Below are 104,106 nucleotides of genomic sequence, written 5' to 3' on the forward strand. Positions count from 1 at the left end.
CTGGAGAAGGTTTTCATGGGTAATGATGCAGATGAACTGAACCAAATCACGGTGAACCTAGAAGATGTGGTAGGCCTGATTGACAAACTGAAGAGACGGCAGGGGGGGGGGGGATATATGATAGAGGTCTTTAAAATCATGAGAGGTCTTGAACGAGTAGATGTGAATCAGTTATTTACACTTTCGGATAATAGAAGGACTAGGGGGCACTCAATGAAGTTAGCAAGTAGCACATTTAAGACTAATCTGAGAAAATTATTTTTCACTCAATGCACAATTAAGCTCTGGAATTTGTTGCCAGAGGATGTGGTTAGTGCAGTTAGTATAGCTGGGTTTAAAAAAGGTTTGGATAATTTCTTGGAGGAGAAGTCCATTAGCTACTATTAATTAAGTTGACTTAGGGAATAGCCACTGCTATTAATTGCATCAGTAGCATGGGATCTTCTTAGTGTTTGGGTACTTGCCAGGTTCTTGTGGCTTGGTTTGGCCTCTGTTGGAAACAGGATGTTGGGCTTGATAGACCCTTGGTCTGACCCAGCATGGCAATTTCTTATGTATGTTTATGTTTACCTGGACCGGATGGTATGCACCCCAGGGTTCTGAAGGAACTCAAAAATGAAATTTCAGATCTATTAGTTACAATTTGTAACCTATCATTAAAATCATCCATTGTACCTGAAGACTGGAGGGTGGCTAATATAACCCCAATATTTAAAAAGGGCTTCAGGGATGATCCGGGAAACTACAGACCGGTTAGCCTGACTCCAGTGCCAGGAAAAATAGTGGAAAGTGTTCTAAAGATCAAAATCACAGAACATATAGAAAGACATGGTTTAATGGAACAAAGTCAGCATGGATTTACCCAAGGCAAGTCTTGCCTCACAAATCTGCTTCACTTTTTTGAAGGGGTTAATAAACATGTGGATAAAGGTGAAATGGTGGATGTAGTGTATTTGGATTTTCAGAAGGCGTTTGACAAAGTTCCTCATGAGAGGCTTCTAAGAAAAGTAAAAAGTCATGGGCTAGGTGGCGATGTCCTTTCGTGGATTACAAACTGGTTAAAAGACAGGAAACAGAGTAGGAATAAATGGTCAATTTTCTCAGTGGAAAAGGGTATACAGTGGAGTGCCTCAAGGATCTGTACTAGGACCCTTGCTTTTCAACATATTTATATTATGGTTATTGATGTTTGGGTGGATCCCTGGACACTGTGGCAGCTGACCACGCCCACGGGGGGCAGTCCCGTGAGGGACCACAGTGTCAGGCTAGACTCTGGACACACAAACACAGATTTGAATCTTTTATTAAACAGTTTTGGAAACTACCAGAGGTGGCAGTAGTGAGCAGTAGATGTTGAGCCCGGCTGGGCAGGTCTCCCACAGAACGCTGGAACAGCGAATCCTCTGCTAGGCTGAGCTGTAGTGGAAAGAGACTGAGAGTTATGAGTACACAATAAGAAGCATTCAGAGTCCCAGGTAGAATTAGGAGAAGCTCCGAGACAGAGAGAGCAGGCCCTCGAGGAGCAAGTACCTGATCCCTTAAAGCAGAGAGACTCAGTAGTATTGTACTCACGTAGCAGTACCAGAGATTTCACTAGACGAGAGGTCTGGCACCGGAACAGAGGGCAGTCCCTCAAGAAGCAGGTACCTGGTTCCAGTGAAGCAGTACTGTGGAAAGAGATGGTAACTGTACTCACAGATGGAAATGTTAATGAAGTCTTCCAAGTAGAAGAGTTCGAAGATGCAGGCAGCGACTCAGGGAACATGGGCCCTTGAGGAGCGAGTACCGGTTTCCTGATAGCACCTGAAAGAAGCAGAAGAGGCCCCCGAGGAGTGAGTACCCCGTTAGCAAACCCCGAAGGGTGTAAGAGTTCCAGATAACGCTGGAGTGGCAGAGCAGCTTCGGTACAGAGAGCGAATCCCATCCGTAGAGTTACCGTTGTTAACTTGATAAGCTAGCAAATACTGTAGGCTTAAATATCCAGGCAGCGTGACGTCATATCAGGGGGACGCTCCTGAGGTTCGCGCCAACATGGAAATAAAGATGAGGGCGGCGTGCGCGCGCTCCCTACGGTACCTTGGAGGAGCATGGCGGGAGGCAGCACCAAAGCTGGTCCGGAGTCGCTGGAGAGTATGGCAAACAGACGCTGCGGCAGCCAGTATTCCGAGGTGAGCGGGAGTAGCTGCAAGTAGTGAGAGGTTGGCAGGGCGAAGCCGTTGAAGATCGACGGTCGCAACAATTTATAAATGATCTGGAAAGGAATATGATGAGTGAGGTAATCAAATTTGCAGATGATATAAAATTATTCAGAGTGGTTAAATCACAAGTGGATTGTGCTAAATTGCAGGAGGACCTTGTGAGACTGGAAAATTGGGCATCCAAATGGCAGATGAAATTTAATGTGGATAAGTGCAAGGTGATGCATATAGGGAAAAATAACCCATGCTATAGTTACACGGTTAGGTTCCATATTAGGATCTACCGCCCAAGAAAGAGATCTAGGCATCATAGTGGATAATAATACTTTGAAATTGTTGGCTTAGTGTGCTGTGGCAGTCAAAAAAGCAAACAGAATGTAGGGAATTATTAAGAAGGGAATGGTTAACAAAACGGAAAATGTCATAATGCCACTGTATCGCTCCATGTAGATACTGTGTACAATTCTGGTCGCCGCATCTCAGAAAAGATATAGTTGTGATGGAGAAGGTACAGAGAAGAGCAACCAAAATGATAAAGAGGATGGAACAGCTCCCCTATGAGGAAAGGCTGAAGAGGTTAGGGCTGTTCAGCTTGGAGAAGAGATGGCTGAGGGGGATATGATAGAGATCTTTAAAATCATGAGAGGTCTAGAACGGGTAAATGTGAATCGGTTATTTAGATAATAGAAGGACTAGGGGGTACTCCATAAACTTATCATGTAGCACATTTAAAACTAATCAGAGAACATTCTTTTTCACTCAACGCACAATTAAACTCTGGAATTTGTTGCCAGGGGATATGGTTAGTGCAGTTAGTGTAGCTGGGTTTAAAAAAGGTTTGGATAAGTTCTTGGAGGAGAAGTCCATTACCTGCTATTAATCAAGCTGACTTAGAAAATAGCCACTCCTATTACTAGCTTCAGTAGCGTGGGATATACTTAGTTTTTGGGTATTTGCCAGGTACTTGTACCCTGGATTGGCCACTGTTGGAAACAGGATGCTGGGTTTGATGGTTCCTTGGTCTGACCCAGTATGACAATTTCTTATGTTCTCCACAGACAGCAGGATGAATTAGCCATGCTAAGTATCTGACCATCTCCTTGGAGAGTCGACTACTTACCTAGGCTTAGCTCTAATATCAACTAAGGACCCGCACTAGGCAAAGCCCACACAGAAATTCCCTCATATGCTCAGTAGAGCAAAAGCTCTGTGAGCTCAGAAGAGTCTGTTTGGGGTCACCAGATGATGTCACCCACATGTCATGGCTAATTTATCCTGTTTACAGTAAGCAAACATTGTTTATGGGTGTTGCGTTCGTGCCTGCTTTCACCCTCGCTCCACCCTCTCTACCTGTGTGGCGACTCCCTCCGTGCCTGATGGACGGCTTGATGCCGCAGCATCTCCATGCCGCTTCTCCCCGGCACCCCCAGGCCGGCTCGACGCTGCGGATCCGCCATGTTCCTGATGACATAGGGCGCGCGCTCCGAAGTATGTACCTAAGGGGCGTCCCCTTGTATTGACGTCATCTACTTCCAACATAAAAGGTCTTTACTTTTGCTAACAGATCGAGTTAGCAAGGACTCCGATTGGACTAGCTTTGGCTGTCCAAGACTACTTTGCACCCAAAGGATTGCTTGCAGGATTTCCATCGGACCCGCTTCACTCTTGCAACATTGCCTCTGCGGACCTACCAGAGGTACCCGCTCCTCGGGGTCCTCATTCTCTTTCTATATTTCAGATTACAGAAAGGAACCGGTACTCACTCCTCATGGGCCCATGTTCCTAATCTCCCTGAAGACTCGCCATTGCCTGGAAGCGATCGCAAGAGACGGACATTGTGAGTTCTTATTTCAGACTACAGACAGGAACCGGTCCTCGGTCCTCGAGGGCCTATGTTCCTGAACACTCTGAAGATTATTGACTAGAAGCTATTCCAGATACAGATTATTGTGAGTTACCACCGCTCTCTCAGAGCTTTCCCTGGAACCAGGTACTCACTCCTCGAGGGCCTAACCCTTTCCAGCTATTGAGCCATCTCAAGACCTTATGTGAGTTATCACCTAGTACTGGCTATGTATATCTGCATACCCTGTCTATTCATTATCTACAGTCTCTTTGCAGCTCAGCAACCTTGGAATCGCAGTTCCAGTATCTGAGGGACTTCAGCCCTGCCAGGAATACCAGCTCACTACTGCCACCTCTGGTGGTTCTACTAACCAGTCTAATAAAAGAACTATCTGTGTCTGTCTCCATACTCCAGCCTAGCCAGTGGTCCCTCTTGGGACTCCCTCCTGGGGGCACTGTCATCTGCCATCGGCCCAAGGATTCACCTATGTACTTTCTGTCCAGCTGAGCACCATCTCTAGTACTCTGCTGATACAGATTGCCCACTCTGCAGTCTACATCATAACATATTGCCATTCCTTAGCAGACCCATAGGAGGTAGTACACTTCAGATTGCTAACCTGTTAGCAGATCCCACAACAGATTGCTAACTCCTCCTTCTGCAGGAGCCACAGCACAACAGATTGCTAACTCCTCCTTTCCAAAGGAGCCGAAACAATCAGATTGCTAACTCGTATCTGATGTCTCCGCCCATCCGGCATCAGATTCACAACAATGGGTAATTACTGCCACTCCTTGCAAGTTACTCCAGTTATATTAGGTTACCCCTTTTCTTCATTTCCATCCTTTAGCCACTAGGGATCCTCTATGTTTATCCCATGCCCTATTGAATTCCATTACTCTTCTTGTCTTCATTTCCTCTTCCTGGAGGGCATTCCATGACCCACCACCTTTTCTGTGAAGAAATATTTCCTGTCATTGTTCCTGAGACTAGCCCCCCTCATATCATGATCCTTAGTTCTACAGCTTTCTTTCTATTGGAAAAGATTTGATTTCTTGTTGCAGATCTTAGTGTCATTCACAAAAAGGCACATTTTTCCTTCTAACCCTTCCGCGTTATCACTCACAAAGATATTGAACTGAACCATCCCCAAAACTGATCCTTGGGGCACTCTGCTTATAACGTTTCTCCTCAGAGTAGATTCCATTTGTCATCTGTCAACCAATTTTTAATCCATTCCACCACCTTGGGACCCACTCCCAGGCTTTTCATTTTGTTCATGAGCCTCCTATGTGGGAAAATATAAAAATCTCTGCTGAAATCCTAGTAAATCATGTCAAGTGCTCATCCTTGATCTAATTCTCTAGTCACCCAATCAAAAACATCAATCAGATTTGTTTGACATGACCTTCCTTTGGTAAAACCATGTTGCTTTGGATCCAGCAACCCACTGCATTGCAGACAGCGCACCATCTTTTTCTTCAGCACTAACGTAAGACTAACTGGCCTATAGTTTGCAGCTTCCTTTCTGCTACCATTTGTATGAAGAGGGATCACAAGCGCCCTTCTCCAATCTTGCGGCACCATTCCCCTCGTCAAGGATCTATTGAACATGTCCTTCAGCGAACTCGACAGAACATCTTTGAACTCCTTTAGTATCTTGGGATGCAACTCATCTGGCCCCATTGCCTTGTCCATTTTCAGTTTTGCTAGTTCCACCCAAACACTCTCCTCTGTAAATGGGGTGGGATCTACCCCACCCCCATTGGTACTCTTGCCAAACAGTAATGGTCTTTCTCCAATATCTTCTTTAATCAATACTGAACTAAAGTAATTATTTAATAGTTTTGCTATTTTTTCATCTTTCTCCACCCATTGCTCCATATCTCCTTTCAATCTTAAAATACCACCTCTGGCCTTTCCTTTTTCTCTGATATATCTGAAAAATGTTTGTCACCTCACTTTATCTCATTGGCAGTCCTCTCTTCCAAGTGAGATTTTGCTATCCTGATTTCTTTCTTCCATCTTTTTCAACTTCTCCAGATTGTCTTCCCCATGTTTCTCTTTTTGAGTTTCCTTGTACTTTTGAATGCTGATCTTTAAACCTTTATTTTTTCAGCCATCTCCTTAGAGAACCACATTAATTTCCTTTTCCTTGTATTTCCTTTTTTTTTATTATAGCTTCTTTTACTTTGGTGCACTGCTGTTGAACCATCTTCTCCCAGCCTTCTAGTTCCTTTTCAAGGTACATTCACATTTTACCAACGTGCATATTTTTGAAGTCCAAGACCTTGATCTTCATGTGACTCTGTCTTGGATGTTACATCAAATCGTACCATCTGAAGATCACCGGTGCTCAGGTGGGCACCTACCAGGACATTAGAGATACTATTTCCATTTGTGACTATCAGGTCCAGTATTGTTTCTCCCCTTGTGGATTCCATCACCTTTTGTCTAAGCAGAGCCCCTTGAAAGGCATCCACAATTTCTCTATTTCTTTCAGGTTATTTATTTTATTTAATTCAATTTAAAAATGATTTGTTGTTCTGATACATCCGTATAATTCATACAGGATTACAAATAACATACTAAATAAAAACATGTAAAGCCAAAACATCAATGATAGTAGAAACAATAGGAGAACAGGTTAGGATATATAACAAAAAATCTTATTGATATAGTAAGCTACTTTAAACCAGGTTCCTTCCTCCATGAGCTTATCATGTGCTGGAGCTTTCCAAGGTGGATAGAGCTGTGTTTTGGACCTGCCAAAAGGGGGTTTTCAACCCTGCAGAGACTGCAAGCTGCCACAGCCAAGGTGAAAGAATATAAACATATACCAAAACCCCTGTGTGCTCTTCTGTGAATGACAAATGTTCTGTAAGAACCAATATTCAGCATTCATAGTGTTAACAAGTTGGGAAAAGGGCTGTACTGTTTAACCTACCCAGAGAACAGCATTACAAAGCCAGAAGAGGAGGAAGCCAAAGGGATGCTGGGCAACCAGGTTTAAGGAAGAAAAGATGCAAACTGGCTGGCTCTCTGTGGGTATGAGGAGCGGAGTTGGCCAGGAGTTGGAGCCAGGAAGAGAGGAGTGTATCTGGCAGCCCTGCAATCATATCTTCTCCTGAAGAGTGAATTATCGAGAGAGAGAAAGAGAGAGAGACAGAGTCTGCACCCTGAGGAAATAGAGAGACAGACAGCTGTTCTTACTTTATAGCCAAGCTACATGTAAAATCCCAACAAGGGACAAAGAAGCCAAGAGCTGAGAGACTGTTTTTCCAGAGATATCCAGGCCCAGAAGCTCATGGATGCTTCACCCTCTTAAGAGACTGAGTTAAGTAATCTAACCTTTGCACAGAGAGTATTTTAGCAGAGGAGGGAAAGGGTTTATTTCCTTGCCTTTTGTCTCCAAATTCAGTATCTCATCATCATTGCTTCAGCTTTTGAGCCAAAGTCAAGCATAAACCCTTTTTGGGAAAGAAACTGGTGGACTGTGGTCTTTCTGGAGGAGAGTGAAACCAGGCCAGCTTTCTGTTTAGTACCAAGTAAACCATTTGGGGAAGCTCCCCAGGAGAGAGAGACATTTCACACACTGCAGTGCTCATCTATTTGGTTTGTCATCTAGCCAGCTCCACCATCAAGAGACTTCTGCATTTTCTTGATTGTTTTTTTCCACACAATTTAGGGTTTGGGATAGGGTGCACTCTTTACAAACTTGTGACATTGGAGTGGATCTGTTCCCTCTCCCCCTTTTGAGTACTCAAAGGTAAAGACAATTTTTGAAAGTTGTGTACTTCACTGCCTTCCCTCCCCCATCTTTCTCTATTAGTGTTCCCTATTTTTTTTACTATGCATTGAATATGTTGGCTGCCCTGTTTAACAGGCCATACCCAGTGTTATTTTTGCATTGCTTGATAAAAATAAGAAAACTGCAAGTTTATATTATACTTCAAAAAGAAAAGAGCAAAAATTGATTTCCACAGCTCTGAATATGAATGATGGGTTTAAATTAAGTTTGACCCTTCTTTCTTCTTTTTTGTGAAAAAAACATTATCACTGTGTTTTGAAAAAACTTTTCTTATGTTATCGACCGCAAATGATTAAAAGACCAGCCGGCCTCCGTTTGAAAACCAGGTAGGCACGTCATCAGGCTTGATGATGCGGCAATAAGAATAGACAACAGATATTCATAAAAATATTGTTTTTGGACGAGTTTTGGTGTGAGTGGCTTTTGAATGCTAAAGATTGTTGTTTTTGGTTTTCCTTATTGGAAGACGTTATATTATACGTCACCACTGTACTTTTTCCATTTAATGTTCTGGTTGGATTTACTGTCTACTTACCAAGAGAGTTGTGGATGGAGCTGAATTATTTGTCCTTTCGAAAGAAGGTAAAACAGTGGCTCTTCTCATAATAGAATAATCTGCAATGTGTTTTATTGATTTTCTTTTTATATTATTCTGTAATGTTTTTTATGATTTATATTTAAGGAATTGTTTTACTTTCTGATTTGTTGTTTGAATTATGGTCTGATGAATATGTTGTACACTGCACCGATCAGGGTTCACCTGCATGTGCGGTTAATAAGAATGAATAAATAAATATTTACACAATACTAGTAAAAGGGTTAATTACTGTTTTATTCTGGTGTGATGATTTTATCTAGTCTGTGGTGCCACAAGTGAGAGGCTGTTTGGGAAGGGCACATAATTGTGGTTATCATGGTGATCGGGACCCTGTCTCATCCCTCACTCAGGCTACGAATCTGAAGATAAATCATATTAGCAAATATAATTTCTCATTTGGTACTCCTCACTTCAAACACAGGGATAATTCATAGTCCAGACAAGGGGGGCCCATATTGATAAAAGTCCAGTCTTGTCAACTAAGGAATATTGGTCATTCTCAGAATTTTTGAGCAAGGTAAAAATTGGCTGGATATGTGGTTACGTTAGAATAAGACAAAAAAATCTAACTTAAGCAATGCAAACAGTAAAACACATTAGAGTAAATTACAACAAAGAAATTGAAATAATGGGAAGAAAGTTATGGAAAAGAATTGCAAAGTTTTGAAAATGCTTTTGTTTTTCTATTCCAATTATGTATATCTGATTTTGTCAGATTTATTTAGTAATCTTGTATTCTGCCTCACCATAGAACAGGTACAGCATAGGCAGCTGCAGTGCAAGCTTCACACACCCACAGTGCACCACCGCACAAGAGATACAGAATGGGGACACACACATACACACACTTATAGCTTGTGCGGCAGCAGTGCAGGCTTCTCCATCACGTCTTGCTGCTGGTATAATAAAGGGACTGCTGCTCTCTAGTGGCTATCTGGTTAAGAAATAAAGAGATGGATGGAGAGGAGAGGTGGAAGGAATATGTGCATGATGATGGGAGCATGCAGATGGGGAACCCAGGGCAACACAATGCTTTCATCTTCTTGTTCTTTCCTATCCCCTGTCTAAGAGCAGCAGCTGGGGCGGGGAGAAGGAAAAAGGTTTAAGATTTCAGCCCAAGAACTGAAGGCCTGATGTAATAAGACCTGAGTAAAAAATGTGTGCTTTACACATATGCTAAAAAAAAGATTTAATTCCCAGTGCAGTAAGCTAATGGTATGCTAATACATCAGGAGCTGGAAAAAAAAAAGCTCACTAACCAATTTCTGGTAACGGAAGCAGCCGGAACAGACGTGGGTAGCGTGAGCTCCTTGGGCACCTCTTGGATCAGTGCATTTAGCCATATATAATACCTCCTGCAAGTGCTGAATTTCTTGTCACTGACGGACTCTTTTATAATAAAAAAAACAGCGGATATGAGCATAAAACCTGCTTGAGTAACTCGTGAGATGGAACAACTGCTTGATTCCAAAATGGTGGCAGAATCCCTTAGAGCTGAAGCGGAGAAAGTCATGGCGATAGTCTCTGACAAAACGATTCACTCTATCTCTATGGGGTTATCGGCAGCACTGGAAGATTGACTATCAAAAATACAATTCACTATTGATGAAATAAAAGAAGGCTTTATTTATTTATACAAAATTAGAGTCTGCCGATTCACAAATCTCGCAGGTAATAAAGGTACATACAAAATGAAAACAGAGACCAAAACAGCACATATACATAATGCAAAATACAAAATCCAATAAAACAAACAGAAAAAAACTGCTAGCCACAACAGTCTGCTGAACTGCCATTAGTGGCATGAATCAGAGAAAACCATAAAAACAAATTAGTTTTAAGAAGCTTTCCAAATCAGAGCAGGTCATTTTTAGCCCTCAGCTCATCAGGCAATGAATTTCAGAAGGAAGGGCCTGCAATCCTAAACATTTGTTCTCTAGTAGAAGATAAACAGGCATTTTTTTTTTTACCGTCGGTACATCCAATAAATGTTGGGAAGAAGAACAGAGAGCATGGGAGGGAGACAAGAAGGAACCTGTTTCTGAAAGGCTTTAAAGACCATTGTGAGTACCTTAAATCTGATACTCCATTCTACTGGAAGCCAATGTAGAGACAGAAAGATGGGGGTGACATGTGCCTGTAAGGAGGAGCCCGAAATGAGCCTTGCTGCAGAATTCTGAATTAGTTGCAGGCTTTTAGGTGTGAGTGCGGGAGGCCAAGAACGAATTTCTATAATCCAAAGCAGAAAGAATAGAAGCTTGAAGGACTAACCGGAAATCTGAATTACTGAGAGACGGTTTGAGAGACCATAGTGTACACAACTTAAAATAGGAAGACTGTACTAACAAGTTGATCTGTGGACGCACAGACAAAGAAGAATTCAGCAGGATACCTAGATCTCGTGCTTTATCTTTAGTAGGGATTGAGACACAAGCATTGGTCTGACTAAAGTGGAGCAGAGAGTTTTCGTGGAAGAGGACCACGCGGTGAGAGTCGACATGCGGATTCTGGTCTTGCAAAACGAGAATGCGACCCTGATCTCCAAGATCAGGAGAATAGAAATCGTTGAAATAATCTAAGCATTATCAGAATCCCGAAGCTTTGAAACATAGGGAGCTTCCTTCCTTTTTTGAAAAATGGCTTCCAGAGGCAACTGGGCTGGTCACCACAGTCAGTCCTATAATCTGTGAGTAGGCTCATCATGTAGGGCTGCTCAAAGATAACAACCAGCGGCCGAGACCTGTTGTAGCCTGTATTTTAAACTAGGCTGACAAAACTAAGCTTCTGAATGCATATAGAGCCAAAGGAGTGGTGGAATCTGATGGTGCTCGAAAAATGCTTTTTATTGATTTCATGACGCGAGTGGCAGCCCAACAGAAATAATTTTCACCCACGTGTTTGAAGTTACACCGGAGAAGGATTGAGAGTCCAATACAGAGCCAAGACAGTTTTTACTTATTAAGGAGCAGATTCAAGAATTCATGCACCGTCTACAGTAAATACTGTAAGAATATGAGGTGGTATGAATAGCAAAATCTACTGTGATGGATAGTGGCCTAAGTCTGATTCTGGATCAACTTACCTTTAAGGTTGATTTTTGAACTTTAGAAGCACAAACATCAAGCATACAGGAGTTATAACCTGGGGAAGCTTAGTGACTGCATCAAAAGAATAATTTTAACACATTCCTTGGCAAACAGTGAAGATCCTGGTTAGGCCAGTATTGGCTTTTTGATAATACTACGTGGTAAACCTATGCAATATTTTACTTTGCCTTCTGTAATGAGTGTTTCAGCAGCTGCTGACAACTAGGTGGCATTTCCTATAATACAGTACTTATCTGACTATAAAAGATGCAGATAAATCTATGGACAAAGTTGCTAAAATCAGAGACAGTAATCATTCAAGGTTGAAATGCAAGGAAGCAGAATGTTCAGTGTTCTATTCACAGCAAAGAGGAAACATAATACATTTCTGACTGGGATCAACAGCTGTAGTGATGGAAAACTTTGAGACTGCAGACAACGGTGACTTCAAAAGGGCAGGTCGTTGGAAGTTTAACAGATGCATGATTTTTTTTTTTGCCTATATACTTACTGTATGTGTTTTTGATTACAGGTTATGATGCATGCCTACATAATTGCTATTATAGGCACATTTGAATTGCTGATTTATAGCTACCTTACTTAATCTAATGAGACACTTAATCTAATTTATAGCTACCTTACTTAATCTAATGAGACACTGGGAGTTATGTAGACTGGTGGGCTGATTTCAAGGGGGGCCCACGGTGGGCTCCTCTTTCAGATATAGAAGTAGTGTAGGGAATGAGTGTGGCTGGAGTGTAGAAGTCCGTTGGAGCAAGGCAAGCTGGGAGTAATATATTGTTGATAGGATAGGATGGTGTGTGTGTAGATGAAGGAGGGGTAGAGGGAGGAGGTATGGAAAGGGGGAGGGAAGGACCAGGTTTTTTTTAGTAACTGAGCATGGGTCAGAAAGGTGTGTTATGCCAAGCTGGAGAGGGAAAAGGAACTATTTCAAACAACTAGATTGGAATACGGAAGACATTGATGCTGTAGGTTCATGGCATCTAGGCTGTAGGGTGCAGAGCATCTCATATAAAGGACTATTATCAATCCCGAAGGAGGTTTGGTGATCAGACATCTTTGTATTCCCTAGATGGGGAAGAGAACAAAATTGCTTACAATGCTAAAGAAAGATAAAGTTCATATAGTCTGTCTACAAGAGACACATTTGTCTGATGAGGAACATTTGAAATTAAAGAAAGACTGGGTGGGTACCTGCAGTTTTATATCATATTCTCAAAAACAAAGGGAAGTGCTACTCTTATTCATAAGGATCTGCTGTTGTACTTATGGACCCTTGGACTGAGGTGGAGACTGTCAACCTGTGGGGAAGAACCCTGAAGGTTCTAAGGTTTGGCAGGTGGAGTCGGACGAGGCAGAGGTCCAACTGGAACTTCACCTTTGCCAGTCCACATTCCCTTCGGGTTGAGCCTTTGGGTGCTGGAGCCAGCAGGTCTTAGGTTGGGGCATTTACTGATGGTTGGAAGGTCCATTGAGGTCGCTAGGCCAGAGTAGAAGTAATACAGGCAAATCTGGAAGCAGACTGGGGTCAGTGGCAGGAATGTTCAGGAGGCAGGCAATGATCAGTACCAGCTATCCACCCGAAGGGAAAGGCTTGGCAGATAGGCACGGCAGGAAGGCAAGGAGCAGAACAGGCAGGCAGACTAGGAGACATAGAAAACTAAAGATTGCAGGACTGAAGAACTGAGCAAAGGAATTAGAGATGAAGACAAGGAACTAGAACTGAAAATGAAGATGAGGAACTGGAACTGCAAATGAAGAATGCAGAGCAACTCACACTACTAATCAGTATGGAACCTGTTGATGAGGCAAGGAGAAGATGCACCAGAGGGCCTTTTATAGGCCTAACATTATGAGGTCATCAAGGGGTCCCGGCAGCCTTTTCCTGCCACAGGTCCCTTAAAGAAGGAGAAGTTGGGTGCATGCACGCTTTAGAGGAGCCTGGTGTGAATGTTGGTGGCATTCCACCACAAAGATCATCAGTGATATCCTGCTGCACTGGAGGGTAGAGCAACTTGGCAATGATGGGGGAATGACATGTGCGGGCCAGCCCAAGGGGTAAGTATGCAGTTCATGGGGGAAGCCCACAGACTGCCAAATGTGACAGTACCCCTCCTCTTAAACCCCCTCTCTGAGGCTCAGGGTTTCCTGGGGAAACATTGATGGAACTCCTTCAAAAGATTACGGTCCAATATGTTGGAGACTGGCTCCCAGGAGTTCTCTTCTGGACCGTAATTCTTCCATGATTGAAGATATCAACCTTTTTACCCCTACGACATAAGTCCAAGACTTCCTCAACCTCATATTTTGCGTTTCCATTGGTAGTTACATCCAGCGGTTCAGATGGTGCCCTAGAGGGCCATGAGAGCACTAGTGGTTTGAGTAGTGATACGTGGAATGTGTTGGGTATTCTTAGTGTAGCTAGCAGCTTTAGATGAAGGTGAAGGGCCCTAGTTACCGAAGCACCGGAAACAGTCCAATGTAGCGCGGGTCCAGGTGCATGGAGGGAACCCGCAGGTGAAGATGCCATTTGCTCAGCCTCACTTTCTCCCCAACCTGAAATTGAGGGGCTGGTTTTCTCTGGGCATCCGCTGTTCTTTTTGCCCTGTCAGTAGCTTTCTGAACTAGATTGGTCTGAGCCCAAACTTCTTGTAATTCCTGGGCAGTCAGTTGGGCCGCTGATGAGGGCACTGTCATAGGTAGTGGTAGAGGAGGCAACGGTTTTTTCTCATAGACCAGTTGAAAGGGAGAGGAGCCTGTGGCTGCTTTAACATGGGTATTGTGAGCAAACTCTGTTCAGGGTAAAAGAGTGGCCCAATTGTCCTGTCACTGGTTGCCGTATGAATGGAGGAATCCGGTTGGTCTGCTTCTCTTGCCCATTCCCTTGGGGATGGCAGGTGATAATGAAATCCAGTGTAATGCCAAACTTCCTACAGAGGCAGCGCCAGTATTTGTGGTAAATTATACTCCTCGGCCCGATGTGCAGGGTTTTCAGGATTTCTTAGCTTACTTCCATTTATCTCCAAACTCTTGTTACCATTCCATCCCTGTTGTAATGTACCAAGGCAGGTATAGGGACCTTTGTGGTTTGAGGCACCCTCGGGGTCCTAGGTGGCCATCTTGTTTGATCCCATTGAAATCTTTCCAAGGTAATACTGCTTCTTTTGCTCCTGCACCTATTTTAAGTCTGCATTTGATTAATGCACAGGCAGTTAAAAAGAAGGTTCATATTATTTTCAATCTGATTCAGGAGAATCTGCCTGATTTCTTTTGCATTACAGAATCATGGATTCTTCCTTCAAATGCCATGATACTTAATCAAATCTCTCCACCTGGATATGTAGCAATCTCTCAACCCAGAAAACAAGGTTGGGGAGGGGGGTCTCCTAATCATCCATAAGGAGAAATACAGGATGGCCTCCGAGGACCTAGGCGGTGAATCCCCTTGTGAATCTCTGGTACTATTTTCTAATGTATTTAGTATATGTCTTGTGCTCTTCTGACCTCCCACTTTGTTAACACATAAACCTTTGCCATTTTTTGAACAGTTGGTTTCCTCTAAAGCTAATCTGAATAATATGATCATTCTGGGAGACTTTAATCTTCAGGTGTCTGGCAACCCTATTTTGCCTCAATGTTTCATACTCTTTGACAGTCTCTCCTCACTTGAATGGGAACAGCTGATTTCTTCTGCCACTCACAAACTTGGAAATACTTTAGATCTTGTCTTTGTTAATAAATCTTGAAAGACAATCGCTTGAGTTCTTTAGCTATTACTGCTGTTCCATGGTCTGATAATGCCTCAAAGTACCTGTTTCCTCTGCTTTAACCACTTCTGAGAGTAATCATGGTGAAATCATCTTCAATAAAGGGTATATTGATACTCAGAAACTTTCTGATTTAGTGAGTGCTAATCTCTGCTCATTTGCTCCCAACGATATTGAAGAGGGAGTCTCTGATTGGAATTCCACCATAATTAATTCTATTGACAGTGTTGCTCCATTGTTGCCTAAACATAGATCCACAACAAAACATTCCCCATGGTTGTCTCCTGCCATCAGATCCCATAAACATTAATTACGCCGTAGTGCGGAAACTCCGCACTAGTGATTCCTCTTCTCTCTATCGCTCTTTATTAAGCTCCTTTCATTCCCTGATTCATGAGGTGAAGCACTATTACTAGTCTATGCACATCCATCAAATTGGATACAATCTAAAGGAACTTTTTAAAATTGCGAAACATCTTACTAATACTCCCTCATACTCCTCCTCGGGCACTTCCCCCCAACTGTCTAGTGGTTTTCAATGCAATGACTTTTTGGCCTATTTTAAGGGCAAAGTTGCCAAACTCTGATTGTTCATCTATCATGCCGAATTGGCTCTCTCCTCTAGAAGAAGATGTAGACCATTCCTGGTGTGCATAGGAAGCCACCTCACTGGTAGAAATTAAACAGTTAATCTCTAAATTGAATCCCTCATGCTGCGCTCTAAGGGCCTTATTTTCCAATATCGCATTGGTATCGCATTAGGGGGCGTTACCAATGCAAATGAGGCTTCTTTCGTGCAGTGGGGAAACATCGCGTGCGGCGATGTTTTCGCCATTCGCGAAAACATTAGCGCCGCACGCGATGTTTTCCCACTGCACGATGATTCTTTCAGTCTTTTATCGCGGTGCATGATATTTGCCGGTTTCTTTTATTGCGGTGCACGATATTTGCCAGTTGCCACAATAGTCCCAGAGAGAGAGAGAGAGAGAGAGAGAGAGAGAGAGAGAGAGAGAGAGAGAGAGAGAGAGAGAGAGAGAGGAGAGAGAGGAGAGAGAGAGGAGAGAGAGACGAGAGAGAGAACTACTATAGTGCATATGCCTTACCATAGGTATTTCACTCCCCATGGGAGGGCTACCTACAACTCGGGGTGGGGATTAGGTATGAGCGTCGGGGGTTGGGGGCCACTTTTCGCATTCCACATGAGGACTTACGGGACAGAACAGTGGTCTCTAGTGCAGATTTGCTGGCCGTCGGAGTGAGGACGCTCACTCCAAGAAGTGGTTTGGGCAACGTTCTCTCTACCTAGCTTGATGGACACTCTACCTGGGCAACAACATGCTAGGTGGAGAGAATGTTGGCCAAATCTCCGCTGTCTGGAAGTATCGTGGATGGCAATACGCAGTCCATAACGCGAGGTTGGAGTTGTAGTTATTAGCCGCGATAGCAGCCGCACTAACACTGCGGCTGTTTCGCCGCACACGATACACAGGTTCCCGCTTTACATATACTCCGCCCCCTGAATACCAAATGACTAATTCGCGTTAACAGCTGTTAACGCGATTTGCGAATTTATCGCACGCGGTAAAGTGCTTGGGAATGAGGCCCTAAATCTCTGTAATATATCTATTTTGAAGGGAATCAAAGGCGCAGTAGTACCTTCTCTAAACATATTAGTCAACTTATCATTAACTGAAGGTATATTTCCCAAATCACTGAAAAAAGCTTCAGTGAAACCTCTCTTGAAAAAACCTAGCCTCTACCCGTCTGATCTTAACAACTACAGACCCATCTCTTCACTTTCTTTCTAGGCTAAATTGATAGAGAGCATTGTTCTTGTCAATTGACTGACTACATCGAGATGAAGCAAGCCCTGGATCCACATCAGTATAGATTCAGGAAATCTCTTAGTGCCAAACTATTAATATTGTCTTTTTTGGACACTCTTAGGAGGGGCTTGGATTCTGGCAATAGCTACATCCTAGTCTCCTTAGACATTATGGCCACTTTTGACACAGTAGAGTAGACCATTCTATTCTCTTATATAGATTGTGTGAATGCGGTATTTCTAGCCCAGTTTTGCATTGGTTCAGCTCCTTCCTTTCACAACAGTGCCAATATGTCGAGTACAAGAACAAATACTCACAATGGTCTCAAATTTTGACCAGCCTGCCACAGGGTTTCGCTCTGTCAGCCATGCTTTTTAATCTTTATTTGGCCCCTTTGTGTAAGGTTCTGTCTGACCTTTGTGATGGGAACAAACTTTATGCTGATGACGTCCATTTTTTTTTTATATGGGTTCGAACATCTTGGGCAGATACAGTGAAGCTTATTAATTTGTCTCTGTCCACTATTAGCAAGTGGCTATTTTTCAATAAATTATCATTGAATCTAACCAAAACTCAGTGAGTGTTGATTCAGTGTTCCTCTTCCAAGATCCTTCAAACAACAATTATACTTGAGAACACCACCTTTTCTCTTAACTGTTACACCATGGTGCAGTGCCTTATTGTACATGTACTGTCCTACACGCCAATTGCACTCCTCTCAAAGGGGCCTTTTGGCCATACTTTCGCTGCATCATGCAGGATTATGCAGTACCAGAGACTGTGCTTTTTCTATTGCGGCCCCAATCCTCTGGAATTCTTTTCCTGAGGCTCTATATCTGGCTGACGGACTGAAAATGTTCAAAACTTTGCAGAGGACACAGCTGTTTAAACAGGCATATTATTAGCCTATGGGACTTTGTCTTAAGCATTTCCTTTTTGTGATATTCTTGATGGCTATGGTTTTGTTTTATATGTTGTGTATGTGAAACTCATATTTTATGTTTGTTTTACTTGTACATCACCTAGTCTTTTTAGGCGATTTATAAATTTGAATAAAAATAAGGATAAAGACAATATGTGCTTTGGCAAGCCATGCAGACGAAAGACATGAAGAGTAAACAGGTGTGCCAATTCTGGTGCCGATGGAAGGCCTGGTAGTGGGATAAAAATGTGCCATCTTAGAGAAATGATCAGTGATCACCCAGATCACTGTGGTGCCATCTGAGAGGGGAAGGTCCACAATGAAATCTGTGGACAGGTGGGTCCAGGGTTCCCCGAGGGCTGGCAACTGCTGAAACATTCCCCAAGGTTGGCCATGCAGCATTTTTTGCTGTGCACAGGTCGGGCATAAATCAATGTAGGCTTTGACATATTGCTTCATTTGAGGCCACCAGTAGTATCGCTGAAGCATATAAGATCGGTCATAAAATCGACTTCTAAACGGCCTTGTCCAGCAGGTACAGGTAGCCATTCCACCATTAGTTGATTACTGCAATTCCATTTATATTGGTTTACCTGTTGTCCTTGTAAATTCACTTTAGTCATTGTTAAATTCTGCAGCTCGTCTTATCTCAGGTCTCAAACGCAGGGAACACTTTATACCAGTTTTAGTTGGACTTCACTGGTTACCAATCACCGAGTGTATTCAGTACAAAATGGCGACCATTGTTTTCAAACTTATTTTGTCCTTAATGACACCATGATGCAATGCTCTATTGCGTGTATACTGTCTGATGTGTCAGTTGAGATCATCCCAGAGAGGATTGCTGGATGTTCCTTCTCTGCAACAGGCCAGGCTTGGCAGTAATAGAGACATGCTTTCTCTGTTGCAATACCTATGTTTTGGAATTCCTTGCCAGAAGCTTTACATCTAGTTAATAGCAAGAAGGCCTTTAAGACACTATTGAAAACTTGGCTATTTAAATAGGCATACTATTATTCTCTTTGTGACATTGAGTATTTGCGTGTGCAAACAGCATAGATGAACTTTTTATTTTATTCAATGTTTTTATGTTTTGTGAATCATATGCTTTTATGAGTGTTTTACTTGTACATCACCTAGAATATTTGAATAGGCGATTTATAAATTTGTAATAATGATAAAGATAAAGGGTTCAAGTCCACTCCACCCAGGGTGACCTGCGACATAGGAGTCACTGGCCCATCTCAACAATTTTCCATGCAGTTGGGAAGGTACAACCATCTTCCCTGGAGGGACAGTCATGGAAGAAGCCAGAAGTATTTTGGCAGGGTCAATGATATGCCTGGGAGGTTTTGGGATGTCTTCAGTCTGGAAGGAGCACAAGAGGGTGCCTGCCCATTGGTTCCTGAACATGGGGTGGTACCGCAATTAGAAGTCGAAGTGGGCGAAGAAAAAGGACCAGTGAGCCTACCTTGCATTTATTTGCTGGGCTTGGTGAAAATATTAGCGGTTTTATGATCTGTATACTTTGTGATACGGTGTTGAGCTCCTTTGAGCAGATGGTGCCACACCTCAAGAGCCAATTTAATAGCCAAGAGCTCTCAATGCTGTAGTTGTGCCTCCTCAGGTGAGAACTTCTTTGAAAAGAAAGAGCAGTAATGAAATACTCCTTTGGGAGAATGTTGGCTTAAAACTGCTCCTATGCCTAGTGTTGAGGCATCAACTTCCAGGATGAAAGGCTGTGTGGGATCTGGGTGGCACAGACAGGGACCTTCTAAAAAGGCATTCTTCAGTTTTTGGACTGCCTCTGTGGCTTTGGTGGGGGGGGGGGGCAGTCTTTGGTATGGGCACCCCTACCAGTAAGAATAGTGAGACGGGCTGCCACAGAGCAATAGTTTGGGATAAACTGATGAAAATAGTGGGCAAATCCCAGGAATCTCTGCAGTGCTTGGAGGCCCATTTGGCGAGGCCAGTCCCTAATAGCCTTCACTTTGTTGGGGTCAATGTGGAAGCCATCATGTGAGACGATGTACTCCAGGAAGGGGAGTTCTTCACACTCAAAAAGGCATTTTTTTCCAGCTTAGAGAAAAAATAGTTCTCTCGCAGGTGTTGCAAGACTGTGCACATCTGGGCGGTGGGTGCTGAGGTCTTGAGAGAAAATCGGGCGGTGGGTGCTGAGGTCTTGAGAGAAGATCAATATGTCTTCTAGGTGCACAACCACACAAGTATAAAGTAAGTCGTGGAAAATTTCATTGACCATCTTTTGGAAGACTGCTAGTGCAGGTTGGGGAAGCTCGAGACGGAGGCGAAAGGGGCCATTGGAACCGGGGTGCCAAAGTAATGCTTCTATGTAGAAGGCAAAACTCCCATGCCCGCTGCTGGAGTTGGCAGTCAATTTTCCCAGTTAATTCAATGAGCCCTTCCAACGAGGATGGAAGGTCCCGAGCAGTGAGCTCATCCTTGATTTTGGAGAAAACACCCTCAAAGAATATAGTGATGAGACAGTCCTCACGCCAGTTGAGTTCTGTTGCCAAGGGTCTAAATTCAATGGCGCATTTGGCCAGGGTTCTTGAGCCTTGGCGGAGATGGAGTAGGTCTGAACACACTATGGCCATTTGGCCAGGTTCCTCAAAAGTAATTTCATGCATATTTCTACATGCACTGCCAAAAATAGTGTTCTGGGGGAGGGCAGAGTTGAGGCAGGTGCATGAGTGTTATGGTTTCGAGGTGTTTGAATGGATTCTTGGGTACTGTGGCAGATGACCACGCACACAGGGAGGAGCCCCGCGGGGAGCCACAGTACTGGGCCAGACTTATGTCGCACAAACACAGAGTTTTGTCTTTTATTATACAGCTGATGTATACCACCAGAGGTGGCAGTAGTGAGGTGATCCAGAGATAGCAGTCCAGGGACCCTCAGCAGAGGGGACCCGTCTCACCAAGATGGTATAGGGATATCCAGGTATAGGTTTCCCAGCACGGCAGAACTGTGGATGAGACAGACTGAGAAATTGATTACTCACTAGATGGTAGCTGTAAGGTTGATGGTAACAGGCACCGATGCAGGGAGAATAGGCCCTCGAGGAGCGATTACCTGATCCCAGTAGGCACCTGAAAGAAAGCAAAGGGCCCCCGAGGAGCGGGTACCCAGGTTAGAGAATACCCCAAAGGGCAGAGAGAGCTTCCAGCGGCAGCACGGAAGCGGAAGAGTAGCTTAGACTGGACGAGTCCAATCAATTCGATCTGTATCACGATCCTTGCTAACTCAACGAGCTAGCAAACAAGCGTAGGCTAAATACCCGGATGGCGTGACGCCACTCGAGGGGGACACCCCTGAGGTTCCCGCCATGATGTGGATAAAGACGTGAGTGGCGTGCGCACGCGCACCCTAGGAGGCCCTCAGGAGAAACATGGCTTGAGGCTTTGCCATAGTCGTTCCGGGGACGCCGGAGAATGCGGCTAGGAGATGCGGCGGTAGCCATCTTCCCAAGGCTAGCGGGGAGAGCAGAGAAAAAGGTGAGGTACAAGGGTCGAAGCCGTCTGAGACCGGATGCAACAATGAGTCATGTATATGCTTTCAATTTCCAAAAGTATGCACATACATATACATACACAAAGTCACAACTGTTCCGGAGCAGATGTGACAAAAAAGTGAATTTTAAAAGCCTGATGCACGCATTAATTAGGGGACGTGCAAATACTTCAGACTCATGTGTGCCAAGGAGCTTTTAAAAGCCTCCCGGATATGTGCATAAATGCCGCAGTGCGCACATCTCGGACGTTTTAAAAGGGGGCAGGACATGGGCGTGGTCCGGGCCGGGCATGGGTGTTTCATGGTGTGAAGCTGAGATGTGCGCAAAAAATACTTACGAGGCTCTGGCGCACACTGATGCCTTCTGCCACCTAACTTTAATTCTGCTATAGATGTGTAAGTTATAAAATAAAGATAAATAGGCAGATTGGCAGGGATTTTAGGGTTGGGGATGACTGGGGGAGTGAAGGCTATTAAACTAGGTGGGGATTTGAAAGACCCTTCTCTTAACTGGGTGAACTGGGGACTAACTGGTAAAACGAAATGGCGTCAGCGCGGTAGAAGCGGCATCTGCGCATGCTCGGGAGCAGCCACTTAAAATCTGGCCCACGTACGCGCGGCCAGGCTATTTTATATCGTGGGCGCATCTGCGCACGCGAGTTATAAAACAGCCGCGTCCCTAGGCGCGGACCAACGAATGTGTGCGAATTAGCGCCCGTATGCCGGTTTGACGGTTACCGTCTGTGTGTATAGGTTGACACTGGCTCTGCACGCACCGCCAAATTTTCAAAGCAGACTTAGGCTTTAAAAATGTGGGCTAAAGTCTATGGGTGAAAAGTACTCAGGCATTAGTTAGCCTGTGCAGGCTGTTTGACCATTTATGCTCCCCCAAGACTTAGAACAAGAAACACCCTGCCCCCACCTTCCCTAGCTAATGGCTGAGGGTAGCAGCCTCTGATTACAGATGATGGAGAGAGACTGGAGTCTGGGGGATGGAGGGGGTGGGGGATGTGTATACCCCAGCCCGGGTGAGGAGGGGTTGGGGAGAGTGCTCTGCTCCAGGATCCTGTAATACTGGTCAGGTTGAACCACCTGGGCTTGCAAAACCCCTTGTTTACTCTCTCCTCTTCTTCCCAGGAGACTGGTGGGGGCAGGGGGTGGGGGAGGGCCCTCCTGCCCCACTGAACAGAGCTGTAACCGGACAATCCCGGTGCAGTAACAGGCTCTCAGTGTGGCGGCTGATGTCACTAACGTCACAGGCTCCCTTCCCCAGCCCCCCTCACCCCACCAGGGTCACAAGGTTCTAAAGAGGACCATGCAGCTCTCCTTCCCCTTCCTCTGAGAATCCCCCAGTTCCTCCGTTGTGTATTCTTTGCCCCTCCCCCCCTCCCCCAACATCTTGATCTACATTAGAGATGGGACTATGGAAGAGGAAATCCTGCTCACAGCAAAGCTTCCCTAATTCCTTCCTGGATTAATCTGAAGGGGAATCCACATACAGGGTATGAACAGGTGCCCTCTGCCCTGCCCCTCCCCCCTTTGTGATTCGGTAGTTTTATAAATACAATAAAGAAATAAGAGACACCTGCAGATCTTCCGGAGCAAACGTTGGGGTCAGGACATGGGGCTCTGCAATTCAGAGTCATGAGGGGGGCGACTCCTGGAGATTCAGGAATTATAAGGTGAGCAGGAGGGTTAAGAGAGCCTTCTCGGGCAGAGTAAGGAATACTTTTTTTTTTTTTGGCTTCCTGGGGAATGCACTCTGGGAAGGGGGGAGTCATTTTTTTTTTTAATTTTCTGTATGGCAAATGAGGCTGACAGGATGCCGCTGTGGCAGGACCTGGCTTTAAAATACTTCCTTAGGTAAAAGACAGAAGAGAGAATCAGTGAGGCTCCAAATGAGAGAGGAAGACAAAGCCTTAATGAGAGGAAAACCCCCAGTAGGGAGGGCCAGGGTTTGGCATTAAGGTATCTCCTTGCAGTAAAATACCCTTTCTAAACTTTTCAACAATTATTTCACATTTTAACCCAGACTATGTTCCGCTCTCCCCCTTCATGGGACAGTTGATTTTCTTTTAGGTCAATGGAGATGCCAATCTTGACCTTCCCTCCCCCCCCGACACATCTTGTGGTCATGCTGAAAAGTCCATGCACTGGTATATAGAGACATAGGGACATAGCAGACTCATCCCTACTCCCATCTAGCAGTCCTTTTGTAGGAGCAAGGTCACACGGCAGGAGATCACCACCTTGATGTGGCAGGGAGAGATCCTGTAGCTAGGACCCGCCTGCCTGTTGATGTCTTATCCTCTTGCACTGCAGTTTTGTCTCCAGGGATGTTTGCCCGGGAAGGAAGGGTTAGGACTGCCACTATTAGCTGGTAATTCAATTATTAGGAATAGAATACCTAATAGCGCCCGCAACATGCATTTGCATGTTGCAGGCGCTATTAGGTTCGGGGGAGGGGAGGGGGTTGGACGTGCGTTTTCGACCCCTTACTGAATATGGGGTAATGCTGGCGCGTCGAAAACGCGCGTCCAATTGCGGGTTAACTGTGCGCTCCACCGGAGCGCACTGTGCTGTATCGGCCTGATAGATAGCTGGATGGGTGGCTGGCATAAGGATCACTTGGTAACTTGCCTTCCTGGTGCTAAGGGAGTGGAGCTCACAGGTCACCTAGACAGGATTTTACAGAGCCCTGAGGAAGAGCTAGCTGTCAGTACATGTGGGTATCAACAACACAGGAAGGTGTAGGAGGGAGATTTTGGAGTGTGGGTAGGAAACTGAAATCCAGAAATCTAGGGTTGCATTCTCAGAATTGTTCTCAGTTTCACATGCAGGATCCTAGAGATATAATGGTGCAGTGAAGAGGGCTTTAGATTTGTTAAGAACTGGGGAAGGGGGAGCCTACTCCGGCAGGATGGGCTCCACCTTAACCAGGGTGGAACCCAGCTGCTGATGTTAACACTTAAAAAGGAGATAGAGCAGTTTTTAAACCAGACCTTAGCAGAAAGCTGATAGGCACTCAGAAGCACATTTAAATAGAGACATCTTGGAATCTCATACCCAAGATAGCGCACTTGTATATAGAGATGGTTTATGCACAAATACCTGGCGATCTGATTATAACGATTATTATTGTATTTCTTGTTTGACCCGCTCTGATAGCTTGTCCTCCTTTTTTATTTCCTATATTTCCTTTATTTTAGTACATAGATTTAAATTGAGGTGAAATATTTCTTTATCTTATTATATTGCCTGTGATTGTACGGTATTACCTTAGCAAGATTGTATACTTGTTATAAACTCTGTTATAATTTTGAAAATAAAAAAAAAAGTAGAGACATCTTCTAAATATACTCGTATAGCAATCTACTATAAACCAAGTTCCTGCCCCCACTATCTCTCCATGTGTTGGAGCCTTAGAATGTGGACTGAGCTGCGTCTGGATCTGAGTGATGTGTTTTGGACCTGTTAAAGAAAAAAAAAAGGGGGTTTTAACCCTGCAGAGACTGCAAGCCACCGCAGCCAAGGTGAAGGAATATAAAAATACATTTTAAAAAACCCTGTGTGCTCTCCTGAGAATGTCAAATGTTCTGCAAGAACCAGCATCCAGCACTCACAGTGTTAACAAGTTGGGAAAAGGGCTGTACTGTTTAGCCTGCCCAGAGAACAGCACTACTTAGCCAGCAGAGGAGGAAGCCAAAGGAATGCTGGGAGACCAGTTATGGTAGAAAAGGCACAATCTGACTGTCTCTGTCTGTGTGTGCAGGGTGGGGACAGCCAGGAGTTAGAGCCAGGAGCCAGAAGAGATAAGTGCATCTGGCAGCCTTGCAATCAGTTCTCCCGAAAAGCCAATTATCGAGAGGGAGAGATGGAAGTCTGCACTCTGAGGAAATAGAGAGACAGACAGCTGTTCTTGCTTCATAGCCGAGCTATATATAAAATCCCAACATGGGACAGAGGAGAGACTGAAACACTTCCTTTCTAGAGATATCTAGGCCCAGGAGCACATGACTGGATCATTCTCCTAAGAGACTGAGTTAATTAATCTAAACTTTGCACAGAGTATCTTAGCAGAGGAGGGAAAAAGTTTGTCACAAATGTAGTATCTCATCTTAATTGCTTCACCCTTTCAGACGAGAGGAGGACCTCTGAAGTAACTTAAATTTAGTATTACCCACAGTTTCCCTCAGTCCTTCTCGATCTCACTCACTTTCACAGATCCCAATTGAGAAGGGATTGTAGATCACGCAACGTTCGATGTTCCATTACCAGAGTAGGAATAAGGGGAAGCCAAAATCTCCCTCCCAGATCTTCTAACAGAATGTCTTTTAGCCCGAAATTGATATTAACATTGGAGTTTTTCCTTATAGTAAGTGCTGCTGTGCACAAAATTGGAAACCGCAAAATGTGCAGGATTTATGGATGGGTTTTTGTGGGGGATGTATGTGGGGGCATAGGGCTGTATGTGTGGATGGCGATTTGTGGGGGGTGGTTGTGTGTGTGTGTGTGGTTGTTGCGGTAGTGTGGGTGAGTGTGGGTGGGGATGTGTGAGGGGGCAAGTTGCCGGAGTGAGGAAGTCGGTCTTGGGCAGGGTGCAAAGTGTGGCACAGGGTTTGCGGTGGTGTGAGTGGAGGTACTTGATTGTGTTGTGTGAGGGTGCATTTATTTCACACCCTCAACAGTTTGGGGTTATGTGTGGTGATGGTGTCCGTGGTGTGCAGCAGGGTGAGTATTGACAGTGGCTTTCCAGTGGTGTGAAGGGCCGTGGGGAGGTTGTGTGTAGGAAGGGGGTCTGGGGAGAGATGTCTTAGGATGTTCAAAGGGGTGAGGCTATAGGTGTGTTTGTCGGTTACATACATTGGGGTATGGGTGGAGGTGTATGGGATGTGTGTGTGTGTGTGTGTGTGTGTGGAATGTGGACACTTTTCTCCAGAGCCTTTCTTCCTCCCTCCTGCCACTCTCTCTGCATTTGTCTGCTGTCTGCCCTCCCCCCCTCCTCCCTTGACCACCTGAGCGGCTGCTTATGACTCAAATTTCCCCGGCTGTTTGCAGGCTCCTTGTCTGCCTGCCGCCTACCCCCTTCGTACTGTCACTGACTCACCCGTAGGTGTTTGAAACTTTTTGTTTGCCTGCTTCTCTCTGCCACTGGAGCCTGCTGTTTCTGCAACCCCTGGCTGACTCGATGGGTGTGTAAAACCGGCGCTGCACCATGCATCTCCCTCCCATCCAGCTGCCTCTGTGGTCCCTCCCGCTCGGTGTTTCTTTCTCCTGCTGGGGGTCTGCCGTCCCACACTGTTTGCTGGTCCGTGTGTGCATTGCAGTCACAGTGTGCACCTGCACTGCTGCACTGAAATGATTACCCAGAGCCCCTAATTCTTTATAGTATGGAGAGATAAGTAGAGTAACGGATGGCTGTAAGCGGCCCAAACACCTGCCCAGTCCTTTACTCAGCAGGATTTTATTAGCTGCAATCTGCTCAAAAGTCAGAACAAACTTTTAAATAACTGGCATCGTCTTAGGTTGGCAGGAAAGCACAGCAAGTGATCGTACAGTGGACGTCTTTTAACATGTAAAGGTCACAAAGGGAAACAAACTGTAATGCAGTACATTTCTCCTGCTAATCAAGCTACAGAAATGCAGCCTGCTAAAATACTGCGGCTTCCTGAGCTCTCAGAGCTACTTTCCCAGCTAGTCCCAAGTAACTACAAGCCAGACTTAGGCAGGCTGGAGAAAAACTCCATTTCTAGTGTTCTTTATGCTAAAAAAAAAAAACAACAAACCATAGAAAAGTTAAATCAGCACATCCTATCTGCGCAGAAATCAGAACAAACTTTATTAATGACCTTTGACATGGGCATTTTGAGGATGGGAGATAGAAAAAGAGGAGGGAAGAACAGGGGGAGAAACAACAAATTACTCAGACTCAAAATTAACTTAAAATATTGAAAGAACCAACATAGCTCATAAGTGTGCCCAGAGAAAAGGCACTTTAGTTAGAAATGAAAAACATTTCCAGCAGAACTTAGTCGGGAGGAGAACTATTGTTCATATTAGTTTTATTATGTCTGCTAATTGAATTTCCAGACGGGCAGAGGTACGCACATCACAAACTGGCACTGCACGTACACAGAGGGTGTTTCGGGTGTTCTGCGGCTGGGTTGGAAGGGTGCTCACATTTACGTGGTTTAGAAACAGCGCGCGCATTTACGTCACGAATCGCATGTGCGTGCTCTTACAGCTGTTAATCTAGTCTTGGAAGATAAATCTGACCTCTCTTTTGTCAGCGGTTTTTGGGCAGCGGGTTCTGGAGCAAGGGGTGGAAGGTTTGGGTCCAACTGGTGGAGGGCTCAGCGAACTGGTGCTGGGAAGCATGTGCACGAGTGTTTTTGTAAGCGAGAAACGTGCATGCATCAGCCAGTTTTATAAAACAGGTCTGTTACACCCGTGTTACAATTATTTAACGTGTAAAATATATACGTGTACTTTTATAAAATAGGTATTTAAACTAGTCAGAGTCCTGCATTATGAAAAATGTGTGCATACTGACATAAGCTTGCACTTTCAGGGTAGAGATACTTGATATTTTCTGAACTGCACCTTCAGCTGCACAATTTGTAAAATGCAGGCATAACTTTAGGCGCATCTGCTTATATGTGTGTGTGCTGAGGTATGCACTATAGTGAAAATTACCCTTCCTAAGTAAGAGCACTTTTAAAAAACAGTGATTTAAAAATAACATTTTTACAGTTGATGATGCTGTGGGCATATTATAATTCTGTCATAATACTGTGTGACAAAATATGCACATGACTTGCTTTTAACGATGGAATTTTAGACCTGGTTTTCACCCTCAGCCTTAATATCTCTGTCAAATCAGTGTCACAACTTTGCCTGGACTGGTTTTGGGGCGCGCTTGTGGAGGGCACAAAGAGAGAGCAGGCAGCCCGGAAGAAGTCAACCAAAATAGTACAGGGCTCCGCCTGTAAGCCCTATGAAATGAGATGTAAAGATGCACACACGTATACCCCAGAGCAGTGGAGTCAGTGCAGGCAGATATATCTCATGCGGATTCAGTGTAGAAAGCATGAACACCAGATTGGCCAGTGATCCTTCAAGACCAGTTTGATAACCATTGCCCTTGAGGAGATGAAATCCTGCCAGCCTACAGGGAGGTCAGGCAGGTGCTTGGATGCCCCTGTTGCATAAGGCCTCCAGCTGTTTAAATGCATTTTGACTAATTAAAAGTAGGCGATCATCCAATTAGCATCTAGGGGTTTTCAGCCCTGCTGATCACTCCCCAGGATGGAGGTCCCTCGTTAAAGGCCAGAGGTGAGGAGAGAGGTAATTACTCCACAGCTGGGGCCTGACTAGCAGCCTGGCCTCCTCCAGCTGGGGCTAGCAAGGCCAAATCCACAGATCACATGTCACTATGGGAGAGGAGGAAGAGGAGGATTATCTTCCTGAAGGCAATGACAAGGGATCCAGGACATCACGGTGATTTCACAGCTGTACCAAGCGACTATTCTGAGGCTCGTGGGGAGAGTGAGAAGGTCCTCAAAAGATGCAATCAGAAAATGTGACAGATGCATACAGAAATAGTTCCAATTGTATTGGGAGCCAGTGGCCTGATTAAAAAAAACTGAGATGTTGCCCGTGCAGATAACACCCTATGAACTCCAGAAGGAAGTTCTCTTTGGCACAATACAAGTATTAAGGACAATAGCAATGAATTGGAGAGATGGCGATCATTCTCAGCATTCCCTGGCTTAAGGACTTTCATTTGTCTCAAGGTATGCACAAAATCCCTGTGCAAGCCACGGCTATAGTCCACAAAAGCTTGCTTGGTGTATGGGCCATCAGTTAGCCTTGAACCTCTCCCCATGTCCTTGTCACAATCAGCAGAATTCCCAGATTTGTGGGAACCTGATGGGTGTCAATGTGGGCACTTTAGCTCTGGGCCCCAGCATTTACTGGGAGACAGGAGGATTCTCTGGATGCAAGCCTCGAGTCAGTCCGCAGCTGCCCTGTCTATTTAGTTTATTTACTTTGCTCTATTGCCTTTCACATACAAATCAAAGCAGTTTACAAATAAAAATTAATGTCTGGGATAGAGCCAGGGATTAAAACCGAGGCACAAAGAGATAAAGTGACTCCCAGCAAGGTCACACACAGAGAGACAGGAGCAGAGCTGGGGATTAGAACAGAGGCCCAGGGAGATAAAGTGACTCATCCCAAAATCACAGACAGAGCCCGGCCTTAGAAATGAGCCAGAGGGGAGATAAAGATGATTATACCTGGTATTACCCAAAAAAGCAAATTCCACTTTGCCTGGGAGGAGCCTGAGAGGAGAGGGCATTGCATACAATCTTTAACAGGGTCACTCAGGTAAGAACTGTGTAGTAGTGTATTTTATTTTTTAGTAAAGTTCACTTAGCTCTTCTGCATAGTCCCTGCTGTTTGCTGGCATGATGCGTTTGTTACAGGAGCACTGGGCCCTTCTGCACAGATCCTACTGTCCTGTGGCATTTTTAGGCTGTATTTTTATGATATATTATATACTGTAAGATGTATTTTTATTTTCATGATTTGTAAACTGATTTGGTTTGCACTGTTGTCCAAAGAAGGCAGTACAGAAATGTAATATACAAAACAATTTCCCCATGTATGTAGGACGGTATTCAAAAAGCAGCCTAATTATAATGAAATTGGACTGCATAAAGAAATTCAGTCCAAATTGCTATATTTTTAATATTTGTGTAATCTAATGCAATTAAAAATAAATGCGTAACGCAATCCAAACCAGACGTGGAACAACAAACATTCAAATTCCAACGGACCCAAAAGCTAGAAAACCATAGCTTCCTCCTGCAAAATATAACTCGGTCTCAAACTGAAGAAAAATACTTAGTTTAACTCTTTTGATAACATTTTCCTGGTATATTGTTTTATATTGTATTCATCATATGTTCCTAGTACATAGTAATATTTTGGGCTTTGTTAGTGATTCTTTAGAAATGTAACATGACATAACAGGCTATGTTACAGGTACACTCAGTCCAGTCTCACATGCAGGATGCATTACAGGAATAAGGCCTGCTCCATAGTGCATGCGGTTTCATTGCAAGATGTGTTACAGGAATACTCAGGTCAAACAACATTTCAGAAGAAATGGGATTGGTGTACTTGCATTTTGATGGGTTCTTTGTTCTGAAGCAAGATAGGAAGCTAAACTTCCTCTTTGAGCATCCATGAAGGAGCTTCTGGTTTCCCACTTTCTCCCTCCCCCTTCCTCCCAGTTTTGAGCTTTGCCCTTTCCGGGAGATACTGGGACTCTCTCAGCATACATGACATCTCCATCTCATTAGCTGGCTTGCCGACTCTTTAAATTGATTACTTAAATATGCTGTCAGCTTGATCCCACCCATTGTCTCCCAGCCCCAGTTGTTGATGTGACAGATTAGATTAGAAACAGACATTGCTATCCTGAGCCAGGACTGAGAATCAGGCCGATCCAACACAATTTGTGGATTAGGGCTGGCAGTGTTTTAGCCACAGCTCGAGACCCAAGTTCCAATCCCACCTCTATCACCAACTCTTATTGTGTGACTTTGTGCTGAGCACACAAAGCCATGACATCTGCAGCTCTGATTTCAGTCCCACTGTTAACTTCAACTCTATATGGGCTGCTCCCCCAAATCACCACTCTCACCTCTGTGGCCAGGTCGGCCGCTCTTCTTCCTGGCATGGCAGGCTGCTGCCGACTCTTCCCCTGGCAGGAGGCCACCGGGCTCCATGCGGCAGGATGCCGTCAGCTCCAGCTACCCATGCCTCCCCTTAGGCATGCACGCGCCCAACCTCAGTCCATTTAAAGGGATCAGTGCAGGAAACTCCCCATGGCCCCTACTGATGACAACACCAGCATTACCCTACATAAGGGCAGCTTCCCTGATGCACCCTGCCTCAGCAACAGGCCCAGCTAAGTTTGTAGTGTGTGTTGCTTCCCGCCTTTGTCTGCCCAGCCTGTTCCTGCCTTCATCTGCCTTGCCTGCTCCTGCTTTGCCTGCCCAGCCTGCCTCAGCCCTATCCATCCCCCCTTCTTCTCCCTCAGGTAGAAAGCTGATTTTGACCCTTGCCTGGACTCTCAAAACGCCTGACTGCCGCTTGTCTATGACCCTAGCATGGCCTTGGATCACATCCCTAGTCATCAACAGAGACCCTCACCTAAGTCCTGCCATCCCCGCCATTCAAAGCCTCAACCCGATGGGAGCATGGGCTGGTAAAGGTGAAGCTCCAGACCGATCTCTGCTTAATCTGGGTCCACCTGCTGGCAGTGTGTTGCGATCGTCGCTGCCCGACGTTGCCACTACGCCCACCTTACCTCTTTGGCGACTCCCTCTTTGCCTGTTGGAAGTTTGGCTGCCGCGGCGTCCTCTTGCCACTCCCCTCCGGCATCCCCGGACCGGCTAGACGCTGCACACCGCCATGTTTCCCAACAGCCTAAGGGCGCACGCGCGGCACGGCCCCGACTCAAGTACCAGCAATGGCGCGAACCTCAGGGGCATCCCCCTGAGGTGACGTCATCCGCACCGGATATTTAAGGTCTCTGAAATTGCTAACGTATCGAGTTAGCAAGGACAAGGTTTCTCTGCCTCCTCAGACTTACCGGAGGTACTCGCTCCTTGGGGGCCTCGCTTTCTCTTTTGCTTTTCAGATCGCAGTCTGGAACCGGTACTCGCTCCTCGAGGGCCCATGTTCCTGGACTTGCTACTGAATACCACTTCTGCCAGGAAGTCATCACTGTCTACAACACCAGTGAGTTACCATCTCTCTCTCAGAGCTTTCCCTGGAACCAGGTACTCGCTCCTCGAGGGCCTAATCCATTCCAGCTCCTGGGCTGCTTCTAAGAGTCTATTGTGTGAGTGTTACCATCAAGGTTCTGTTCCTGAACTCTGCATACCCTGCCTACTCACTATACTTAGTTTCTCTACAGCTCTACCATCCTGGGATCGCTGTTCCAGTATCTGAAGGACTACAGCCCAGCGGAGCTTCCAGCTCACTACTGCCACCTTTGGTGGTTCAATATACTGTTTAATAAAAGAACTAGTGTGTGTCTGTCTCCATACTCTGAGCCTGACCGGTGATCCCTCTCGGGATCTTCTCTCCGGGGGCATGGTCATCTGCCATCGGCCCAAGGATCCACCCACAACTACCTCAAACACTAACACAGTGAGAACCTGCAGGGCTCCTCCCTATGGATAGAGCCAATCTCACCTAGTTCAAGGAGTCACAGATACAACAGATGGCTGAGTCCATGGATTCAGTGGACTTGACTTTGCTCCAAGCCACTCCTTATAGAGCCCATAGGTTGCAAGACCAACAGGTTGACTTGGAGCTCCTTGCTGCAGCTATGGATTGCCTCACTACCCATCTGGATGCCCTCCATTTCTGCACCACTACCACTGCTTCTGGTACCGCCAGAACTACCAATTCCCAGTCAGCCTGTTCCTCAGCTGCCGGCACTGACCTGGTATGCGGGCGATCCCAAACAGTGTCAGGGGTTGCTCAACCAGTGCAGAATGCTCTTCTAGATGCAGGCTTCTGTGTTTCCCAACGACCAAGCCAAAACAATCTATATCTTCTCCCTACTAGATAGGGCAGCACTGGCCTTGGCTTCCCCCCTCTGGGTACATGGGGACTCTTTCTTACTCGACCTCCACTGGTTCTTGATGTGGTGTACCAGGGAAGATGCTTTACTCCTCGATCCGGGTGCCATCCCTTGAAATCCTATAAAATCGGAGGCATGTTTCTTCAAAAGAGATCAAAAAGACAGGATTATTGGGTTCTTATGAACATTGACAAATATATGTATAGTTCTCCCTCGGGCATGCCTGCAAAACCAGCAAAAAAAGATAAAGAAAAACCCAAAGCGAGTGAAGAGAAAATAGCGGCTGCAACAGAGAAAGCTGTTTGATGAAAGGTACGTTTGATGAAAATAAAGTGAATGTGATTACAGTGGCGGTGACAGCCATGATATTGAGTAAATTAGAAGTGATAGAGCAGATTGCTGACATTAAATCTTCATTAAAAGATCTGGAGCCGAGATTAGACATGCTGGAAGGCCGTGTATGGGGGGTAGAGGATGATGTGATAGCCTCAACAAGGATGCGCTCAATGTCATCTACTTGGACTTCAGCAAAGTTTTTGGCACGGTCCCGCACAGGAGACTGGTGAATAAAATGAGAAACTTAGGAGTGAGTGCCAAGGTGGTGGCCGGGATTACAAACTGGTTGACGGACAGAAGACAATGTGTAGTGGTGAATGGAACTTACTCTGAAGACAGAGCTGTGTTGAGCGGAGTGCCGCAGGGATCGGTATTGGGACCGGTCCTGTTCAATATCTTTGTGAGCGACATTGCGGATGGGATAGAAGGTAAGGCTTGTCTTTTGCGGATGACACTAAGATCTGCAACAGAGTGGACACGCCAGAAGGAGTGGAGAGAATGAGACGGGATCTAAGGAAATTGGAAGAGTGGTCGAAGATATGGCAGCTGAAATTCAACGCCAAGAAGTGCAGAGTCATGCATATGGGGTGTGGAAATCCGAAAGAACTGTATTCGATGGGGGGAGAAGGGCTGATGTGCACGGAACAGGAGAGAGACCTGGGGGTGATAGTGTCTAATGATCTGAAGTCGGCGAAACAATGTGACAAGGCGATAGCTAAAGCCAAAAGAATGCTGGGCTGCATAGAGAGAGGAATATCAAGTAAGAAAAGGCATGTGATTATCCCCTTGTACAGGTCCTTGGTGAGGCCTCACCTGGAGTACTGTGTTCAGTTCTGGAGACCGTATCTCCGAAGGGACAGAGACAGGATGGAGGCGGTCCAGAGAAGGGCGACCAAAAAGGTGGAGGGTCTTCATCAAATGACTTATGAGGGGAGATTGAAGAATCCAAATATGTACACCCTGGAGGAAAGGAGGAGCAGAGGTGATATGATACAGACTTTCAGATACTTGAAAGGTTTTAATGATCCAAAAACAACGACACACCTTTTCCGTTGCAAAAAAATCAGCAGAACCAGGGGTCACGATTTAAAACTCCAGGGAGGAAGTCTCAGAACCAATGTCAGGAAGTATTTCTTTACGGAGAGGGTGGTGGATGCCTGGAATGCCCTTCCGGAGGAAATGGTGAAGACCAAAACTGTGAAGGATTTCAAAGAGGCGTGGGATAAACACTGTGGATCCATAAAGTATAGAGGATGTGAATGAAGTGAAGAGGCATGGGGGTGGCTTCTGGGAATGACGGCTACTACCTGGAGATTAATATCCTAATTAAATAAACATGCGACTCCAACATTGCTCTATGCTTCAATGGCAAGAGGAAATGGAAAAAAAAAAGGATTTGCATCCACAAAAAAGCAGGGGAGTAGCTTGCTTGATACGGCAGTTACTACCCCAAACCAAATTAGCCTGATACTTCACTTTCAATGATATCCAGCATAGTTCTCTGCTTCAACGGCAGAGGGAATGATGAAAATATCTCTGCTTCAACGGCAGGGGGGAATGATGTAAAGATGATTTATATTCGGACAACAACCAACAAGGACTGAGTTGCACAGGCTGGATAAACATGCGTGGGAGTAGCTTGCTATGATGGTGGTTACTACCCCTAAACAATTAGCTAGATACTTCACTTAGATGCAGCTCCAGCACTGCTAACTACATCGATGGCGGGGGTGGAAGAGAAATAGATCGATGGCGGGGGTGGAAGGGATGGCGGGGTGGAAGGGTGGAAGGGAAACAGAACAAAAAGTCACTTACAAGGGACAAGAGAAACAGATAAGTATGGAAAAAAAAGTGAAAGCTTGCTGGGCAGACTGGATGGACCATTTGGTCTTTTTCTGCCGTTATTCTATGTTTCTATGAAGCTGCAGAAATTGAAGCAGATGGCAGTGACTCAAGAGGAAAAAATTGACAAACTCGAGAATAGATCGAGACGTAATAATTTATGCTTTGTTGACTTCACTGAAACTATCGAGGTGCATAACCAAGCTGCTGTGCTTACTGAATGGCTTCTGGAAAAATTAGAGGCCTTGACTCTTGAACGAGCACACAAGCTTGGGGCCAGGAAAGAGGGAGATAAAAGATCACGTATTGTGATCGCAAAGTTCCTCAATTTTGCACATAAATAAGCATATATGGCAAGCTTATCGTAAGGCATCGGTGGTAAAATATGATAATGCTCCAATTAAAATATTTCAGGATTATTCTGCTAAAGTAGCTACGAAAAGAAAGGAATTTGGGCCGTTATGTGCAAAACTTGTGTTGAAACAAATTCTTTTTGCAATTTTCAGCCAAGTTGTGGATATGGAGAAATGGGGCCATGCATGTGTTTGATAAGTTTTTGGAAGCAAAGCAGTTCGTTGGAGCGATGGATATGGAAAGGATGGACTAGACAGTTCCAGGAATATTTTCATAAAACGAGGGTCTGTTTCTGGTTAGTAGCTCTATCGTTACATGGAAGTTGCGAAAGAAAGTTTGGCTGGTCTGATGCACAGGAAAATCTGACATCCTGGAGGTAGTGGAGCAATTGCAGCAATTTTATTTTCTCAGTAAAACTGTCAGAATACACCACTGGCTGCTGTTGAGATGGAGGGGCTAATATTGTTGTCTGCTGCTGAACTTGGGCGTTAGCGCAATCTTAAGATGGAAGAAGAAGGAGGGTCCAGTCGTTGAGAGCGGAGGTGAGAGTGCCGAAGGAGAGATTCTCAGTTTTGGATCTTTTGAAAGAATATTATCCTGTGCAAGTCAAAGAGCTAAGGATTAAGTATTTGAAATGTGAGTGATAACGCTGAAGAGTTGCAGCAATGCTTGAGAAGTCCTGGAGTCGTTATAATGATTAACTGAAATACTGAGTCCTGATCAGTTGTTTTATTGTGATATATAAACTGTTGCTTACATTTTTACATATTGCTTCAAATGTTGTATATCTCTTCTCATTACTTTCTTTTTGTTGTCAGTAGAAGGGGGATGGCACCTCAACACTCATGACCTGACTGGCTCTCCGGGGAGAAAGCAGAGATTTAGGATGGTATAAGGGGGTGGTTAAGACAGAGGGAGTAGTGGGATGGGTGATGGAATTGAGAAGGAGAAGGAATATAGGTATGGAGGGAATGTTTTCAGCTAGCGAACTGTACAATTATATACCAGATGTATATATGCAGATTTTAGGCTAAAATCAATTGGAGTTAGGTGTAGAAATATACAAATTTGGAGACTTAGAGGTGATGAGGGACAAGGCTAAGTGTCTCACATTTTGTATATCTTTATTACTTTAGGATTTTTTTTTTTTAATTTTATTTTTATTCCACATTATATTATTTTCCAGAAGATAGACACAGATAAATACACAATTATCAAAACTAAAGAAAGAAAAATATACCAAAAGAAAAATAGTTTGTACTTGAAACTTATCTGTGAATCCTAAGACTAGTACAGAAAGAAATAACGGAACCTGTCTAAAAGAAAAACAAAGGAAAGCAGCACATTAGCAGAAATTAACAATTAAAAAAAACTGTGTTGGACTACTATATTACTACTTCTCTCCTTACTGCTAAGGTTTGATGGATTTAGGAATCAAGGTATGTTCGCAGCTGGTCCGGATAGTTAAATACATATCGCGTGTTTTGATAAGTCAAAACACATTTGCAAGGGAAACGTAGAACAAGGAAGTTCAAGTGAAGTTACAAATTTGTCTGAACTACTTTAGGATTTTTAAAGACAGAAATGGGTTGCAAAACCGAATGATAGAATAAAGCTTATTTCTTGGAATGTGAATGGCTTGGGGAATTCAATCAAGAGAAAAAAGTCTTACAAACCTTGAAAATGAATAAAGCCTCAGAAGTAATTTACAAGAAACTCATCCTTCAGAATCCAAAAGCCAAAAACTAAATAGGGAATGGATGAGTGTTTGTCATTTTTTCAGCTGCTATTAGGAAAATAAGCAAGAGTAGCTATTCTCATTAATTAAAATGTCAATTTACAAACCGTAAAAAGTTTACAAGTCAGACTTATAATCCTTGTTGGGAAACTCAATAGGAAAGAAATTGCAGTTTGCAATCTGTATGCACCGAATACATATAACCATGATTTTTTTTAAATTAAATGAGTGAATATCTTATTAGCTAATGTAAGAGGAACCTTGTTTATGGTGGGAGATTATAACTGTATGCAGGACCCAAGATTAGATAAGTCTCCCTATCATAAAAGTCTGAAGCCAGGGAAAAAGAAGGCAATTGAATATTTATGTCAAATGTTGCAAGTGTTGGACCTGTGGAGAGTTTTAAACCCTGAGGTGAAAGACTTTACGCATATTTAAAGAGCACTTACAGCTTTATCCAGAATAGATTACATTTTGGCCTCTCAAAGAGTATTCTGAAAAATTATCACTGCCTTATGTTTCAGACCATTCTCATTAATATGGATAGGTTTTAAGGTGTCTGATGAAGAGCAGGCAGAAAGAATCTGGAATTTCCCGAATCATCTGAGGGGAGATATTGACTTTCAGATATTCCTTCAAAATCTTTCCATTTCTTTTTAACTTAATAATGGTCAGCATGCAGAAACCCCCCCCCCCCCCCCCAGTTGTTTTGGGAAACCAGTAAGGCTGTATTAAGGGGGGAAATCAAATTATTTCTTATTTGACTGGAATAAATACTCGATTAAATAAGACTATTTTACAGGTGGAAGAGAAACTAAAAGTAGCAAAGAGAAAATTGGTGAACCATGTATCTAAGCAAAATAAATTGGAATATAGTACTTTATTGGGCAGTTTAAATACTGCAATTCACCAAAGGACGCAAAGAATGTTACAGCATTCAGAACACAATTTCTTTCGTTTTGGCAACAAGGCTGGGAAAGTTTTAGCCAATGCAGTGATAGTTTGGAGGGGAAGAACATTTATTGAGCAGCTGAAAAGTACTCAAGGGAAAATAGTAACTAAACGTGCGGAGATCTGTGAAGTCAGGAAAGATTTTTATGAAACATTTTACTCAGAGGATGGAACAGGAGGGAGGATGGAGGAAGATACATTTTTAAAGAATTAAAATTACCTCAAGTAGTGGCACAACAATAGGAATGCTTTTTGAAGATCCCCATGGTCCGATTTTGATTTAAACATTATTATATCTTGATTTTCCGATATTTTATAAGCAAGATTTATGACATATTTTTGGGATAACATAATTAAATGAATATTTCTTATATAAAATTTGTCTATGTGTATATTTTAATTTTTGTTTTGTATTTTAGTTTCCCCTGACGCAGCCTCTTTGCGTGAGGCAAAACTTGGGCCCTAGTCAGGACTTCACTCTTAAAGGAGAGATCTTGCTCTTTATGAAGACCTATGTCCAGGATGTAAATTTGAGAGTTATTCCTTATACAAAGTTTCACGGCCTGGACTAGAGATTTGATGTGTCCTTTTTAGAATGTATTAAGGAGTTGGATTGGAATTTGGCCATCTCCTGGAAAAAGGGTTCTGAAGAAAATTTAGTGATCAATATAGTATTGCTTAGCTTTTATTTTTGTATGGATGTGTATGCGTGATTGGTTATATGTGATATGGTAGCGTATTTTTTATGCCTTATTTTATATGTATATATTTGTATGGTGTGTCTTAATTTTTTCTATGAAAATATTGTATTTGTAAAAAACATTTATGTATCTATTGAATATTGTAATAAAACTATATTATAAATTGTTTAAAATTTTAAAAAGTCTTGTTGAATGTACGTATTAGGATCTGTTTGAAATTGACTATATACGTACCCTTTTGCATTAATTAAATATTTAAATAGACCAATTTAGGCCTATGAGATTCTTAAAGTAATTAAATTAAGTAAATCCTGAAAGGCCCCTGGTCCAGATGGGTTCTTGAACAACTATTACAAGATCTTAAGTCAGCAAATTGTAGGACCCATGAGTATATTTTTCTTGAAGGCTTTACAACAGGAGGCTTTTCCCCCAGACTTCAATACAGCATATATTATGGTATTGCTAAATCAGGGAAAGATTTGTTATTATTACCATCTTCATATAGACCTATTTCACTGCTAAATTGTGATTTAAAAATCTTTACTAAAGTTCCAACATGGCTTTATATGATGCAAATTCTCTAGAAATGGTTATAACAAAAAGATCTTAAGGAAACTGATAAAAAAATTAGATCCTTTTTAGGGAATGGAAAAAAGGCAAGAATTCAGCTGTCAATATTGATGAAATCCTTCGATCAAGGGGGTTTGAAATGTCCCTATTTACAATGGTATAATCTGACATGTATGTTATGCCATATTTCAGACCAGGTGTTTGAAACTGCACAATATTCTTCTCACACATTTTTGCAGAGTTGGTTAGGTCCAATATCTTTAAATTCTTTGATACAGATTAACAAACAAGATGTTCTAGGGGAACTTAAAACACATACAGGCCGATTCAGTAAAGTCCCCGGGAGATCGGACGAACGCCCGCTCTCCTGGCGTGTGCACCGGCCCCTCGCCAGTGCGCACGATTCAGTATTCAAATGAGGTGGTGCGGTAGAAACGGGGAAAAGGAGGCGCTAGGGACACTAGCGCATCCCTAGCGCCTCCTTTTTGACAGGAGCGGCGGCTGTCAGTGGGTTTGACAGCCGACGCTCAATTTTGCCGGCGTCGGTTCTCAAACCCGCTGACAACCACGGGCTCAGAAACCGGACACCGGCAAAATTGAGCGTCCGGTTTTTGGCCCGACAGTCGCGGACCGAATTAAAAATTTATTTATTTTTTTAAACTTTTTTTACTCTTCGGGACCTCCGACTTAATATCGCCATGATATTAAGTTGGAGGGTGCACAGAAAAGCAGTTTTTACTGCTTTTCGGTGCACTTTCCCAGTGCTGGAAGAAATTAGCGCCGACCTTTGGGTCGGCGCTAATTTCTGAAAGTAAAATGTGCGGCTTGGCTGCACATTTTACTTTCTGTATCCCGCACGCATACCTAATAGGGCCGTCAATATGCATTTGCATGTTGAGGGCGCTATTAGGTGCCGCGGGTTGGACGCGCGTTTTCCTCCCCTTACTGAATAAGGGGTAAGGGAAAACGCACGTCCAAGAGCAGGCTAACAGTGCGCTCCGTCGTTGTGGGAGGGCCTGGGCATTGTTGGGGAAACTTGCTAGAACACTGAGTAAAAAGTGTCATTTATTTCTATTCATGGGAATCCACAGTTTGTTCCAGGTTTAGAAAACATAATTTTTAAAGTCTGGAATACAAAAGGACTTAAACAATGTCAACAATTCTTTTCAGGAGACTCAAACGTCATACAGTTTTCAGGAGGTGCAAGATCTTTATTCATTTTCACATAAAGATTTCTATGCATATTTGCAAGTACAGCATTATATAAATGATCTCAAGTCTAATCCAGACATTGGGAAACCTGGGTTATTAGAGAAGATATTGATAGGTAATAAGAAAGAGAAGAATACTTACGCTAAATAAAACAGAGCTTTAACTAGCATAAAAATGTCAAATGTGTTGAGATCTTTAGTAGGTGGAGTAAATGATTGAATTTTAAGCTGACAATACAAGAATTTTAACAGTGTTTCAAAAATATCAGTGAAATTACAGAAAATGTTCTATTAAGGGAAATACAATACAAATTTCTCTATCAAGCATACTTATCGCAAGAAAGAGCATATCAAGCCAAAGTGTGTGTTTCAGCACTTTGTTTAAAGTGTAATAGTGGAATAGGGGGTTATGTCCATGGATTTTGGGGGTGTCCTATAATTCAAAAATTTTGGAGAGAATTACAGGTACATATAGAAAGTCTTTTAAACATTTCTATTCCATTGGACCTGAACATTTGACTCTTTGGGAAGTATGTGAAAATGCAACCGGAGGTAAGGTCAAACAAAAGACTATTTCTAGATAAAGTTAGTTTGGTTGCAAAAAAACAATATTAACTACTTGGATTGGGAAAGTCCAACATTTGCCCAATGAGAATTGAGAATGGTTAAATTTATATCGTCTGAATATTTATCAGCAAAACTCTGCTAAGTAAATGATTTGACATTATGTTGGAAATATGGAAAGAGTATTTATCTTCGTTCCCTTCATTAATGAGGAATGTAATATTTAATTTGTAAGGTTTATGGGGAGAATTTTAAGGAATGATATGTATGTTGAAGAAGGTAACTGGGAGGTACATAAATAGGTGTTGGAAACAGGATGCTGGGCTTGATGGACCCTTGGTCTGACCCAGTATGGCATTTTCTTATGTTCTTATTACACATGTTTAATGTATGATTTTACCACTGGTTTGATTTTATCATGATATGATGTTGCACTATGGAATGAAACGCATTGTTTCAAAAATCAATAAACATGGTTAAAAAAAAAACCTACATGGATTCCTGCCTATTTGTGTGCAGAACAAACCTGTTCATACCCAACACTGGGGGTTGTTACAGCTGTTGCCAGCCTCCAGGGAACCCAGGACCCACATTTCCACAGACTTCATTGTGGATTTCTCCCTCTTACACAGTTCCACTACAATATGGGTCATAGTGGACAGATTCTCTAAATAGCACATTTTGTACCTCTCGCGGGGCTACCTTCAGCTCCTGAACTGGCTCGTCTATTCATTCAGCATGTTTTCAGATTACACGGCCTACCCTCTTACATTCTGTCTGACAGAGGTGTCCAATTCACAGCCCACTACTGGAGGGCCTTCTGCCAAACTTTTGGTATCACCTTAGACTTCACCACAGCCTATCATCCTCAGGGTAAGGGCAGATCAAGAGGATTAACCAGGTTCTCAAAACTTTCTTTCAAATATACATTAAGCAAAAGGCAGAATGATTGGGCTCCTTTACTACCCTAGGTAGAGTTTTCACATAACAACCACAAGAGTAGTACCACCGGTTCCTTTCCATTCCATATCATCTATAGAAAACGCCCCTGGGTGCCACTGCCTCTGCCTCTCACTGTGGGCAACCCTGCTGCCTGCCTAACCACCGAGGAACTCCAGGATCTTTGGATACAGACAAATCAACTAATTTCTCATGCCGCTACCCAGGCCAAGAAATATGTGAACACCCGACGTCGACTAGCACCTCAGTTCAAAATGGCTGATCTTGTGTAGTTAAGCACCCAACATTTGCATTTTTGCATCCCTTCGCTACATCTGGCACCTTGCTTCATAGGTCCGTTTCCCATTCTTCGGCAGCTTGGACCGGTGACATATCAACTCAAACTGTCCACTATTCTGCGAAACCATAAAGTGTTACATGTATCTCTACTGAAGCCCTTAGTTCTTTCCTGGCCTTCTCGACGACCTCCCAAGCCTACAGAAATCTAGGCCGAAGAGGATACACAATACAAGGCAGAAGAAATTCTAGATTCATGCAGACAGCACAACAAATTGGAATATCTCATTGCCTGGCAGGTATAAGGATAATCTGCATGGAACGGCTGTTATTACCCTTAACAGAAGACATGGGGGGGGGGGGGGGGGAGAAGGGAGCCTGCATGGTGCAGCAGTTACTACCCTAAATAGAAGGTTTGGAGATAACCTGCATGGAGTGGCAATTACATCCATAAGCAATTGCTGAGCAGACTGGATCGCTTATTTGAACTTTATAAGCCGTCATTACTATGTTACAATTTATTGATCTAGCGTCTTAAGAATGGTACTGGTTCGTTCTTCTTTTGTTTTAGTATGTGTTAATATTTCCTTATTATTTTATTTGATTATGAATGTTTTTATCATGTATGCTGCTTAGGGTTGTGTATAAGTGGCATAAAAAATGTTTGATTAAATAAATAAATAGATAATTTTACATGTTTATGTGCTACTACTGTCTGGACAACATGTCTTGATGGGACAGTAACTTTGGACAAGAGTCCTGTGCAGCCTTTTCACCCAGTAGACTACTCTCCACTGGTGGGGTTTGTGTGGTTTGTGTCAGTAGTTGCTCTTCAATGCAACTTGGGACTTCTCACACATAACGGTTGATCCATGCCTGCTTGTCCATAGGGAACATAAGTTTGCTTACTTGTAAATGGCTCTCTGTAGACAGCAGGATTAATCAGCCATATTTAATAACCTCCCCCTCTCACACATACACACACAACCCCACCTCCCTTGAGAGTCAACTACTTCACTAAAGCTTAAGCTCAGGAAGAGACTAAGAGGCTCACAAGGCACTAGGCATATATGCATGAACTCCCACGTATGTTCAGTAAAACTTTTACTGAGCTCTGAGAGCTGGGTCCATGTCAGTGCAATTAGATGATGTCACCCAGGGGTCAACTGGCCTATTGGGGGATAGGGAATACCTCTGTAGGATGGTTGTTCCAATCACGTGTTTTTGTTTATCAGCTTCCTGGCCCGAAGAAAAGCTCAGTGGGGCCGCAGCCTAAAAAGAAACCTGCAGGGCTGCAGCCTGAAGAGAGGCCTACACAGTCGTGGTAGAGCCCATCCTGCCGCGGCTTGAAGAGAGGTCTGCACGGCCATGGCAGAGCCCATAGTGCTGCGGCCTGAAGAGAGGCCTGCATGTATGTATGAGAAAGCCATGAGGTAAACAAAAAAGGGGATAGATCTCGTCCTTTTGAAAATCTTTATTATTATAAAAGCAAGTCACTCAATAATAGCCCGACTCCGGCCGAGTTTCGCCATGTTATTTATTTATTTATTTAAAGTTTTTTTATACCGATTTTCCTGCATAAAATGCATATCAAACCGGTTTACAATGAAACAGAATGAGCAGGAAGTAAAATTCCTTAGTCTAATACATTTAAACGTCAATAATGAAATAATTTTAAACAAAGGAAAAAGCTAAATAACATTAATAAAAGTTAAATTATTAACATAAACATAAATATAATTATATTAGAAGGAGCACAAAGGTTAGCATGAAGGGGAGCACAAAGGGGAAAACCCCTTTGTCACGCCCGGCACGCGACACCTGGTGTAATCGCGACGTTAATCGGGTCGCCGCTGGCTGGTCGTCATGACGTCGGGGGGGGGGGGGGGCGAGTCTTCACATCGCTGATTTTCTCTTTTAACATCTCAGTTCATTTTTACTATTTTTTTGTGTCTTTTTCTCACAAGATGTAGTTTTCTTTAAGTGCCCGATGGTAGTGGGCTGCCCCTCTGTAACAGCGCCTGGTGGAATCGCGCCGTTAATCGGGTCGCCGCTGGCTGGTCGTCATGACGTTGGGGGGGGGCGGGTCTTCACATCGCTGATTTTCTCTTTTAACATCTCAGTTCATTTTTACTATTTTTTTGTGTCTTTTTCTCACAAGATGTAGTTTTCTTTAAGTGCCCGATGGTAGTGGGCTGCCCCTCTGTAACAGCGCCTGGTGGAATCGCGCCGTTAAATGTTAAATGGGAAGCTTCAGGGGCTACGAGATACAAACATATAATGAGTAAAGAATCACAATTATAAAACATATATATGTGAGATCCTACATAAAAAATATAAATGATAAGGCTTGGACTGACAATAAAAATATATAAAAACATTATTAAAACATAATTAAAAACACAAATAATAATTAAATATCTTAAGGACATAAAAAGACAATACCATGAAGAGGGGCATATACATGCAGCTAAAAAACTTATAAAGAAATATATGTACATTTACATAAGCAATGGCACTGTAGTGAATTCGTTGAGAGAAACTAATGTATAGACTAAATACCTGTATAAGTTCTATATCAGTCATACACTGACTTGCAGAACCCATTGATTGGCAACCATCTATTGGTATCCTTAATGTAATGAAAAATACATAAGTGTTTTTAGGCGTCTTAAATACCTTTATAAAATTATTTTTTGAAAAGTAAAAAAATTTTTCCCAGTCTAATCACATTGAGATCTTTACTGTGTGCGAGCTCCTGTCAATTATGTCATTCAAAGAATATCAGATAGTTTGGAAAGATGTATACCTTAGTTGATGTAGACCCTGAAAAAGTTAATGGAGTATCCTTAGTGTTAAAACCAACCAGAGACAGATGTCTAAAACCGGCAATGAAAATGTAATCATATGTGCAAACACCTATATAAATGCCAAACAACTCTATATTTTTAACAATTAAAACCATAGGGGCAGATTTTCAAAGGCTACGTGCGTAACCTGAGAAAATCTGCCCCTGCACGCGCCGAGCCTATTTTGCATAGGCTTGGCGGTGCGCGCAAGCCCCAGGACACGCGTAAGTCCCGGGGCTTGCAAAAGTGGGCAGTCCGGGGGCGTGACGGTGGTCCAGGGGCGGATCTGGGGAGTGTCCGGGTTCAGGGGCGGTCCAGGGGCGGGTCCGGGGGCATGACGGCGGTCCGGGGGCATGTCCCGAGCCCTCCTCCGTTCCGGCCCTGCCTGCGTGCATAAGATACGCCTGTCTCTGGCAGGCGTAAAAAATAAAATAAGGTGGGGGGATTTAGGTAGGGCTGGGGGGTGGGTTAGATAGGGGAAGGGAGGTGAATGTGTGTGTGTGGGGGGGCGGAAAAAAAGTTCTCTCCAAGGCCGCTCCAATTTCGCTTAAGTTTTAAAATCTGCCCCATATTATTTAGACGGCGTGTTAAGACGCGGGGTAATCGCTGATAACGTACTTATTGTAAGTAATTGCACACTCCAGAAAACGTGGTGCAATTCGAATGGCAGATCAAACAAAAATTGTAACCGATTATTTACTTTGTATCGTGCATTTTATAAAACACACAAATAATAAAAGAAGTAGTGTTCAAGTAAGTAATGCTATGCCGATTCATGTGCCTCATGTATGAGAAAGCCTGCATGTGTGTGTGTGAGAGCCTGCATTTGTGTATCAGATCCTGCATGTGTATGAAAGACCGACAAAGATTGTGTATGTTTGAAAGACTGCATATGTATAACAGAGCAGAGACTCTGCATGTGTCTGTAAGAGCCTAAGCCTGTGTGTATGTGAGAGCGAGACAGACCTTATGCACGTTTGGGAATGAGAGAGCCTGTGTATGTGATAGCATATATGTGAGGGAGGAGAGCCTGTGTGTGTGACAGAATGTGTGTGTTAGGGGGAGAGAGGATAAAGATTGTGAGGTCCCCCTTCCCCAATCCACAACAATTTGTGAGTGACTGGAAATCAAAAGATCTCAGATATGGAAACAGTCCTAACCTCTTTAGTCTTTCCTCATAGTGGAGCTGTGTTTGGGAAATAGTAAAAAAACTATGTGAGTAATTGTAATTACGGGATGTCTGTTGGCTGTTGCCTGATGACATATTTATTTATTTTATTAATATGGTTTTAATATTATGAATGATGTCTTATATTGCTTGACTTTATTGCTTAATGTTTTATGAGGAATGATGTCGTTTCTGATTTTCCATTGCTGCACTGCATAATAGTCAGGTTTGCTGTGGTTTCCAGAGCATGTGTGTGTGCAAGAGTGAGTGAGTGAGCCAGTGAGCATGTATTTGAGTGAGAGAGAACAAGCGAGCTAATGAGCATATGTGTGAGCAAGAGGATTATTTTAACCAGTGAGCAGCAATGACCTCTGGTTTTTCTTCAAATTGAACAAATCTTTCACCTTTTAAATCAGTGAGCATATATGTGAGACAGTCAGCATAAGTGTGAGAGAAGGGAGTTTGTGTGAGAATGAGCATATATGTTAAAAAGAATATATATATATATATATATATATATATATATATATGAGAGAGAAGAAAGTTTGTGCATACTGTCATGGTTTTGAGGTGTTGAAGTGGATTCTTGGGTACTGCGGTGATGGCCACTCCCACGGGGAGGAGCCCCGTGAGGAACCGCAGTACTAGGCTAGACTCTATACACGCAGACACAGAGAATTTGTATTTATTATACAGCTTGATGGTACTGCCTGGGGAGCGTACAGCAGTGAGGTAACCCAGTAGAAGTAGTCCAGAAGTCCTCAGCAGAGGATACCAGCCCCACACTCGAGTAGATGATAAGCAGCACAGGGTAGCAGAGGAAGATCCCGAATGAAGACTCTGAGTGCTGAAGCTGAGACAGACTGACAGGGTTAGTACTCACTGAAGTAGATAGCTGTATTGATGAAGATCCTGGCAGGCAGAAGTAGTTCAGTATAGGCACTAGAGTAGGGAGAGCAGGCGCTCGAGGAGCGAGTATCCGATATCACAGATAGGTACCTGAAAGAGAGCAGAAGGGCCCCCGAGGAGCAGGTATCCAGGTTAGCGATGAATTACCTTGAAGGGCAGAGAGAGAGCTTCCTGTGGCAGCTGGGAAGCGGCAGAGCAGCTTAGACCAGAGGCAATCCAATCCTTTCCAATCCAATCCTTGCTAACTCAGGGGTAGATTTTTTTAAAAAGCGCAATCGCGTACTTTTGTTCGCGCAGCAGGCGCAAACAAAAGTACGGAGGATTTTATAAGATATGCGCATAGCCGCGCATATCTTGTAAAATCCTGGATCGGCGCACACAAGGCTGCTGATTTTGGCCAGCCTGCGCGCGCCGAGCCGCACAGCCTGCCTCCGTTCCCTCCGAGGCCGCTCCGAAATCGGAGCGGCCTCGGAGGGAACTTTCTTTCGCCCTCCCCTCACCTTCCCCTCCCTTCCCCTACCTAACCCACCCCCCCGGCCCTATCAAACCCCCCCCTTACCTTTGTCCCTAGATTTACGCCTGCGAGAAGCAGACGTAAATCTACGCGCGCCAGCAGACTGCTGGCGCGCCGTCATCCGACCCGGGAGCTGGTTCGGAGGCCTCGACCACGCCCCTGGGCTGGCACCATGCCCCCGGTCCCGCCCCCGAAACGCAGCATCGTTCGGCCCCGCCCCCGACACGCCCCCTTAAAAAACCCCGGGACTTACGCGCATCCCGGGGCTCTGCACGCGCCGGCAGCCTATGCAAAATAGGCGCGCAAGGGCCCTGCTCGCGTAAATCCGGGCGGATTTACGCGAGCAGGGCTTTTAAAATCCGCCCGTCAGTTTGTTAGCAAACGAAGGGCAGGCTAAATACCAGGATGTGATGACGTCACTCGGAGGGGACGCCCCCAAGGTTCCCGCCATGACTTGGATAAAGACGTGGGTGGCGTGCGCGCGCACACCCTAGGAGGCCCTCAGGAAAATCATGGTAAACACCGTCGCCATTGCTGTTCCGGGGACGCCGGAGAGAGCGGCATGAAGACGCAGCAGCAGCCATCTTCCCAAGGCTTGAGGAGAGAGAAGGAAGAAAGGTGAGGCACAGAGGTTGAAGCCGTCTGAGACCGATGGGACACAACACATACCTCCTATCCCTGATTAATCCATGACAATTTCAGGGTGACTGAAATCTAAAGTTCCCAGGTATGGACAAGCCTTAGTTTTAATTATTGGGTGTTATTTGATGCATCTGCCGTTTTGAAATATTTTATTGATTGGAAAATAAAAAAAATAATAATGTTATATGTTTTTAATCATTGGATGTTCTATTCATCAGCTGCTTTGAAATATTTATATTTTTTATGAGTATGGTTTTACTATTATGATTGATTTTATTGTTTGATGTTTAATGAGGAATAGTGATGTTTCTGTTTTTCCATTGTTGCACTGCATACGGAGTCTGTCTTGTTATGGTTTCCAATTCAGTTTTTGTTTGAATGTTTCTAGTTAAACGTTATTGTCTCTTTATTCTGTATTTGGTAAGGGTCTGTGTGTTCTGCATGTGTGACTGAGGTGAGGTATTCTGCTAGCGTGTAGTTTCTGTGTGGAGCTCTATAACAGCTTGGCTTGTTCTGTTTTCCTAATATCAGGTGTATTGGTGTTTTAGGGCCTGGTGTAATATTTGGGGAAGGGATGGCAACAAGTAAGAACTTTGCACCATGATGCAGCAGTGGGGCACTCGCTGCCTGGCTGGTACAAGGGAATAAGGTGCTCTAGGCAAACTTTGTAGCCTGGTGCCCCTTTCCCGCACCTCCCCATACACATGCATTTATAACATATTTTGCATGAAAAATGACATTGTGAGGTAAAAATAATATACATGTTGTTGTGATAGTTACATGCACTGCTATGGTGCCAACCAGAAAACTCTGCAACTTGGAACTCATATGGCATTGGACCTATTGTAACATATTGGGTGTAGACATGGTCCTCCCGTATCAACACAGTACTAGTATCTGCCTCACTCAAACAGTAACAACCCCACCTATGAAAAGGAATACCGCAAATATTACACCAGACTCTACAACATCAATACACCTCCTATTAGAAAAACAGAACAGGCCAAGCTGCTACAGAACCCTACAGAGAAACCACATGTTAAAAGAATGCTTCACCTCAGTCATGCATGCAGAACACAGAGAGACCCTCACCAACTACAGAATAAAGATACCATAATGTGTAAATAGAAATGTGCAGAGAAAAACTGAACTGTAAATCGTAACACATCAGACTCTGTATACAGCACAACAATGGAAAAAACAGAAATATCACCATTCCTCATAAAATATCAAACAATAAAATCAGGATTATATAAATCATTAATAATAGTCAAATCACACTAATAAAATAATTTCAAAACAGCTGATGAATAGAATGTCCAATAATTAAAGACTCGTACAAATTTTGAAAATGTTCCCAAATACCAATAAAATATTTCAAAAGCACAGACACACCAAACACCACCCAATAATTAAAAATAAGGATAAAAAATCTCCCACTCTCCATACCTGAAACTTTTGATTTTCAGTCTGAGTTTGTCATAGATTAGTGGGGGGAGGTGGTGGCTGCGATACACAAACTTTCTCCTCTCTCTCACATACACACTCCAACATATGCACACTTGCTTACTCACACATATTGATTCACACACTCATTCTCTCCCCCACATGCTCTCTCTCTCACACACACACACACAATCATGTCAAGTGTGGGGCTTACAGGATGAAGAACCAGAGGGGTCTTGGAGACCTCAATATCAACTGGACAAATTGGTGACTAATTGGAAAAACTGGTTTTTCCCTTGTGTAAGCATGTTTGAAAATCCACCTGCGTATAAAAGCCGCTAAAGCCCCAGCGGAAATACACGCGCGACATTTACTCGAGCCACCTCTTAAGATCACGCGCACACATACGTACGGGGGGGGGGGGGGGGGATTTTAAATGATACTCGTGTACTTGCACACACGATATAAAATTGCAGCGTATCTCTGCTCACATGCTCGTTCCTTTTAAAATTAGCCGGTGTGTGAGCACATAAGCAGCAGCACAGCAGTAGCATGTCTATGTGTGTGTGTGTGTGTGTGTGTCTGTGTCACAGAGAGGGAGCGAGAGAGACCCACCCATACACACTTTGTATGTGAGAGTGTGTGTGTGTGTCTTTTTCTCTGAAACAGATGCACACTCTGTGTGGGCGAGTCTTTGAGTCTGAGAAAAAGTATGTCATTGTGTGCTTCAGTGTGCATTGCCAATAAAGTTTCTGCAATCTGAAAATCTGTTTGTTGAAACCAGGATATATCTCTATAAGAGATATAAGCAGATGTGTAGGGGCCCAACCAATTTGCCTAAATAGAACAGGAGGGGGGGGGGCCTGCAGCTCTGCTCACCCCTGGTCTAGAATGTGCTCTGCTTCTCAGTTATTTAGGAAAGATTAAGTTTATTTTGGAGATATTCTGGCTCAATTCTGCCGAGCTCCAGGGTCAACTTGGTGTGCTTTTGGGAGCTGTTGACATATGTGCTGCAGGGAAACTGCATGAGGGCGTCAGATACCCCAGGGGCCAGTTTTGAAAAAATACCCCAGGCTGACATTTTCGTGCAATCTGCCCCTGATGTCACCCACACGTAATGGCTAATTTAATCTTGCTGTCTACAGAGAACCTATTACAGGTAAGCAAAGTTGATTTATATCCAGACCGCTGGATTCTCTGCAAATGTTATTAAACCAACCTCAGAAAGTCTTCTATCTACACATTTTTCTTTTTTAATGAGACTGTCCGGTACCAGGTAGATTGTGTCCAGAGACCTGGTCTTGGATGTACTAGCGGATCACCTTTTAAGCAGAGAACAAGGAATCACAGTAGTGCAAAAGAAAATCTGATTCTTCTACTTTTGCAGCCCAGGCTCTGCTGGGTCTCTGCAGCTGGGCCTATTTTGCATTTTCAGCAGACAGTGGGGGGTTAGTGGGGAGGGGAAGGAAGGAAAAGGAAGACCAGGAGATGATTGGGGGGGGGGGGGGGGGGGGGAGGCTGGTGATGGTGGGTAGGTGGTTAATGATTTTTTTTTGGAGGGGAGGTAAGGGGTGTGGGTTTCAAATGATTGAGCTCTGCAGGTGGACAATAGGAAGCTCTGGGGAAGAAGTGTGTTTGTGATGGGAGGGACACAGAGAGGTGTTATGGAGAGGAGGGAAGATATTTGAAAGAAAGTGTGATTTACCAGGCAGAGGGTGGAGGAAGAGATATTTAAATGACCTTCAGGACTGATAAATAGCTCCCAGGGGTGAGGCAGGAAGAGCTTTAAAAGCAGACTTTAACTTACCTTGACTCTGGAGAGGTGAGGGAGTGGAGGTGTGTGGCAAGACCCCGGGTGTCCCAGGTCCTCCTGCATCCCAGTGCTGGACAGAGAGAGGTGGAGAGAGCAAAGAGAAGGGAAGCATTGCACAGCCATGTTGAATGGAATTAAACTGGAAATGCAGGACTCCATGGACTGGGGGAATTATTACCCAGAAGATGAGGTACGCTTGCTGTTTTTATTTTATCCTGTTTTGTAGAGCATTGGGACACTCTTGTTAAAGCTAAATTCCTCAGCCAAAGGATTGTTATCCCTCGATGGCTTCCCCACCCTGTTGATATAATCTCCAGCCAGTGGCCAGAAATGCCTGGGAATAGTTTTCATTCTTTGACACGTGGAACAATGAGACAGAAGGGAGAGATGGTGTTTCTATCCTTACCTAGAAACTTGCACTGCCACTGCCTGTGCTGTATTGTTTCTGCATGCAGCTGGGTGTGTGTGTGTGAGAGAAACCCTGTGGTGGGCCGTGTGCGTATGTATGTGAACCTCTGTGATGGGGCTATGTGTGTGTGTGTGTGTGTGTGTAGCTCTGTAGTGGTGTTGTGTATGTGTGTACATGTGTTAGAAGCTCTGTGGTGGAGCAGTGTGTGTGTGAGAGAGAAACCCTGTGGTGGGCCATGTGCGTATGTATGTGAACCTCTGTGATGGGGCTGTGTGTGTGTGTGTGTGTGTAGCTCTGTAGTGGCGTTGTGTATGTGTGTACATGTGTTAGAAGCTCTGTGGTGGAGCAATGTGTGTGTGTGAGAGAAACCCTGTGGTGGGCCGTGTGCGTATGTATGTGAACCTCTGTGGTGGAGCGGTGTGTGTGTGTGAAAGAAACCCTGTGGTGGGCTGTGTGCGTATGTATGTGTAACTCTGTGATGGGGCTGTGTGTGTGTGTGTGTGTGTGTAGCTCTGTAGTGGTGTTGTGTATGTATGTACATGTGTTAGAAGCTCTGTGGTGGAGCAGTGTGTGTGTGTGTGTGTGTGTGTGTGAGAGAGAGAGAGAAGCCCTGTGGTGGGCTTTGTGTGTTTGAATATGTGTGAGGGAAGCTCTGTGCTGAGGATATGTGTATTTAAATGAAGATCTATGCTGGGGCTATGTGTATGGAGCTCTGAGTGGGGCTGTGTGTGGATGAGAAGCTCTGTGACTCCATGTGTGTGTGTGTGTGCAAGGTTCTATGGTGGGCCAGTGCTTGTGTCTGAAGCCTTAGTGGGGCTGCAAGTGTGTGTGTGTGTGTGTGTGTGTGAGAGAGAGAGAAACTCTGGTGTTGCTGTGTGTTTGGAACTGTGGTGGGGATCTTGTTTGTGTCTGTGGAACTCTCTGGAGGGGCTGTGTATGTGTGGAGCTATGGGTGGAATGGTGTTTGTGTGAGAAGCCCTGTGGTGGGCTGCTTGTGTCTGTTTGTGTGAAGCTGTGTTATGGGGCTGTGTGTGTCTGTGTGTGTGTGTATGTGAAACTCTTTGGTGGGGTTGTACGAGTCTGTGTGTGAAGTTCTGTGGTTGGGCTGTGTGGGTGAAGCTCTGTGGTGGGGCTGTATGTGTGTGTGAAGCTCTGTGTGAGTGTGTATATGTGTGTGTGTGAAGCTGTGTTGGGTCTCTATGTGTGTAGTTCAGTGGTGGTCTATGTATGTGTGTGTAACTCTGTGATGGATCTGTGTATGTATATGGAAAGCTCTGTGGTGAGGCTGTGTGTGTGTACAAGTGTAAGAAGCTGTAATAGGACTGTGTGTGTGTGTGTGTGTGTGTGTGTGTGAAGTTCTATGGTGGGGCTGTGTGGCGTGAAGTTCTATGGTAGGGCTTTGCATATGTTGAGCTGCATGTATGTGTGTGGTGGGGCAGTATGCATGTGTATGTGTCTGTGTGAAGCTCTTTGGTGGAACTGTGAGTGTGAAGCACTGTTGTGGGGTTGCATATGTCTGTGTACGTGGGAAGCTCTGTGGTGGGGCCCTATGAGTGTGTGTATGAAGCTCTGTGGTGGGGCTGTGCATGCATGCGTGTGTGTATGTGCATGTGACTATGGTGGGGCTGTGTGTGTGTATATATGTGTGAGAAGCTGTAATAGGGCTGAGTGTGTGTGTATGAAGCTCTTTCATGGGGCAGTGTTTATGAGTATAGCTCTTTGGTGGAGAGGTGTGTGTGAAGCATTGTTGTGGGGTTGCGTACGTCTATGTGTACGGGAAGCTCTGTGGTGGGGCTGTATGAGTGTATGTATGAAGCTCTGTGGTGGGGTCGTGCATGCGTGTGTGTGTGCATGTGTGTGTATGTGCGGGTGACTCTGTGGTGAGACTGTCTGTTAGAAGCTTTGTGGTGGGGCTTTTTCTGTCTGTGTATGTGAAGCTCCATGGTGGGACTGCATGTGCATTTGTGTGTGACTCTGGTGGGTCTGTGTGTAGGAAGCTCTGTGGTGGGGCTGTGCATGTGTGTGTATGATGCTCTTTCGCAGGGCAGTGTATGTCTGTGTGAAGCTCTGTTGTAGGGTTGCATATGTCTGTGTATGTGGGAAGCTCTGTGGTGGGGCCCTATGAGTGTGTGTATGAAGCTCTGTGGTGGGGCCGTGCGTTTGTGTGTATGTGACTCTGGTGGTTCTGTGTGTGTGGAGTTTTGTGGTGGGACTATGTCTGTTATAAGCTCTGTGGTAGGGCTTTGTGTGTGTAACTCTGTGGTGGGGCTGTGCATGCATGCGTGTGTATATATATGCATGTGACTGTGGTGGGGCTGTGTGTGTAACTCTGTGGTGGGGCTGTGCATGCATGCGTGTGTGTGTGTATATATATGCATGTGACTGTGGTGGGGCTGTGTGTGTATATGGGTGAGAAGCTGTAATAGGGCTGTGTGTGTGTGTATGAAGCTCTTTTGTGGGGCTGTGTGTGTATATCTGTGTGAAGCTCTTTGGTGAAGCTGTGTGTGTGTGAAGCACTGTTGTTGGGTTATGCATGTCTGTGTATGTAGGAAGCTCTGTGGTGGGGCTGTATGAGTGTATGTATGATGCTCTGTGGTGGGGCCATGCATGCGTGTGTATGTGCGTGTGATTCTGTGGTGAGACTATGTCTGTTAGAAGCTTTGTGGTGGGGATTTCTGTGTGTGTATGTGAAGCTCTGTGGTGGGAATGTGCGTGCATTTGTGTGTGTATGTGCGTGTGACTCTGGTAGATCTGTGTGTGGGAAGCTCTGTGGTGGGGCTGTGTATGAATGCATGTGTGTATGATGCTCTTTCGCGGGGCTGTATGTGTCTGTGTGAAGCTCTGTTTTGGGGTTGTGTATGTCTGTGTGTGTGGGGGAAGCTCTCTGGTGGGGCTGTATGAGTGTGCGTATGAAGCTGTGTGGTGGGGCTGTGCATGCATGCATATGTGTGTGTGTATGAGCATGTGACTCTGTGCGTGGAGCTCTGTGGTGGGAATATGTCTGTTAGAAGCTCTTTGATGGGGCCGTGCATGCATGTGTGTGATGGTAACTCTGTGGTGGGTCTATGTATGTATTTGGCTCAGGGGCAGAGTTGTGAAAGTGGGTGTGACTCTGTGGTGGGTCTGTGTGTGCAGCTCTGTGGTGGGACTATGTCTGTTAGAAGCTCTGTGATGAGGCCGTGTGTGTATGTGTAACTCTGTGGTGGGTCTGAGTGTGTATTTGGCTCAGTGATGGAGCTGTGAATGTGGGTGTGACTCTGTGTGTGTAGCTCTGTGGTGGGACTATGTCTGTTAGAAGCTCTGTGATGGGGCCGTGTGTGTATGTGTAACTCTGTGGTGGGTCTGAGTGTGTATTTGGCTCAGTGATGGAGCTGTGAATGTGGGTGTGACTCTGTGTGTGTAGCTCTGTGGTGGGACTATGTCTGTTAGAAGCTCTGTGATGGGGCCGTGCATGTGTGTGTGTGTGTGTGTGTAACTCTGTGGTGGGTCTGTGTGTGTAGCTCTGTGGTGGGACTATCTCTGTTAGAAGCTCTGTGATGGGGCCGTGCGTGCATGTGTGTGTGTGTGTGTAACTCTGTGGTGGGTCTGTGTGTGTATTTGGCTCAGTGGTAGAGCTGTGTATGTGGGTGTGACTCTGTGTGTGTAGCTCTGTGGTGGGACTATGTCTGTTAGAAGCTCTGTGATGGGGCCGTGCGTGCATGTGTGTGTGTGTGTGTGTGTGTGTAACTCTGTGGTGGGTCTGTGTGTGTATTTGGCTCAGTGGTAGAGCTGTGTATGTGGGTGTGACTCTGTGTGTGTAGCTCTGTGGTGGGACTATGTCTGTTAGAAGCTCTGTGATGGGGCCGTGCGTGCATGTGTGTGTGTGTGTGTAACTCTGTGGTGGGTCTGTGTGTGTATTTGGCTCAGTGGTAGAGCTGTGAATGTGGGTGTGACTCTGTGTGTGTAGCTCTGTGGTGGGACTATGTCTGTTAGAAGCTCTGTGATGGGGTCGTGCGTGTATGTGTGTGTATTTGTAACTCTGTGGTGGGTCTGTGTGTGTCTCTGGCTCAGTGGTAGAGCTGTGTATGTGGGTGTGACTCTGTGTGTGTAGCTCTGTGGTGGGACTATGTCTGTTAGAAGCTCTGTGATGGGGCCGTGCATGTGTGTGTGTGTGTGTGTGTGTAACTCTGTGGTGGGTCTGTGTGTGTATTTGGCTCAGTGGTAGAGCTGTGTATGTGGGTGTGACTCTGTGTGTGTAGCTCTGTGGTGGGACTATGTCTGTTAGAAGCTCTGTGATGGGGCCGTGCGTGCATGTGTGTGTGTGTGTGTAACTCTGTGGTGGGTCTGTGTGTGTATTTGGCTCAGTGGTAGAGCTGTGAATGTGGGTGTGACTCTGTGTGTGTAGCTCTGTGGTGGGACTATGTCTGTTAGAAGCTCTGTGATGGGGTCGTGCGTGTATGTGTGTGTATTTGTAACTCTGTGGTGGGTCTGTGTGTGGAGCTCTGTGGTGGGACTATGTCTGTTAGAAGCTCTGTGATGGGGCCTTGTGTGTGTGTGTAACTCTGTGGTGGGTCTGTGTGTGTATTTGGCTCAGTGGTAGACCTGTGTGTGTGTGTGTGTAACTCTGTGGTGGGTCTGTGTGTGTATTTGGCTCAGTGGTAGACCTGTGTGTGTGTGTGTGTAACTCTGTGGTGGGTCTGTGTGTGTATTTGGCTCAGTGGTAGACCTGTGTATGTGGGTGGGACTCTGTGGTGGTACTATGTCTGTTAGAAGCTCTGTGATGGGGTCGTGCGTGTATGTGTGTGTATTTGTAACTCTGTGGTGGGTCTGTGTGTGGAGCTCTGTGGTGGGACTATGTCTGTTAGAAGCTCTGTGATGGGGCCTTGTGTGTGTGTGTAACTCTGTGGTGGGTCTGTGTGTGTATTTGGCTCAGTGGTAGACCTGTGTGTGTGTGTGTGTAATTCTGTGGTGGATCTGTGTATTTGGCTCAGTGGTAGAGCTGTGTATGTGGGTGGGACTCTGTGGTGGGACTATGTCTGTTAGAAGCTCTGTGATGAGGCCGTGCATGCATGCATGTGTGTGTGTGTGTGTGTGTGTGTGTGTGTAACTCTGTGGTGGGTCTGTGTGTGTATTTGGCTCAGTGGTGGAGCTGTGTGTGTGGGTGAGAAGCTCCGAGTTTCTGGCATTACATGCTTTGATTTTCTAATCTTGGCCTTTCTTCTGTTGGCCCCAGTTTTCTCCTGCTCACTAGGGGATGCAGCTCAATCAGAACCGGCTTCTATTGGGCTACGGCACCGTGGGTCTTCATTTGCACCTACCCGGTGGCAGTGGAGAGTTTTTCTGTTTCATATCACCCTTCTAACAGGCTTAGCTCAGGCTCTACAGAGCCAGTCCTTGGGCCCCTTCTGAGCTTCTGCAATCATGCGCCCTGAATTTGGCCACCAGTGTCACCTCTGTCACAGCCCCAGCAGGGATAGGGAGAAGACGACCTCTGGGAATGGAGCCGGGGTCCTCCTCCTCATGGTAGTGCTTGGCACTGCCACTGAGCCAGCAGGCTGGCCACACACCCGGCTTTACTTGCACGGGTTTTGTCTGCCTCCTTTCTGAGAAAAACTCCCATCTTTTAACTGAGCTGAGCCCTGGAGAAAGTGATGGCAAGACAAGAGGAGGCTGTGTGTGAGAAAACCGGCATCTCCCTGTGAGTGCGTGCCTCCTACTAAAGGGGTTACTCATTCAGACCTAAATACAGAAACCAACAGCATGCTGCAGCCCTGTCAGTAGTGAATTCACTTTCTTCTGACGCCTAGCGCCTTCCTCCTGCGCTCCCAGCACGAGTGAGAGAGTGGCATCTTACTGTATAAGAGAGTCACTGGCTGCGGCCTCCAGAGCCAAAAGATTCTGTCAGGCAGTGCAGGAGCTGAAGCCTCCTCCACACACACCCACACATGAGTGCATATCTGAACTCTGGGTTTCCGGGCACATTTTTGCACGTAGGGCCCAGAAATTGTGCACAGACACAGGAATTAAACTGTGCGCCCAAATTGACCCTCCTGCATGTAAATCCCATGTTAATGAAGGCGTTAGCTATTTCTCCCAAATGCAGAGAGATGTGTAGGCTTATAGTGCCTATTTTGTAACTCTGGCCAAAGATGGAATAAGGTCAGCTCACATTTCTGGGGCTCGAGTTAGGCTGCGGAGCCCTGGACTCGAGTTTTGTGCGCACGACTCTTATGCCCCAAATCATAGTTTGTGCACATAATTAACGTTTTATAAGCATAAACCATGGTTTGTGCATGCTCTTCAATTTTTTTGCACACATTTTTAGGTTTATGTGCTTTTTTTTTTTTAACTCCCAATGCATTTACGTACTACTAGCTATGTGCATCAGGAGTTAACCTTTTTAGTGCAAGCATTAAGATGTGTGTTGAAATTCAGTGCCCGTTTTTTACTCCTTTCGTATTACGTTAGGCCCTGTACAGTAAGAGAGGTCTTGTCTTCAGCACATCTTGGCCTGTTTTGGAGCTTAGGAGGTCTTGTAGAGAGGTAACTCTGCTGGGGTGAGGGGATGAGGGGTGAAGAGTAGGCAGCCTTAGAGGGAGGTGCTGGTTTCCCGCACTGGGCTCTTCATTCACATAAAGAAAAGTGATCCATGGCATTGCATTTTTTTTCCCACTGGGGGATGGATGCATCTGAGAGTCGTAGACTTGATCTTCGGTCTTTGGCTTCATTTTTAGAGCAGTCCAGGACAGCTTATTTGAGAACTCCCAATCGAAGATAAAAGCCCCATATTTCAGAAGGCAAAGGAGAGGCAGTTACTAGAAATTAATAGACACTGCTGGTAATGTCTCTGAACCTGTGTAATAGAAGTTAATAGGCACTGTTGGCAATGTCCCTTAAGGCATGCACTGGGAGGATATTTCTTATGATGTATAACAGAGGTTAAGAAGCAGTGGAAGGGATGACTCTATTGGTACATAACAGAAGTTAAGGTGGTTTACTAGGCGGATGGTTATAACAGTCAAAAAGGTTCTTAGGGACAGGACATAGACACTCCTGCTGTGATATGCTCTCAAGACTTATTAACTTCTGTTGCACATTATAAAAGACATCTTTGGCACTGCCTATTAACTTCTACTATACCCCGTAAGACATCCCTCCCACTGCCTATTAACTTCTGTTATACATCATAAGAGACATCCCTCCCAGTACCTATTAACTTTTGTTATACACCATAAGAGACATTTATTTTTATTTTATTTAAAGGCTTTTATACACCGATAACCGTTTGCACATTATATCTTCCTCCCAGTGACTATTCATTTCTGCTATACACTTTGAGACATCTCTCTCAGTGCCTATTATCTTGTGTTAAACATTGTAATAGAAATCCCCTCATGGGGTGCAATGTTTAGTGCCACTTAGCCAGTTAAGTTCAGATTTAGGTGGCTAAATGGTGCTGTTTGAATATTTTGGTACTTAGCCAGCGGACTTTTTATCAGGCTAAAATGAGATACACAAAGATGAGATAAATCTTTGTGTATCTTTCCTCACCCCAAGTCACATCAAATCTTCACTGATGTGTACTGTGCTGTTCGGACCTCTGACTGTGCATGTAAACCTGCCCCCCCCACAAACCCTAGCCCATCACCAAAACCTCACCCCGTTTGACCCTCCCACAGTGGTATAAGTAGTTGGCTAATAGGTGTGCACCTAGAGGCTCTCTCTCTCTCCATTCCACTCAACTCTACTCCTTTTTTCTCTCCTCTCCAAAACAGGAGCTGCGATATTTATCACAAATACCATTTCAGGCATAACACCAGGAAAAAAGGTGTAGTTATTTCCAGTGCAAAAACATGCATAACTGGCATTACACTATCCACAACATTAAATACCCCTCATTTTCATAAACTCCTCCCTTTTGACTAAATTTTAAAAATTTGCATACACATCTTGCAATGCCTTATTTATCGCATGCATTATGGCTTTATCATGTGCATTAGGGCCCTAACACCTACAATAAGGCCCTAACACGATTTATTAAATGACCCTGTTAGCCAGATGAATGCTAAAATTCAGTGTTGTCAAGTTTAGCTAGCCAGATAAGTGAGGGATTGCTATTCAGCTGTCCTAAAATTAGCCAGATAAACTATATTAAGTGCTCAGCTGCAACACTGAATATCTCAGCCAAGTTCTATAGTAACATAACATAGCAATGACAGCAGATAAAGACCAAATGGTCCATCCAGTCTGCCCAGCAATTTGCTTGTGACAGTAACTGCCGTTCTGTGCAGGTTACTCCCTTGCATTCTGTTAATGGTAGTAACTGCCGCTCTGTGCAGGTTACCCCCATGTATTCTGTTAATGGTAGTATCTGCCACTCCATGCAGGTGCCCCCCATGCATTCTGTTACTGGTAGTATCTGCCGCTCTGTGCAGGTGCCCCCCATGCATTCTGTTAATGGTAGTATCTGCCGCACTGTGCAGGTGCCCCCCATGCATTCTGTTAATGGTAGTAACAGCCTCTCTGTGCAGGTTATCCCCATGCATTCTGTTAATGGTAGTATCTGCCGCTCCATGCAGGTGCCCCCCATGCATTCTGTTAATGGCAGTATCTGCCGCTCCGTGCAGGTGCCCCCATACATTCTGTTAATGGCAGTATCTGCCGCTCTGTGCAGGTGCCCCCCCATGCATTCTGTTAATGGCAATATCTGCCGCTCTGTGCAGGTTACCCCCATGCATTCTGTTAATGGCAGTATCTGCCGTTCCATGCATGTTACCCCCAGGCATTCTATTAATGGTAGTATCTGCCGATCTGTGCAGGATACACCCATGCATTCTGTTAATGGTAGTAACAGCCGCCCCGTGCAGGCTACCCCCATGCATTCTGTTAATGGTAGTAACAGCCACTCTGTGCAGGTTATCCCCATGCATTCTGTTAATGGCAGTATTTGCCGCTCCGTGCAGGTGCCCCCCATGCATTCTGTTACTGGTAGTATCTGCCGCTCCATGCAGGTGCCCCCCATGCATTCTGTTAATTTATTTATTTATTTAACATTTTTATATACCGAAATTCATGTAGCAAAGTTACATATCATTTCGGTTTACATTATAACAGAAACAAGCATGTAAGAATGTGATTACATCAAACCGGGAAAATAAACTTGGATCAAGGAACTGGGGAGTAACTTATAAAGATTATTAATTCTATTATGCATTCTATTAATGGTAGTATCTGCCTCCCCGTGCAGGTTACCCCCATGCATTGTTAATGGTAGTAACTGCCGCTCCGTGCAGGTGCCCCCCATGCATTCTATTAATTAATGGTAGTAACTGCCGCTCCGTGCAGGTGCCCCCCATGCATTCTGTTAATGGCAGTATCTGCTGCTCTGTGCAGGTTACCCCCATGCATTCTGTTAATGGCAGTATCTGCCGCTTCATGCAGGTTACCCCCATGCATTCTGTTAATGGTAGTATCTGCCACTCCGTGCAGGTGCCCCCCGTGCATTCTGTTAATGGTAGTATCTGCTGCTCTGTGCAGGATACACCCATGCATTCTGTTAATGGTAGTATCTGCCGCTCCGTGCAGGTGCCCCCCATTCATTCTGTTAATGGCAGTATCTGCTGCTCTGTGCAGGATACACCCATGCATTCTGTTAATGGTAGTATATGCCGCTCCGTGCAGGTGCCCCCCATGCATTCTGTTAATGGCAGTATCTGTCGCTTCGTGCAGGTTACCCCCATGCATCCTGTTAATGGCAGTATCTGCCGCTCTGTGCAGGTTAACCCCATGCATTCTGTTAATGGTAGTATCTGCCACTCCATGCAGGTGCCCCCCATGCATTCTGTTACTGGTAGTATCTGCCGCTCTGTGCAGGTGCCCCCCATGCATTCTGTTAATGGTAGTATCTGCCGCACTGTGCAGGTGCCCCCCATGCATTCTGTTAATGGTAGTAACAGCCTCTCTGTGCAGGTTATCCCCATGCATTCTGTTAATGGTAGTATCTGCCGCTCCGTGCAGGTGCCCCCCATGCATTCTGTTAATGGCAGTATCTGCCGCTCCGTGCAGGTGCCCCCATACATTCTGTTAATGGCAGTATCTGCCGCTCTGTGCAGGTGCCCCCCATGCATTCTGTTAATGGCAATATCTGCCGCTCTGTGCAGGTTACCCCCATGCATTCTGTTAATGGCAGTATCTGCCGTTCCATGCATGTTACCCCCAGGCATTCTATTAATGGTAGTATCTGCCGATCTGTGCAGGATACACCCATGCATTCTGTTAATGGTAGTAACAGCCGCCCCGTGCAGGCTACCCCCATGCATTCTGTTAATGGTAGTAACAGCCACTCTGTGCAGGTTATCCCCATGCATTCTGTTAATGGCAGTATTTGCCGCTCCGTGCAGGTGCCCCCCCATGCATTCTGTTACTGGTAGTATCTGCCACTCCATGCAGGTGCCCCCCATGCATTCTGTTAATTAATTTATTTATTTAACATTTTTATATACCGAAATTCATGTAGCAAAGTTACATATCATTTCGGTTTACATTATAACAGAAACAAGCATGTAAGAATGTGATTACATCAAACCGGGAAAATAAACTTGGATCAAGGAACTGGGGAGTAACTTATAAAGATTATTAATTCTATTATGCATTCTATTAATGGTAGTATCTGCCGCTCCGTGCAGGTGCCCCCCATGCATTCTGTTACTGGTAGTATCTGCCGCTTCGTGCAGGTTACCCCCATGCATTCTATTAATGGTAGTATCTGCCGCTCCGTGCAGGTTACCCCCATGCATTCTGTTAATGGCAGTATCTGCCGCTCTGTGCAGGTTAACCCCATGCATTCTGTTAATGGTAGTATCTGCCGCTCCGTGCAGGTTACCCCCATGCATTCTGTTAATGGCAGTATCTGCCGCTCTGTGCAGGTTAACCCCATGCATTCTGTTAATGGTAGTATCTGCCGCTCCGTGCAGGTTATCCCCATGCATTCTGTTAATGGTAGTAACAGCCTCTCTGTGCAGGTTATTCCCATGCATTCTGTTAATGGTAGTATCTGCCGCTCCGTGCAGGTGCCCCCCATTCATTCTGTTAATGGCAGTATCTGCTGCTCTGTGCAGGATACACCCATGCATTCTGTTAATGGTAGTATATGCCGCTCCGTGCAGGTGCCCCCCATGCATTCTGTTAATGGCAGTATCTGCCGCTCTGTGCAGGTTACCCCCATGCATTCTGTTAATGGCAGTATCTGCCGCTTCATGCAGGTTACCCCCATGCATTCTGTTAATGGTAGTATCTGCCGCTCCGTGCATGTTACCCACATGCATTCTGTTAATGGTAGTATCTGCCGCCCCGTGCAGGTTACCCCCATGCATTGTTAATGGTAGTATCTGCCGCCCCGTGCAGGTTACCCCCATGCATTCTATTAATTAATGGTAGTAACTGCCGCTCCGTGCAGGTGCCCCCCATGCATTCTGTTAATGGCAGTATCTGCCGCTCTGTGCAGGTTACCCCCATGCATTCTGTTAATGGCAGTATCTGCCGCTCTGTGCAGGTTAACCCCATGCATTCTGTTAATGGTAGTATCTGCCGCTCCGTGCAGGTTATCCCCATGCATTCTGTTAATGGTAGTATCTGCCGCTCCGTGCAGGTGCCCCCCATGCATTCTGTTAATGGCAGTATCTGCCGCTCCGTGCAGGTGCCCCCATGCATTCTGTTAATGGCAGTATCTGCCGCTCTGTGCAGGTGCCCCCCATGCATTCTGTTAATGGCAGTATCTGCCGCTCTGTGCAGGTTACCCCCATGCATTCTGTTAATGGCAATATCTGCCGCTCTGTGCAGGTTACCCCCATGCATTCTGTTAATGGCAGTATCTGCCGTTCCGTGCATGTTACCCCCAGGCATTCTATTAATGGTAGTATCTGCTGATCTGTGCAGGATACACCCATGCATTCTGTTAATGGTAGTAACAGCCGCCCCGTGCAGGCTACCCCCATGCATTCTGTTAATGGTAGTAACAGCCACTCTGTGCAGGTTATCCCCATGCATTCTGTTAATGGCAGTATTTGCCGCTCCGTGCAGGTGCCCCCCATGCATTCTGTTACTGGTAGTATCTGCCGCTCCATGCAGGTGCCCCCCATGCATTCTGTTAATTAATTTATTTATTTAACATTTTTATATACCGAAATTCATGTAGCAAAGTTACATATCATTTCGGTTTACATTATAACAGAAACAAGCATGTAAGAATGTGATTACATCAAACCGGGAAAATAAACTTGGATCAAGGAACTGGGGAGTAACTTATAAAGATTATTAATTCTATTATGCATTCTATTAATGGTAGTATCTGCCTCCCCGTGCAGGTTACCCCCATGCATTGTTAATGGTAGTAACTGCCGCTCCGTGCAGGTGCCCCCCATGCATTCTATTAATTAATGGTAGTAACTGCCGCTCCGTGCAGGTGCCCCCCATGCATTCTGTTAATGGCAGTATCTGCTGCTCTGTGCAGGTTACCCCCATGCATTCTGTTAATGGCAGTATCTGCCGCTTCATGCAGGTTACCCCCATGCATTCTGTTAATGGTAGTATCTGCCACTCCGTGCAGGTGCCCCCCGTGCATTCTGTTAATGGTAGTATCTGCTGCTCTGTGCAGGATACACCCATGCATTCTGTTAATGGTAGTATCTGCCGCTCCGTGCAGGTGCCCCCCATGCATTCTGTTAATGGCAGTATCTGCTGCTCTGTGCAGGATACACCCATGCATTCTGTTAATGGTAGTATATGCCGCTCCGTGCAGGTGCCCCCCATGCATTCTGTTAATGGCAGTATCTGTCGCTTCGTGCAGGTTACCCCCATGCATCCTGTTAATGGCAGTATCTGCCGCTCTGTGCAGGTTAACCCCATGCATTCTGTTAATGGTAGTATCTGCCGCTCTGTGCAGGTTACCCCCATGCATTCTGTTAATGGCAGTATCTGCCGCTCCGTGCAGGTTAACCCCATGCATTCTGTTAATGGTAGTATCTGCCGCTCCATGCAGGTTATCCCCATGCATTCTGTTAATGGTAGTATCTGCCGCTCCGTGCAGGTTATCCCCATGCATTCTGTTAATGGTAGTATCTGCCGCTCCGTGCAGGTTACCCACATGCATTCTGTTAATGGTAGTATCTGCCGCTCCGTGCAGGTGCCCCCCCATGCATTCTGTTAATGGCAGTATCTGCCGCTTCGTGCAGGTTACCCCCATGCATTCTGTTAATGGCAGTATCTGCCGCTCTATGCAGGTTAACCTCATGCATTCTGTTAAGGCAGTATCTGCCGCTCCGTACAGGTTACCCCCATGCATTCTGTTAATGGCAGTATCTGCCGCTCTGTGCAGGTTACCCCCATGCATTCTGTTAATGGTAGTATCTGCCGCTCCGTGCAGGTTATCCCCATGCATTCTGTTAATGGTAGTATCTGCCGCTCCGTGCAGGTTATCCCCATGCATTCTGTTAATGGTACTATCTGCCGCTCCGTGCAGGTTACCCACATGCATTCTGTTGATGGTAGTATCTGCCGCTCCGTGCAGGTTACCCACATGCATTCTGTTAATGGCAGTATCTGCCGCTCCGTGCAGGTGCCCCCCATGCATTCTGTTAATGGCAGTATCTGCCGCTCCGTGCAGGTTACCCCCATGCATTCTGTTAATGGCAGTATCTGCCGTTCCGTGCAGGTTATCCCCATGCATTCTGTTAATGGTAGTATCTGCCGCTCCGTGCAGGTTATCCCCATGCATTCTGTTAATGGTAGTATTTGCCGCTCCGTGCAGGTTATCCCCATGCATTCTGTTAATTGTGCTATCTGCCGCTCTGTGCAGGTTACCCCCATGCATTCTGTTAATGGTAGTATCTGCCTCCCCGTGCAGGTTACCCCCATGCATTGTTAATGGTAGTAACTGCCGCTCCGTGCAGGTGCCCCCCATGCATTCTATTAATTAATGGTAGTAACTGCCGCTCCGTGCAGGTGCCCCCCATGCATTCTGTTAATGGCAGTATCTGCTGCTCTGTGCAGGTTACCCCCATGCATTCTGTTAATGGCAGTATCTGCCGCTTCATGCAGGTTACCCCCATGCATTCTGTTAATGGTAGTATCTGCCACTCCGTGCAGGTGCCCCCCGTGCATTCTGTTAATGGTAGTATCTGCTGCTCTGTGCAGGATACACCCATGCATTCTGTTAATGGTAGTATCTGCCGCTCCGTGCAGGTGCCCCCCATTCATTCTGTTAATGGCAGTATCTGCTGCTCTGTGCAGGATACACCCATGCATTCTGTTAATGGTAGTATATGCCGCTCCGTGCAGGTGCCCCCCATGCATTCTGTTAATGGCAGTATCTGTCGCTTCGTGCAGGTTACCCCCATGCATCCTGTTAATGGCAGTATCTGCCGCTCTGTGCAGGTTAACCCCATGCATTCTGTTAATGGTAGTATCTGCCGCTCTGTGCAGGTTACCCCCATGCATTCTGTTAATGGCAGTATCTGCCGCTCCGTGCAGGTTAACCCCATGCATTCTGTTAATGGTAGTATCTGCCGCTCCGTGCAGGTTATCCCCATGCATTCTGTTAATGGTAGTATCTGCCGCTCCGTGCAGGTTATCCCCATGCATTCTGTTAATGGTAGTATCTGCCGCTCCGTGCAGGTTACCCACATGCATTCTGTTAATGGTAGTATCTGCCGCTCCGTGCAGGTGCCCCCCATGCATTCTGTTAATGGCAGTATCTGCCGCTTCGTGCAGGTTACCCCCATGCATTCTGTTAATGGCAGTATCTGCCGCTCTATGCAGGTTAACCTCATGCATTCTGTTAAAGGCAGTATCTGCCGCTCCGTACAGGTTACCCCCATGCATTCTGTTAATGGCAGTATCTGCCGCTCTGTGCAGGTTAACCCCATGCATTCTGTTAATGGTAGTATCTGCCGCTCCGTGCAGGTTATCCCCATGCATTCTGTTAATGGTAGTATCTGCCGCTCCGTGCAGGTTATCCCCATGCATTCTGTTAATGGTACTATCTGCCGCTCCGTGCAGGTTACCCACATGCATTCTGTTGATGGTAGTATCTGCCGCTCCGTGCAGGTTACCCACATGCATTCTGTTAATGGCAGTATCTGCCGCTCCGTGCAGGTGCCCCCCATGCATTCTGTTAATGGCAGTATCTGCCGCTCCGTGCAGGTTACCCCCATGCATTCTGTTAATGGCAGTATCTGCCGTTCCGTGCAGGTTATCCCCATGCATTCTGTTAATGGTAGTATCTGCCGCTCCGTGCAGGTTATCCCCATGCATTCTGTTAATGGTAGTATTTGCCGCTCCGTGCAGGTTATCCCCATGCATTCTGTTAATTGTGCTATCTGCCGCTCTGTGCAGGTTACCCCCATGCATTCTGTTAATGGTAGTATCTGCCGCCCCGTGCAGGTGCCCCCCATGCATTCTGTTAATGGTAGTATCTGCCTCCTCGTGCAGGTTACCCCCATGCATTCTGTTAATGGCAGTATCTGCCACTCCATGCAGGTTACCCCCATGCAGACATGTTATACCACCATCATACTTCATTTCCAACCTCAAGCCTTTAGGGATCTTCAGTGTTTGTCCGGCTCATATATGCAGCCAGACAGCAGTTGAATATCAGCCCCAAGGAGCCTATTATTTCTACTGCTAAGCACAGGCAGGGTAACTTTATACCTTGCTATAGCAGTAAAGTCTAGATTGTACATTGTATGCCAAACTTTACTGAGAATTTTCAAAGTAAACTTATGCACATAAGTTCGCTTTGAAAATTCATGGGTAGGTGGCCCAGTATGCAATGAGAGTCACTCACATGAAGTTACACTGCCTCTGTGGAGGGCATGACTTGTGCTGGTACATTTTCATGCATACAGTTTGAAATCAAAAAAGGTATGCATGTTAAGTGCTGCCTCAGCCCCAACTCCATCCTCTGGGACGCCTCTCAGTGCATGTGCAAGGAGGACACCTTAAACCAACTTATGTGCCGACTTAATGCAAATAGAGCCCTGGACAATTCTGTAACCTAAACCAGGTTTTCTGCACATAGGAACATAACCATAAATATAATCTCACCGCAACAAACCATGGAATGTGGGAATATACACATTTATTAAACATATGAATGACCATCACACAGCATCGGGCAGACCGAATGAGGAGATGATAAAGATATTTCTAACATCCTTCTGTTCTGCCCAGTGTGTCTAGTATTAACGATGTTTGTGACAACCTTCCGTTTAGCCCGACATTGCAGTGTTTCAGAAGGAAACTGCCTTCCTTCTTCAGGGGTGATTCGGATATATACCAGTGGTGCTCATAGGAGTCCCGGTTTTGTTGTCTAGATGTTTTTAAGTGTCAGTGCAGCACTACTGCTGTCTTATGAAACGTTGCAATGTCGGCTTAAATGGAAGGTTGTGACAATCAACGTTAATATACACTGGGCAAAACAAAAGGATAAGGGGAATGGAACAACTCCCCTATGAGGAAAGACTAAAGAGGTTAGGACTTTTCAGCTTGGAGAAGAGACGACTGAGGGGGGATATGATAGAGGTGTTTAAAATCATGAGAGGTCTAGAACGGGTAGATGTGAATCGGTTATTTACTCTTTCGGATAGTAGAAAGACTAGGGGGCACTCCATGAAGTTAGCATGGGGCACATTTAAAACTAATCGGAGAAAGTTCTTTTTTACTCAACGCACAATTAAACTCTGGAATTTGTTGCCAGAGAATGTGGTTCGTGCAGTTAGTATAGCTGTGTTTAAAAAAGGATTGGATAAGTTCTTGGAGGAGAAGTCCATTACCTGCTATTAAGTTCACTTAGAGAATAGCCACTGCCATTAGCAATGGTTACATGGAATAGACTTAGTTTTTGGGTACTTGCCAGGTTCTTATGGCCTGGATTGGCCACTGTTGGAAACAGGATGCTGGGCTTGATGGACCCTTGGTCTGACCCAGTATGGCATTTTCTTATGTTCTTATGTTATAAGTATCTTGGCTATCTCCCTGCTCAACAAGCACTCGGATTAGTGCAGTTCTTTAATATATTTTGATAAAAGATAGTATGTTAAAAGTGGTAAAAACTGACAAACATATGCAAGCACACACCTCACCATGAGTGACTGATAATTACAAATTTTTCATCATCAAAGATGTTGGGTGGGAAATATGTCCTCATTGTGTCTACCTGATGCTGTATGATGGTCATTCATATGTTTGATAAATGTGTATATTCCCACATTCCATGGTTTGTTGAGGAGAAATCATATTTATGATTATTTGAAATTATTTCTTACACTCTTAGGGTTCATTGCTTTTGGTTTCACAAGAACATAAGAAGTTGCTATACTGGGTCAGACCAAGGGTCCATCAAGCCCAGCATCATGTTTCCAACAGTGGCTAATCCAGGTTACAAATAACTGGCAAGTTCCCAAAACATTAAGTAGATCCCATGCTTCTAATCCCAGAAATAGCAGTGGCTGTTCCCTAAATCAACTTGATTAATAGCTTGATTTAATCCCAGCTACATTAACTGCACTAACCACATCCTCTGGCAACAAATTCCAGAGTTTAATTGTGCCTTTAGTGAAAAATAATTTTCTCCGATTAGTTTCAAATGCACTACTTGCTAACTTCATGGAGTGCCAGGTATCTGTAACCTGGATTGGCCACTGCTGGAAACAGTATGCTGGGCTTGATGGATCACTTTTAACATATCATCTTTTATGAAAATATATTAAAGAACTGCACTAATTCGAGTGCTTGTTGAGCAGGGAGATAGCCAAGATATTTATAATATCCTTTTGTTTTGCCCAGTGTGTCTATTATCCGAAAGAGTAAATAACTGATTCACATTTACCCGTTCTAGATCTCTCATGATTTTATAGACCTTTATCATATCTCCCCTCAGCCTTCTCTTCTCCAAGCTGAATAATCCTAACCTCTTTAGCCCTTGCTCATAGGGGAGCTGTTCCATTCCCTTTATCATTTTGGTTGCCCTTCTCTGTATCTTCTCCAGTGCAATTGTATCTTTGTTGAGATGCGGTGACCAGAACTGTACACAGTACTCAAGGTACAATCTCACCATGGAGTGATACAGAGGTATTAAGACATTTTCCAGTTTATTCACTATTCCCTCCCTAATAATTCCTAACATTCTGTTTGCTTTTTTGTCTGCCACAGCACACCGAGTTGATGATTTCAAAGTATTATCCACTATGACGCCTAGATCTCTTTCCTAATATGGAACCTAACATTGTGTAACTACAGCAAGGGTTATTTTTCCTATGTGCATCACCTTGCACTTATCCACATTAAATTTCATCTGCCATTTGGATGCCCAATCTTCCAGTCTTGCAAGGTCCTCCTGTAATGTATCACAATCTGCTTGTGATTTAACTACTCTGAATAATTTTGTATCATCTACAAATGTGATTACCTCACTCATCGTATTCCTTTCCAGGTCAGTTATATATATATATATATATATATATATTGAAAAGCACAGGTCCAAGTACAGAGCCCTGAGGCACTCCACTGTTTACCCTTTTCCACTGAGAAAATTGACCATTTAATCCTACTTTCTTTTTCCTGTCTTTAACCAGTTTGTAATCCACGAAAGGACACCGCCTCCTATCCCATGACATTTTAGATATCTTAGAAACCTCTCATGAGGGACTTTGGAAAGTTAGATTAATAGGTGGAGTTTTAATTGTTATTGTTTAATTCAAGACAGGACTCATTTTGGCTAAAGCTGCATGAAATTGAATTATTAAATCTTACAAAACAGGCTGTATAATATAAATGGAAAACAAGATGGGTGGGATTCTGGGTAGCAATTTTATCATTTCCACTTCCTTTTCTGAAGGCTAAAATCAGAATAGAGCAGTAAATACGTTCAAGGAATGATCATTTTTAGCAGCAGAAATCGCAGCTGAATTGGTGCTGAATGCAGGGAGAACCAGGCTAGGCATTGATCAGTGTGGGGACTAGGGAGTCAGGGCTAGGCCTGAAAGGTGATTAAATAGACCATTTATCTAACTGGGCAGAGCTGTATGAAATCAAGCCTCTGCTCCACTAACAATCTGTATAAGAAAAACGGGGATTGGGATGCAGGCAGTCTCGGAGGTTCACTCCCAACCCCTCTTCCAAGAAGTAAGAATCAACCCTGAACCCAAGCGAGCAGATGGGTCCCTGCATAGACACTGCCTTCATCCACCAAACTCAAGAGAGCAGAGAGCCCCCTGTGGCAGACACTGCTTTTATCTCCGATCCTAAGACAGGGGAAAGTCCTCTGTGGCAGATGCTTCCCTCATCCCCTGAACCCAAGAGAGTAGAGAGTGCCCTGCGACGGATGCTCCCTCATCCCCTGAACCCATAACAACAAACAGTCCCCTGTGGCAGCAGTCATCCCTTGAACTGAAGAGAGCGAAGTCCCCTACACAAATGCCGCCCTAGTCCCCTGATCCCAAGAGAGGAGAGAGTTCCCTGCAGCAGATTATGTGCTGGCACTGTGGCACTATGGCCTTGTATGCTAGATTGGTGCTGTGCATCCTGTCTTGGAAACCACCTCAGATGCAAGGCCATTTTGCTTACACTTTTTCCAACTTCCATCACCTTCCTCCCTGTTCCTATTTTTAAAGCACATTTTAAGGCATTGTTCTTAGCACAGATTTTCAGGTTAACTCAAATTATTAATTTAATACACTTTTTTGTTTACTTCTTTTCAGTTTGCACCCCATTAATTTACTGCATCCCATAGTACCACTGGCTTCTACTGCACCCATTCACCAAAAGCCACACTAAAATGTAATTCCTGTTTTAGCACAAGTTTTATTACGTTAGCTCCAAAGGGTGGTGGACGCATGGAATGCCCTCCCAAATGGTAATGGAATTCAAAATGGATTGGGATAAATGCAGAGGATCCATTATTTATTTTATTTATTAACTTTTATTTACCGACATTCGTGCAGCACATCATGCCGTTTTACAAAGAACTCAGGTGGGCGATACAATAGTGGCGAGACCAGAGGAAGGAAATAAAGATTCAGGATAATTGGGGGGGGGGGGGGGGGGGGGAGGGGAATCTGCATGGATTGGCAGTTACAACTCTAAACAGAAGGCAAGGGGCAACCTGATGGGTAGACTGGATGGACTATTTGGGTCTTTATCTGCCTTCATTTGCTATGTTATTATATATATTGATGTACCCATTTAAAAATGTGGCACCTTTAACCGGCTAAATTTGTGCAGTTAAAATTGCAAGCTACAGGTATAAAAGGGCTGTGTCCAAGGTGCTCCAGGGTCAGGCTTTCAAATATAATGTAACAATCAGTGCTAACCAGCTCTGAATGCTACAGGTAACCCCAGCTGTGCAAATTACAGGCCCAAGTCTACTCAATCAAATTTTGAACAGGAGATAATTTAGCTGGATACTCAGCGCACCACTAGCTGGGTGAGTTCATCTGAATATCTATGTAAGGCTAACCAGGTACATTTCCCAGATTAGTTTACCCACTCACTGGATCTTTGAATATTGACCTCTACTTGTGGTGAACTCCAGTCCTCGAAATCCATAAATAAGCTTGGTTTTCAGGATACCCACTATGAATATGCATGAGACGTATTTGCATGTACTGCCTCTAATACATGCAGATATATAAATCATGGTCTATTATCCTGTAAACCAGACCTATTTGTGACTTTTGAGGACCAGCCCTGTACTATACCTAAGTGAGGAAATATTGTGGTAATATCCAGAACAGTAGGAGAAGAACAGTAGGCAATGAGTGAGTGACTTCAGTTTCCCAGAGCCATGAAATAGGGACAGGCATCTAGGCTAAGAACTCAATTAAAATATACTCACTGAGCATGCATCACAGATATCCTGAGAAGCAGATCGTTTTCTGGCTGTAGGAAGTCAGAAAGCAGGGGCATATCCTGAAGTAAGAAAGCAGGGGCATGACCTCTTGTTGTATTGAGACATCCTGGTTAGCTGGTACCTGGAGGGTGAGGACAGTGGGCTGGGAGAAGTATGTCCAAATGTCTCTACTTACAAGCTCTTGATTTCTCTTTCAGATCTATCCAAGCATGCCTTCCCTGCCACTCAGTCTCCACAGTGGCTCCTTCCTGCCTAGCGAAGTACCTATAGCATCAGCAGCCATGCCCCATGTCAACAATGGACTGGGCATTTCAGCACCAGGACTGCCAAGCAGCATAGGCTGTATGAGTTCTTTGCCTCCAGGCCTCCCGAATGTGCCAGGGCATCTGAACCAGACTATGGGCATGGGGCCCCAAGGCCCAGCCATGGCTCCTCAGTCTTCTGTGAACTCCCTAGTCTATGGGCATGGTGGTCTTGACGTTCAGCGGGACCCCCAGACCTACAGGAGGAATTATTCACATGCTAAACCTCCTTACTCATACATTTCACTCATCACCATGGCGATCCAGCAATCACCCAACAAGATGATGATGCTAAATGAGATATACCAGTGGATTACGGACCTTTTTCCTTACTACCGGCAGAACCAGCAAAGGTGGCAGAACTCAATCCGGCACTCCCTTTCCTTCAATGACTGCTTTGTGAAAGTCCCCAGATCCCCAGAGAAGCCAGGCAAGGGCTCCTACTGGGCTCTCCACCCTGACTCTGGAAACATGTTCGAGAATGGCTGTTATCTGAGGAGACAGAAGCGCTTCAAATGTGACAGAGGGCCTGCTGTCAAACGAGGCCAAGATGGTGAGGGCTGCCAGCAAGCAAGTGAGTTAGTGTACTCTCCAGCTTCCAGTACAGAAGGGAGTTCCCCCACCCAGTCACCCAACTCAGCCTCCGGTGTGACCCAGCAGGCCCAGGCCACCTCTCCTAGCTCCAGTCCTTTTTTGGACACAAGGAATTCTCCAGCCCACCTGCTTTTCCATAATGTGGGCCCACCCAGTGCGAGTTTTCTCTGCCAGCTCAGCAGTGATGCTCACGTAAAGCCTGAGCCACTTTCTCTGCACCATCCTTTTTCCATTAACAACCTCATGTCTTCTGAGCAGCCATGCCATAGGGCGGACCTCCAGCATGCTCAGGAGCAGGCTGTGCATTATTCAGCCTCTGGCTCAGCTGCTGCCAACAATATTCTCCCCATAGGGGCCAAACCCAGGTTGGAAATTCCCCCCATGCCTTCCAGTCCTGGATCATACTACACAAACATGTGTCCTCAGCCTCTTCTCAGCTTCCTCTGAGCTCTTAAGCCTGTCTCTGTGTATGTTGTATTCTTCATCTCAATATATTTAAATTTGTACTTTATATACATATATATATATCTATATATATTCACACAACAAATGTTACCAAAGTTATGCTTTTGAAGCCATGTTGATATATAATTAAAAAATCAGTATCAGTTTTCCAATGTTTCTCCTGATCTCCAAACCCTATGTTTGCCTTGCTTTATACACACAGCCAGAATTTTTCTGCTATAGGTGTGGATCCTTCTCTATGGAAAGGTGTCACTTTGCCGAGCCCTTAAAAATCACCTCTGCTACATATGTCCCAGCTGGCTTTGTCGTGCATTCTGCTAGCCTCCATAGGGATAATATATCCCATTTCTAACACCAGCAAGTCTTCCAGGGTTTCAAGATTAAATTGTAATGTTTCAGAACTTCAATCAATTTGCATCCTGTTATGCTACATTTGCTAGGATACTTGTAACTCCTTTAGGGGGGCACAATCTTTGTTTCTCAGGGAGCAGGCACAAAGTTCTAGACTCAAGCACATGGTCTCATCCACCTGCTCCTTGGTATCAGCAAGATGGTATGTTAGTGTAGGACCTCCAACTCATCCTGGTCAACCTCCAAGAGATAATCTAGTCCTGACTTTGCCCCATTGAATGCCTGGAGATGTAGTTCTAATTTCCCCTGAGCCATATCTGTTTTTTCAGCTCCTAGTTTCAGGCATTTTTAGAAATAGGAACTGAAAATCCAGGGTTGACTCAACTGTCTTAAGACAGAGGGATGGGGAAGATAGGGGACAGTTTCTCCCTATTTCTCATATCCCTAATAAGTAAGAAAAACCTATTGCAGTAGTAATCCAGGCCTTGACCTGACTTAATGTAAGATTATGTCCAATCTAATTTAGGCCTGGATCTGTGGGAAGTTACTGAATTGATATGATATGTAGAGGAGACCTTCAGGGACTCCTCTAGTGGTCCCACCTTCACTCTGGCAGCCTCTGTGCTACTTTGGAAGGAGAGCTTCACCTTCGACTGGCAGGAAGTGATTCTGTAGTTGGACTTTGTCTTCCATGTGATGTGTTATCCTCTTACCCCAAGAAAACATTGAAACATGATGACAGAAATAGAGCAAGACCATATAACCTGTCTAGTCCGCTCATCCACACCAACTATTCAGCTATTCCTACCATTCCCTCAGGGATCTCCTGTACTCATCCCATACTTTCTTGAATTCAGATACTGTCCTTGGGTCTACTACTTCCAGGGGGGTGGGGGGGGGGAGGCTGTTCTATGCATCCACTGCACTCTCCGTAAAGAAATATTTCCTTAGATTACTCCTTTCACCCTCATCCCATGACACCATGTGTAGAACCTCTCTTCCTTTGAAAGAAGACCACCTCCTGTTTATGGAAACCTTGGAAGTATTTAAATGTCTCTATCATATCTCCCCACCCTGCCTTTCTTCTGTGGTATACATGTTTGTCCCGATATGCTTTGGCATGAAGACCATTGATCATTTTAGTAGCCACCCTCTGGACCACCTCCAACTAGTTTATATCATTTTGAAAATGTGGTTTCCCGAACTGTTCACAGTATCCCAAATGAGGTCTCACCAGGGATTTATACAAGGGCAATATCACTTCCTTTTTCCTGTTGGGCCATTCCTCTCCTTATGCAGCCAAGCACTTGCATTCTTTTGCCATTGACTTATCCACCCATTTGGACGCCTTAACATCATTAGATATAATCATCCCCAGATCTTGCTGTATGCCTAGCAGGGAAGAAATAGGACTTGCGTGATTATTGGTGATTCAGTTATTAGGAATGTAAATACTTGGGTGGCGGGTGGCTGATGGCTGTGAGCATTTCATGACAACTTGTCTGCCTATTGTGCAAGTAATGGACCTTGCACATCACCTGGATAGGATCTTAGAGAATGCTGAGGAGGAGCCGGCTGCTATTGTACATGTGGGTATGAATGACATAGGAAGGTACAGGAGGGAGGCTCTAGACTCTAGAGGTCACATTTAGGCTTCTAGATAGAAAACTGAAGTCAAGAACTTCCAGTTTTGCATTCTCAGAAATGCTCCAAGTTCCACTTGCAGGACCCAAAAGGCAGGCTGAGCTGTGGACTCTTCAGGGTGTAATTTTAGAGCTGGCCACAGAAGGGCAAATTCTGCAGTTAATTTGTACCCACAGACTTTGCACTAATTTTTAAACTGAAAGTATGCATATATTTTCACTTTGAAAATTACCCTAGGAAAACTGTTTGTACCCATTTACACCTACTAACTTGTATGGGTAGTATTTTCAAGAATGTAAATGTAAAAGTATGCGTGTAAGTACAAACCCCTCTCCACCCCAGGAAGATGTCTTGCCACTGTGGATAGAAGTGCATGTGTAGAGGCTATGCAGGTACTTTTATTTGGTTAGGCTATTTTCAAAAAGCCCATTTCTGCAAGTAGAGAACTGTTTTACCTGCAGAAAATGACTTTGAAAATCACCCTTCCTGTGTGCGGATGAGATGATGGTGCAGGAAGGAATGCTTTAGATCTGTTAGGAACTGGGAACTTTTTGGGAAGGGAGGGGAGCCTATTCTAATAGGATGGGGCTCCACTTTAACCAGAATGGAACCTAACTGCTGATGGAAACAATTAGAAAGGAGAAAGATGACCGAGGGGTTAAAGGGGCTCTTAGGGAAGCTAAGGCCGTTGCAGAAAGACTAAATTAATTCTTTGCTTCTGTGTTTACTAATGAGGATGTTGGGGAGATACCAGTTCCAGAGATGGTTTTCAGAAGAACCTGGAAGATGTAGTAGGCCAGATTGACAAACTAAAGAGTAGCAAATCACCTGGACCGGATGGTATGCATCTTAGGGTACTGAAGGAACTCAAAATGAAATTTCTGATCTATTAGTTAAAATTTGTAATCTATCATTAAAATCATCCATTGTACCTGAAGACTGGAGGGTGGTCAATGTAACCCCAATATTTAAAAAAGGCTCCAGGGGCGATCCAGGTAACTATAGACCAGTGAGCCTGACTTCAGTGCCAGGAAAAATAGTGGAAACTATTCTCAAGATCAAAATCATAGAGCATATAGAAAGACATGGTTTAATGGAACACAGTCAAGTCTTGCCTAACAAATCTGCTTCATTATTTTGAAGGGGTTAATAAACATGTGGATGAAGGTGAACCGGTAGATGTAGTGTATTTGGATTTTCAGAAGGCGTTTGACAAAGTCCCTCATGAGAGGCTTCTAAGAAAACTAAAACGTCATGGGATAGGAGGCGATGTCCTTTCGTGGATTACAAACTGGTTAAAAGACAGGAAACAGAGAGTAGGATTAAATGGTCAATTTTCTCAGTGGAAAAGTATAAACAGTGGAGTGCCTCAGGGATCTGTACTTGGACCAGTGCTTTTCAATATATATATAAATGATCTGGAAAGGAATACGACGAGTGAGGTTATCAAATTTGCGGATGATATAAAATTATTCAGAGTAGTTAAATCACAAGCGGACTGTGATACATTACAGGAGGACCTTGCAAGACTGGAAGATTGGGCATCCAAATGGCAGATGAAATTTAATGTGGATAAGTGCAAGGTGTTGCATATAAGGAAAAATAACCCTTGCTGTAGTTACACGATGTTAGGTTCCATATTAGGAGCTACCACCTAGGAAAGAGATCTAGGCATCATAGTGGATAATGCTTTAAAATCCTCTGCTCAGTGTGCTGCAGCAGTCAAAAAAGCAAACAGAATGTTAGGAATTATTAGGAAGGGAATGGTTAATAAAACAGAAAATGTCATAATGCCCCTATATCGCTCCATGGTGAGACCGCACCTTGAATACTGTGTACAATTCTGGTCGCCCCATCTCAAAAAAGATATAGTTGCGATGGAGAAGATACAGAGAAGGGCAACCAAAATGATAAAGGGGATGGAACAGCTCCTCTATGAGGAAAGGCTGAAGATGTTAGGGCTGTTCAGCTTGGAGAAGAGACGGCTGAGGCGGGATATGATAGAGGTCTTTAAGATCATGAGAGGTCTTGAACGAGTAGATGTGACTCTGTTATTTACACTTTCGAATAATAGAAAGACTAGGTGGCATTCCATGAAGTTAGCAAGTAGCACATTTAAGACTAATCGGAGAAAATTATTTTTCACTCAACGCACAATAAAGCTCTGGAATTTGTTGCCAGAGGATGTGGTTAGTGCAGTTAGTGTAGCTGGGTTCAAAAAGGTTTGGATAAATTCTTGGAGGAGAAGTCCATTAACGGCTATTAATCAAGTTACTTAGGGAATAGCCACTGCTATTAATTGCAACAGTAGCATGGGATCTTCTTAGTGTTTGGGTAATTGCCAGGTTCTTGTGGCCTGGTTTGGCCTCTGTTGGAAACAGGATGCTGGGCTTGATGGACCCTTGGTCTGACCCAACATGGCAATTTGTTATGTTCGTATTTAAATGAGATCATGGGAAAGCCCGGAGTCACTCATGAGTGCATGCTTCAGAGTGAGGTGGCTTCAAAGGATACTTAAAACATGGAAGTTAGAGTATTTTGATAGAGAGGATGTGGTTAATGTTGAGGTAGCTCAGGAGGATTTAAATGAAGGGCAGACAACTATGAAATATTCCAAATTATCTAAATCAACCACAAATAATAAGTAAGTTCTGAATAGGAATGAAGAGTAGGAATGTGCATTTGTTTGAAACAAAATAGCAAATGTGGTTGCCAAGGCCCAAAATAGGAAATGTGGTTGCCAAGGCCTCAGAATGGGCCCCAGCATTATGACCAAGGCCAGTGACCAGGACCCAGCTTTAGCCAAGCCTTGCATTGTGCCCAGCCCTAGGTGACCAGGATCTGGCCCCAGCTGGACCTGTCATCAGATCTGGGCCTAGGTCTGGGCCTTAGTGGCCAAGACTCGGCCATGGGCCAGATCTTGGCTTCAGGCCTAGGACTAGGCACAGTTCTGGGTCTTGGTAACCAGAACCTGGCCTTGGCTGGTTCCAGTGTCAGACCTGGGGCTGGGCTTCAGCAACCAAGACCAGCTTGGGTCTGAATCCTAGCATCAGGCTAAGGCCTGGGCCTTGGTAATAGGACCTGAATTCAGCCTTGCCTTGTCATCGTACCCAATCCTAGATCTAGGCCTTAGTGACCGGGATCCATTTTTCTTTTACAGTGAAGTCAGAGGCCCTTCCCTTATTGACTTCAATGTAAAATGAAAAATGAATGGAATGAATGAATATTTTTTTTCAATTCCAAAACTAATGAAACAAATTGAGGTGTCCACAAAATGAACCAAAACAACTATTTCTAGGCTGCACATCTCTCATTGTCTCCAGTGCTCTCCTGTTGTGCTGACTCCCGTGGATTAGGTGGGGGATAGTAGGGGAATGGGAGAGGTGCCTGAAGAGAAATATGCCACTGTGGATTGCTTCTCACATGCAGTTTCCTGCTTGTTCCACATTGTGCTCAAAACAGCTTACAATTAAAACAAATAATTCAAATCTGCAGACTAGTGCCCTGACATCGTGACAGGTAACACGGTGGAAACTATTGGTAAGAACAAAAGTACTGGTCCTATGGATAGCCATAGTTTAATGGGGAAGATCCAGCATGGATTCGTACCTTACTAACCTATTACAATTCTTTGAAGGTGTGAAAAAGCATGTGAATAAAGGGGCCAGTTGATAGTGAATCTGGATTTTCAGAAGATGTTTGTTAAAATCCCTCATGAACGTAGGGTTGCCAACTTTTCCATAGACCAGGACTGGACACTTGAGGACCAGGAGGGGGGGTGTTGGGGGGGGGGGGGGGGTAATGGTACCCCCTCATTTGCATAAATTTTAGATTCTGCCAGTGAACTGCCTAAACAGTGCATCTGTGTATCTGCAGAGCCACTGGGAGCTGAGAGCTGTGCTGTGCACCACCTCCTCGCCCTATGCATGGGAAAGGAGGCAGGGTTACAGCACAGCTCTCCTCCAACAGTTAGAAGAAGAGAGTCTCTTCTTCTAAGAGGCTGTGAGGGAAAAAAGGAGACTCCACCTGCAAGACCGGACGTTTAGTGTCTGGTCGGTACTTCTGACTGGACCCTGTTCAGAATGCCTGAAAGCCTGGCTGTCCGGTCCAAACGGGGACAGTTGGCAACCCTCCATGAAAGACACCTCAGGAAATTAAAATGCCCTGGGATAGGAGGCGGTGTCCTGTTGTGGATTGGTAACTGATCACAAGATAAGAAAGAGAGAGTAGGGCTATGCAGCCATTACATTTTCATTTCATTTCATTTCAGTGGGTTCTCATTTTGTTTTCAGGTGCTCTTTTGTTTTAATTCATTTCATTTTGGAAGCAGTGGCTCTATTTATTTATTTTTATTGATTTAGCTTTTTATATTCTGCTTTTCAAAATCAAAAGTGGATTACGTTCAGGTACTATAAGTATTTCCCTAACCCCACAGGCCTTACAATCTAATTTTGTTCCTCTATTTGCAAATCACATGCACTAAATCTAAATAGTATTCCCATTTCCCCAAAAAGAAACAACGTAAAACAAAATGTTGTTTCCTTTGCTAAATTTTGTTTTCAGTTTGTTTTGTTGCCTTTTTTTCATTTTGGTTTGAAAATGAATGCACAACCCTAACAAAGAGCAGGAGTAAACGGTCAGTTTTCCAAATGGACATGCAAATAGTGGAATGCGCCGGGGATCTGTATCGGGACCAGTGTTTAACTTATTCATTAATGGTCTGGAAGAGGGCACCACAAATGAGGGGATCACATTTGTAGATGACACAAGGATATTCAATATCATTAAAACACAGCAGACTGTGAGGAATTGCAGAAGCTTGCCAGACTGGGGAACTGGGCATTTAAATGGCAGCTTGAAATTTAACGCAGGCAAGTGGAAAGTCATCCAACATAGGAACAAATATTTTCACCTATTTGCACACGGTCCTTGGTTCCATTTTAGGAGTTGCTAGTCAGGAAAGGGGTCGTTGTAGACAATACATTGAGATCCTCAGCTCAGTGTGACAGTGGTCAAAAAAAAACCCCAAATAAAATGTTAGGAATTATTTGGGAAGGAATGGAGAATGAACCTGAGAATATCATGAGACCTCTGTCTAGCTCTATGGAGCAGAATCTCAAAAAAAATAGAGAAGAACTAGAAACAGTTCAGAGAAGAGTGACTACAGGGATACTGGGGACAGAATGGCTTCGCTATGAGGAAAGGCTAAATAAGTTAGGGCTCTTCAGCTTAAAGAAGAGACAACTAAGAGGGTATGACAGAGGTTTTATAAGATCACAAATGGGGTGGAACGAGTTAATAGGGAACAATTACTCACCTTTTTGAATACTAGGATTAGGGGGACACTCCATGAAACTAGTAGTAAATTCAAATAAAATGTAAACATTATTTTTTTCTGTCAACACAGAATTAAGCTATGGAAGTTATTGCCAAAGAATGTGGTGAAGGTTTGGATAAGTTAATCATGCTGGGACTGCAACAGGGAAGGGATCGCCCCATTGCCTGGTACTTCCTAATGGCCCGGTCTGGGCACTGTCAAGAGACAGGATGCTGGGCTTAATGGATCATTGGGCTGACCCAGCATGGCATCATGATCATGACATGACGCTGGAACCTTTCTTTCCACACGCTTCAAAATCTACTTCTCCCCTCAGTTGAAGCAGTGCTGCAAGACATTTCTGACGGCTCCTCCCCTATCAGATATGACTTTGGATGGACAAATTGCAGGGCTGTGGTCAGCCCTCTTGCGTTATTAGAGGATACAGGAATCTCTTCCATTACTTATCAGTTTTATAGCACTCCTAGATATATGCATTGCTGTACAGATAACAGAGTGTCCTTTCCCTGTCGAGCATACAACCTGGTCAAGAAACCCAGGCAAGAAGAGAGGCCTCACAAAATTTACTACAGAAAAACACCTCCCTCCCCCATTCAAAATACAATTCTCCTCTTTGTACATTAAAAGAAATTTCGGAGGAGTCCTCCTCCCCTTGGTGTTGTTCTCCTTAACATGTGTTTGTTCTTCTAAATGTGTTCCTGCCTCGGCCTCGTTCACAAACAAACTCTAAATCAGTAGGAAGGCAAGGAGGAGGAGGAGGAGTCCACAGTAAAAGGAAAATCAGGGTTAAGAGAGAAGGGGACCCTGCAGCTTCTGCCCCAGCCCAGTGGCCTTTGGGGCCGTCTTCCCAATAGGAAGTCAGGGACAGACACAGGAAGTCCTCTAGGACTGATACCTGCTGCTTGGGACCTTCCCTTCCTAGAAAGGAGCCAGAGAGAGGGAGAAAGAAAGGCTAATAAACAATATCCTCTGAAACCCATCCTCCCCTTGGTCCTGGATCAGGCCTTCAATCTATTTCCCCCCCCCCCCCCCCCCCCCGCAAATAAAGAATGGGGAAAAGTTTTGCTATTCATGGATTTGTATCTTTTGTGCTTTGAATTCTAATCACTTGACTTTCTATTGTTTTATTGTAAAACACTTTGCTGTATCTGTAAGAAAGGAGATCAATCAAAACCAGCAAACCAAACTTTTATCTTTGAAGAAAGGCCCATTTTATTTGCTCCTCCACTGTTTCTTCTCCCCCACTCACTCACATGTGTTTCCCTCCCTCCCTATCCTGCACGCCAGCGAGAGGACAAAAAGGCTGATCTCACACCCCCACCAGAAAATCAGCACACAAACACGAAATAAATCCCTGCACTTAACGATCAGGTGCCTCGCCCTCCCCCCATTGCCCTCTTTGGACCTTGCAAACAGCTTCAGATCCCTCTTGGCAGCCCCTGCACCTCCACCACATTATCCTGTGCCCTCTGGCCTAGCTTCCATGAGAAATCCTAATAAAAACGCGGAGCAGCGTTTAAGCACGTGTGGCGCAGACAGAGAGGACAGCGGGCAAACCTCAAGGAGGCTGTGTGGCATGGCACAGTAAGCCAAGAGTGGCAACGGGGGGGGGTAGCAGACCAGGAGGCCGCGATGCAGGCAGGCAGCCACCTCAGGAGTGATGTTATTCCGGCAACAGTGATCCCAGGCGTGAAAGAAGGCACTGCGCAGGGAATACAGGGATGGGCGTATCATTAATCTACTCTCCGCAGTCCTGGACAAGTCCCCCCTTATCACTGCTCACTGGCAAGAACTGGTAAACTGTTTCAAATCCTGGGACTGCTGAACCATGCGCTCAGTAAGGCGTGGACTAGATGCCTGAGCCAGCTAAGAAAAGACCATCACCCCTCCCTCTCTGCCTGCTTATTCCCTTTCCATGGCAGAACAAAAAGACCAAGGGCGAATGGCTTCTCCTTTAACATAAGCTTGGTGGGCCCCTGGGGCCTGCCGGGGATCTCCCTCAGCAGGTCTTTAATTTCTTGCTCTTCTTACACTTTGCCTGGGCTCCCTTTCTTTTGTATGCATAGCGCGCCTGATAATTAAACCCGATTTTAGCTCTGACTCTGTGTGTACCCTTTGTATTCTGGGTGGGAGCTCCATTAGATCCTGTCCCATGGCTGATCCGCTGTTTCTCCTTTCTTCTCTGCCCCTGTGTGGCCAGGCAATAGTTTGTTAACAAGGGATTAAACGGTCTCTCCCTCTTCCCCTCCCCCCTAAAAAAAAAAAAAAATGCAGGCATGATAATGCAAAGCACCTGCTGGGACAGGAACCTTCAGCTCCTGGTGGCAGAGGGTTTCACCGCTTTTAGACAATGGTATTAATGGATGCTCTGTTCCCTTTAGGAGTCTGCACAAAGGAGAGGGGGCTTGCTGCCTCCCCTACAGGTGCATTCTGGGAATGGGTGAACCCACTCAGCCCAAAGTGATTCCCGGAGGAGGGGGGGGAGAAGGAACTGAGACGGAGGTGCTGTCTGTAAGAAAATAATGTTAAATAAATATACAGCTTATACCTAAAATGCTCTAATGAGCAAGAACACAAACAGCACCTTTACAACAAAACAATGAATTCTTTTCTAGGGAATAGCAATAATTCCCTGAAAGGGATGTGCACTTCAGTACCTCAGGGATGTGCCTTTGCATGAAAACAGCAAAGATAGTTCCTGTTCCGTTCTGCATTATTTCTTATCTGAAATGACACAAAAAAAACTAATGAAATATTGTTTATGTTATTCATGTCTAGTCAACACAACGTGTGTGTGTCTCTCTCTCTCACCCAGTTTAAAATGCTATCCCGCCCCAAACTCCTCCCCCTTTTCCAAATTAGCATCGCATCATGCGTTATAGTGCTTTTTGCATGCAAAAAGCCCATAACACTTAGGGGGTCATTTACCAGACGGATCGCACGTGATAAGGGATGTTTCGCACGCGAAAAGTCCCTTATCGCGTGCGATACCAAGATGGGGGCGGAGTCAGCCCCGGAAGAGGAGGAGTTGGGGCATCACTGGGGCTGTCTCTGCGAAGACGCTGCGGACGACGAAAAGGTAAGGGCCTTTTCGCGTCCTATTTCGCAACCAATAGCTACACCTTCTATGGTGGCGCTATTGGGTGCGAAACCGGCAGCGATCGCACCGCGACGGTGCGATCGCTGCCGGCTAGAGCAGGCCCGCCCCCCGTTTCAGCCCCCCGCCCCTCATTACCTAAAGTATCGCAGGCCTGTGATACTTTAGAAAATGAGGCCCTTAGATTGTAAGCCCTCTGGGGATAGGGAAATACCTACAGCACCTGAATATAAGCTGCACTTTGAAGTGCTGTGAAAAGTGGAATATAAAAACCTAAATAAATAAAATTGAATACAGTAGAAATAAAACGGTACACTTTTCAATAGGGCTTCATTTTATAGACAAAAGGAAGTGGATTGGGCAGGGCTGGATGTAACATGTGAGGGGTGGGACCAGAGCCAGATGTGGTTCCTCTTCACCCAGTAAGGAAGCTGCTGGATTTCAGTGACGTATACCTGGGTACTCTTGGGATTTCCCCCTCAGGGAATTTGCATCAATTGCCAGGTTTTGGGGAAACACTGAAAAGCTCTGGACCGCTCTGTTTACAGCGCCAGCGCTCCCTTTCTTCAGTAAGCAGCAGAGGACAGGAGGGGAGAGGTGGTTCTGGAGTAAACCTTACAGGCAGCATGTGGGGAGAAACAGGGAGAGGAGCCTGCGACACACACAGCACAGTCTGCAGCCGTGATTCCAGGACACGGGGTTCCTGAAGGTGCACGAGCAGGGGCGGATTGCCCTATCGGGGGATCGGGCATCCCCCGGTGGGCCGGTCGCGCTAGTCACGTGGTCTGCCGAGCGCGGCTGTGACAGAGCTGCGCTCGGCAGACCACGTGGTATCTCCTGGGCCGGCCTGGGCGGTGAATCCCCGGGCCGGTCGTCAGCGGGAATCCGCCCCTGTGCACGAGTTAGGGAGCAATGACTTATGGAGGGGGAAGGTAGAAGAAAAGAGAGGGCTAGGGTCAGGGAGAGGAAGAATGCTGGGAATCATCCCTGCAAGGGGGAAAAGAGGTAGTGGGTAGGGTGAAAAAAAAAGAGAGAGGTGGAAGAGAGAAAGCTGATAGGCAATATTCTTCTCCCTCCTACAAAGAACATAAGAACATGCCATACTGGGTCAGACCAAGGGTCCATCAAGCCCAGCATCCTGTTTCCAACAGTGGCCAATCCAGGCCATAAGAACCTGGCAAGTACCCAAAGATTAAATAGATCCCAAGCTACTAATGCCGGCAACAAGCAATGGCTGTTTCCTATTATTAATAGCAGTTTTTGGACTTCTCCAGGAATTTATCCAAACCTTTTTTAAAATCAGCTACACTAACTGCCTGAACCACCTCCTCTGGCAATCAATTCCAGAGCTTAATTGTGCGCTGAGTGAAAAAGAAATTTCTCTGATTTTTTTTAAATGTGCTACTTGCAAACTTCATGGAGTGCCCCCTATTCCTTGAATTATCCAAAACAGTAAATAACTGTTTCACATTTACCCATTCAAGTCCTTTCATGATTTTAAACACCTCTATATCATATCCCCCCTCAGCTGTCTCTTTTCCAAGCTGAACAGCCCTAACCTCTTTAGTCTTTCCTCACAGGGGATCCATTCCATGCTCTTTATCATTTTGGTCACTCTTCTGTGCACTTTGTCCAGTGCAACTATATCTTTTTTGAGATGCGGCGACCAGAATTGTACACAGTATTCAAGGTGCGGTCTCACCATGGAGTGATACAGAGGCATTATGACTTTCCATTTTATTCACCAGCCAGTTGCTAGTTACAGTTGTGCTCATAAGTTTACATACCCCTGGCAGAATCATTTTAAGAAAACATGAGTGATCAGACAAAACACATGTTAATTATTTTTATGTGTTTCAGATTAAACTATTATGCATCACAGAATAGCACAATCATTAAACAAACTATAGCAATAAAGGAAATAATAATGTAATACGGGTGGATTTCAGGTCCAAATATCATGCAATATTTGCTGTTTAATGCACATTATTGTCCTATCATGGCTAGATAAATCTCTCTCTTAACTGGATAAGTGACTTATCCAGCTAAGGGGCGTTCACTCATCCTAGCTGGATATTCAGTGGTATCACCTAGCCAGATAGGTTTCAAATAAATGCACATCCTTAATAGAAATGTGCAAATGACCTAAAAACTGGAATGACAGGTGAGGTGATCAAATTTGTTGATACAAAATTATTTAAAGTTTTTAAATCACAAGAGTATAGTAAGAAATTGCAGGAAGCCCTTGCAAAACTGGGCATCCAAATGGTAGATGTCATGTAATGTGGATGTAACCCTATGGATTCCTAAATAGAGTTGTAGCTCATTTTTTTAGGGCTATGTATTTATTGTCAATGTTTAACAGGGAGTTCAAAGTTCAGGCCTATACCTTAAAATGAGAATGTTCTGCTTAACAGAGGTTATGTAAAGTTTATCTGAGGGAGAATGTAGGAGGAGATAGTGGTTAGCCTTTCCTGTAAGGGATGTGTACAATGTGTTTATCCTATTCCTTAGAATAGGGAACCTTCTAGTGTGGCTTAGGGCCTCTCTTTAAGGTATAAGTGATGTAAAGTGAGTGGCAAGTGTGAATGGTAGCCAGCCAATAGCAGTGAGAGTTGCACTTGTATTTAAGGTGCATGGGTATACGTGAAGGAGATGTTCATGGGCTCAGTGCTGGTTGCCTGACGAAGGAGTCAGGACAACAGGAGGTTCTGCAGGGTCCATGCCACAGGAGTGAGAGGAGAAACAGCAGTGCTTCATGCAGAAGTGCTACCAAGGACCTACAGTGTGGATTCCACGGAGAGGAAAGACCAGTGTGGATTACAAGTGAGAACAGAGGAGTGCCTGGGGTTTCCAACTACCCTGAGGTGGAACAGAAGTGCATGAGAGAGGATTACAAGTTCTTGTTTATTAAGAAGAGTTTGGAATTTGGAAGCAGAGACTGTGCTGGACCTAAGGGGAAGGCTGCAGCTGGTTATTTCAGTGCAGGGTTCAAGACTAGCACTAAGCTCCGATGGACAGGGGCGTGCACTGTCTCAAGAGCTTGTTCTGTGTACAGAGACTGGATTGGAGCCTGAATCTGAAAAGTGAGTACTGAAAAGGTAAGATATTTATATGTGGACTTGTGCTCAGGAACTGTGTTGGGGGGCTGGTTGAAGCTGGTTATTTCATCACAGGCCTGGGGAAGTCACTATGCCTGAAGGACTGGGGGTGTTCAGACTCTGATGCTGCTCCTGTATTGTATGTCTGGATGTGAATTGCTTCTGAAGTACCTAGTGTGATAGAGGTCAATATACCACCAGGGACCCCCACTGGTCCCACAATTAAGAGAAGAGAGGTCTGAGTGTGAGGGACTGTCCTGGAGTGTAGCTAAGGGCTACAGAAAAGGGCGAGTCAGTAAGGCTCAGGGGCTTAAGTGATTCAACTGGAAAGGATAAAGAAGTGAACTGGGAGTTCTGTGATCCAGCCAGGATGACAACAAAATTCAGGAAGAGTTTGAACTGTGATTTGAACTTGAAACGTCTTCTGTTTCTATCTATTTGGATTACAATAAACATGTATTTTATTGGAACAAAAGTTAGGTGTGGACATTGGATTTTTTGAACAGTGTTAGAAGTGTCATCAACCAGTTTGGCCTTACAGGTTATCCTGTCCTCAAGTCATGCCAGAGACTGAGTCTATATCACTCCAGGTCTGCCACCCCAGAGTTCCCTGGGGCTGGGTAAGGTGTCCCGTTGGCACAGGGGCCACAGAGACAAGTGCAAAGTGATGCACGTAGGGAAGAGCAACCCAAATTATAGCTACACAATGCAAGGTTTCACACTGGGAGTCACCACCCAGGAGAAGGATCTAGGCGTCATCGTGGATAATATGTTGAAATCCTCTGCTCATTGTACAGTGGTGGCCAAGAAAGCAAATAGAATGCTAGGAATTATTAGGAAAGGAATGAAAAATATAACAGAGGGTGTCATAATGCCTCTGTGTCACTCCATAATGAGATCACACCTAGAATATTGTGTGCAATTCTGTCACTGCATCTCAAAAAAGATATAGTGCAAATTGAAAAGGCTCAGAGAAGGGTGTCCAAAATGATAAAGAGGATGGAACAATTTCCCTATGAGGAAAGGCTAACGAGGTTAGGACACTTCAGCTTGGAGAAGAAATGGCTGATGGGGGATATGATAGAGGTCTATAACATAATGAGTGTAGTGGAAAAGGTAGATGTGAATAGGTTGTTTACTCTTTCAAAATGTATAAAAACCTAGGGACACACAATAAAGTTACTATTTAATACATTTAAGAAAAAGAGGAGAAAATATTTTTTTACTCGATGCATAATTAAGCTCTGGAATTTGTTGCTAGAGCAAGTGGTAAAAGTTGTAGCTGGTTTTAATAATGTTTGGACAAGTTCCTGTAAAAAAAAAAAAAAAAAGTCCATGAATTATTATTAAGGTGGACTTGGGAAAATTCACTGCTTACACCTGGGATAAGGAGCATGGAATCTGTTGACTTTTGGGTACTTGCCAGGTACTTGTGACCTGGCTTGGCCACTGTTGGAAACAGGATACTGGGCTTCATGGACCTTTTGATTGACAAAAAGTCCTGCAAGGAGAAGCGTGGCAGGGACATCTCCCTTCCTCCCCTTGTCCCCTCCACACACACACACTGCAATTAGGTTCTGCCCTCCCTCGATCTTGAATTCTATCTACCAGATCCTGAAATCTGCCTTCCTTCCTCTCTCTTCACCGCAGATCCTGGAACTCTGCCAAACTCCGAACCCCTGATCCTAAATCCTCCCCTCCTTTGATTTTTTTCCAACTCCCTCCTCCCCTTCCTCAATCCCAGAACTTCCCTCTCTCTCGCTCCTCTTCCTCCATCCTACCTTTCTTACCTTCCACCCCTTTCTTCAATCTTCCCCATCTCACATCCTCCCCCATCCTTGGTTTTCTCTCATCTTCTTCTCCCCATCCTTAATCCTTCTTATACTCCTCCCCCATCCTTAGTCCTCTCACCTTCTCCTACACAACTTCTGGTCCTCCTCTTTTTCCGCAGTTTCCAGTTATCTTTATCCTCTCCCCCTCCCTGGATCTCCCATCCTTTTCTTATCCCCTCCCCATTCCTGAGATCTCATTCCTGATACTTGAGATCCCTTTTTCTCACTTAATAAAAAAAACTCCCTCAATTATATAGACAAAAGCAAGGTTTTAAACTACTTTATTTTAATATAAAATAAAAGATGGAGATTTTGTCAATGTGCTCCAGAATTTTCTAATTTCTGCTGCAGAATTTGTGGGGCTGTATCTTAAGAGCATCAGATATAAGAACTGGCCATATTTGCTGTAAGTGATGGGGGATGAAGGCCTGTTGTGCACGGAGCGAGAGGGACTTTGGGGTGACAGTGTCTGGTGATCCAAAGACAGCGAAGCAATGTGACAAGGCGGTAGCTAAAGCCAGAAGAATGCTGGGCTGCATAGAGGACTAACCAGTAAGAAAAGGGAGGTGATAATCCCCTGGTCAGGTATCACCTGGAGTACTGTGTTCAGTTCTGGAGATGGTATCTCAAAAGGGACAGAGATAGGATGGAAGCGGTCCAGAGAAGGACAACCAAAATGGTGTGGGGTCTGCACCAGAAGACTTATGAGGAAAGGCTGAAGGACCTAAATCTGTACACCCTAGAAGAGAGGAGATGCAGGGAAAATATGATACAAACCTTCAGATACCTGAAAAGTTTTAATGATGCAAGAACTTCAAACCTTTTCCACTGAAAAGGAAACAGTAAAACTAGGGGTCATGAAATGAAACTTCCTGGGGGATGACTCAGAACCAACGTCAGGAAATATTTCTTCACGGAGAGGGTGGTGGATGCCTGGAATGCCCTTCCGGAGGAGATGGTGAAGACTAAAACTGTGAAGGATTTCAAAGGGGCGTGGGATAAACACTGTGAGTCTCTAAAGGCTAGAGGATGGGCATGAAGAAAAGAAGAGTGCATGGGGGGCTAACCCGCTCGGTGCGATAGTTACTACCCTTAGCAGAAGCACAGGGATTACTATCCTCAATCAATAAGCCTTGATTCTTTTCACACAACTGCAACATCACCCTCCACTTTGACGGATGGGTGGGGGGAATTGAATTCAGGTGGCAAACAACACAGGCCCTGACTTTGTCTGGGGTACTGATATATAGCTGTAAGGGAAAAAGCACAGGGCTGCTTCTACAGCCAAGTCAAAAGCAAAGCAAGTCAGCATTGCCTGAATTTCCAGTAAGGCTCTTCATCTAGTAAAAATGCTGCTAGCAATAATTTTTTATGGATCTGACAGTTACTTGTAAATATTACTTCCCCTTATCATAAGGATTGGGATAACTGCATGGACTACCCTTAACAGCAACCTACATGGCGTGGGCAGGTTGGATGGAGCATTTCGTCTTTTTCTGCTGTCATTACTATGTTATTATATGTTACCGTGAGTCAGACCGAGGGTCCATCAAGACAAATATCTTGTTTCTAACCTATTCACAAATACCTGGCAAGATCCCAAACAGTAAGTAGATCCCATCATGCTGTCACGCAGTGATAAGTAGTGGCTATTTCTTAAGCCTACTTGCAGGCCGATACAGTACAGTACAGTGCGCTCCGTTCAATAGCAGGCTAACAGTGCGCTCCAACGGAGCGCACTGTTAGCCTGCTATTGAACGTGCGTTTTCCCTTACCACTTATTCAGTAAGGGGAGGAAAACACGCGTCCAACCCGCGGCACCTAATAGCATGTTGAGGGCCCTATTAGGTATGCGCGCGGGATACAGAAAGTAAAATGTGCAGCCAAGCCGCACATTTTACTTTCAGAAATACCTATTGTACCTGAATGTAACTCGTCTTGAGCTACCAGTGAAAAGGCAGGAGTTATAGATATTTATACAAATAAATCTGAAAATGTTGTCCGCCTCTGTTTGAGCTCAGGGATGGAATAAGGAAAGAGATGCTCCCTCTTCTTACTCACAAAGTTTCCAGGGTTTACTCAAATTCAGTTTGAGCATATTTGTGCACATTCATATCAAAATGGTTGCTAGCAGGGGCAAATTGGCCTATCGGGGGATCCGGCATCCCCCGGTGGGCCGGTCGCACTAGTCACGTGGACTGCCCAGCTCAGCCGTGACAGAGCCGCACTCGGCAGACCACGTGGTATCGCCTGGGCGGCGAATCCTTGGGCCGGTCTTCATCAGGAATCCGCTGCTGGTTGCTAGACACTGATTCCAGTTGTTCACTGCCTTGACATGATTTGAGCCTAAAGGAACCAATAACCGCATATCGTCTGCAATCGAGAAGGAGAAAACTCTCAATTTGCTGATAATAATATCCCCCAAGGGCTGTAAATAGATGTCAAATAGAAATGGAGAGAGCAGAGAACCCCTGGGGTACACCACAGCACAATACATGTGAACAAGAAGATTTATCCACCAAGGTCACAGACAAAAAGCAATTCAGTCACTTAAGAGCAAAATCTGAGCAAAATGCTGTGATTGGCGGCATCAAAAGCTGCAATAAGATCGAACACCAGGGAAAATGCGGGTGGTGTGAGATCAGGGGATGGGGATTTCGTTTGGAAATCATTGCACTCTTTGTAATATGCACAGCTCTTGTATCTTTTGTAAAGCACTTGCAAAGTACAGCACCATGATCCCATGCCGGCCCATATTTTCAAAGAGACTCTGTGGGGAGTCAAGCTGCATCTAGAAACTGAAAATTGCCCCCAAGAAGGTCTAGTTTGGGATTTCAATCTAGAATATGAGTGCAATGCAGTTAAGAAAATTGATCACAAGATGGCAGCAAAGTTCCTCTCTTACCACAGGTGAAGAAACTCTGGACCAGAAGAAAATAGTTTGTACTTAGTAAATGATGGTAGAAAAAAACCCAATTGCCCCATTCATTCTGCCCAGTTATTCCTGTTCACACTACTAAGGACAGTTTTACACGTGTAAATGCACTTTACATGCGTAAGTGGACTTTAGAAAATTGCTACGCTATATGCTACTTTTATGCATATAAATCCTTTTGAAAATTACTCTCAAACTTTTTAAAATGAAAAAGCATGCATCAAAGTCCCAACTCTGCCCACATTCCACCCCGTGGAACACCTCTTCCTTCTGAGCCTTAAAGTATGCGATTCAGTGTGTATCTGGATATCAATTGTGCATTTTTCTACCAGTGGTTCTCTACCTTTTTTCGGCCGGGACACACCTGACAGACGGTTCTCACATGCGTGACATGCTGAACATGTGACCATCACGGGGCTAAATGTAAACATCAACCCTCAGCAATGAGTGCAGAGCAGATCTAGGGCATTACCCTGTACAACTCGCCATACAAAAAAGATATTCTGGTTCTGATGACATCTCAGTAAAAGCAAAACAAACTCCCTTTACTACCAGGCACAATAGCCCTCCTTATGAAAAGACAGTAATTTACCATTAATGCATATCCTATTGAGAAAACACAACAAATAAGATTGATACAAATGCTTACATGCTAGTAAAATACCTCACCTCGGTCACACACCCAGAACTGACCTTCACCACGTACAGAAAGACCAAAAATTATAAATATGGAGACAGAAACTGGAATGGAAAACCAAAACAGCCACTCTGGTGCAAACCTGGAGAAATGGAAAGAGAAATAAAGCACCTAACATAATAATGCACACAAACTAACCCACACAAAGTTAAACCTGTATTATGGAACACACTCAAACAGTAACAACCCTACCTATGAAAAGGCAACACTGCAAATATTTAACCAGGCCCTAAACACTAATACACCTCCTATTAGGAAAACAGAGCAAGCCAAGCTGCTACAGATCCCCACTCAGAAATAATTGTAAAACTATACTAATAAATGTAACAAAACAGTTGATGAACAGAATAACATCCAACAATTAAAAACTCATAAAAATTATTAAACATTGTCCAAATATCAATAAAATATTTCAAAACAGCAGATACATCACATAATACTCAATTAAAATGGCAGTCAATCAAGAAAAATAAACTTTAAAAGCCACTTTTACTTACCCTCTCCAGCAACTCTCCTACTCCTTTCCCTTGCGGGCCAATAGCACTCACCAGAAGGAACAGTGGCTGCTGAAGCTCTGTACTCACAGTCCTCTTCCTTAGCGCCCACAACCAGTCACTCACACACAGTCTCTGTCTCACACAGATCAGTAACCTCCCTAACTAGTCTCTCTTCCTCACACAAACACGTCACCTCCCTGATGAGCCTCTCTCTCACGCAGACACCAGTCACCTCGCTGACCAGTCTCTGTCTCTCACACACACATACACACCAATCATCTTCCTGACCAGTCTGTCTCTTACAGAAACACATCACACACATGCTCTCTCACTTACATACAAGCTCTCAGTCACACACAAATCCTCTTGCTCCCATTCTAACACACACACACACGCACACAAAGCTGCCACTCATACACACACAAGCTCACATGGAGCCGCTTCTCATTGTTTGGCCCAATAAGCCTGGCCTCTGCTTATCAGCCGCCACTGGCCAGACCTTTGGCAGCGCACGGCATCTCTGCAGCCACGGCCAGCCTCTGGTGGCGCGCCTCCAGTGGCGCACAGGTTTTCGCCTCCAGTGGCGCGCAGGGTTTCTCCACACTTCAGCTGCTGGTGGTCTGGCCTCCGGCGTCGGCGTGCAGCATCTCTCTGCTCTTCGGCCCACACCCCAGGGGAGAAGGGAAGCACAAGTGGAGCAGTGGAAAACCAGAAGCCGCGACACACCTGCTGGTGCTTGGTGACACACTGGTTGAGAATTGCTGTTCTAGAGGAGCATTTCTTTTTTTTTTTTTTCTTCAAAATAATTTTTAACAGCAAGAAGTATGCACCAGTGCATCATACAGAGGTAAAACACTAATTTACTTGCATAAGTCCCTTTAAATTATTATTTATTTATATTCCACTTTTCCGAGTGGATTACATTCAGGTACTGTAGGTATTTCTCTATCCCTAGAGAACTTACAATTCAAGTCTGTACCTGAGGAAATGGAGGATAAAGTGACTTGTCCAAGGTCACAAGGAGCAGTGGTGGGATTTGAACCCTGGTCTCCATGGTATTACCCTCATAATGAATAGCATAGATGTTAACACTGATCTGTTTCTTATAAGCATTCATATAAACACTAACAGTTATTGTATTCTTCCCTGTTATCCACCTTGTTTTTGTAAGTTTTCTGACATTCAGACACAGTCACCTGCACTCATTCATGCAGACGCACACCTGTTTTAACAGTTTCTGTCATATTATTGTGTTGTATGTTTAGCAAGTTAACCAGGACAATGAAATCCAGGGACATAATGAAGAGAGGTACACACTAGCAGGCCGATATTCAGAAGATCTTGGTGCCTAACGTAAGGAATTAGGGGCCTACATCTAGCAAATTTAGAATAGTCCTTATATGAGTCCCTCTTATTTTTACCAGGCACAAGGCAGGTCAGGGGAACAAAGTTCAGCACTAAACATTTAACTTAGGCACCTAAATTTAGGAAAGTGAATAGCAGTCCAAAATGTAGGCCCTCAATTTTAGATGCCTTAAGTTAGGCACCTATTTTTAGCTAAATATAGGTCCCTAAGTTAGATCCCTAAATTTAGGTGCTCAGATTTTGTTTAATATTGTCCTCTGAGCCAGGGCTTCCCAAACTATCAGTTGGGACCCCAAACGGAGTCACAAAACTTTTAGCTGGGGTCACAAGTGCCTCATATGGCAACATTCTTCAGGAGCCAGCAGCAGCATTGGTAGTGGAAGTCAGCGTAGGGCCTGTGAACCAGCACACACTCGCAGGCCTTGCAGCGGCCCTACCCTTGCATGAGTTTCTGTGGAAGGATCAAGGCTGCTGCAGGGCCTGTGAGTTTGCACTGGCTCACAGGTCCCATGCTAACTTGTATTATTAATGTTGCTACCACATGCAGATCATCATTGGGCTTAGGACCAGCCATGAGGAGAGGGGATGGGAATGCTGAGTGTACATGGGCTAGTAGAGATTATTACTGCTTCTCTTTCATCTCCCATCACTGAACCTGCCCAAGAGAAAAATGTTGCCCCTGTCAGCAGCCTGCCCCCTCTACCCACCAGTTGCCATCCACCTTTGGACCGGGGCTCAAAGGAAAATGTTATTGCTAAGTCAGGCTGAGGGGATGTTTGGAGAAGGGGTCATTTGAAAGAGGTGAACAGATGCTGGAGCAGTTTGAGGGTTGGGTTAGATGGAGAGAATGTCTGTGGAGAGTGAATGACAGAATATTGACTGAGAGCCTTGGGGAGCATTGAGGTTACTATCCTGAGGTGGTGGATCAGATCTCTGGGGCCGTGAGCTGGGGGCAGGATAACCTGCAGGGCCAGAACCAGGCTGAGAACACTCCACACAAATAAACCACTTTCCAGACTCGAGCTGTGTTTCAAAAAATAAATAGTTTACTACATAATCTTCTGAATCAAACATAATGATAGTTCAGGTAGATGCAGAAATTAAACAGAATTACAGTTCCAGAAAATCTCTAACTCTTCTCATAGCACCTCTTCTTAAATAACAGTTTCTTCGTAGAGTATCACAGGATTTCTGCTTACTTTATTGCTTCTGTCTCCTCAGTCTTTTGCACAACCTAGCCTTAACCTTTCTTTCGGGCCGATACAGTAAGGACATGTAAGAAACAGTGTGGCAGTGCCGGGCACCTGCTCGTTTGCCGCGCGCATATTTTAGTTCACATACTGCTCGATTCAGTATTCAAATTAGACTCAAATCCAAATGGCGTCCAAAGCGCGTCAATGAAGCGGTAGGCGTTCGCAATCCATTTTACTGTATAGAGCGGTATACAGCGCCTATACAGTATCCAGGGTGCGCTGGTACCTGTCATTTGAAATGTCATTCCACCAGATAAGTGGATGGTTCTTTTCTACAGACCCCGCTGCCTTGAGCGCCAGCCGGACGTCCAAGCCGTGACCTTGGATGTCCGGCCGGGCGCTCAAGGCAGCAGGGCCTCCGATCATGGACGCCCGGATACAGGCGGGAAGGTCCAGGTCACGGCTTCCGTTCATGGACATTCCTGTCTCTTTCCAGACGTCCATGACTGAAATGCCCCACTGCCTGTACGAGGGTCTGTGCTTCTGCCTGTCTGGTCCATTTTACCATAGTATTCCATGTGCTCCTCTTCTGTTTTGGTTGAGTTTCCCTTTGTATTCCATGTGCTCCTCTTCTGTTCTGTAGATTTTCTCTTGTATTCCGTAGAGACGTCCATATGGGCGTCCGTATGGACGTCAGTAGAGGCATCCAAGTCTCCGCTGGACCCCGGAGCCTCAGGATGCCTAGCAGATGCCCATCTCTCCGGTGTCCGTAGAGGCATCTATGTCCGGAGTCTCAGAGACGCCCAGAGATGGATGGTACAGTTGAACCGAAACAGAACACATACCTCCTCCGATCTTGCTGCTGGGTTCTCCGTTCTTGCTGCTGGGTTCTCCGGTCGGATGGTTCTCCTTGCTGCTGGGCTCCCCTGTTCGCCTCTCCAATCTGCCGAGCATTTCGAGCATTTCTCAATCGGGCATTTCTCATTCTGCTTCTCAACCGAATGAAAAATAATGCCAGAGCCAGTATATACATGTTGTCCATGGCGCTGTCCGGTACGAAGCTGACTGAACACCACACTAACGCCAGGGACAGGGTAGGCGGTAAATATTCAGGTTAAAGATGCGGTAAATAAGCTGGTTAACAGGGTGATAATTTGGGTGCACGTTACTGTATCGGAGGGAATAGCTAATCCGATCATTGACATGTCATATACATGCGGCGGGCAGAAAGGGATACGCGTCCTTTTCGGCAAGCGGTAAGGATGCATAAAAGCCGATTCTGAATCGCGGGTACGCCTTACGCGTCCAAAACGTGCGTCCAAAGCGGGTTAAAAACCGAGTAACCATGGCCGCGCTTTACTGTATCGGCCTGTTTATTAGTTAGCAAGATAGTTACTCACATGAATGTCCTGGTCGGCTCAAAGAAAAACCATTCTGGTGCCGCATTAGGATCCTCTGAGCCCCAAAACAAGTTCTCTCTGACACAGTTTGACTTCCTGGGCCAGATAAGTTCTTGCCCCAGTTAAGCACAGGCTTTATCTTTTACACTTCCAAACTGTATTGCAACCCTCTCTTTCTTCTCCTCAGACCTCTGGAGAATTTTTGAGGAAAAACCCTGCTCCGCTCCTGCTACTCCTGTCTGTAATCCTGGGAGAGAATCACAGCTCCAACCAGTCTCTTTGCGTGGATAGTTTCCCCTTGAACCAGATTAGTTTGAACTTTATGGATTAAAGTAATTTGTTTGTCTAAGACCTTAAATTTCTTAGCATGAAAGGCCACAAGAAGCTCTGTATTTTGCATTCTCTGAAGCATGTCCAAAGAAATATCAACTAAAGAAGATATAAACTTTTCCAACAAAACAATCGCAGATCAAACAGTATCAAGTTTAATTACTTGAGGTTTGTCCAAGTTTTCCAATTTATGGTCAACGAGATCCTCTGGAACCTTTTCTTTTCCCATGTAGTAGTCTACCTTAATCTTCTCTAAATCTCTGATGAAGCATTGACTCCATGTGAAACAGATCCTCCAGAGGTTCTAGGAGCACCATCTTTATGCCAGATTAGAGAAGTATATCTTCAAACAGGACAAACTTCCTTCCTGGGATATATTATCTCATGCCAAGGACTATGAATGAACCCCGACAAAGTAAAAACCATACTGGAGTGGCCATGTACGGTGGGCCTTAAAGCACTCCAGCACTTCTTGGGCTTCGCTAATTTCTATAGAGAATTTATTCATAACTACTCCTCCTTAGTGGCCCCCCTCTCAGCCCTGACAAAAAAGGATTCTGACACTAAGAACTGGACCAAGGACACCATCCAGGCTTTCAAGTGTCTCAAAGAAGAGTTCACTCTAGACCTGTGTTTACACCATCTATATCCATCCAAGTCATTCATCTCGGAGGTAGATGCATCTAGCCTTGGTGTAGATGTTGTCCTCCTGCAACATAACCGGAATGGCTTGCTCCTGACATGGTTCTACTTTTCAAAGAAATGCTCCCCAGCTGATTGTGAGCTGCTAGTGATCAAGTTGGCATAGGAAGAATGGCAACACCTGCTGGAAGGAGCTAAGTACCCAGTAACCATCTACATGGGAAATTTTACACAAACCCAGAGACTACATCCCAGGCAAGTCCGCTGGTCATTGTTTTTCAACTGATTTGACTTTGAATTGCAGTACCGATCTGCTGAGAGGAACAGCTGAGCTGATGTTCTTTCTCAATCTTTTGATACTGAGGGAATCTAGCCAGCTACAATTTTGATTGCGGCCACATTCACCATTCCGCCCAGAAAGATTGTGGTACCTCAACACTTTCGATGGGCTCATGACTCCCGCCTGTCTTGTCATCTTGGTATCACTCGGACATTGGAATTAATCATGCAACTCTACTGGTGGCCTCAGATGAAGATCAATGTTAAACATTACGTAGAGTCCTGCCCTATGTGTGCCATGAATAAGTGTGAAAGCATGGCCTTGGGGGTTGTTACAGTTGCAGCCAGCCCCCCAAGAAACCCTGGACCCATATAGTCATTGACTTTGTCACTGACCTTCCTCTCTCTGGCAGCAAACTATCATATGGGTTGTAGTGGATAAATTCTCGAAGATGGCACATTTCATATCCCTTACAGTTCTCCCATCCACTCCTGAGTTGCCTAAACTTTTTGTTTAATACATTTTTCACCTACATGGCCTACCACTTCACATCCTCTTGAACCGAGAGGATCAGTTCACAGCCTGTTACTGGAAAGGCTTGTATAAAAAGTTTGAAATTTAATTGGACTTTACTTTGGCTTACCACCCTCAGAGTAGCAGGCAAATTGAGCGGGTGAATCAAAGTCTCAAGGGCTTTCTAAGGGCCTACATGAACCAACGACAAGATAATTGTGTCCCTCTCTTTTTTTGGGCTGAATTCACCCATAATAATTATATAAACAGTTCCACAGGTTCATCCCCCTTTATGTTGTCTTTGGATGCCATCTTTGTATACCCAGACCTATTCCCCTTGCCCAGCAGTGAACCTGATGGGGCAGGAGATCCAGAAATTAAAGGACCCACCTTCCTCTGGATCAAGCAGCAAAATGCTCAAAGGAACAAGCAGATAAAAAAAGTCACCCAGCACTGCTACGCCACCTGGAAACCCTAGTTTGGCTTAGTAGTAGGCACCTATATCTTAAAATGCCATCCATGAAGTTTGCACCACGATTCGTGGGGCCTTTCTCCGTTGAGTGACAAATCAGTCCTATAGTGTACAAACTCAAGTTGTCAGCAACATTAAAAATTCATGACGTATTCCACGTTTCCCTATTAAAGCCTGCAATCAGGGGTGGATTGGCCTATTGGGGCTTTGGGCATGCCCCGGTGGGTCAGTCAGGCCAGTCACGTGGTTGCAGGACTAACTTGTGCTGGGCCGTGCAGCAGAAAAAAAGATGCCCATGTCAGCCAGGCCACGCGGCTGAAGACAAGAGGCCGCGTGGCCTTCTCATTTTTGCCTCGCAGCCCACTTGACAGGGGCCTCTTCTTGTCAGCCACGTGGCCCAACTGACAGTGGTTACTTTTCTTCAGCTGTGCGGCTGAAGCGAAGAGGCTCCTGTCAGCTGGGCTGCAAGACGGAAAATAGAAAATTGCGGTTTGCAGGGCTGCATTACCAAAAGGAAGAGGCCCTGTCAACTGGTATGTTCCTGGGAGAGAGAGAGAGAGCTAAGAGTGTTTGTGTGTGTGTGTGTGTGTGTGAGAGAGAGAGAGTATGTATGTGAGATGGAGTAAGTAGGTATGTGTGAGATAGCATATGTGTGAGCAAATAGCATGTAAGAGAGCATGTGGGTGAACATGCAGGAGCATGTGTGCATGTGAGAAAATGGCATGTATGACTGCATGTGTATGTGTGAACGAAGCTGTGCAGGCACAAGGAGGCCTCTGTTTGTATGTTCTGGGGAGAAAGAGCATGTATATGCGAAAGAATGTGTGTGAGAGAGAATGTGAGATTGTGTGTGAGATGTGTGAGTAAAAAAGTGTGTGTGTATGTTGGAGAATATGGGTCTGTGAGAGAGAGAGGAGAAAGTTGTACCATTCCCTCCCCAAACTATCCATGACAATCTCAGGGTGACTTGAAATCAGAAATTCCCAGGTATGGAGAGCAGGGGATTTTTTAAATCCTTATTAGTTTTAATCATTGGGTGTTATTTGATGTCTTCTGTTTTTAAATATTTTATTTATTTGGTTTATATTCTGCTTTTAATGGCATTTGGGAATAATTAAAAATTAATTATTATTTGGCATTCTTTTCATCAGCTGTTTTGAATATTTATTCTTTCTATGAGTATTGTTTTACTATTATGATTGATTTTTATATATCTTGATTTTATTGTTTGATGTTTAATGAGGAATAGTGATGTTTCTGTTTTTACATTGTTGCACTGCATACAGAGTCTGTCTTATTACTGTTTCCAATTCAGTTTTTGTCTGCATGTTTCTAGTTATACTTTGTCTCTTTATTCTGTATTTGGTAGGGGTCCATCTGTGTTCTGCATGTGTGTCTGAGGTGAGGCATTTTCCTAGCATGAGGTTTCAGCTTGGCTTGTTCTGTTTTCCTAATATCAGGTGTATTGATGTTTTAGAGCCTGGTGTACTATTTGAAGAGTTGCCTTTTCATAGGTTGAGTGCTGGCAGTTAGTGCTCTTTTCGTATGGGAGGTTTACTATATTGTAATCAAGTTTACTTAAAGCTTTCTGAGGGCCGACTGCATATGACTGCAGGTGTCTTTTTCGCAGAGTTTTCTGGTTGGTACCACAGTAGTGCATGCAAATAATATATATGTTTTAAGTGATATTTTTACCTTAGAACACTGAATATTCTTTTTCATGTAAAATCTGTTACTATAAATGCATTTTTTTTTTTATTATTGGTGGGAACGGTGGGACCAGGCATGTGTACAAGGCTGTAAGTTTCGCCTATGACACCTAATACCTTTGCACCAGCTCTGGCTGCACTGGCTCCAAAAGAGAAAGCAGGATTCCATCTGGAGCTGAGCTGCTTTGGGTTAGTGGCTCTCCCTGATCTCGGCCAGTCTTTAATTTTCTGTTTTTATAAGCCCAGGGAACAGAAGGGGTCACTTCTTGTCCTCTCTCCCCTGGAATCGGTAGGCAGAGCCGAGCCTGGGGAACCATAAAAGCAGCAGACTGTGTAGCCTACAGTCATTGGGAATGCACTAGAGTAGTGGGAGGGTTGCGGAGAAGTGGAGGCAAGCTACAGAGCACAGTTCGGAAGGGGGTAAGCCAGGAGCAAGTGCCTATGCAGTGTTGGGGAGATTTCTGTCTGAGGTGACTGCACTGAGCTCTGAGAGAAGCAGCTGGCCCTGTAACCAGTGAGTCTCTTAGAAAATGAGATTCGGAAAGGGAGGGGGCTGCTGCAGAATGGGGAAGGGCTAGCAGCAAGCCAGAACTTTATACCATGATGAGCAGTGCTGGACTGGGAGCACTTATAAGCAGCAGTACAACAGTATCATGTCAGAGTGTATGTGTGTCTGTGTCAGAGACAGTGAGAGACACACCCACCCACCCATAGACACTTTGTCTGTGAGAAAGAGTGTGTGTGTCTGAGAAAGACTATATGTCTTTGTGGTTGTTAGTATGTATGTGCCAATAAAGTTTCTGCAGTCTAAAAAATCTGTTTGTGACTGAGCTTGTGTGTCTGACACTGACTGGCAGTGTCATTACTTGCAAGAGCCAGACCAGGAATCCAGAATATATCTCTATAAGAGATATAAGCAGATGGAATGGGGGTTGCAACTCTGCTCACCCATGGTCTCTAGAACGTGTTCAACTTCTTAGTTATTTAGAAAAGATTACGTTTATTTGTGAGAGATATTTTGGCTCAATTCTGCTGGGTTTCAGGGTTGACTTAATGTGCTTTTGGAAGCTGTTGATACACATGCTGCAGGGAAAGTGCATGAAGGCGTCAGACTCTATGGGCCAGGTTTAAAAAAAAATCCCCCAGGCCAATATTTTCCTGCAATCTGCCCCTGCCTGCAATCCTTTCCTGGCTGGGCATACTGCCTCTCCAGATCCCTGATGTTGCTACCGAAGAAGATATTCAGTTTGGCATACAATAAATTCTAGCCTCTTGAAGGGTCCAAAACCAAGTACATGAATACATAGTCCTGGGGAATTTTGCACTTCCGAGGAATGCAGAATTTGCACAGAATTGGAAAAGTCTGCACAGAAAATGGCAGAGGAGACCCCGGTGTGCCGCAAATGGAGCACGTGCCGTTCACAGAGAAGGCCCCCACATGCTGCGGGACCCGCTCCGCTCACGGTGAAGATGAAGGCCCCGGTGAGAGTTAAATGTAGTGTAGAGAGGTGGTGTGTGTGAGGAGGGGGATGAAAGAGAGGGGAGGGGTAGGTTGTGTGTGAGAGAGGGGTTGTGAGAGAAGAGAGGGGAGTGGAAGGGGATGGGAGGGCTGTGAGAGGGGAAGGGAGAGGTTGTGGGGTGAGGGGATGTGAGAGAGGGGGAGGGGGGTGAGAGAGCAGGGGGTAAGCAGGAGAGTGTGAGAGAGAGCAGGGAAGGTAAGCAGGAGGGTGTGTGAGAGAGACCAGGGGAGGAGTGCTTGAGTGTGGGTGCCAGAGAAAGAAAGGGACCACTATATGAGGAGATGTGAAGGATGTGCGTTATGTGCTGTGAGAGATTAGGAACTGGTGTGTATGAAAAAGGGATCATATGTATGTGAGTGTTCTAGCCTGTGTATGTGTGAGAAAGAGACATAGGTAGCCTGTGTGAGGGTGTAT

At 44.8% G+C, this 104,106-nt stretch overlaps 1 protein-coding gene across 2 annotated transcripts; it reads left to right on the plus strand.

Moving 5' to 3' along the window:
- Positions 1-23,214: 23,214 nt before the first annotated feature.
- On the plus strand, positions 23,215-74,955 carry LOC115097968 (forkhead box protein A2-A-like). 2 transcript variants are annotated; one of them, XM_029614186.1, is made up of 3 exons: positions 23,215-23,289; positions 44,017-44,214; positions 73,613-74,955. In XM_029614186.1, the coding sequence occupies exon 3, from the start codon at positions 73,625-73,627 to the stop codon at positions 74,756-74,758; it is 1,134 nt and encodes a 377-aa protein (XP_029470046.1). In that variant the 5' UTR covers positions 23,215-23,289; positions 44,017-44,214; positions 73,613-73,624; the 3' UTR covers positions 74,759-74,955. The 2 variants fall into 2 exon arrangements, with proteins under 2 accessions (XP_029470046.1, XP_029470047.1); XM_029614187.1 differs by having other exon boundaries at positions 44,017-44,192.
- The last annotated feature ends 29,151 nt before the right edge of the window (positions 74,956-104,106 follow it).

The sequence above is a fragment of the Rhinatrema bivittatum genome, chromosome 8 (genome assembly GCF_901001135.1).
Source record: "Rhinatrema bivittatum chromosome 8, aRhiBiv1.1, whole genome shotgun sequence".
NCBI classification, from domain to species: Eukaryota; Metazoa; Chordata; class Amphibia; order Gymnophiona; family Rhinatrematidae; genus Rhinatrema; species Rhinatrema bivittatum.

Bases quoted from the DNA above. Each gene is read 5' to 3' on its own strand.
- LOC115097968 (XM_029614186.1), top strand. From the start codon at position 73,625: ATGCCTTCCCTGCCACTCAGTCTCCACAGTGGCTCCTTCCTGCCTAGC.